At 50.1% G+C, this 142,362-nt stretch overlaps 3 protein-coding genes across 9 annotated transcripts in view; 1 reads left to right on the plus strand and 2 right to left on the minus strand.

Annotated features, from left to right (window-relative positions):
* Positions 1 to 431, minus strand: part of TMC8 (transmembrane channel like 8) — an 8,042-nt gene extending 7,611 nt beyond the window's left edge. The window contains 1 exon segment of the mRNA XM_032870496.1: positions 101 to 431. Coding sequence (XP_032726387.1) covers positions 101 to 261 — 161 coding nt within the window. The 5' untranslated portion in view covers positions 262 to 431.
* A 3,138-nt stretch (positions 432 to 3,569) lies between these two features.
* On the plus strand, positions 3,570 to 16,526 carry TMC6 (transmembrane channel like 6). Its single transcript, XM_032870497.1, has 21 exons — positions 3,570 to 3,668; positions 4,561 to 4,699; positions 4,859 to 4,998; positions 5,155 to 5,250; positions 5,575 to 5,733; positions 6,845 to 6,950; positions 7,079 to 7,175; positions 7,382 to 7,642; positions 7,996 to 8,183; positions 9,022 to 9,166; positions 10,011 to 10,166; positions 10,553 to 10,704; positions 10,804 to 10,885; positions 11,106 to 11,203; positions 11,924 to 12,019; positions 12,287 to 12,362; positions 12,985 to 13,118; positions 13,218 to 13,394; positions 13,505 to 13,583; positions 15,783 to 15,850; positions 16,420 to 16,526. The coding sequence occupies exons 2-21, from the start codon at positions 4,644 to 4,646 to the stop codon at positions 16,472 to 16,474; spliced, it is 2,421 nt and encodes an 806-aa protein (XP_032726388.1). The 5' UTR covers positions 3,570 to 3,668; positions 4,561 to 4,643; the 3' UTR covers positions 16,475 to 16,526.
* A 3,975-nt stretch (positions 16,527 to 20,501) lies between these two features.
* TNRC6C (trinucleotide repeat containing adaptor 6C) lies at positions 20,502 to 116,298 on the minus strand. Of its 7 annotated transcripts, none has more exons than XM_032870498.1 (22): positions 116,244 to 116,298; positions 115,457 to 115,478; positions 94,910 to 95,236; positions 73,390 to 75,990; positions 61,600 to 61,815; positions 59,641 to 59,807; positions 56,225 to 56,305; positions 54,855 to 54,912; positions 47,762 to 47,904; positions 46,090 to 46,263; positions 44,640 to 44,786; positions 42,722 to 42,841; positions 39,686 to 39,769; positions 39,247 to 39,472; positions 35,595 to 35,762; positions 34,242 to 34,433; positions 33,632 to 33,775; positions 30,514 to 30,630; positions 28,505 to 28,699; positions 27,613 to 27,683; positions 26,898 to 27,037; positions 20,502 to 23,543 (listed from the first exon to the last, which is right to left on the minus strand). In XM_032870498.1, exons 4-22 carry the CDS (start codon positions 75,770 to 75,772, stop codon positions 23,183 to 23,185), a joined length of 5,187 nt encoding a protein of 1,728 aa, XP_032726389.1. In that variant the 5' UTR covers positions 75,773 to 75,990; positions 94,910 to 95,236; positions 115,457 to 115,478; positions 116,244 to 116,298; the 3' UTR covers positions 20,502 to 23,182. The 7 variants fall into 7 exon arrangements, with proteins under 7 accessions (XP_032726389.1, XP_032726390.1, XP_032726393.1 ...); XM_032870499.1 differs by having other exon boundaries at positions 23,183 to 23,543; positions 46,090 to 46,239; XM_032870502.1 differs by lacking the exon at positions 46,090 to 46,263 and having other exon boundaries at positions 23,183 to 23,543.
* Between the last annotated feature and the right edge of the window lie 26,064 nt (positions 116,299 to 142,362).

Consider the following 142,362-nt stretch of genomic DNA (forward strand, 5'->3'; position numbering starts at 1 on the left):
ATCCCACCCGTGCGTCCTCTGGGGGGTACCCCACCCACCCGCACCCTCTGGCCTCCAGCGGGTCCTGCCCAAGGCGGGGGGGTGGGGGGGAGGCACCCACCGAATGAAGCGCTTGTCCACCATGGCGTAGGGCAGCTCCCGCACCTGAGCCTGGGAGGACCACAGCCGCTCCATCTCCTGCTCCCACAGCTCCTCGACCCCTGGCTCGGGTTCGGGCTCCACGAGGGCCTGGCCGGACAGCACTGACCACTGCCTCAGCATCTCTGCGTGGGGTTGAGGTTGGAGGCGCCGGGCTGCAATCCCCCCTCTTAGAAGGGACGTGGGCCGCCTGCTGGGTAAGCTTCAAGCTCTTGGCCCTGGCGCAGCCAGAGATGAAGGAAAGAACCCCGTTGGAGCAGCTCTGGGCTGGGTCCCCAGGCACATCTCAAAGCAACCCCTCGCCAGAGGCCTCAGTTTTCCTGTTTGTCGGTGGGCAGAAAGGTCCAAAGGTAACGGGACGGTGGGATTGTCCCAGACAAACACAAAGCCGGGTGTGGCCACAGAGAAATGCCACGGGGTCCGAGGCCTACTGCAGCCAGGTCACACCTGCGGCCTGTGGCCACAGGCCTTTGGGGTCACCCTTTGGCAAGACATCTGGCTTTTCTCCCCATAGTAATTCTCCCAGTGGGAACAGGCCCCTGTCCCACAGTTCCTAGAATCCAGTGTCCTGCGGGGTTCGGATGTACTGGGACCCTCCCCCTTATGTCTGCTACCTGGGGTCCAGCCCCCAGGATTGGGTCTGCCCGCCCCTCAGGGACCCCAGATGAGTTGTGGCTACAGCCCCAGACTCGGGAAGGGGACCCCACCCCTCAGCAGTCCCAGCACCTGATTCTCTCTGGACTTCAGCCCCTCGAGCTGTCTCCTCCCGCCACTCTGTACCAGCTCACCTGGGAACAAGGGACCAAGTCCCCGGAGGAGCCCCCTTGTTGGACTGGCTCCCTCCACGCTAGGCGGGACTGTGAGGGAACCGGGGGAGGGGTCACATGACAGGAACCCCAGCTCTCCCGCCATCTCCTCCCCCCTCCACTTCTCGCACCCCCCCCCCCCCAGTTTCCTTTGCTTTCTCTGGGGCCGACACTTCCTGTGTCATGCGGGGGCAGGCAGGAGGGGTGGGGGGAAGGGCGGGGCATGGAGGGGCAGCCTCCAGGCCTGTGGGGTCAGGGTTGGCAAGGGGGTGGGGTGGTGTCACACTGTCCCTCCCTGCCACTCCAGCGTGCTCCCCCCACCTACCGGTCCCTTTGTGCCTGGGGAGCTGAAGCCAGAGGTGGGGGGAGGGGCACTTATCTACCGGTGGCAGGTTGTCCTCGTGAGAGTGAGCTGATAGTGACAGAATGGGTGGACCCCATCACTTGGGGCTGCTTCAGAAGCCCTTGGCGTTAATCCTCAACATCCCGCCTTGGTCACTGGCACTTATCACTTAGAGCCTGGCCTCTTGTAAGGGCTCAGGAATTGGTGCCACTCGTTCCAGCTAGGCAAGCCATCTTGGCCATTTCTCTCTCCTGGAGGTCCCCTGGGACCCTGCGGTCTTGCCTTTCCTCCTTGCTCCCTCTCCACCTCCTTCAGGGCCCCGTGCATCCAGCTCAGCTCTGATGGCTTCTCTGCATCCCTGCCTGGATCCCCTCGTTTTCCAAGCCCCTCCTCTATGACAGCCTCCAAGCTGGGTGCTGGTGCCCAGTGCACAGTGGGTTCAGAGAGTGGGGGCAGGGTGAACAGACAAGCAAAAAGAACATGTCAACAGGAAATGGCAAGTGCTCCAACAGGGTTCAATCCAGGAAGGCTTCCCCTGGGAGGTGACCTGCAAGTTGGGCCGGGGTCACGCAAGTACCATGTGGCTGGAGCATGGGTGTGCACGGAGAGGGGCAGTGGGAGGAGAGGCAAGGGTTCAGCCCGCCTGGTCTTCATACGGCAGTGCCTTGTGCCAAGATCCAGCCCAAAGTAACCCGTCTGAGCCCCAACTTTGTCCAACTTCAGGTCTGGGGACCCCTTGCATTATATCTTGTCCTTTGGGAATCCTGCTTTGCCCACCTGTTCTCCCCTCCAAGAGGGCCCTCTCCTTCCTTTTACCTTCCACCCTGCCTGCCTCTCAAGGCTTCCCTCCACCCCACCCACTGTCTAAATCCCGTCCATTCTCACTCCAGTCCCTGGGAGCCTCCCCTCTGACCTGCCCGGCTTTCTCAAAGTCAGGGTTCTCAGTGCAGGTGGAGGTGGAGCTCCCTGGCAGAGGACACCCCTGGGGGCTGATGAACGTGGTCGCCGCCTGTTGGCTCATCTGTGAAGCAGGGAGTGGGTATCCAGCCCCCGGCTTATGGGAATCACGAAGAAGACAGCAGAGGGGACAGTCACAGTGTCAGGCTTCCCTGGGGCTTGCCCCCTTCTCCCCACCTAGCACCCAGGAAGTGCGCCCCAACTCTGGTCCCGAGTAGCGGCAGAAACCACGCCCCGACCAGAGAGGGGTGAAAGGCCGGGTGCTGCAGCCGGCTGGGGACAGTCGTTGGTCAGCAGGGGGTGGTGTGGAGGAAGGGGTTACCCAATCCGGTGTCGCAAGGCGCCGATCGCCGGGGCTCCGCAGCCGCGGGCTCCTTTGATCACTGCCCTGGGAAAAGGGCGGCTGGAGAAGTGTTGTCCCCACTTGAAACCTGGGGAAACTGAGTCCCGCTGACACTGTGGACTCAGACCCGGACGCTCGGCCGCCCGCACCCTGCTCAGACCTCGGTGTGAGGCGGAGCCGGGGTCGGCAGTCGGCCGGGAGGGGGCGGGGGGGGAGGGCAAGGTCGCGCGAGGGCGGGGGGGGGGGGGCGCGCCGGGTCACGTGACGCCGAAAGCCAGCCACCACGTGGGCCGGGGCTGGGCGGCGCAGCTCCCTCGGCCCCGCCGGTCCCGCGAGGGTCCCAGGTCGCCCCCGGGACCCCCTTCCCGGTCACTCCCTCCGCCCTGACCCCGCGGCCCCGCCCCCAGGTGGTGCAGCCGGACCTCGGTTCCGGGGACAGGTGAGCGGCTCGCGAGCGCGCAGGGCCCGTCCTCCCCCGCGCCCCCCGGGTGAGCGGCGGGGATCGGGGTGCTGGTCCGGGGGAGGCCGCGGGGCCGCGGGCTTGGGGGCGGCGCCCGGGTCCTCCCGGCCCAGCCACTTCCCCTGCGGCGGCCGCGGCACCCGCTCCCCACTCCTTGGGGCCCCCGGGCGGAGAGTTCCCGCGCGGGTGGCCTGACGCCTCCCGCTCTCGGGACGGGCGCGCCGCCCAGGCAGCCCCCGAGCCCGCCCCAGCCGGCCGCCCCAGCCGGGAGGGCAGCGGCGATGCCCCCGGGCCGGGCCGGGTCGCGCTGCCGAGGGCGGGGGAGCGGGAGGCTGGCGGGGAGAGGGGTCGAGGGGCGCCCGGACTTGGGGCCGCCCCTGCGTCCCGCGGCTGGGCTGCGGCTCTCCCCCGCAGCTGCTGCTCCCTGAGGACCCGCTGCCGGCCGGGTCGGGGTTCCCGGAGACGCGCCCCACCCTGCCCCTCCCCACCTGGCTCAGGGCTCAGGAATGCTGTGCCCCGGAAACGCGGCCCGACCTGCCCTGCCTGGGGGCCTGGGGTACGGTGCCCAGCCGCTGGGTGTCAGCGGGGCAGAAGTCCTAGGCAGTGCCTGGGTGAGCCCAGGTGAGCCCCCTTGAGCCGAGCCCAACTTTTCTGAGAGCTGCGTTTGCGGCGGAGGAAGGGGAGGCGGGGGAGGAGGGCCTAGGGCTGGGCAGACGCAGGGCTGGGCCCCGGGCTGCTTGCTCCCACAGGGTGAAGCGCCCAGACAAGGACACCCTGGTTCCAGTTGTCCCGGGCGATGACAGAGCCCTCTGCCAGGACAAAGGCTGGACAAAGGCGGCCTGTTTAATGCCCGGCCTCCCTTCCCCCGCAGCCAGCTGCCCCGCTGGCCCCAGGGTGATGGAATGTAGGGGAGTTGGTCTCCTGAGAACTGGTGATGTTGCAGTGGCCCGGCCCAGCCCAGTGTGGAGGGCAGTGGTCCCTGTTTTGGGGGGTGAGGGTGGGTAGCGATGGGTGGGAGTCCGGCTGGAGGAGGCCCCTGGAGCTGGTGGGAGGTGGGGAGGGCTGGCCGTGGGAGGGGCTTCCTGTGAGAGGAAGTGCTCTGGGGTTTCAGGGCGGGCCTGGGAAGGCCTGGGAGCTGCCCTGACCTTTTTCCCCAAGAGGGCGGTGGACACCTGGGGCGGAGCCTGAGGAAAGGAGGGCTGTGTCCACAGGCACCCACCCCCTTCCCCCTTCCCAGGGACTGGCGCCATAGAGGAAGCCGATGGGGACTGCTCAGAACCCCCCCTTCCTTCCGCTGTCCCTCAGGCAGTGGAAGGGACTCCCCCTCGGTCCATCTGGCATGTGGTTTATTGGGGGTCACTAACCTGATCACGTGTTTGGCTGTGGGGGGGGGGGGTCAGGCAGCAGCTCCGGAGGCCTAGGCTGTGGGCATCCCCCACGGTCCCCAGGGAGTGGGTGGTTTGGCACCAAGCACTGGAAGCCAACCTCGGTGCACCACTCCCTGTCTCCTCAGATGGGCAGCGGGAGGCCTTGGAGGCTGTGCCCAGGCTCTGAGCTGCCCTAGGGTGGCAGACAGGCTGGCCGTGGGTCCTAGACATGGCCCAGCCACTGAACTTTGTCCTCAGTGTTCCCGAGACCCCAGAGGACCACGGGTAAGTGCGCTGGGGCTGGGGGGTGGCGGGCTGGAGGGCAGAGGTGCCCCCTGCACCCTGGGAGAGGCCACCAGGAGCAGGGCCTGTGGAGGAGGTGGCTGCTGGGGTAGGGCTGGGTCAGCCGAGTCCTGACGCCCGGCCCACCTCCCATCTCGGCAGCCAGGAGCCCAGCCCCTACGATGAGAGCGACGTGCACGACTCCTTCCACCAGCTCATTCAGGAGCAGAGCCGGTGGGTGGCTGAGGAGGGGCTGGAGCTGCAGGAGCGGCAGCTGGGGGCCGGAGCCCCCCAGACCACAGGTGAGCCCACCCCGCCTGGCCGGTGCGCAGGCGCTGCGGGTGGGGCTCTGAGCCTTCCCAGCCTCTCCCAGCTGCGGGCCTGGGCTGGGGATTGGCTGGGGAGACCGCCGGCCGCTGCGTCTCCAGGACCTCCGGATCAGTCTTTGTGGTTTGCAGGCAGTGGCCGCCCTGTCCCACCGGGGCCGGAGGATGCCGGCGCGCACAGCACAGCCACGCTCCGCATCTTGGCCAGCATGCCCAGTCGCACTATTGGTGAGTGGGCCTCTCTCCCCTGGCCCGGGCGGTCGGACTTTCAGCGGGATCTGTGTTTCGTGGAGCTGGGCCCTTCGCCCTGCACCCTGCCGTCCACTGCCCGGAGGCCCAGCGCAGCCCCAGCGCAGCCCCAGCACAGCCCCGTGCGGCCTCGCTGGGTTCCAGAAACGACTCCAGAGTCCCAGGGATAAAAATAGGCTCTTGGGAACACAGTGGTGCCCGAGGTCTCTAGTAAACAGACTTCGTGGGCCCTAGCAGGGGTGGGGGCGGAGGGGCGAGGCCGGGGCTGCCCCTCGCCGACCCCCCCCCCCCACCTGCCCGCAGGCCGCAGCCGCGGTGCTATCATCTCCCAGTACTACAACCGCACGGTCCAGCTTCGACGCCGGGTCAGCCGGCCTGAGCTCAGGGGTGTGGGGCGCTCGGCCCGGCCCAGCCTTCGCCTCTACGACCTGGAGCTCGACCCTGCGGTCCTCGAGGAGGAGGGTGAGAGAGTGGGCCAGGCAGGGGGGTGGAGGGTGGGGGCAATGGGCAGAGAAGCCGAGCAGTGGGGGGGGCCTGGACTGTGAAGGGTTTGACCCATGTCACGCGGCACCCTTAAGTGTCCAGACCCCGCATGCCCATGCTGAGCACTTGTTTGCACACGCTGCTCTCGGCTTCGGGCTGGGATGGTGGTGAGCAGACCAGGTCCCGCTCTCTGGTGCCCTGTTTGTGCCCAGTAGAACAGACGGGAGCCAGTGAAAGGGAAGAGCAGATCCAAGCTCAGATGAGGGGACTGAGGAAAGGCATGTGGCAGGATAGGGATCCAGGGAGGCTTCCTGGAGGAAGTGATGCTAGAGCAGAGGGGCATGTGCAAAGGCCCTGAGGTGGGAGGCGGGTGTGGCGGTGCTAGAGGGCAAGGGACCGTGGTCATAACAGGACCAATGTCACAGGTCAGGCCTCAACCAGGTAGCCTGTGGCGTTCAGGGGCCCGGAGCTCAGGCACTGTGCTGGGGGCCTGTCTGTGTCCTCCCCAGTTTACTCAAGGCCCTATGGCAGGTAATGGACTGGGCGGGGAGGAGCGGGCTCTGGGCAACTTGTGCTTTGCAGTCCTGGCCAGGTGTCCGCTTGTCTGTCACTTTGGGGTGAGGTGGTGTCCCCTCCCAGGGTGGTAGCGAAGGTGGGAGAGAGGGGGGGCGGTGGGTCTACGGACCCCGACCCCCATCACCTCGCAGGAGCTGGTGAGGGGGGAAGTGCTAGGGGATGGGGTTGGGACCTCATCACTGCTGAGCAGGAGGGTGGGGGTGAGGCTCAGGTGGGGGTGGTCAGAGCAGGAGGCTTGTGGGGACCCAGGAGGAGAGTTAGGGTCCAGGAGGAGGGGCACTGGGCTCATAGGCTGGGAGTGGGTAGTGAAGACAGCTAGCGAGGAAGACAGGCAGGCACCGCAGGGTCTGGCTTGAATGGTGCGGGCCTAGAGCAGTTGTCTGGGGCTGGGGGGACAGGCGGAGGTCTGCGTTGGGGCGGGCCGGCAGGGGCAGACAGTCTTATCCAGGGGCACGGGCCCGGGAGGGAGGGAAGGAGGGATGCAGTGGGCCCTGACAGCCCCATCCTCCTGCAGAGAAGCGGCTCCTGCTGGTGAAGGAGCTGCAGGGCCTGACGGTGGCCCAGCGGGACCACATGCTCCGGGCGATGCCCCTGGGCCTGGCTGAGAAACGCTGCCTGCGGTCAGTGCCCGTCGGCCTCGGGCCGTCTCCAGACCCACTGCCATGGTGGGGGGGGCGGGGCGGCGGGTACCCCCTGGGGAGCGTCAGGTCCATCCCTGGCCCCGCCTTGATGCCACCTGTGCCCCCAGAGAGGAGAGCCGGACCCCGAGGGGGAAGCGGAGGGGCCGGCCAGGCCGGCGCGGGCTCCTCCCCTGCTGTGGCCGGCTCCGAGATGCCTGCGTCCTGGTAGGAGTCTGCTGTCCGCCGCGGGCCCTGGGCGGCCGGGCAGGGGTGATGGGGCCCCCATTCTGTGGCCGTCCCGTGTGTGGGGTATCCCAGCCTTCAGACCCGCCCTCCCCTCCACGGCACGGCCCCTGCACCTCTGAGCCTGGCCTCCCCTCGCCCCGGGGCTCAGGGCGGCCCCTCTTCCCTTCCCGCCTCTGTGCCTGCAGGCCCTGCACAGCCTGGGGCTCGGGCTGCTCTCGGGCCTGCTGGCCCTGATGCCCTGGCGCTACGCCCTGAAGCGGATCGGAGGCCGGTTCGGCTCCAGCGTGCTCTCCTACTTCCTCTTCCTCAAGACCCTGCTGGCCTTCAACGCGCTCCTGCTGCTGCCGCTGCTCGCCTTCCTGGTGGGCGTGCAGGCCGCCTTCCCGCCGCCCGCCTCTCCGGGCTCTGCCCCCAGCTTCACGGGCCTGGAGCTGCTCACGGGCGGGGTGAGGGCTCGCTCGGGTGGGGGGCGTCTGGGGCGGGGCCCCCCCTTCGAACCCCTCTTGGCACAGCTTCCTCCGGGGAGCCCCCACCCCTGCCAGTGCCGGGACTCCCGGGCGGGGTGGGGGGTGTGGCCCGCCACTCCTTGACCTCCGTCCTGCCCTGACTTACCCGGGGCCCGGGAGCCCCAGGATGGCTGTGGCCCTTTGTCGACCCCTGTGCTCTCCTCCCTGCCCCTGCCCTGCCCTCTCCTTGCCCTGCCCCTGTGGGCGCCTTTCCTCTGCCTTGTGAAGCCTGAAGCTGGGTCAGGGGTGGGCAGGGGGAGGGTCCGTGACTCCCCGGGGCCTCCTCCCCGCAGGGCAGCTTGAACCACACTGTCCTGTACTACGGCTACTACAGTAACAGCACGCTGAACCGGCCGTGCGCGCTCCCGCCGGAGGGTCAGTGTGGCCGCGAGGCCGACAGCCTGCCCTACAACATGCCCTTGGCCTACCTCTTCACGGTGGGGGTGGCCTTCTTCATCACCTGCATCACGCTGGTGTACAGGTAACAGCTGTCCCCCATGTGACCTGGGCTCTGAGGACGACTGCTCATTCATTCATTATGGATCCCTCCTTCTGCCCACACCCTCTCCCGTCCATCTGTCCGTCTGCCCTTTCATCCCTGTGTCCCTCCATCCATCCATCCATCTGTCCGTCCATCCTGCCTGCCTTCCATCCATCCATCCCTCCTTCATTAATTCTGTCCATCCTTCCGTCTACCCTTCCTTCTTTCTACCCGCTCATCCCCTTCCCATCTCCGGACCTTGGCTGTGCTTAGCTCAGGGCAGGAGGGTGAATGAGTGTGGGGCCCGTCCTCGAGGAACTTGGTGTCTAGGGGAGAAGACAGACCAGTGAGGAGGCTGGGAAGACGCAGTGCCCGAGGGGTGTTTGCGGGGCTGTTCTGGGCCGTCGGGAGGAGGCAGGCTGGCTTGGGAGGAGGTGATCGTGTCAGACAGGGGGGTTGAATACGGTTGGGCGGGGGAGAAGTAAGGAAGGTGTTTTGACTGTTGGGATAGGCCGTGCAAAAGGCCTGGGGTAAGTGGGCATATTCTGCCGCAATGTCTGTGTAGGAGGCGGCCAGCTCCGCCGGCGGGTCCCAGTGCAGCCATGTGTGGCTGGCGAGCAGCGAGTTAGACCGGTTGATGGAGGGTGACCGGCAGCCCGCAGCAGGAGGCCCAGAGCTCAGGGCTGGAGGAGGGGTGGGCGGCCAGCAGAGGGCCCGTCTCGCGCCCGGAGGGCTCCTCAGAGTGCGTGGTGGGTTCTGGCTGCGGGGAGCATCCTGACTGCCCTCTCTGTGGCCTCCGTGCCCCTCGTCACCTCTGTCCTGGCTCTGTCCCTCCCAGCATGTCCCGCTCTTTCGGGGAGAGCTACCGGGTGGGCAGCGCCTCAGGGGTTCATGCTGTCACCGTTTTCTGCTCCTGGGACCACAAGGTGACTCAGAGACGGGCCTCCCGCCTCCAGCGCGACAACATCCGAACCCATCTGAAGGTGAGCCGCTCGGGGGACCTGAGGCTGCTGTCCCCACCTGCTCGGCTCCCGCAGACTTGGCCCACGAGGCCAGAGCTGTGGGCGGGGCATGAGGGTGGGGTCTTGGCCTGTCGCCCCAGTTCCAGGGACACCAGGTAGCCCTGGGAATCGTCCTGGAGTTTTCCCCCGTACGACTGTCTCATCTGGGGCTGCCTCTCGCCCGCTGGCTGGGGTCAGTGTCCAGGGCCCTCGAGCATGCGGGAGGCTGTGAGCAGGACTGTGCTCGCAGCACGGGTCGGTGTACGTGCGGGCCTAGGGTGGGTGTTTGCTGTTGGCCTGTCCTCCATCCTGGGGCCTCAGTCCTCAGGTCGCCCTTAGCCCCAGGTTGGAGAACCTGCGGGGCCGAGGCTCCAGGGCAAGGGGCTTCGGGTGCTCTTGGGGCCCTCAGCCAGGATCCCCGGGGCTCCCACCAGCACGGACCCTGGCTTTGAGCCTTGGGCTCCTGGTCAGCCGGGGGGTGGGGAGGGGGCTGCTGCCTACCTCCAAGGCAGGGAGGGAGGCTGAGGCGGCAGGGCTGGGGGGGAGGGAGGATGGGGGCAGGTGGAGGTTGCGGTGGGGTGCCTCAGGACACAGTGGGAGCCCAGGGTGGGAATAGCTGGGGCCTGGTGGGGCTGGGGGGCAGGGTGTGGCCTCGAGACCCTGCCCTGTGTTCTCTTCACGCCCGGAGATGGGGCCCCGTGCAGCCAGGACGGACAGACGGCAGCACTGGGGGTGGGAGAGGCGGGATTCCCCGGGTGTCTGCTCCGCAGGGGCCCGTGTGCGTCTGCGTGTGCGCGGGGTCCGTGACGGGCTCGGCCGCCCACAGGAGCTGCTGGCGGAGCGGCAGCGGCGGCAGGGCCCCCGGAGCGCGTGCGGGCGGCTGCGGCAGGTGGCCGCGCTGGGGCTGGTGTGGCTCCTCTGCCTGGGGACCGCAGTGGGCTGCGCTGTGGCCGTCTACGCCTTCTCGGAGCTCATGATCAAGGTGCGGGCAGGGAGAGAACGGGCCACCCTGGGGCCCTGACTGCAGGGTCAGACCTCTGCTGAATTCGCCGGGCCCCGTGTCCCCCCCCCCCCCCCCCCGCCCACGCCTGCCACCCCTGGCAGCTTTTCCCCGGGGTGGCTCTCTCTACCTGCGCTCGTCTCTCCCTCCCCCTGCTGTTTCGGGTTCTCTTCTGACACCTGTGTCCCCACCCCCTTCCTGTGTGGTTTGAACCCGAAGCCTGGGGGTGGGGAGTATCTTGCTGGCGGGGGGGGGGTGCTGTGAGGTAGTTTTGCCCCCTCCTTCCACCTCGGTGGAGGGGCCCTCCTGGCCGCGGCACCTGCCAACCGCGGCACCTGCCGTGACCACTGCCGCCCCTCCTGCTGCAGAGCTCGGTGTCCGCTGATCAGGAGGGGGCACTGCTGGCCCTGCCCGTGGTGGTCTGCCTCCTGAACCTGGGGGCCCCCTACCTGTTCCGCTGCCTGGCGGCCCTGGAGCGGCAGGACTCCCCGGTCCTGGAGGTGTACCTGGCCATCTGCAGGTGTGTGGCTGGGTGGGGCGGGGGGAGGTGGCCTGGGGCGGGGCCTCTGTGCCCCGGGTCCCCCTCTCTCAGCGCTCCCCGCCTCCTTGTCCTCTGTAGGAACCTCATCTTTAAGATGGCCATCCTGGGCATTCTTTGCTACCACTGGCTGGGCCGCAGGGTGGGCACTTTGAAGGACCAGGTGAGGGTGGCCCTGGGCAGCCCTGGGGAGGCGGGAGGCCACGGGGGCCCGACGCGGGGGCTCCTCTGCGCCTTGGGGTGGGGGTGGAGGACCCTCCCCGGCTGGCTAGGTGGTGTGTCTGGCCCAGTCTGGGCGCGGGGCAGGGCCCCTGGGTGGGCTGCCGGGGTGGGCGGGGGGCGGGGCTGCGGCGTCCCCAGGGGCTGAGGCCCGTCTGTTCCAGTGCTGGGAGAACTTCGTGGGCCAGGAGCTCTACCGGCTCACGGTGCTGGACTTCATCTTCGTGCTGCTGGACACGCTGTTCGGGGAGCTGGTGTGGAGGTGAGGCCCTGCACGTGCTGCTGGGGCCCCTGGGCTCCCCACGCCCCCGGGAGGGCTGCGAGGCAGGCAGGGAGCACCTGGAGGTCCCCGCTCGGCGCGTCTGTCCGCTCCCGCGAAGCCTGTCCCGTGCGTGGTCGTCAAGCCGAGCAAAGCCTCAGACGGACGGAACGTGTTTTCGGGGGGAGGGAGGAGGGTTTTCAGCGAGGTGTCTGGTCTCCGCCTCACGCACCGAGAAGGGACGGAGGGAGGGACGCGGAGGGCGTTCTCCGAACCCTGCCGGGCGTGGGGCAGCTGCTACTTTTATTTAATTCTGTTTGTGTTTTTTCCCGGGAATATAGGAGTTGGATAATTTTAAAATGGGGTGTTGAACCGTCAGTAAAACTGAGGCCTGTTGTGCGCGTTCATACCCGAGAGTAGAAAAAAGACCAAGACCGGGTGGGGGGGCGCCGGGCTCCGTGGGTGACGCACGCAACTCTGATCTCAGGGTCCTGAGTTCAAGCCCCACGTTGGGTGTAGAGATTGGTTTAAAAAAAAGAAAAAAGACGGAGAGGAAATCAGCCGTAGCCCGGAGCCCCTCAGGTGGAGGCCCTCAGCCGGCTGTGTCCCCTGACATCCGCCAGGCGCCTGAGGGGCGGGTCACCAGCTCCGGGGCCTGCCCGCTGGGGATCGGCCTCTGGGATCGGCCCTCCCACGTGAGCCTCGGGGACTCCTCTGCCCCAGGCTCATCTCTGAGAAGAAGCTGAAGAGGAGGCAGAAGCCGGAGTTCGACATTGCCGGCAACGTCCTGGAGCTGATTTACGGGCAGACCCTGACCTGGTGCGTGTCTCCGGCTTGCGGCATTGCCTGGCCCCCGGGACGGCTGAGCCCCTTCCCTGCTAGGCCTGCAGCAAGCCCCTGGCTTGGGGGTTCTGCGGTGACCTGGGCCCTGACCCCTCACATCTCAGGGTGCAGGGCTGTGCCCAGCCTGGCCTTGGGGCAGTCTCATTGTGACCCTGAGCCCGGCCGTTGTCACTCTGGGGTGCAGCATGGGGGTCCTGACCCCGGCCTCCGGACTGCAGCCCGCACCCCTCCCTGCCTCCCCAGGCTGGGGGTCCTCTTCTGTCCTCTCCTCCCTGCCGTCCAGATCATCAAACTGCTGCTCATCTTCTACGTCAAGAAGGTAAGCGTGTCCCCTGGGACCCGGGAGGCCGGTGGGGCCTCGGGAGACTGTGCAGTCACCAGGCTGGGCCACGGGGCTGGGGGACACGGAGCCCTGGGTCTTTGGACCCCTCCCCTCCTCCCCTGGCCCCAGGAAATGGCTGACTGCCCTCCCCAGCATTGCTGCCTTTCCCGGGCTGGGCAGCATCCTGCTGGGGTCCGTGGTCATTGCCGGGTGCTCGAGGGGGCCAGCCGGGGCAGGGCCGGGCAGCCGGGCCGAGGGGAGGGAGCCCGCTCCTCTGTCCTTGGGCTGGGGTGTCCTCCGTGGAGAACCAACTTCTCCCTCTGGCCCGTCTCCTGGTCCATGCAGCAGGACCGTGTCCACGGGGGAGACCAGCCACCGGACGTGGCCGTCCCTATCAGGTCTTCCGTATATGAGGGACGGTGGACAGACCAGCCCTCGTGTGCCTCAGTCTCCCCTCCGTAAACCAGCCTGGCATCCTGCAGGCCCGCATCCCGGGACTGTCTGCCCCCTGGGGCGGGAGGGCCCCTCCCAGAAGCACCGCCCCCTTCCCCCTCCCCCTGTTGAGGCCCCCCACCCCCACCCCAGGCCCCAGCCGGCAGTGGCGAATCTTTGTCCCCAGACCAGCCTGATGGCCAACTGCCAGGCGCCCCGCAGACCCTGGCTGGCCTCCCACATGAGCACCGTCTTCGTCTCGCTGCTCTGCTTCCCCTCCTTCCTGGGAGCCGCCGTCTTCCTCTGCTACGCTGTGTGGCAGTGAGTGATGCTCGGCCTCGGTCGGGGGGTGGCGTCTCCCCGGGATCTGGGGCTGCGGCCTGGGGTGACGGGGCGGTTGCCTTCGCCCTCTCCCCGCAGGGTGAAACCTTCCAGCACCTGTGGCCCCTTCCGGACCCTGGACACCATGTACGAGGCGGGCAAGGTGTGGGTGCGCCACCTGGAGGCGGCGGGCCCCCGGGTCTCCTGGCTGCCCTGGGTGCACCGGTACCTGGTGGAGAACACCTTCCCCGTCTACCTGGTGTCAGCCTTGCTGCTGTGAGTGCGGGCGGAGACCTGCCGGGTGGGGGCCGCGGCCCGTCCCTCCGCACTCCTGTCCCTCTCCCCCCCACCCCCTCAGCCCGGACCGCTTGGCTCTGATCCCGCAGGGCCGTGATCTACCTCAACATCCAGGTGGTGAAGGGACAGCGGAAGGTCATCTGCCTCCTCAAGGAGCAGATCAGCAACGTGAGTGTCCCCCGCCCCTGCCGCGCTCTGGGGGCTGCCACCCCCACCCGGCCACCCAGAGGCTCTGTGGGCCACGTGACACATTCCCGCGTGTGGCTGGTACTAAGCAGAGATGGGGAGCATGGCAGCGGCCGCCCCGACACCCCCAAGGGGCAGGGCTCCAGCCGGGTGGGATTGCGGCTCAGGTGGGGAAAGACAGCATTTTAGGGCACGTGGCCCCGCGGGGGTCTCTGTGGGGGTCTTTGAGGTATTGGAAATTGCTTTTGGACTTCTTGGGGGACCCACATTTTCCAAACAAGTGGAGTAAGGGTGAAAGTGGGCCCGGATTTAGATCTTTTTAAATTTTTTTAAATTTACTGGAGATGGAGAGTGAGAGTGAGAGCACAAGCCGGGAGGCAGTGGGAGAAGCAGGCTCCCCACTGAGCAGGGACTCGATCCCGGGACCCTGGGATCATGGCCTGAGCTGGAAGCAAATGCTTTACCGGCTGAGCCACCCACGTGCCCCCTAAATCGGTTTTATTAAGCCCGTTGTAGTTTATCACCAAAGTGTGAGAGGCAGGGTGGGGCTCAGAGCCCAGGGTGCTGGGACCCCCACCGCACGGTCGGCCCCTGGGAATCTGCCAGCCCTGAGCTGCTCCAGCCCAGCCCGAGGGGAGCCCTTTCCCGCCTGGGGACTGTGTCCTGCTGGGGTCTGCTCAGCTGGACCTGCCAGTGACCCTGGGTCTCCACGGAGACGTGGGGGGTGTTCTGACCTCACCCCGGGCCTTGCCATCAGTCTACTCACGGCCGTTTCCCTTCGGGAGACTTTTTTTTTTTTTTTTAAGATTTTATTTATTTATTTGACACAGAGAGAGAGATCACAAGTAGGCAGGGAGGCAGGCAGAGAGAGAGGAGGAAGCGGGCTCCCTGCTGAGCAGAGAGCCCGATGCGGGGCTCGATCCCAGGACCCTGAGATTATGACCTGAGCCGAAGGCAGAGGCTTAACCCACTGAGCCACCCAGGCGCCCCTCCTTCAGGAGATTTTCACTGCCTGCTGGATGCTGGGCTACTGTGGGGCCAGCAGTGCCTGTGGCCCGGCGTTCACCTGGGGTCGGGGCTGCACCTCCTCCGGCGCGTGCTGGGGGCTCAGCCAGGGCAGGACAAGGCTTGGGGACAGTAGAAGGGGGCCCTGGCTGTTGGCTCATCAGTGCAGGGCCCGGATCCCAAGCAGGAAGGTCCCTTAAGGACAGCTCCCACTTCTCGGGGGGCTCAGGGAACACACCAGGAGCCCCGTCTGCTTCCCTTTTACCCCCAGGGAGCAAGGCTCGAGGCCAGGCATTCTGGCTGAGGTCTGGGTTTTTGCCACCTGGCTGCTGCCCTACCATGTGGTGCGTCAGGGCGCCTGTGGGGTCTGGGGTGGCAGTGGGGCCGGTGGGTGCACAGCTGCGCCGGGAGGAGGGTCCTAGCTCTACCTGCTAGCAATCTGGGAGCAGGAAGACCATTTTCCCGGCAGGGCCCTGTTGCAGACCAGGGCAGGGTGTGGGAGCTGCAGGTCTGGGCTGAGCTAGGCCCCCAGAGTGGCTCTTCCCGGGCTGGGCAGGGCAGACATGGCCCTCTGTACCCACTGACTCGGATGGAAGGGGCAGAGAGCCAAGGGCTATGGGCAGATTCCAGAACCTGGAAAAGGAAGGAAGGTTGCTTCCCGAGAGTCTCCAGAAGGACCCAGTTTGGTTGACACCTTGATCCTCGGCCTAGTGAGAGCCGTTTTGGACTGCTGACCTCCAGATCTGAAAGACGGATTTGTGTTGTGTTCTAATGACTGGTGTTCTAATGACCACCAGTCTCGTGGTCATTAGAACAGTAGAAGCTCAGACAGCCCCACGCTGCCGTCACCCTTATCTCCTGTTTACAGATGGTGACTCTGAGGTCAGACAGGAGGTAATTTGCCCAACAGAGTCAGTAAGTGGCGATGCCAGTTTTAAATGAAGTCAGGCTGACTCTGTGGCCTTCTTGTGCCCCTTATCACATGTCCTTTTTCGCCTTGGCCACTAGGAAGCTTAGATCCATCTATATGTATGCCCGTTGCCTGGCTCTTGGTTTTTCTGGCGTTTGGTGCCCTTTCCCCCCTTTAAACATTTTGTGCTTGTCATGTGGAATAGTCTGTTCTGGACAAACGGAGGGACGACTGTCCACTCACCCTTTGTGTTCTGGCCTTTCTAGGAGGGGGAAGACAAAGTCTTCTTGATCAACAGGCTTCACTCCGTCTACGAGAGGAAGGAGAGGAGCAGGTGAGGGGCCTTGGAGGGGTCGGGCACTTGGTGCGTGAGTGTTGGGGGGAGGGGGCCAGGGCTGGGCATCGTGCGGAGCTGGGGATGAGGAGGGAAGGGGCACGGGGCTCCCTGGCCGCCCTCCTTCCCGGCTCTCCTGCTCCGGCCTGGTGAAGACTGGCGAGAAAAGGAAACTAGAGAAGAAAGAAGTGTGCGTGGGGCAGGCGGAGCTGGGCGCCGGGGCCCTTTACTTCCTAAGTCGGAGTGCCCAGGAGCTGGCCCTCTCCGTCCCCAGGGGGTGCATGTGCCGGGCCAGGGGGGCCATCTGAGGCGCTGGGGCTCATCCCTGGGCAGCAGGGACCCACAGACTGAGCCGTCTGACCCCCGCTTCCCCGCCTCACCTACAGACACAGGGGAGGTCTGTCCGGCCCTTTGAGGCTGTCCAGACGCATCTTTACGCTCGGGACGCCTGAAGGCAGCTCCCGAGGGGGGCTGCTGGGTGTCTGGCTTCGGCCCGCCCGGAGGGACTCCTCAGCCTCCCACATACCCCCAGGTCCCTGGGGCTCCTCGCTGACTCCCCCTTCTGGCAGGGTTGGAAGAAGCCAGGAGGCCGAGAGGCTGGTGGACGATCCGGACGCCTGGTAGGACGGCGACAGGCCTGGAGGCTCTGCGTCTGCTCACAGGTGCGGCCTGTGCCGCCCTCCGTTCCCCTGGCCCTGTAGGTGCGGACGCCGACCCGGGACTCTGCAGCGCATCGAGGCTGGCACTGGAGGGTGGGCAAGTGGTGGGGGGGCCCCCGTGGATGGTGTCCTGCGGGGACTATTTATTCTGATAAAACGTGTTTTGCAAGATGAGCTGCCCCTGGGATTCTGTGCTCCTAGGAGGGCCTGCTGTGCCTTGTGCCCTCACCCGGTGCACAGCCTTGGGTGGAGGGCGTGGGAACCCCCCCCCCAGTTCCTCTTTCCGACTGAATGCTTCTCGGCACTCTGCCCTCCAGTGCCCTCCGCCGTGTGGGTTGGGGGCCGCCTGGTGCGGAGCGCAGGGTGCCCTCTGCTGGCTAAGCCCCAGATGGCAGGGTGGACCGCGGCATGGCTTGAAGGTTGCCCCTGACTGGCCTGTGCCAGCGAGCCAGGAGGGCGGCATCCAGGGCGATGAAGCCGTCAGTGCTGACACTCGGTGGTCATCAGGCCAAGGCACATGCAGGACACATTTAAGGAGAGGCTGGTGGGGATGAGCTCTCCGGGTCCAATGAGCCATGGGAAGAGGGGCCTGCCAGGCAGAGGGGCGGCCAGCACCCAGGCCTGGGGCAGGAGGGGGTCTGGCTGCCTGTGACTGGTGGTGTGATGACCCCAGATCCTGCCAGGCTGTTTGAGGGTCCTGTGGGATGCCCTGAACCTGAGTACGGGAAGGAGGGCTCAGCCGTCACAGCCCCAGCGTCCCGCATCTGCAGAAGCTGGGGCAGTGGCCTCAGGTAGGGAAGCAGGACGAGAGCACAGTGACTCATCCCATGGTGGGGCGTCCAGAAGAGGAAAGGTCAGGCCTGGGTGAGGCAGTGGGGAGGGCCAAGGTCAAACCCACAGTGGAGATGCCCCCAGCACCGGCAGTGTCCCCAGCTGGGCCCACACTCCCCCAAACCGCCTCTTTCTGAGATGGTTTCATGGGGGTGTTCCTGTTTGGGAGATGGGCGGGGATAGGTGCCATCTGCTGATGTGGCCTAGAGGCTCACTGGGCATCACCTAGACTTCTGTAGGTGGGCGATGGCACCCTTGGTGCCCCTGACAGCTCAGGCTTCCTGGGCTGGTCCTGGCCACGCCGGACCTGGAGCTTTGAGATCTTTGCAAAGAGCTCACGCTAGTCCCGGCAGCCGGTCCTCCCTGTGCCTCGGGCATGAGCACCGCGGGGGTGCAGCTGGGTGGCGGTCTCAGAAGGCGCGGGGCTGGCCGAGGGCTCTCTGGGCGATGCCACCCTTCCTGGTGCCTCCTGGCCACTTCTGGGTTGAGCTGGCCCTGCCATCCGCGTCGCCTGCCTGTGACAGGTGGCAGGCTTGCCCAGGTTCCTACAGGACTAGCGCTCTAAGCATCTGTCCCTCACTCGGGCAGTCGCACGTGCTGCTGTCGAGGGACTCGGGCTGTGTGCTGAACACGGACAACTGTTGACTTGAAGATTATCCCCAGTGACGGGGGGGGCCGCATCCAAGCAGTTGCAAGGCCTTAAGAGCAAAACCTAGGTTTTCCGAAGGAGTTCTGCCTGAGGCTGCCTGGCCCACCCTGCCACCGCGTGAGCCAGCTCTCCTTGTGTCGTCTGTCCCCCCGTCCTGCTGTTCTGATACCCGTGTGGCTGGGGTCCTCTGGTTAGTGCGTCTCGCCGGGTTCCCTCCGCAGTGGAGCCCCTGGGGGAGCGGGCCTGCATCTGACCCGTTAGCCGTGGGTCTTGGGCGTGTTCTGTGACCTTGCCCAGCTGTGACCTTGCCCAGCCCAGCTCGTCAACTCCTGCGGCTACTGGAGCACAAGACACAGGTCCTCTAGAGAGCTTAGTTAGCACCATCCTTGGCCCAGTTTTGCTTTAAAATAAAAAGCGGGCACCTAGATGGCTCAGTCGGTTGAGTGTCCAACTCCGTTTCCGCTCAGGTTACATCTCAGGGTCATGAGATCGAGCCCCTCGTTGGGCTCCACACTTGGCAAGTGCTGCTCCTCTCCCTCCCTCTTCACCTCCACGTTGCACACACTCTGAAATAAATCTGAAAAAAAAAAAAATGAGCTGTAATTGCCAACTGAACTTTTAGGAATTGCTATTCCAGTGGACGCGAGGCCCATAGCTGTTTCGGGCCGATGACGAGATCCGTCCACACCGCTGCTTCTTGGCCTTGGCTGCTCACTGGACCCAGCCAGGGGCGCACCCCCAAGGTTGCAGCTTGCACTGGTTTGGAAGGAGTCCTGGCACTGGGATTTAAAAAAATGTCCAGGGATGCCTGGGTGGCTCAGTCCTTGGGGGGCTGCCTTTGGCTCGGGTCATGGTATCAAGGTCCTGGGATCGAGCCCCGCTTCCTGCTCCCTGCTCAGAGGGAGGCCCGCTTTCCCTTTCCCACTCCCCCGGCTTGTGTTCCTGCTTTCGCTGTCTCTGTCAAATAAGTAAAATCTTAAAAAAGAAAAAGTCAGATCATTCTAACACACAGCTGGGTTGAGGACCACCGCTCCGTGCTATAGGCAGCATCTGATCGGGGTCTACTAAGCCCACTTAGGGGCTTCTGGAAACGTGCTTCTGTCTTTCACAGCCGAGGCACAGTCTCATACTGAGGTGCGGCGCATGGGGCTGGCAGATTAAGGACGACTCCACTGGGACTTGGGTGTAGGTTTTCCCTGGTCCATCCTGGATGTGCTGTCCCTGGGAAGAATCTTCTTGAAATGCCCGTCTCTGTTTTCGTTCCTGTCAGCAAGCAAGTGCTCAGCTCTCGTCTTTGTCACTAGAACCGGTGTTTGGCCTCCTTGCTGTTCAGACCCCGCTCTCTCTGAAGTCTTGCTACGACCCACCGCACCCTTTTGGTGTCTGCCGCTCCCCCACGATGTCATCAGAACAATTTCATAAGAAGTGTGGCTCCGCACCTGTTTTCTTGATTCTAGACACGGAGCCTTCTTTGCTACCAGGGGTACCGGGACCTCTGCTCCCCAGCCCGGTCTCACGAGCAGTCACTCCAGATCTCAGTTTACCTTGTCAGCCACCCATCCCCTGCTTCCCCCAGGCTGACAAAATCCAATCCGGCCTCCTGGGCCCGGGGCCGTGCCTCCTCCTGCAGGAAGCTTGGCGCAGCCGTTGGATGTTCCGAGGCCGTGACCTGGGAGAGCAGGGCCTCTCCCAGTAACTCTGGACGCGCCGGGCCCTGCTCGGCAGAATGCTCGCTGTGCTCTGCCCGCTGACTCCCGTCCCTCCTTTCACTTCTCCCGACCGGCGCCCCTTCAGTGCTGTCCTTCGGGACTTTCCGAAGAGGTCGGGCAGAGCCGAGAGCTCACCCCTCGTCCCAGGCACCCATTCCGCTGGTCTCTGAGCAGGGGTCGGAGGACACGTTGGCTTGCCTCCCAGAGACCGTCTTTACAACCCCGGTGATCAGAAGCACCGATGCTTGCCCAAGTGACTTAAGGTCCTGGTGTCTGGAGTGGGCCGGCTCTCCAGCTGCCCCCGGAGATGCCACAGGGACAGAGCCACGGCCTCCTGCGGCGCCCTGAGGTCCGTCCGCTCTGCCTGTGCAAAATGCTTTGCGAACGTCCCCTTTCACAGGTTGAGGCTACTTTACAAGGATATATGAATAAAATGTCCAGGAAACACAAAAGACCTTCATTACTCTCTTTGGTCCAAATATTTCCGAGACCCAAACCGGGTTGGCCCACGGGCCCCGGCTACATCTCCGATGCGGCGGCAGCGAGCTCAGCCTCTCTGCTGCGGCCTCTGGGTGATCAGCAGTAAGGCTTCAGGGCGAACTGCAAAGCCGCAAAACACACGGTAAAATGACAAGCCAAATAACAGAAATTCAGAGCTCATCTAATTACCTAAGGGAAACTCTCTAAGGATATCATGAACAGAGGCAGGGAATTAGTTACGGACGGCACAACAGCGCTCTCCCCAGCACGTACAAAGCGCAAATCGATGCTGTCTGTCTGTGAAAAACAAAAAAACACATTTATTTGAACAACCAAGAAAAAAATTGCAATTTATTAAGATTCAACAAAGCGTTGTACTTCGGAAAGCAACTTTCGGTGCATGTTCTTCAACGATCACATTCTATGAGGAAAAAACATTAAAAGCCACAAACTTGTTTTTTAATCTCAGAGTTACAGACATCTTTTAATTCAAAAGAAAAAGGTCAAAAAAAAAAAATCAACAAAACCCAAAAACAAACAAACAGAGTCTTTACTTCCATCCCCAATTTAAAATTCTCAGTTTTTCTACAGCTCAATGCGAAGCGGCAGCAGGAGAGCCGTCGGGTGCCCGCACGCACGCACGCACACACGCACGCACATATATTTGATATACACACGTGAGGGTATGTACATCGAATATATAGAACGCATGTAATGGCAATGAGATGCTAGTACTCTGAGGAAGGTTGGTTTCGCTAACACGACTCAGCTTGAGAAAACAAGTCTTGAACCCAGTTTGTGCATAGTTCATGATCCTCTATAAAACCAGCTTTTGTTGATCTGCAATTTTGCAGGACCTTCTTTTTTTGTTTTTTGTGGGTTTTTTGTTTTTTTTTTGTTTTTTGTTCTTTTTTTTGTTTTGTTTTGATAAAACCATTAAAAAGCTAATTAAAAAAAATGTAATGCACAAGTTTCCTGATCAAGCAGGCAGGGAGCACAATGTTCATATATTTTTAAACATACTTGAGGGTATGTTACTCCATTGTCTGTCTTTCTTGCAAAACAATCAAAACATTGATCATTTTTAAAACATAAAGCAATTTTTAATATATAAAGCACTCTTCAAACATCTATTTCTTTTGAGTCCGTTATTTGGTAAATATGTAACTGCTACACATTAGAGATTAGGTATTTTTCTTCTTTGTGTTTTTTTTTTCCTTTTTTCTTTTTTTTTATTTTTTTTTTTTTTTTGTTTGTTTGTTTTTTAATAACATCTTCAGTGCTAGGAGTTGGGTTACAAAATACATGAAATGGTGTGGAGCTGCCCCTCGGGAACCCTGGCTTTCCTGAGAGCGCGTCCGCATGTGCAAGACAGTGACCACAACGTCTCGTCACCTCGACGAAGGGGGACAATCGACAGTCCACAACGATGGCCGGAGGGAAGCGACGACACTGTTCAATCCCAGAGCTCTGAAGTAGCGTATCTGCATTCTGAAAATAGGTTTCTTTACCACGGAAGTCTCTTTTTTTTTCTTTTTTTTTCTTTTTTTTTTTTTTAAATTCCTTTTTAAAATTTTTTTATTTTAAAGTCTGAAGGAGAAAAAAAGGTCTGTAAACAGGTGGGAGCCCTGAGCACGGGCTCCTCCGAAAGCGGTCACCACCCACGTCCAAGTGCTTGTCTCCGTTCCTCCCGCGGAGCCGTCCGGTCTCCACGAGGATCTATGGCCACAGTTCTGCAACAGCTGTCTTCTCTCTCACTTTCTAGTCCACATGGAAACACGGTGCAATACTCTGGTAATTCTCTTGCATTAGTCCACAATAAAAAGCTGCTAAAGGTAGGTATACAGATTATTTCTCCAGAGATATACACTGTAATTTTTAAACGCAATAACAGAGTCCTTGAGTAAACATTTACACGTGAATTGTCACCGGCCCTGTCCTATGAATTCTCTTTCATGTATAGGATTAGCAAAAGGAAGGGCAGGGACACTCAGTGCAAAGTTAGAAGCTAGTAATAGTAACAAACGTTTGACCAATGCGCCAAAAAAAAAAGCATATACTGAATCAAAGGGAAAACCCACAGTTAAATCCCTCACACACAGAACACACAAACACAGAAAGTGCGCCCACACGCGCACACAACACACGCACACACGCTTCTATTTCCACACACACGCACACGCACACGCACATAGGCTGTGAACTCAGAAATGTTTCCTAGAGCCTGTTTCTGCGCACTGACGTCAGCCTGGAAGTGTAGAATTCGACGCGGCAAGTGTTCACATTTCCTTATTGGCCTGCTGGATTCAAGTATTTGCATGTTTGATATGTCTTTTTTTTTTTTTTTTTAACTTTTAAAAAATATTTTTTGGGATAAAAAAAATGGCATGAAAAAGTAATGAAACAAGGGTAATGTGCATAGGCGGACCCGTGGGAGCAGAGAGCAGGCCGCAGGCCGCCGCCTCCGCGCAGCTCGCCGGTCTGGGCCACCAGGCCCGCTGCGTGGAGCCCGTGCTCTGCGCCCAGTGATGGACACCAGCTCCCCCTGATTACGGGGTCCGCCTCTGGTAATGTGCATAATCGTCACAGGCTCGTTTTAAATAGGCTTTCTCGTCTCCCTCCCTCCCGCCCCCCCTTGATAAAATAACCCTTTCCAGCCCACAATCTGAAAAGTGCCCTTCATGATAGAACTATTCTAAGCAGCTTTTATACTTAAAAAATCAAAACGACAACACACCATACAAACGTAAGACAACACAAAATAAAAAGCTATGAGGAACATCCTGTCGTCAGCATGTGACACCGACCGAGCGCAGCCCGCACTGTCTCGTGAACAGTTCGCAAGGACTGCGGCCAGGGCTCGTCTTCAGTACTGGACAGAGGTACTCAAAGGGCTGCCAGGCTGCTCAGGTCACGCGGGGTCCTCAGCGCCGCCCGGACTGGAAAGGGTCAGCTTCTTCTTCCTAGTGCTGATGATTGTGGCGCCCATGGGGTCCTCTTGGTCCTAGATGGACTCCCCACTGAGAAGGTCGCCAGGAAGCAGAGTGTTCAGCGGGGTGGGGCTTCCGATGACCCGGCCGTCGTCACTGCTGGGCGGGCCCCACAGGCTGCTCGAGTACTGGGGGACCCCGCCCCATAGCAGGTCACTGCTTCCTTTGCCGGCCAGACACGGGGCACTCCAGTGGCCAGCGTCACTGCGCACCAGGCCGTGGGAGCTGCCCGAGGCGCCCAGGCGCGTCTGGCCGGTCCCCGTGCTGGACTGCCAGCTGGAGGTGGGTGGCAGCGCTTGGCCTTGGGCCAAGAAACGGTTCACCTCTTCTTCGCCGGCAAACTCGGCCAAGATGGTAGTGTTTCCCAGAACACACCTAAAAGAGCAGGACGGCAACAAAATTAAGAGCCGGTTTTTTGGGAGATAAAAAATTTGACAGGGCTTCGGCTAGACTAAGAAAAAGCCAGAAGACTCCAATAAACACCATCACGACTGGAGGAGGAGACAGGACTGCCTGACACCACAGAAGTACAGAGCGTCCTGAGAACTCTAGGGAGGGTTCTGCGCCGACGCTCTGGACAACCTAGAGGAAATGGACAAGTCCCTAGAAACAGATGACCGTGACCTACCCAGACTGAATCATGGAGACACAGAAAATCTGAACAGACCAGTAACGAGTAAGGAGACTGCATCAGTGACCACAAACCTCCCAGCAAGGAAAAGCCCATGACCACGTGATCTCACTGGTGAATTCTACCAAACATTTACATGAGAATTAACACCAATTCTTCTCAAACTCTTCAAAACGCGGGAGAGGAGGAAACACTCCTGAACTCTTTTATGAGGCCCATGATATCCTGCTACCAAAGCTAGATCAGGACACAAGACAACTACAGCCCGACATCCCTGATGAACACCGTGGAAACATTCTCAACAAAGTATGAAGCAAACCGAATTCAACCACACATAAAAAGGACTACACATCCACAGTTAAGTGGGATTTATTCCTAAAATGCAAGGATGGTTCAACACACACAGATCACAAAGTGTGACACAGCACACGGATGGAGGAAAGATCCAAGTCCTCCTGTCTCAGTAGATGCTGTGACAGTGTTTGACAAAACACTCGACTTTTCATGCTAAAGAGCCTCCACGAATGGGACAGGAGGAGCGCGGCGCCGGGTCAGCGAGGCCGCCCATACGCGATGTGCACACGGCTAACATCACACTCGACGGCGAGAGGTTGAAAGCGTTTTCTCTAAGGTCAGGAACAAGGCAAGCATGCCTGCTCTTGCCATCTCTACTCCACACCCCACCCAGGAGTCCTTAGCCACAGCGATCAGGCAAGACAAAGAAATAAAAGGCATCCAAATCGGAAAGGAAGAACTGAAACGGTCACTATTTGCAGAGGACGTGATCTTCTACAGAGAAAACCCTAAAGACCTAACCAAAAACACAGCCGGAAGTGATCAGTGAGTTCAGTAAAGTTTGCAGGATATGCAACAAACATATGAAAAACAGCTGTATTTCTATGTACTAACAATGAAATATCTGAAGAAAAAAAAACCTCATTCATGACAGCATTAAAAAACAACAAAAAAACCCCCCTTAGGGATAAATTTGACCAGGAAGTGAAAACTTTATACAATGAAAACTAAAAGACAAGGGGCGCCTGGGTGGCTCAGTGGGTTGAGCTTCTGCCTTCGGCTCAGGTCATGATCTCAGGGTCCTGGGATCGAGCCCCGCATCGGGCTCTCTGCTCAGCAGGGAGCCTGCTCCCCGCCCCCGCCCTGCCTGCTGCTCTGCCTACTTGTGATCCCTCTGTCAAATAAATAAAATCTTTAAAAACAAACAAACAAACAAAAAACTAAAAGACCTAATTGAAAGAGACTGAAGAAGATAAAATGAGAGGCCATCCAGGCAACTCAAAGCCATCTCTGGGTTCCATGTAACATCTATAAAAACCCCAGCGGCGTTCTTCACAGACATTCGTAAGGAGCCACAAAAGACTCCAAACAGCCCCAGTGATTCTGAGAAAGAACAAAGCTGGAGGTATCACACTTGCTCATTTCAAACTGTACTCCAGAGCCTTAGGAGTCAAAACAGTACGGTTCTGGCAAAAAACCGCAGGTGCACAGAGCAGTGGAAAAGAACAGAGAGCCCAGAAACAGAGCCCCATGGAGACAACTGATTTGTACTTGACAAGGGCACCAGAGCACTCAATGGGGAAAGGACAGTCTCTCCACAAATTTGCTGGAAAAGCTGGAGAAGCACGTGGGGAATAGTGACCGGTGGACGTCTGTCTCCCATCACCCACAAAAGTCAATGAGAAATGGATTAAAGACGTAAACATAACATCTGGAACCATAAAACTCCTGGAAGAAAACAGGGGAAGAGCTCCTTGACACTGGTCTTGGCAATGGTTTTTTGATAGGACACTGAAAGCACATGGCCGCCTGTCTGGCTCAGTTGGAAGAGCATGTGGCTCTGGATCTCGCGGTTGTGAGCTGGAATCCTGCGTTGTGCACAGAGATTACTTAAGTAAATAAAACTTTAAAAAAAAAAAAGCACAAGCAATAAAAGAAAAAAATAAGTAGATCTACATCAAACTAGAAACCTCCTGCACAGTAAAGGAAACTGTCCATATAATGAAAAGACAACCTATGGAATGGAGAAAAATATTCACAAAGTGTTTACTTGATAAGGGGTTAATTTTCAAAATATATAGACAATCATGTAACTCAGTGACGACAACAACAAAAGCCCCAAAATCTGACTAAAAGATGAGCAGAGGAACTAAACAGACATTTTTCCGAAGAACACATACAGATGGCCAAGAGGTGTGTGAAAAGATGCTCGGTGTCACTGGGCGTCACTGGGTGTCAGGGAAATGCAAATCGAAACCCAATGAGACCTCGCCGCACCCGTTAGAACGGCTCGACTCCCGAAGACAAAACGTAACAAATGTTGGGGAGGGTGTGGAGAAGAGAACCCTTGCTCACGGCTGAGGGGAATGGAAAGTAGTTCAGCCACTCGGGAGGTTCCCCAGAAAATTAAAACAGAACCACCGTGGGACCCAGCTATCCCACGGCTCCAAGGCTGTCACTGAGTCCACCCCCTGACACAGCTTAGCAAGGGCGTCCTGTGAACAGCGCCGGGGTGGGGGGGGGGGACTGGAAGGTGGGTCTCATGCCTGGTGGAGACAGCGGCTTCCTTGTGGCACCGTACTTTATGTACATACTCTTAGGACGCCTGTCCCTACTGGGGCGCAGGGCCACGGCGACTCCACAGCAGAAGAAACACGTTTCACAAGACACCTGCTACGGCTTGAATCCTGGCCCCCCAATTACCCACATGGAAGTTCTAGCCCCTGCCACCTCAGCTGTGCCTGTACTTGGAGATGGGTCTGCAAGAGGTCATGGAAATAAAATGAGACCATCAATGAACACTAATCCACAATGACCTGTGTCCTTCTGAGAAGGGAAGTTGGGACACACGCATCCTCAACTGAGAGGCGACCATGTGAGGACCCAGGGAGAGGGCAGCCTCCTGCAGGCCAAGGACAGGAGCCCTGGAAGGAACCGACCCCACCAACACGTTGGTGCCTCCAGAACTGAGAGGTAATGAGTGTCTGTGCCTGTAGTGCTTTCTCACGGCAGCCCAGGACGCTCCCAGGGAGCCCGAACCCAGCGCCACCGCGGGGACAGCCGACAGCGACCAGGACACGCACATGTGCAGGGACTTCTGGGCCTTGGCGGCTTCGTCCTTGGAGCTGTATCGGACCACGGCGTTGCCTTGAGTCAGGTTCAGGTGGAAGGTGACGAGAGGCCCGTGCTGCAAACACAGCGTCCGCAGGGTGGAGCCGTCGATCTGATTGAGGAAGCAAAGGGGGCGGTAATGAGCTTCCCGAGACTTCTTCCACGACATTCTTCAAAGAAAATGTATATGGCCCGGGAGTACTAACCCCTGGGCAAAGGTCTGTCTCTAAAAGGGCTCAGCATGCATGACTTCATGATTTTAACCTTTTACACCTTGTCATTTACTATGAACTTTTAAATCCTGGGTGTTTCAGTTACATCCCGTGAATTCCGTCAATCAGGAGAAAGAAAAGACCCCATTTTGGTTGTGGCCTCCCACCCACCCAGCCGGGGCCCATCACACAGAGCCCACAGTTCGTGGCAGCCCTGCGGCCCCTGATCCCAGGAAAGGGGAACACAGGACAAATGACTCTTCGGTGGGTAAAATTAAAGGCAAGCGACTCTGTTTAAAAGCCTCAAAAGAGTAAAAAGCAAACAGTTCCCCCAGAACATGGAGGCTGTCTGCCCGCACTGCCCTTGCCGTCTTTGGGCCCGAGTGAGGGTCCCCGGCGCAGAGGCCGGCATGCATCGGGAGTGGCGGGAACACTCTGGGGACCGGGCCGGCTGCTCGGTGACTTGTACCCGTACCTGGGGCGTGAGGTTGCGGAGAACGAGCCAGCTGCTTGTCCGTCCTGAGGTGTCGGTGCTCCAGGCGGAACCTGCACGAGCCAGGGACAGCCCCGTCAGCACGGCCTCGAGGCTTCCTGCCCCACGTGTGGCGGCACACGGCACACGCCACCACTGCGCGCTCTAAGCCTTTCTCAACCTTTGAAAACCCACATTCTCTTTTTGGTCTGATGAACCCAGCTCCGCAACTCCTGCCGGCGCCCTGGGGGCCAGACGACGGGTGGACGATGGCAGAAGCGCCTGTCCGCTCCCGAGGATCCGCCGTCTAAGGCGCTCGGGCTAACACAGCAGAGCCCCGGGGCCGCCAGGACGGGTGCGAAGCAGATCGCGAGCGCGGTGCCGCTGGTTCCATCTCTGCTTTCTGGGCTCCACGGCCGCAGCTCGGCGGAGGGCCCCGGGGGCGGCTGGCAGAACGGCGGAGCCAGGATGCGGGCCCGATTCGTACGAGGGGCTTGGTTTGGGTTCTGGCCTGAAAAGCCCTTTGCTCCAGGGAAATGTTGTGGAGAAGCACGTATCAAAGGCCGAAGCACCTTCTGTAAGGGCCCAGCATGGCCCCTGGAAGGGTGCTGTGGCGGCCGGGCCGGCCTGCCTCTGGGCGGACCTGCCGGACCCTGGGGCCCCGGGCGGAGGCTGGAAACCACAGCGGCCGAGGCACTCTGCCCACACGCTGCCCCGAGAATCTGGGGCCCCTCCTAGGCTCTCCAGGTTCTAGGGGTGGGGAGCAGTCCTTCCCAAGGAGCCAGAGGACAAGATGACGGGCACACTCACGCTCTGAAGGGTCAGCGGAGCAGGCCTGGAGGCCCCGCGCGCCCCCCCCCTGGCCCGCCCGCACACCGAGCGCCCGGACTCGTACCCGAGGAGTAAGAGCTGGTCCAGCCGAGGGGACTGGCTCCCCAGGTGGAGGAAGGCTTGGGATTGGCTAACCCTGGAGGCGGCCTTGTAGGGGCAGCAGTGCTTCTGGGCACCTTCCACAGCTCGTGAGACAGAGAGGCTTGTGTGTGGGAGGCAGGGCCGGAGGACCACGTCGATTTGATGTCTGACAGTTTACCTAGAAAGGCAGGGAGACAGAGCACAGGGGTTCTGGAGATCGGAAGAAGTCACTGCAGTGTGTGGAGAAGCGTGCAAGGCGCTCTCCGGCACCAGCAAACCATGGGGATGGACAGGAAACGCCGAGGAAAGCGCCCCCATGCGAGAACACGGGGGTGTGTGCGCTCTTGAATTCCTGCCTAAAGACTGACCACCGGCCTGTGCCCAGTGCCCCGGGGAGGCCTCGCCAGGAGGCTGATGCTGAATTTGCTGACTGTGCCAGAACTAAGTTTGCCGCTGAGGAAACAGCATTTTTGCAGTTCGAGGTTAAAATGAACCACTGACCTCTTCTATTGGGATAAGCTTATACTGGAACACGTTAATCGAGGACAAAAGCCTAATGTGTAGATCCTTTACACCATTCCATTCCGTTAGCGACCAGTCCCTTTTCAAGGCAATGCCCCCTGACACCCCACAGCTTTGAGATGAGCCTGCCGGGCCGCACGGTGGAAACAAACGGGTGCGGCCCAGCAGCTGGGGGCTGAGTGTTTGGCATCTTAGTACCTCCACGGGGCGCAGAGTGTCTGAAGGCTCTTTGGGAGGAAAAATCCCAACTGATAATGACTCCGAACGCCAGCTTCTCTTGACGCAGGCCTCAGCTGGGAGGTGCGCACACCTGGACGTCTGCCAGGCCCGCCTCCCCTGCCCAGCATGACCGGACAGGAAGTGCTGGCGACAGAGTGGCCACTGACACGGTGGTCCTAGCGTAGCACTGCAGCGACCAGGCCAACACACAGACCCTGGTGGAGCTCCCCTCCACCCCTAGCCACCAGGGCTTCACACAAACGCACGCTAATCTTAGCGAAGGTGTCAGTGGTCGGAAAAGCAAAAATGCTACAAAAACGGCTGGAGATGCAGGGAAATGATTAGGCTCTGCCCCTTCTCTTCAGCTACATGATCACAGAAGTATTAAAGGTCTACATACGTCTCCTCTGTAAACATCAGGAAGAATAAACAGAAGGAAGGACACAGTCCAGAAACTGTTTTCAGTAAGATGCTAAACTGCATGTTGAGCCGCTACATTCGCACCTGAGACCGCGTGTTAACACACTGGGGTCAAAATAAAATGATAAACTGACTGCGGAGAGGGAAGGAAAAGGGTGCTGTACCGTATCAGAACGGCTTTCTTCCCTAGGTACTGGCGTTAGAGGGATTCCTACGGCATCCTCACACTGATTCAAAAAGGTCTGAATGACAAGATCTGAAGGAATACAGAAATATATTTGAAGAAGTCTGTAAACAACATTCCTTCTTTAAGACTTCGGTCTACTTACACACCTGACACACATCTTGTTAGCGTCTGGGCCTGCATCTCTTTATATCCTTGTCTTAAAATTTTTTGGTTCAGATTCCCCTGAAGTTTTTATGACAAACACTTCTCAATTCTCCTCTAAGCCTAAACAAAATGTCTTACTTCAAAAACTTCTAAAAGCCTAGGGTAACAGAGAAGGTAACAGGCAGGAAGCGGCCACACTTTCTGGGACCTACTCATCTTCCTCATCGACTTCCCAGTGGGGGCCGCCTGCACGCGCTGCACCCTTGTGCCCCCCTCATGCTGCAGCCACGGGGGAGGGGACGAGAGGGGAGCAGGTCCGTGGAAGCAGATGTGCCCTGGCCTATAGCCACGTGCCCTTCACGACCACCCCGCAGAGGCAATGTCCCCATTCCTGCTGTACACGGCAGGGGGCAGGGGTGCCCAGGCCCACTCTCCATCACACCGCACGGCCCCCCAGCTCCGGGGCGAGTGGGCAGGCGTCAGGAGAAGCCAGTGCGTACCTGCAATGCTGGGCGCGGGCGCGATGCTGCTGAAAGAGCGACCGTAGCCGGAGGCACTGAGCGGCCAGGCACTCGAGGAAGGCAGCGCGGCACTCTGAGATGATGGTGGGGAGGACCCTGCGGAAGCACACACAGCGCTGAGAGAGGCGGGTGGCGGCCGCTGGGGCAGCCCTGAGCCCGGCAGTGTGACCGTGCCACCCACCGAGAGGGAGGCTGCTCCAAAGGGGCTGGTTGTGGCCAGGGAGTTGACCATATAGGTGTGACATGGTCAGGGCCATGGCCAGGGCAGACAGACCCTTGGATCCCAGGGCCCAGGAGGCAGTGGCAGCCTCTCAGGGGCTGGGTCTCCAGACACGGGAGAAGAGGGTTGGTGGCAGAATGCCAAGAATGCCGCCCAGAACGTGAACTTATTGCGCTGACTCCCTCCCACGTAGGCGAAAACTCACAGTACAGGGCACTCCCCATCTTTTCACACCTCAAACAACATCCACAGAATCACAAAACCAAGAAACTCTAAGCTTTTGTTATATATTTTACCATAGAAAGACCAGCACTTCATTCTGACTCAGAATGTCTCAGGTGTCCACTAGGTCCTGTCTGAGCCTCTCCCTGGCGACACAGGCATGAGGCAGAGCCTCATGTGGGGAACTGGAGGACTGTTCCCCCAACCACAGTCCCCTCCTGTGAGAACACTTCCTAGTGCCCCGGGAGGGAGGCTGTTGGGGGGGGTGGCCGCCCCTGTGCAGCTCCCTGCTGTCCGGCGGCTCCATGCCACCCTCCCCCAGGCTTCTCCGACAGCAGGAAGGTGCAGAACAAGAAGGCTGAAGCAGTGCTGACGGTCTGGGTCAGAGCAGAACAGAAGCTGAGCTCCTCTGATTCAGAAAGTTACTCCACCAGTGTGTGGAAGCTGGTGGGGTGGGGACATGAGCATGTGACAGTCTGCTTGTCACATTTACTTCCACAAACAGAATCTCACAAGACATGGAAGCCAGATGCAGGGGCCCACCTGGGCTGGTGCGCTGACCAACGCCAGGGGTATATGCTTCACAGAGATGACCAGGCACGGGGCACCTCGCAGACTTGTGCAGTGTGCAACCTGCACAGCTGTCTACAGCTGCCCTACTGTGATTAACCTCTTTAGAATGAGGGCACGAAAACTCACGAACATTAAAACTGACTTGTAATCTGCAGGTTATTATCAAATAAGAACTTAATGTCAATGGCAGTAAATGAAAAACAAAGATGCAAATTAGAAAGCAACACCTAGTATAGTTGATACTCAACAGAAGAAAATAGAGAATTACATATGAAAACATGTAAAATAAGTCAGTATCAAGAGGTTAATAGCTATTCTCCCTGTTTTCCGTCTAGGGCATGTTTTTTCAATTTTCATTCTCTCTGGACTTTAGGTCAAGCTGTTTAGTCAAAACTACAATAGCTGGGAGGGGAGGTGCCCAGTGGGTTCAGTCGGTGAAACATGAGACTCTTGATCTTGGGGTTGTGGGTTCAAGCCCCATGCTGGCTGCAGAGAGGACTCAAAAATTAAAAAAACAAACAAACCAACAAAAAAACTGGGGCGCTTGGCTGGCTCAGTCCAGGGAGCACGTGACTCTTGATCTCCGGGTCATGAGCTCAAGCCCCACGTTGGGTGTGGGGCCTACTTCAAAAAACAAAAACAAAAAACAACCAAAAACAAACTATAAAAAAGTATGATGGCATTTGTGGCTCGGTCCCTGAGCAAGGCCAGCCACAGGGGCTGCCTGGAAGCCGATGGTGTGTGGGGAGCAGCACACAGCTCTCTGGAGAAAGGTGGGGGCGAGGTCCGGCCTCTGCAGCTTGGCTGTGCTGGTCCTGGGGCAGTGGCATGATCACGTGCCCAGGGCTACATAAAGAGAAGCTCTGTATGTTCTCCTTCTCCCAAACACAAGCCACGAGGGCACAGGAGCAGAGGAGCAAGGGCTCCCCAGGGCTTGCAGGAGGGGCCTGGCAGGAGCTGTCCAAGACCGGCCCGACAGCCCCCCAGTCACACGACATCACATGAAGCTTCGAGGCGCCCAGGTTGGATGGATGCCGGCCTCTTTGCCCTGGCGCCGGAGAGCCCGCTTGCTCATCTGATCCCGACGCAGGGCCGCTGTCACTTCTAGATGGCCTTCCGCCTGTTCTGCCTCAGCCGCCCCGCATGGGAGGACGGCCGCTAGGTCCCGCCCACAGAATTCACCTCCTTCTCCACGCCACCTCCGTCCCGTCACAGCACACTTGTGCAAACATGGAGGTCACTGCAATGCTCCAGAGGCCACTCGGGGGCCAAGGGACCACTGGAGGACCCACGGGGCACTGGCACGAAGCTCTGTGCGGCGCCGAGCAACCTGACACTTTCCGAGGTCTCTCAGTACCCAGGTCAGGGCTGCCCCTTCACACCTGCCCACAGTCCTCAAAATCCACTGACGGAGAGTCGTCCCAGGACACAACCCTCCTGCCACACTCAGGGCGACACGCACTGAGGGCCGAGTTGGACTTCTGGCTGGTGCCAGTCCAAATACCCAAGTGGCTTTACTGGGGACGAGCATCCACGGCTGCCCTGCTATTCCCTCCCACTCTCCGGACGCCAGTGCTGCCACCGTATCAGCGGCGCCCTCTTGGCATCGCGCCTGAGAGCTGCACAGACGCTTCCAAGGGCCCAGCCAGCTGCTCCCTGCCACCCCCTGGAAGCTTGAGTCTGACACAGAGAGCACCCAGAACTAGCACCCCGAGCTGCGCCCGGAACACAGCGCTGGGGGCGGATTTCAGTCTTTCTATCAGACTTTGTGGAAGGAAACAGACTGAGGTGGAAAAGGAAGGGGTCGATTCGCCTGTAGTGTAAACAGATTTCAGGTGGGAGCTTTTTCTGAGCAGCTGCATGGGCAGTCTCGGGATCTTACAGCACAGCGGTCAGAAACGATGTGGTACTAAGCCAGGAAATCAATCTCCATTTCACCATCAGCACTACCCCCATATGGTGAGAAGCGCCTACAGGTGTGTGTCACAGCGTCCCTGCCCCACAGCCTGCACGCCACCCCGGTGCCCCCAGATGTGCATGGGAGGCCCTCTGTGCCGGGCTGCCGGTGGCCGCTCTCCTCACCTCCACTCTTGAGGAGGTAGCGGTTGACATCCTGGATGGTGGTATTGATAGTGGGCCCGGTGGGGACACTTCCAGGAGTGACATCGGGGTCGTTCTCGGGGTCTATATTCTGAAGTCCTTTCCATGGAACTCCAGGATGGAATTCTAGAAAATGCCGAACAAAATGGAAATCAGAACACGAGTACTATAATATCTTCACATTCCTTCATGGTAATTTATGAAAATTCTTATGATCTGCTAGTTACAATGGGAGACCCATCCTACACTTTCAGGAAATCATCAATCCTCTGGCACGAGAAGCAGGGATCACAGCTGCCACATCGACAGTGTTCAGACAGTGTGGAGTCTAGAACAGTCTGGCCAGATGCAACATAGCATCCATGCTCCTTCCACTCCTCTCACTGAACCAAGGGACTACAGGAAGGTGCCGGGAGCTAACCACTTCCCAAATCTGCGTGACAAAAGGATTTCCAGTGGAAAAGCCATAGCTGTGGGGTTCCTGTTTCCAGGACTCCTAGCTCAGGTCCCGGCTTCTCCCGAGCCGAAGCGCTCTCCTCGGGCTTGGGGCAGTTCTGACCTGCGGCTGGGCAGACGTGTTGCACGCTCTCACCTGGGGGCCAGTTGATGCTGGAGCCGTTGGAGATTTTATCACTGTCAGATTTGGCACGTGACCAGCTATGGGGAACAGCTACAGGAGGACTGGCTGGTGACTCACTGTTCGGGATTAAGTCATACCGGCCATAGGAGTCGTCAATGGAGGACTTCGCTGGAGGCCCGATGCTTAGACCTCCAGGGATAGCACCTATGGGGACAGCGGGAGACAAAGAGCTGAGTGAACAGGGGAGCCCCTGAGCCCTCACTTCTAAGCACCAGGCCCTGCCCCTTCCAGACATACACGAACTATCACACTTAGTTTGTCCTGTACTCGCTAAGGATAAGTGACTACTTTGGTGAGTCCCAACTTTGTCTGTAAAGACTGAAATTTTTTATTCTTTAAAGATTTTATTTTATTTATTTTTTTTTTTTTAAAGATTTTATTTTTAAGTGCTCTCTACCCCAACGTGGGGCTCAAACTCACAACTCTGAGACCCCGAGTCACACGCTCCAGCGACGGAGCCAGCCAGGCACCCTAAGACCAAAACTCCTTCAGAACCATTTTAGTTTGTCAAGTGGGAAATCGTGGCAAAACACAAACCCATACCATTGAAAGCGGGCTTGCGCCTTTCTGGGGCCCAGCTTCTGAGTCTCTGCTTAGCGACGGACTCTGTGGTTGTGTGCGTCCTGCTCTCCCTCCCTCTGGAAGGACCTCTGGGCATGTGACCGCTGGGCCCTTATCATCTTCTGGAGTGGACCGGCCCACCACGGGCGACCACGCTCTCCTGCCACGGAAAGTGCCCAGGTAGCCCGTGATGATTCTCTTGTAGAATTAACAGTTAGGAAAAATTTTATTTTTCCTTTTAGAATCAAGAGAGAATCATAAAGCTATGATATTTCCTCTGCTATTCGTGCTGTGAGGAAACAGGGAGCTAGTCAAGCTTGCTAGCGGGGTTGCTGCCTTCAGGTATCAGCACTTCTGCTTCTTCCTTTTTTCTACGCATTTGCTTTTCTATTGTGTTTTATCATTTTATTGAAAAAAATTTCCTCTCAGTAGACCAATTTTTTGTGGAAGAATACACATAGAAACTAAAAAATCTGCAGGCCACGACCAACATTCTTTGCTGCTCTGGGGCACGTTCAACTCCTTCCGGGTTTGTAGCAAAGATCCGGAGGCTGCGGTTTTGGGGGCTTTAACTGTGGACTAGCTGGGATCTCACACGCTCTGGGGTAGAATGGAAGGGTCCATTCTACCGGAATTCTTAGACAAGAGCTGCAGTGTGTGTAGTAACACGAGCATGTCTACAACCGGACCGTCGGCCCGCGCGGCAGGAGCGACCGGACCCCAGGCACCCCGGCTCAGACATACCATGCTTGCTGGGGTTCTGATCGAGGGGAGAAGCAGCACCGGGTAAGTTGTCCATCGGGTTGGGGTGTGTCCACTGAGGGAGGCGTGACTGGGACTGAGACGGGTCCTTTACCGACAAACCACCAGTCATGTCCATGCTGTTGACATTCATGTTTGGGTTCAGTCCAGCTAAAGATAAAAATGCTATTAGGATATGCCTGCTCTTCCTCAAAATTTTATTACATTCCAAAGCTCTCCTGGAGAATCAATCCAAGTCTTAACTCACGGCCACATACTGAACTCTAACTTTTAATGCTCATAGAAAGAAAAGCTTTTTGTTTTTTTAACAACACATATTTCCAGGGTATTATTCCCGAATTAAGGTGAAATGGCAACAAATATTCTCTGGTTAAGACCAACGACGCTCTTCATTTCGGTTGTCTCAGAGCAAAACACGGTCCTGCTGCTCCTCAGCACGCACAGGAAGACAGGGCAAGTCCAGACAATTAGGAAAATCTTTTCTGATCTTAGGACACCTTAGGGAAACTCAGCAGATGAACACAACTCCTTCGGAGTTCTGGACAGTGTTCTGAGGCACCAGTACAGGCTGGTGGGGGATCATTCACTTCCACCTCTAGTGATCTTACTTTACAAAAGTCTTCCGGAGTTTATAAATCAAATAACAAACTCCTTTTAAGGACAAGACCCATTGGAGGGCGTGGCAGGGTTGCCGTCTGCCCCTCGCTGGAACGACAGCCAATCCTGGCTTTTCCTTCTTACAGCTAAAACCACATGCGGCTGCATCTGGCCACACCGTGCCAGCTTACTCAAGGGCGAGAAGGACGAGAAAGACTGCCCAGTGGGGACACCAGTTATGAGAGGGACTGAACGCTCGGCTGGCAGAGAATAACGGGCAGGCGTGCACCCCAGGATTCACAGACCATCATCTTGGTACGTTGGTCAAAGTGCATCTCTATTCCTAAGCAGGGTACTGAACAGGTTTGTTCTTGACTTTAAATCTGCGTCTGCAAACTCCAATGCCTACATGGGCCAAGTGGCTGAGAAGTGGGCCCAGTGGGGATGTTGCTTGTCCCGCCTGAAGTGCCAGCGGCTGGTGTCAGCGTGTGACAGCCACATGGAAGGCAAACCCCACGAGCCATTTTATTTTATTTATTTATTAAATATATTTTTTTAAGATTTTATTTATTTGCTTGACAGAGATCACATGTAGGCAGAGAGGCAGGCACAGAGAGAGGAGGGAAGCAGGCCTTCCACTGAGCAGGGAGCCCAACCCGGGGCTCGATCCCAGGACCCCGAGATCATGACCCGAGCCACCCAGGTGCCCCACGGAGCCATTTTAAAAGAAGCCAGAAGTTACTGTCATTTGAAGATTTTTAAATGTTGGCAACACACACACACACACACACACACACACACACAACTTTGCAGACAAAACACAACACCTGTGCAGGTGAGGCGGCCAGCGGCTGCCTGTGTGAGGCTGGCACGGACAGCAATCTTCGCTTCCATTTTGCACTGACCTAGCTGGGTGAGGGGAACACAAGGCCGGGTTCCAGCCTGGCCTTCAAAGTTTTGGGCCTGCACCCAGCTTCCCCAGCATGCCCGCTCACCTGTGGACCCCCGCCATGAGTCGGCACGACCACCCAGGGCACACCCTGTCCAGCCAGGCTCTGGTCACCGAGGCCCTGCTCATCTGAGATCCGAGTTCAGCCCCTAGTGCGGGTCTTTCCTTCTCCACTCAAGGTGAGCACGAGCTCTCCCCTCCCTGTAGCACTACCTGCGGAGGCTATTTTTCATTATTCTACACCTGGTCTTCCCATGTGGATGACCGTTCCAGCAGTCAAGAGACAGCAACGCAAGGAGACACTGCGTGGGAAGGAAGGTGGGCGGGGCTACAACCACTGACGAAAAATGCCAAGAACCAAGCAGAGAGGCCATCTTACAGGCTACGTTTCTTATACTGGATTAGATACTTCTTTTTCTCCTACAATTTTTATTTGTCAGAGAGAAAGAGAGAGAGAGAAAGAGCACACAAGCAGGGGGCGCAGCAGAGGCGGAGGGAGACGCGGACCCCCGCTGAGTAGGGAGCCCGACGTGAGGCTTGATCCTAGGATGCTGGGATCAGGACCAGAGCTGAAGGCAGACACTTAACTGACTGAGCCACCAGGTGTGCCTGATTAGCTATTTCTTTTCTTTTTTTTTCTCTTGTATTTTATTTTTAGTAATCTCTACAGTCAGTGTGGGGCTTAAACTCACAACCCCGAGATCAGGAGTCATATGCTCTACCGACTGAGCCAGCCAGGCGTCCTACTATTTATTTTCAGTTAAGTTTGTAAGTTTAATGTGAGTATCATAAAATAGTATCAAAATTATTTTTCATCTAATTTTGAAGAGCCACTGTACTAATTCTTTCATTTGTGCTAAGGAAAAACCTTTAAGAATACAGATGATTGTACTCTACTCTCCAAAAACAGGGTGAGAGGCCAGATGCCTCTAGGAAGCTGCAGCGGAAGCACTGAGGGCACCAGATAATGGAATCTGTTTCTGAAAGGGCCTGAAACAAGACGTGCTCCGGTCTGGGTCATGTCTCACAGAGGGCCGGCGACACGCGGCACTGTCCTGCGAACTTCCTGTGTTATCTTACTTAATCTTTAAAGGACCCCAGGAGGTAAATATCCCCAGTTTAAATGGGGGAATTGAGACAGAGTCAGTCGGGCAAGTCATGCAAGGAAGTGCTGAGCCGGCCCGGGTAGAGCTGGGACTCGGCGTGGCGGGCCACCTCCCCAGCCAGGCCTCGGCCACCAGACTGTCCTCCCATGCGCACGTAAGGGCTGGGAGCATGGGGCCATGAGAAGGGGAGGGATGAGCACAGTTAGCACCCACCAGGTTCATATTAAGGACATACCACAGTGACCCCACGTCAAGGAGAACATGCTCATACGATGAGGATTTATGGCTCTTTTAGGGCAGCAACAAGGAGAGGGACCCCATCAGCCAGTAGCACACGCACTGTCATGCATCTGACCTTTGTTCTCTGGCTATGTCCTTCCTGGGTTACTAACTCCCTTTGTCCTGCAGCTTCACACGAACAGTCAGCTGGCAAAGAAGCTTGAGAGCTGCCGCCAGGCTCTGGACCCTACATCAAACTGTTTATAACCCGTTTACTGACATGTCCCTCCCTGGGACGCTTCCTTGATCCCGCCTGTGGTTACGGAACCTGTGCCCCTCCTGGCCGGTTTGCAGGACCTGGAGGGAAGCCCCGTGCCTTCTGCAGACCTGCGGGTTTCGTGGGCTGAGCATGCGTCCCACGGGTCAGGGGTCAACGCATACGTGCTGATTTGGCGGATCACACAAGCACCTTCTACACTGCAGGGCTTGGATGGGCCACCAGTGGTTTCCGAGAAGTACCTGGTTCGTAAAAATCTAAACACCTTTACCAGTAAAACCATCACAAGCTCGACCCTGCAGTTAGGCTGGGGGATGGCGGCCACTGAAGAGGAGGAAACCGGGAGCCGTACAAACGGAGGGAATTCCAGGCTTTCGCTGGCGCTACTTTAAAAGACTTGAGACCAGAGGTACGTATGGCCGAAGCGAGCTTCGCTCTGCGGAACGTGGCCGGTGCCGCTCCCTCAGCAGGAAGCCGGGGACTCACCGAGAGGGTAAGGAGCGAAGGTGCTGGGTGAAGCCTGCGGCTCTTTGGTCTGCAGGTCGGGCAGGCCGGGGGCCTGGGAGTGCGGGGGGAAGCTGTCCACGGCCGATTTGCCTGCAGAGGGGTGCAGGGGCAGGTGCGGCGGCGGCGGCTTCACGAGCAGGGCCTGGGCCAGCTGGCGCTGGTGCTGCTGGATCTGCTGCTGCAGGTTCGTGATTGTGCGCGCGACCTGGCGGCAGACGCGCAAGTCGGAAAAGGCACGAAAGCGGCCCCCGGTCTCTGCCGGCTGGACCCGCCTGCTCCCAGACTAAGATGCCCCCGAGATGGCTAAAAGGGAGGCTCAGCGAGAGGAAAGTCAACAGTGAACAGGCTGCCATTTAGCATCACGAGCTCAGGGACGGTGGGCGCTGGGGAGGGAAGCCACACGCCCCGCGATACCTACTTGCTGCTCCTGTTGTCTCATGGGTCCGGAAACATTACGCTGAGCCTGTAGCATCTGCTGCTGGATTTGTAAACGTTGGTACGCCTGTTGACAGAAAACAGTTCAAATACTGTAGGAGGCCATCAACAGACGGTTCAACTTTTGTGTATTAAAAAGAGAGAAAGAGAGAAAACAGCCATGATTCTTGGTCCCCTTACTATACTGTGGTTTAAGTATTCCATGAGGGAGAAGCCTTTTTAAAAGGAGAAATGTCTTTCCCAAAGCCTTCTAGATTTTCAAAAAGTAGTTCAGTCAGTACTCCCGCTTAGTGTAGGTAATGAAATTTCTTAGCAAATATTTTTCTTTCTTTTTTTTTAAAAAAGTGATTTATTTTGAGAGACACAGCAAGAGAGGGAGCACAAGCAGGGGGAGTGGCAGAGGGAGAAGCAGGCTTCCCGCCAAGCAGGGAGCCCGATGTCTGCTTGATCCCAGGACGCTGGGATCATGACGTAAGCTGAAGGCAGGCACTTAATGACTGAGCCACCCAGGCGCCCCAGCGAATATTTTTCAGTTAATGAAGAGATCAAAATTCTCCTGCTCAAACCTTGTAAGCTAAAAGTAAAAAGAAATGATGGGACAATGAAAAACTATTGATTCTTGCAGTGACCTGGATGAAAGTTGTCCAGAATAGCTCAGAGGCTGTTAGAAAGAGCAGTGACTCGCCACCCCAGACAATCAGAACAACATGCTCGCGGCTCAAGTGCTGGGGGCCACGTGATGCTCCCCCACAGGCGGCCTGAAACCTGGCCTGCGCACCCCCATCACAGGCCCCGGCTCCGCCTGCCAAACGGGTTCAAGGGGGCATGAGCACCTCCCACACAGCCATGCATAAGTTCCATCATCTGATCGCTTCGAAATGCTGGCTGCCTATCATACCCTGTTTTCTCAGGACATGGATTTTTTTTTTTTTTTTTAAAGATTTATTTATTTGACAGACAGAGATCACAAGCACACAGAAAGACAGGGAGAGCAGAGAACCTGATGTGGGGCTCGATCCCAGGACCCTGAGACCATGACCTGAGCTGAAGGCAGCTTAAACCACTGAGCCACCCAGGCGCCCCGTGACATGGATTTTTTAGGACATGTTTAGCAAGCGGATTTATTAAAACAGGATCCACATAAAGGTAGAGACTGTACTATTAGAAATGCCTCGTTAATCTGTAAGTTATAGAGGAATAAAATACTCTACTTAAGTGAATCCTTAAAGGCCCTAAAACTCAACCTCACTATGCACCACAATTTCATTTTACCAATTATTTTGAAAATAAAATTAAAAACAGTAAGCCCTGTTTGTAAAACAGAACATATTTAACATAATTCAAGATTTCCTTGCCTTTTCTGCTGTCTTTCCACGCCGCCAACGTGGCGCACATGAATGTCCCGGCTGCTGCTGTCAAGAGCACCAACAAGGCCGAAACGAGAGGCACAGGCCGGGCTCCAATGTCACTGTCAGGTTTCTAGTAGTGAGCAGGGCTTGGGGCTCTACTTACTGGAAAACCAGCCCTTCGGACTGGTTAGACAGAGCCTAACAGCCAGTGCGGTTATAGGGCTGACAGGGTCTGGGGCTCTCCTGTAAGGAAAGCTTTCGCATCAATGTTTTAGTCTATCAGAGGCCTTTTTTCCTTCCTTAATGATTCCTGGTCCTTTTCTTTTTTCTTTTTTTTCCTTATTTTTAAAAGATTTTTATTTATTTATTTGAGAGAGAGAGAGCGAGAGAGAGCCTGAGAGGGGAGAAGGTCAGAGGGAGAAGCAGACTCCCCGTGGAGCTGGGAGCCCGATGCGGGACTCGATCCCAGGAGTCTGGGATCATGACCCGGGCCAAAGGGAGATGCTTAACCCACTGAGCCACTCAGGTGCCCCAATTCCTAGTCCTTTTCAAGGAAATGAAGCTGTTGAACCAGACTTTGAAAGCAAGCAGGTGTCAGCATATTACAGAAAGGTCCTTCAGTGTATATGAATCCAGGACGCATCTAGAGATGGTACAGTGATATGGCATTTTATGTTAAGAGCAGTAAGATTCTTGGGGCGCCTGGGTGGCTCCGTGGGTTAAGCCTCTGCCTTCGGCTCGGGTCATGGTCCCAGGGTCCTGGGATCGACCCCACATCGGGCTCTCTGCTCAGCGGGGAGCCTGCTTCCTCCTCTCTCTCTGCCTGCCTCGCTGCCTACTTGTGATCTCTCTCTCTCTGTCAAATAAAATCTTAAAAAAAAAAAAAGCAGTAAGATTCTTGAAAATTAAAAATTTAAGTTAAATTGTAAAACTTTCAAAAAATTGTAAAACTTTCAAGAACTATTAGGCTACATCAGCCTTCCCCACAGGGACTGTGAGAATCAAGCCCTAACCTCTAAGGCATCTACTGTATGTAATGAAGTAATTTCTCTTTCATGATTCCAGAACAGTCTCTGTGTGTCCCCTACCTTAAAGAATTTAGAAAACTGTCCCTCAAATGAGTTTCTGTGTTCTGGGGTCCTGATGGGAAGCTGTGGATCGGAAAGGCTAGCCGAGACCCTGAGTGAAGGACACGCCTCCTGGTGAGGTCTGGGACACTCTGTGAAGGGGCCAGAGAATTCACAAAGCTGAGGGAAAACACCCTTGAGTACAAAACTGCCTAATTTTTTTATTTTTATTTATTTATTTTTTTAAAGGTTTTATTTATTTATTTGACAGACAGAGATCACAAGTAGGCAGAGAGGCAGGCAGAGAAAGAGGAGGAAGCAGGCTCCCTGCTGAGCAGAGAGCCCGATGTGGGGCTCGATCCCAGGACCCTGGGATCATGACGTGAGCTAAAGGCAGAGGCTTCAACCCACTGAGCCACCCAGGCGCCCCTGCCTAATTTTTTTAAAAGCCTAAAAAAATTTATGAAAGTCTCAGTGACATTGCCCGCCAGGAAGAGCGCAAGGCGTGAAGTACTTTCCTCAGTCGGCAGCTAGGCCGCTGCCAGCCACATGAATGGCAGCGCGCACTCCTTCGAGGTTCCACAAGCTAAAGCGTCCACTTACCAGCTGCAGCTGATAGAGCTGGTTCAACATCGTCATATGCTGAGGATTGATTGGCGAGGTCAATAGTGCAGGGTTGAGACCAATGTTTTTTGCTGCAAACTGCAAAAGCTGTGCTTGAACCTGTCGGACACAACAAAAAGCATCAGCCACCGCGTCCCTGTCGAAACAGCCACCCGTCCAGGCCGTTTTCAAGATGCGGAACTGAGGAATTACCGACAGTTAAGCTTGTCTTCAGAATGAACTTCGAAACCCATTAAAATACTCACGGGCTTTTTACCACTAGTAGTTAATGTGCTTCTGTGGAAAATAAGGACGGATGGAGAGAAAGAGCTTCCCCACTCCAAATATTTCGGTCATGACGTAAGGTACTAGGGCTCTGGGTGACTCCTATCGAAAACTGAGCTCACATTCTGTCACCATGAAATAACTGGCCTAATTTCAGGAAAGAGTGAATGTGGGGCCTCGGGGAAGGGGTCTAGGCCCCTCTGCCAGCCCTGCCCTGGCCCATCAAGCCGCGTGCGCATTCAGGGGGGCCCCTTCAACTGGCAGTCACTGCACTGGAACAGTCTGGGCACGGTTCGGAGACTCCAGTGCTTTCCACCACATGCCATGTGTGTTTATCACAACTGGATGCAAGATGATTTTAGGTAGAACGTGGATGGGCATCTTTTACTTTAATAGTTGTCTAATATGTTACCACAAAAATGTGACTTTTCTACTTCTGAGAGATATGTAAAGTTTGAAGAATAGATTTATTTAAGCAGACAAGTCATTTAAAGAAAGCACGCTGTGTCATAGCACAGGTAACATGGGGGGCACGAGGGTGACACGTGCTCTGTGAGTGTGGGAAGCCCGCTGCCCATCACCCAGGCCCAGCTCTCCTTCTGCCCCTCGGGCTGGGCTGGCTGTGTTCCCAGGCTTGGGCAGTGGGACACAAGTGGAAGTGTTCTGTGCAGTGCCCAGCGATCGGGGAGGGCTGAGGTAGGGGTGCCCCACAGCCCTGGATGGCTGCCCCCTGCACGGCCACCCAGGGAAGCAAACCCTATCTTGTGGAAGCCTCTGTACTCTGGGGCCTGTGGTACGGCAGCTCACCCTTCATCCTGACGAATGAACTGGACAATTACTTCACCTACATCTCAGCTGCCTCAGCTCAGCGCACAAATCTGGGGTCAACCAGCTGTGGAGGGTTAACTACTTCCAGCTAATTCTATAACTTACCATTAGTCTCTATTACTGAGTTTTTATAAGGGGTGAGGACTGAAACACTATAAGGAAAAACTCAGTCCAAAGTGTAAAATTAGGGAATGTTCTAAAAGTAAACAATATTAACATGAAAAAAATCCATATGCTTTAAGAGCTATGCCAAACAAGATATCCTTCTCCTTTTCTGTTTGACTTTTTTTTTTTTTTTTTTTTTTAAAGAACCTCTATGGGCAAAAATAGTCTAATACTAAGTAACGAACTTAACTAAGCAGCCAAATTAATATAATAAGTTTATTAATTTATAATATGACCTATGATCACATGCAGGTGGTCCCTGAAGCATTCTTCAGGCCCCGAGGGCTCCTACGTGCTCCTACCCGCTCCCTTCTGGGCTAAGCAATACTTCGGCGTGTCACGTTCCTCTCCCAGCTAGGACAATTCATCGGGTTCACCTGAATAATTCTAAGACCTGGACAAAAACTGCACCACGGCAGCGTGGGAGGCGTATCCTTTCCCCCAGGGACCCTGCTCGCTATGGGCGGTGGACACTGAGCCGCTCCAAGGGGCCGTCCTGCAGATGCCCCCTGCGGCCGGGCTGAGATGACCGTGCTTGGGGTGGGTGAGCTCGCCCTCGAGTTACGAGTGATGTGGCCACGGCACCGACGCCACCCGCCATCGGGGCACCTGCATCGGCACGTGCGGCTACGGGGCCCACCTGAGGGGATAGAAACGGAGGCACTTGAGCACGGAGGCTGGGCTGGGAGGAGCTCAGAGGCTGCACGGGGGGCTGCGGCGGCTGTTGCATGGTCCTGGCTTGTGCTGCTCCACTACTGCCGAACATGCCCAGATTGCCACTCGGGATCTGCGGGGACATGGGAGGGGCCGGGTCGGTCGGGGGCGGGTGCGACGGGACCCCCGCAGGGGGCTTTGCTGGCCTGCACGGGACAGCAAGACCGTCCCTACTTCCTTCCACTGTCGACTCGCACCGAAGCGCACTCACGGTGCCCGCTGCCACGCAGAGCGGCTGCGCACGAAGGCGGACTGCGTGGGTCAATCACAGAAGCCACGCAACGGAGTCAGTCCAAGGGGGGCCCCGGACAAGGCCATCACATCCAAAGAAAGCATCACCCCAAGGCGCGCCAAACAAGAGCAACGTGTCGCTACTGGCTTCACAGCTCTTGCCGCAGGACACCGTGGTGGGGTGCCGAGCGGTAAGGGGTGGGGACTACTAACCTGGAGACAGCAACATTTGAACAGGAAAGAGCAATACAACTTCCACCGAAGCAGAAGCTGAACAAATAGGTAGATCCAGGTCGCTACCTTCGTGTTAAATGTAACCAATCCGTTTTCGGGGCCCGTTGTGCTCTGCGGGCTAAGAGCCCTGCGGGACGCTGAGTAGAAAAGCCTCCAGGTGGGCTCGCTCCCCGCACCCCGCTGGCCTGCTCGCCGTCCGATGGCAGGAGCCCCGTTAAGCAGGCGCGGCACTGAACTACCACTGGCACTAGCACCGGGAGGCCGCCGGCTGGGGCGCAGCTGCTACCCTGGGACGACAGGCGCACACGCATACTGTCGGGCCAACCCGATCATCACAGTGGCGCCTTGGAGAGATGTTTCAGAGATGGGTGCGTGCCAGCCTCACGTGCAAGGAAATCCACGGAAAGGACGTCCCCCAGACGGGAAAGGCACCATCGGCCTGCAGGTCCCGTCCTCTGGGGGACTGGGAGACACAAGGGCCACGGAGCAGCAGCCAATACGCACTTACAGTCCTCCCTTCTGTGATGCCTGACAGGGACTCTCACCTCCCCTGAGTGTCAGGGAAGGGAAAATGTCAGTGTGGCTCTCTGGAAACCACTGAGATGTCACCTTTATTTCAGGGAGCAGGGCGAGCATTTGCTGTTTTCTCAAAGACCAGTGTATGCAAGGTTTGGACGGCCAGGAGAAGGATGGCATCACCCGGACCCACTTCCTCTAACACGGTTCAATTTCAAGAACCGGATTCAACTCTCAGTACCTGGACAGCACACTTCTAGTATTTCAGCTACCTTGACATATTCGACTGTATTTTAAAGTACAGGCATTAGTTAAAAATCAAAGTGCACGTCCCAAACACATCTGTTAGAGGCAGGTGAAACTGAGATCGCGCCAGCTCTCTGCCCAAGCCTTACCTGTCTAGAAGAATTCAAGTTTTGCATGCCCAGCCCTGAGGCAATCCCACCCAGGGCCTGATTAGGGAGTGCACTGTTTGAAAGGGGGAGCTTCAGGCTTGGTGAAGGCAAAAACGGTGAAGTCGTGGGCTCTTCCACTAGGCCGCCGTCCTGATTGGAGAAAGAAAGGGTGAGCTGTGTGTGGCGTCCATCCGCAGACAGAGCACAAAGCAGTTTCCCAAGAACATATAAAGGGGTATGGATGGAAGAAGAATTAAAAGATCAAAAAAGAGTGGATAACAAGAGAATGGAGAACATGGGCCAAAGGAAGAGGGGAAAAGAAAAAGAGAAACAGGATTAAGATGCTGCTCTCGTTCTAACAATCACTTCATAAACACATACATTAACTTACAACGTGCTCTGACCCCGCCAACGCTGCCCAGGGACAGGGCTCAGGAGAAGCCCGGAAACATTAGCGAAAGTCTTATTTGGGCAACACTTCACAACCATTTTCAAATAAACAGGCTCCTTCCTTTCAGTACCAAGACTCTAAGGGTGCACTGGGTTACATTCTGCTGACGTCCAGCTGTTTTTGACTTACCAACAGCAATTTCACATGGTTTAATCCAGTAATAGGGTAAGTCATAGAGCAGACGGATCTTACTAACTCTCCTGTACATTATTAAGGTCACATTATATGTCAGGCCCTTTGCAAATTTATCTTCTCTGACTTCACAACCAGTGTGCAGTCGTCTACATTTTTCTTCTTTTTCTTTTTGGTATTATTCTACATTTTAAAAATAAGTAAGTAAGTCAGGGTCCTGTACTTCCCAAGTAAAAATACAGGATACCAAATTAAACTGGAATTTCACTAAGCATCTTGGACATGAATGGACCCACAGCAGGGGGGCAGGGTATGACCTGACCTTCCCTCCAGGCCTTCCCTAGCCACAGCTTTCTGCTGCGAAGTGTAGCAAGGGACCCCGTTTCTCTGTGAGCAGAGACGAAGGGCTAGAGCTCTCTCCTGTGAGCTTTTCTTTTTTGTTGTGAGCCTTTCTTCCAACTTTGTTGCTAAACCTGCCGTTTCTTGCTTCAGTTTTATTTTCAAGGTTCAACATTTTGACTGAATTTCACGGGATCCTATTCTCACCTTCCTTTTGAAGGCACACCCATCTGGAGCAGGGACATCACTACATTGTGACAATCCTGAAAGGACCAAACTGGTGTTCAGACATGTGAGCCCCCCCAGTGGCTTCAAACAGACATCTGCACGCGCTCTGCAGCAGCCGAGCTGGGCGGGCCAGACAAAGATGCCTGCGCCCAACCACCTCCAGTTTCTTTTCCTCAGATTAAACATGTCACACATTATTTCCAATGTCTTATAAAATAAGACAGTAAAATAGAAATTTGATGACCCTTGTTATTGGACAAATGGAAGCAGATAACCTAGCCAAGTTCACTCACTAAAATGAAAATGTTTTCAGTTTCTGTATTTTTTACCCCTAGTCACATTGTGTGAAGTACGACACTATTTCTTCTGAGCTAAACATTCATACACATTTTTAAAAAGCGAGCGGCCACTTAAATATTATAGTCAGCCAAATACCCAATCCAGCTTGCATTAAGGACACAGTTAAAATGAAAAATACCTCTTGTTAAAAACGAACAAACAAAGCACCCCCTAAATCCATACCTTGTCGAGAAAGGTGGGGCGGTCCCCAGAAGAGTCTTTGGAGACTGGTGGGCGGCAGCCAAGGGCTTTGGTGACCACTCCATTGTAGTCGGTCACTCCCAGTCCACGCTTGTCCACGTCCACCTTCTTTTCCAGCAGGGCGCCTGGAGCAAACAGAAGCAACACTTACACCTAAATGCCCCAGGAGTGTCAGTCAGGAGTGCCGAGCACAAGATGGGCACCAGTTTGAGTCTCTCAACCCCATGGAAAACAGGGAGGCTATGGTTTTGCTCCTGTGACCCCCACGGTCTATGACGGGGCCCGGCTCTTGCCCCTGCTCCTGCCCTGCCCACTCCAATCACACCTGCCACTCCGCCCCACAGGCGCCTGACCTCCCTCCCCACAGGGATGTACCCCCTTCTTCACACAGCCTTCCCCGTTGTGTTCCTGCCCTGATCTTCCTGTTTAAAATAGTGCTGCTGCCCTCACGGCCTGTGGTTTCCATTTCCTGCACCCCCATGGGCTGCAAGGGCTCTTCCAGATACTGGGGACACGATACCATGCAAACAGGCAAGGTTTTTGTCCTCAGGGGCTCTCAGGCTAGTGACTGGTTTGGCATGGCTATCTTTGACTTTGTGCTATTTTAAACTTCTAACAAGTTACAATAATTTCTTCCAGCTCACACGGATTGTCATTTCTGTCCTAGCAGCTTGTACCACACATTTCCGCACCCGCACGCTGATTACAAAGTTGGTTCTCATCATTCATGGATTCTGTGCTCATAAATGCACAGGCTGGCCAAATTTATCTGTAGCCCCCAGAACAGTAATCGTGTACTTTTGTGGACACGCGCAGGGTGGTGAATTATGTTGGTTGCCCGATGTACACATTCCTAACTCAGGCCAAACGAGATGCTGGCTTCTTACTGAGCTCTCCTACAGCGACAAGCATCCTTCTGTGGTCTATTCAGTGCCACGTTTCTGTGCTTCTTGTTGGTGACTTCCATGTTTAAAATGGACCCCAAGTGTAGTGCTAATGTGCTCTCTTGTGTTCCTGAGTGCAGGAAGGCAGTGTTGTGCCTGACGGAGAAAACATAGGTTAGGTACGTGTTGTTCAGGCATGAGTGGCATGCTGCTGTTCAAGTACGGTGGGAGCAAGTCCACGATACGGTGCCTCTGGCTAAAGGAAGAGAAGAGTCACCCATCTGTACGTGAGGGTGCTCAGTAGTATCTAAGTGTGTAATGAAGCTATGGAAAGGATGGGAAGAGTGCCTAACTTTTTGGATGACAAGATGCTGATTTTTTAGGTTGGCTCCACACCCAGCATGGAGGCCAGCATGGGGCTTGACTCATGACTCTGAGATCAAGACCTGAGCTGAGATGAAGAATTAGATGCTTAACAGACTGAGCCACCCACGTGCCCCAAGATAGTGTAATTTTAAGAAAGTGTGGCAGATGGCGTTAGCTTGAGAGTAGATGGCCACAGATTCACAGTCACATGACCCAGGGTCAGGAAAATGCTAAATCTTTCTTAGCTAGTGTTTTACTGTAAAGAAAGAAATATGGCATACTGTTACCTGTGAGAAACTTATATTAAGTAAAGCGTCTTTAGATGGAAACACACATAAAGCGAGGTTAGGTACTGATCGGTCAACAAAAATGCTGTGGCCAGAGGCTTGCAGGAACCCGACCCTGTATTTCCTGGGGAACCAGCCGCATTTTACATGTGACTATTTAACATCATTATTATTTTATTTACTTTTAACTGAATAAATCTGATACACACCACTGTGGAAATTTCAGGTATATATGTAACTTTGATACATTGATATATCGTAATCTGATGGCCGTGGAGCCGTATTTAGCAGGTTATGTAATTACACGACAACATGACTACATTCTGCCCACTGTGCGCGGGATCTCCGCGGCCTACCTCCGCTTGTTACACGGCTCATCCCCCCAGCCCCACTACCCGGTAACCACCATTCGCTGTCTGTGCTCTACAGGTTGAACTTGGAAAGACGCCACGTGTTAAGTGAGATCATGAAATATTTTTGTCTGACTTTGCTCACTCAGCATCAAGTGCTTAAGGTCTGCCCTTGTTGGTGCAGATGGCAGGAAACCCTCTTTTCTCACAGCTGAATATATTCCACCATGTCCATGAACCATATTTTTTTCGCCCATTCATCTGCTGATGGGCATTTGGGCTGTTTCCACACCTTGGCTATTGTGAGTAATGCTGCAACGAACACGGAAGTATAGATATCCTGTCCAGATCCTGTTTTCAGGGGCGCCTGGGTGGCTCATTCGTTAAGCATCTTGCCTTTGGCTCAGGTCATGATCCGAGGATCCTGGGGTTGAGCCCCCAGGCTCCCTGCTTAGTGGGAAGCCTGCTCCTTCCTCTCCCACCGCCCACTCCTGCCTGTGTTCCCTAAGTCTCTGTGGAAAAAAAAAAAAAAAATCTTAAAAAAAAAAAGATACTGGGGTGCCTGGGTGGCTCAGTAGGTTAAGCCTCCGCCTTCGACTCAGGTCATGATCACAGGGTCCTGGGATGGAGCCCTGCATCGGGCTCTCTGCTCAGCAGGGAGCCTGCTCCCCACTTCTCTCTGCCTACCTGTGATCTCTGTCAAATAAATAAATAAAATCTTAAAAAATAAATAAATAAATAAGATCCCGTTTTCACCCTTCGCATATATACCCAGAACTGGAATTGCTGGGTTGTACGGTGAGTCTACTTTTCATCTTTTGAGGAACCTCTATATGGTTTTCCATACCAGTCGGACAAATCTACAGTCCTGACAGTACACAGGGTTCCCTTTACACCACATCCTCACCAGCATCCGTCCTTGTCGTCCTGATGAAAGCCATTCCGACAGGGGTGAGGTGAGATCTTACTGTGGTTCTGATCTGCACTGACCCGATGTGAGGGATGCTTAGCACCTCTTCCTGTCAGTTGGCCATTTGATCTCCTCTTTGCAGAAATGTCTGTTTAGTTATTCTACCCATTTTGAAAACCATACGTTTTTGGTTTCAGTTGACTGAGTTCTTTATATATTTTGGATATTAACTCCTTATCCAATATATGGCTTGAAAATTTTTCTCCCATTCTTTAGGCTTGTTTCTTTTGCTGTGCGGGAACTTTTGAGTCTGATGTAGCCACAGTTGTTTGTGCTTTTGATGTCATGCCCCCCCCTCCCAAATCATTGTTAAGACCAATATTGACAGGGCTCTTCTTTAAGTTCTTTTTCTAGGAGTTTTATGGTATCAGATCTTCTGTTTAAACCTCTGATCCATTACGAGCTAATTTTTGTGCTGTGAAACAGGGGTCCAGTTTCATTGTTCTGCACGTTTCTCCATTGTTCCCAGAACCGTGTGTCAGATACACCATCCTTTCCCCACTGAGTATTCTTGGCTCCTTTGCCGAGTGTTCTGTTGACTGTAGCTGCTGGGGTTCAAATCTGGGCTCTGTTCTGACCCACTGGTTGACGAGTCTAATTATTATTATTATTATTATTTTTTTAAGGTATGCTCTAGGCCCAACATGGGCCTCGAACTCATGACCCTGAGATCAAGTCACATACTCAACTGACTGAGCCAGCTGGGGGCCCAGATGTGTCTATTTTTGTTCTAGTAGCACACTGTTTCGATTATTATGGCTCTGTAGTACAGCCTGAAATCCAGAAGTGTGACACTGCCAACTGTTCTTTCACAGGATTATTTTGTGATTCCACACACATTTTAGGAATTGTTTCTTCTACTTCTGTGAATTGCTTTGGTTTTTTGATGGGGATTGCAATTAACCTACAGATGGCCTTGGGTAACATAACCATCTTTACACTATTAGTTTTTTGATCCACGAACATGAGATGCCCTTCCACTTGCTTGTGTCTTCTCCAATTTCTTTCAGCAAAGTCCTACTGTGTTCACTGTGCAGATCTCTTACTTCCTTGGTTAAATTTATTTCTAAGTATTTTATTGTTTTTAATGCTATTATGAATGCTATTATGAATTGGTTTTATTTCTTTTCCAATGCTTCATCATTACTGTAAAGGAATGCAACTGATTTCTGGATGCTGATTTTTGTATCCTGCCAGTTTACTAAAATTGTTAACTCTACGTTTTTTGACTGATTTTTTGGAATTTTCTATATATAGGATCATATCATCAGCAAATAATGAGAACTTGACTTTCCTTTCCAACACGGATGCCTTTTTTCTTTTTCTTTGTCCTGCCTGATTGCCCTGGCTAGGACTTCTGGTACTATACTGAATAGGAGTGGAGAGAATGGGCATCCTTGCCTTGCTCCTGATCTTAGGGGAAACGCTTTCAATTCCTCTAATGTTAGCTGTGGGTTTCTTGTGTATGACCTTTATTATGTTGAGATACGTACCTTCTATACCCAGTCTGCTAAGGGTTTTTTTTTTTAAATCATGAAAGGATGCTGTTATTTTGTCAAAGATTTCTTCTCTATTGAGATGATCACGGTATTTTTCTTTCATCTTATTGACAAGATGTGTTACACTTATTGATTTGTGTATGTTGAAGTCACCTTGCACCCCTGGTAGAAATCCCACTTGGTCATGGAATATAATCCTACTCACGTGTCGTTGAATTTAGTTTGCGAATACTTTGCGGAAAGTTTCTGCATCTACTGATCAGGTCAGTAGTTTTCCCGTGGTATCCTCAGCTGGTTTTGGCATCAGCTGGTTTTGGCATTTTGCTGGCCTTGTAGAATGAGTCTGGAAGTGTCCCCTTCTTAGTATTTTGGAAGAGTCTGAGAAGGACTAGTGTTAATTCTTCTTTAGTATTTGGTAGAATTTCTGCCAGTGAGTCTTCAGGTCCTGGAGTTCTCTGTGTTTTGATTTATTGACTCAATCTCACTCTCTTTTTTAAAAGACTTTATTTGGGGCGCCTGGGTGGCTCAGTGGGTTAAAGCCTCTGCCTTCGGCTCAGGTCATGATCCCAGGGTCCTGGGATCGAGCCCTGCATCAGGCTCTCTGCTCAGCAGGGAGCCTGCTTCCCCTTCTCTCTCTACCTTCCTCTCTGCCTACTTGTGATCTTTCTCTCTGTCAAATAAATAAAATCTTAAAAAAAAAATAAAAAAATAAAAGACTTTATTTACTTATTTAAGAGAGACAGCGCAGAAGCAGGGGGGCGGCAGAGGGAGAAGCAGACTCCACGCTGAGCAGGGAGCCCAACGCAGGGCTTAATCCCAGGACCCTGGGCTCACAGCCTAACTGACAGCCACTCAGGCCCCGCAAAACTAGGTTGGTTTTATGGTCTATTAGGATCTCTCCTGGAAGGACACTGAGTTCGAGTCCCACCTTTGGTGTAGAGATTACTTGAAAATAAAACCTTAGAAAAAGGGGGGTATCTATCCTGAAGGGAGTTCCACGTATGCTTAGAAAATGTGTGTGTTCTGCTGGGGTTGGATGGGATGATCTGTGTGTGGCTTTTAAGTCCATCTGCTTTAAAGTGTGGTTCATTTCAATTTTTCCTTGTTGATTTTCAGTCTGATGGTCTTGTGACCGTTGACAGCTGACAGCAGGCAGCTGGCATCCCTCCAGTACTGTACTGGCTACTTCTTCCTTAAGATCGGTTCTTCATTACTCACTGCACTTCGGCGGTCAGCTGCGGAGAATGGATGTATTTTTACAACCATTACATCGTCTTGATGTATTGACCCCTTTTGTCATATAATCACCTTCTCTGACTCTGACCCATTTTGGCTTTAAGTCTATTTTGTCTGGTATCAAGTCCAGCTGTGCTTGCCTTCTTTTTGTTTGTTTGCCTGGAATATCATTTCCCTTTCCACGTGAGCCTGTGTGTGTCTCAGAGCTACAGGAGTCGGACAGGCAGCACAGAGTCAGGACTTGTGGCTTTACTCCACCCCATTGCCCATCGCTCTGTGCCTTCTGACTGGTGAGTTAGCGCACCGCCATTAAGAGAGATCACCGCCAGGGCGCCTGGGTGGTGGGGCCGGGGATGCGGACGACTCTTGCTTTTGCTCAGGTTGTCGTCTCAGGGTCGGGGACCGAGGCCCACGTCGGGCTCCGTGCTCAGTGTGGAGTCTGCTTGAGATTCCCTCTCTCCAACTCTCTCTGCCCCTCCCGCTCATGCTCGTTCTCTCTCTGAATAAACAAGTAAGTCTTAAGAAAAAGAGAGAGACTTCAGACATACGAGGACTTACTGCTGTCCTTCTATCCTTTCTTTGCCTTCCTGTTATTCTTTTTCACTGTTTTTCCTTCCGTTCCTGTCCTCCTTTGTGTACTGGCGGTTTTCCACTCTCTGCCTCCCCGTTTTGTGTGTCTGTCCTGGGGATTTGCTTCGTGGTCACCACGAGGTCTACCGTAACCGGCTCACAGAGAGAACAGTCCTTTTCCTGTTGACAGCAATTTCTCCTCCTTGGCTTTGCTCTTCCCGTTACATTTTTGACGTCACAAATGATCTCTTTCTATGCTGAGATTTTGTTCCCAAGTTGTAGCAGCCACAGTTAAGTTTAATCCTCTTTTCCTGTAACCTTTATGCTGCATTTAAGAGTTTATTATACCATTCTAAAACACAGTGATAGTTTTCCAACCCTGACTTTTACCGCCTTCAGTTATTATTACTATTAAAGCGGCTCCAGAACGAGGGCTGCTTGTCTTGAGGTCAATCTCATCTCGTGCGCAGAGGCTGCGCTCCGCAGGCGCTGGCGTCTCTCTCCTGGTCCCCGAGCAGGCCTGTTCTGGGGCCGGGCGTGAAGAACAGGCTCAGTCATTGTCAGATGAAGTCTGGCCTGTGGTCCTAGAGCTTTTCTCTAAGAACGCCACTAGGACCTCCCCTCGGTACGGAGGGAAAAAACTCTTGTGTTTGCTGAAGTACTAGAGAAAAATGAAAGCAGCAAACACGCCTCCACGTGGGGTCCGGCCATCCGTTCCGAGGCCGCCCGCCTGCAGAGGCTGCTGCCCGGCCAGTGCACGGCGCGTGGTTGCTCCTTTGTTGAAACCTGGTCCTGTCTACCCAGCGCGGTTTTCCCCGTTAACCCAAGACTACAATGAAATGCTTCTGGAAATCCAAACTCCACACAGCGGCACCTTCACAAGTGCGCCCTAAGCGTGTGTCGCACTACTTACTCATGGCCTGGTCGAGATTCATGTTGTTGCTCTTCAAGGCCTCTTCAGCCGGCTCTCTCTGTGCAGGCAAAGAAGGTTTTAGTTAGGACAATGCTTTTATGATAACAAAAGAGCTAGCGAAGAGTTCTATCCCTACTAACTTAGAGAAATGATTATGGTTGACCTAATATTAACCTATCTTACTAGGTTTCAGAACTGGAAATAATTCTCTTATTGTTGAGGCTAGAGACAGAAGTCTTTGAAGTAAAAGGCACTTAGAAGATGACTAGGTACTGAACTGACTTTTAAAGAATTTGTATTTAACACCTTAAATACAGTGCCCGTGGAATCTTATCATTGACTCTATGTAAGCAGCAACCATTCAGCAAAGGTGACATCTCCACCAGGACAGTTTCGGAAAAACTGCTGTGGGAGCTAGAGCACAGAGCTCCATTCTCTCCTTCACGGACTCTGGGCTTGGCCGTCAACTACTCTTCACCAAGAAATGTAAAGACAGATCAAAACAAAACGAGTTGATTCATTTGGATAAACCCCCCTACGATGGGACAGATGCCTGTGCAGGCAAAGAGGGTTTTAGTGTGTGCAAGCACCACGGTGGAAATGGGGACTCCTGGGCAGGCCTCCAGTGTCTCACATAGGAAGAGGCTGGGCCACTCCTGGGCCTGTGCCCTGCCCCATGTCAGAGGACCTGGGCCTGCTATGAAGTGTGTGGTTTCTAGACCGGGCCATTCTGGACTCCTTCTTTAGGGACATCCACAGTAATCAAAAGATAAATATTCGTTTGAGCAGTGATCTGGAGAGAAGACTTCCGAAGACAAGACATAACAAACGCAGGTGACATCCACACTATCTGACCCCCGGTATTTGATCTCAAGAACTGAACACATCACGACACATTTTCAGAGGGCCATCCTGTGATGTGAACTCTCCCGACCCGGGCCCTGAGACTCAGGAACTCAACAGGCTGGGTGAGGAGTCTTTTTCTGGACACAGAGCTTTATACCAAGTGTTCTCTCATCATTTGTCAAGCTGCTGGATAAACTAATGAAAATTCACTTTTAGTTATAAATTAAAAGAAAGAATGTCACTGGCTAAGCCAACGAACAGAGCCATGACCCAGCACGTTTTCTTCCAGAAGAGGCTCTCACACCTTACTTGGCAGAAACGGTGTGGATCCTTGCTGTGGCTAAAAGCAATGATCCCTAACCAGAAGGGCTCGTGTGAAAGAGGAATTTACGAGTTAAGTTGTATGAACATTCTCCTCCCTAAAAAATCTTCCTTGTTACGCACGACAAACGTGGGCAGGACACAATCAGGGTTACGCATGGCAGCACACATGGAGGGGAGCGGTAAAATAAGACACCAGTCACCGGGAAGCCCATGTCTGTGAGTTGTTTCATCAGCCGGCTCATGATCCAGGCCTCGTCCTGCTTGCCAGACGTTTTCATGCCCTAGAAAGAAGCATGGATCACATTTTAATGCATATCTTCTAGAAATGGGAGATGCCTAAAATTCCCAGTGATTTAAAAGTTAGAAAATCTTCACGTTGACTAATGCTGTGCACCAGAAAGTCCCTGACTCTGTTTCATGGCTAGTACTATGGGATGCTTCAGGTGCATTTGCAAGTTGGCATATGTGTGTAATTTATGGACTTTATTTTTTAAAGATCTTATTTATTTGTCGGAGATAAGAGTGTGTGCACACATAAGCAGGGGGACTGGAAGGCTGAAGGAGAAACAGGCTTCCCACTGAGCAGGGAGCCCGATGTGGGACTCAGTCTCAGGACCCTGAGATCGTGACCCACGCTGAAGGCAGACGCTAACGGACTGAGCCACCCAGGCATCCCTCATTTATAGACCTTAAAAAACCAAGAGAATTGGCATGCCTGGATGGCTCAGTTGGTTAAGCATCCGCCTTCAGCTCAGGTTATGATCCCAGGGTCCTGGGATCAAGTCCCACACAGGCTCCCTGCTCTGTGAGACTGCTTCTCCCTCTGTCCCTCCCCTACTCATGCCTGCACATTCTCTTGCTCTCTCTGAAATATAATCTTGGAAAAAAAAAAGAAAACCAAGAAAATTATTTTTCTTCCCCCGAGAATTTAGTTTATCACAAATAAGTGCCACTTTCATTATCAAATAATCGTAAGGGCTCCTCTGAACACGGCCCTATGCTAATACTATGTGAAGTTAATGAAAAATTTTACGTCTTCTGCCCTTCTATTAGCTTTACTGTGAGAGATGACAAAATGCAGGGCATTTGTTCCAACAGAATGAAAAGGCAACAAGATGAAAGGCACAACAAGCCTGTTAATTCTACTGATTTCTCACTGCCTGCAGCCTGTAGGGTACGGAAGAAAGTAAATGGGCAAACGTTGGTGAGGGGCAAGATGGAGAGAAAAGGAGAGAGCAAGCGCAGGGCAGAGGAGGGGAGAGCAGGGCAGCGCAGGAGGCCCGAGTGTGGATGTGAACCATTTTCCAGCAATTTCCCTCCCAGTCTGACAACCACAGAGATTCCAACCATGTGTTAATATAGTAGGAAAAACATCCTCCTCTAAAACCATCCTTCACAGAGCTGGGCCTGCCATTAACCAGAGGAGGGAGGGTATGGGGTGACATGAAGCGAGCGGGCACACTTTCCTGGAGGAAGCCGCTTACCCGAAGGCTATGGGAGGCACGGCTGCACTGCCAGGGCCAGAGCTGCCAAGATTACACAATATTTTAATTTACCAATTTGGTATTTCTGGTCCCATCATTAATTCGATTATTTGCCAGTCCGATTGTTAAAGACTCCTTTTTGATGTCTGTAATCATTTCCACTCCTAATGAAGAGAGCTCCGATTTTAGTTTCTGGGTTCTGCTTACTGCTAATTGAACACTTTGTTAAATTAGTTTTTCTGAACAGACAATACCTTCACAGGATCTGGAAGTAGAAAAAGGGCACACACCAAAGCATCTTCTTCCTACCCCCGCCTCCATCCGGTTAGTTCCTGCTCTCCCCAAGAGGAAATCCCCCTTCGCACATGGGCACACACGCACACTCCTCTTCCCTACCACCAAAGGAGGTGTGTACTGCACGCATTTTTCTGGACCTTGCCTTTTCATTTAATGATATACTTTGGGGGATCTTTCTGTAAGAATATATACAGAATTTCTGTTCAAAAATCTGTTTGGCTCTCCCCGGCGTGGACGTGCTGTCATCTAACTAGTCACCCCACTGATGCACACTTCGATCATTTTATTTGACTGCAAACACGCTGCAACAGAGAGTTGTGTACAAATGCCATCTGCTGCACCAGAGACCAGTGGAAGCGCCACACCCACGCGCCGACAGATCTGCAAACAGAGGGCGCCAAGCTGCCCGCCGTGCGGCTTACACTGGTTCACATTCTGACCAGCAGCGGACGGTGGTGCTGGTTTTCTAACAGCTTTGTCAGCGCAGCCTGTGTATGAGACGTGCGGATTTCCGCTGGTCTGAGAGACGAAAGCTGGCGTCTTCAGTGTTGCTTTATTTTTTAAAAAGATCTCATTTATTTCTTTGAGAGATGGTGTGGGGGGAGGGGAGAAGAGCAGAGGGAGAGGGACAAGCGGATTCCGCACCGAGCGCAGAGCCTGGCATGGGGCTGGATCCCAGGACCCTGGGATTGGGACCCGAACTGCAATCAAGAGTCGGACACTGAACCGACTGAGCCCCCCAGGCGCCCCTCGCACTGTTGTTTTAAACTGAACTCTCTTCCCGGAAGTCAGGCTGAACACCCTTCGTCTGTGTACGAGCTGGCTGCATTCCTTCTCCAGGGACCCTCTGTTTATATTCTTTGCACTTTTTCTAGTGGGTTACTAATTGATTTTTAAAAAAAATCAGTTTCTAGGACCTTTCTTTATATATTCAGGAGATCTGCCCTCTCCATATTAGGATACTAATATTTTTTTCCAGCTTATTTGTCTTTTGACTTCTTGGTATTTTCTGTCGTGCACAGTTTTCATGTATATCTACTGAAGTTTGTAAGTCTTCCATCTGATGGCTTTTAGATTTTAGTCCTAGCTAGAAAGGTCATTCCCACTCCCAAGACTGTCTTTAAAATCCTTCCCCATTTTTATATTTTTTATTTATCATACTTAAATTTGTGATCTACTTGGATTTTATCTTGGTGCATATATAAGTTGTGGATCTCACTTAATTTTTTCCAGGCGGCCGCCCATTTGCTACAAGACAACTTACTGGTCTACCTCAGGAGTTTCAGACTTAATGGTCTGAGGACCAACTTCATTACCCTCTCTTAAAGATTTGAGGATTCTAAAGAAATTCTGGTTTTATGGGTTTTTTTTTTATCAATATTTACGGTTATTAGAAATTAAAACTGAGAAATTTAAAAATAGTTATTAATTTGTTTAAAAATTACAATAACAAACCCATTCTATGTTAACACCAATAACATACTTTTTTAAATGGAAAACTGTTTTCTAAAAGAAGAACCTTCTGTGAGAAGAGTGACACTGTTGTACATGCTTGCAAATCTCTTTACTGTCTGGCTTCTTAGAAGCAGCTGGATTCTCACATCTGTCTCTGACTTTGGTATGCTACGACGGCAATGCCAGGTAGTCTCTGGAAAATGCCAGCCTTCGCTCAGGCGAGACCCCTGACAAAATCTCGGGCTCTTCCAGAAGTACCCAGAGCACTTCAAGAACTCCTGGTCTACCCGTCGCTGTTAACTAGAACAGCACCGCTGCCCCGAACGTGTCTTTAAGCACCACTGATTTTTAGAGTTTCTTTTCTTTAGTGTTGCACACACCTTTGGGAGTCCTTTTTTGGGGGCGCTCCCCCAGGAACTGCAGGAGGAGGCGCTTTCTTGGGAAGCAGCATTATTCCACACGCCCCCTTCTTCGTCTTCCCACTGACTGGTGCCAAGGTTCATGTCGTCCCCACCACTGCCCCAGCCTTCTTGCATAGATTTTGAAGCTAGAAAGAGAGCAAACATGAACTCACCAAACTCACCTTTCCTAAAGTAAATGCTGTAAGATAACATTTAGGGGGAGGTGGGGCAAAAGTGGTGTAATGTAATCTACCTTTTTACTACTTCGTTTCCCCAGGACCTAAGAACTGAATTTCTCGAATGACTTATAGAGTAGATATGCAAACACGTGTATATTTTTTTCTTCAAACTCCAACTGTTTGTCATCTGGGTTGTTACAAAATCCCTTAACCGGCTGGAGGTGATTTGGAAGCATGGACTTTTTAACAATAAATCCTGGGGGCCACAGGAGGAGGCTACAATGTCTGCATGGTATGAAATGGCCAGCAAAATGCCGAGTCCTGAAAAATATCACCGTCCCCCATGTGGTTTTTGATTACCACGTGGCCCAAACCTGCAGCAGTATGAGGACTCGTGCTCCTTCGACGCGACCAGCCTCGAGTGACCTGGGGATCACGAGAAATGCACAGATCTGCGGTTGGGCCCGACAGTCTGTTTCTATCAAGCTCCCAGGAGATACTCTGAGAACAGTAGGATGGAGACAGCTGAGGCCACGGGCAGATGGAGCCACAACCTGACTACTGAGTTTTGATTTCAGGATATTGTTTTTTCTACTTTTTGAAGATACAAAGTGATTTTGGGTACGAAAGTTATCCCAGATTTTCACTTCCTGGGAGAAGGTGAAGAAGGCCAAGATTAAGTGATAATACAGTCAGCTGGACTTTGTAAGACTATGAGGATATGATGCTTTTTCAAGGCAGACAAGCCTAGTGCCTCCAAGTTCAAATTATAAAAACAAATATACCCCCCTCCAGATGGCAAGTCAGCCTGAGCAGCTCCTTATCCTTTAGATTTGCAACAACAAATGGTAAGTACCTCCTTATCATTTAGATTTGTATGGATGGAATAAACCATCCGGCAGAATGGTAGATATACAGAGCACACAATCCAGTGTTAGCAAAGTAACAGACACAAACCTAATGCAAAATGCAACAGCAAAAATATAAAACAAACAGTTGCATTTTAAGATCTAAGCCATTTAAGGCTGTCCAAAGAGAATATGAAGCTTTTATAGCCACGTTAACAACCGATCTTATTATTAAATCGCAATAGTAGGTTCACACTAACGTCCTACGCATCGCACTGTCAAATTCACGTGTCACAGAGTTCCACTCGGTGAACGCGATGCGGATGTCTGTGAGAAAGGACGTTTCGCAGGTGTACTTCTTAAGTTTCCAGAGAATGGGAGGACAATGCAATCTGTTTGCTTCCTCTTCTTCTTCGAGAGAGAAAGAGAGAGAAGAGGCGAGAGGAGACGAGACGAGAGGAGACAGGAAGAGGAGAAAACGTGTCAGCCTGGAGCACCAAGAGCAGAGCTGTGCTCACGAGACACAAGCGAGGCAGCAAGGGCCAACCGCTGGGAAGGACCGGAGGTCTCAGGAAGGGACACTGGCGTGCCTTCCTTCATCCCGCCGCTCAGGGAAGCAGCGAGCGGGGGGCAGGTGTGAGGACGTCGTTGTGGCGTAGCCACTACTCTGGGTAGCCGGCACACACGTGGTGTGGTCTGGATTCTGGTAACCAATTTTTTTTTAAAGGAGAGCATGGGCTTCTGTTAGGAGCTCCTCTGTGTCCATATACCAGACACAGCAAATATGTTAGTGTTAAAGTACAAATAAAATGAGGAAATTGTCCTAGACTTTGAATTCTTAAAATTCGACAGGAAGTATACCTCTCAAGAAAATACCCTGACCCACTTGTCAAGCCCCGAGTCGGACTTACCTGGTTTGCACAGGGCTGGGGCGGCGGCGGGGGCACTGGCTCTCCCGAACGTCACTGGCGGCTCCGCGGGCGGGTCCCCCCATCCGCTGCCGCTGCTGGGTGGCTTGCCCCACGCTGCAGTGCCGTTGTCAACCAGGGCGGAGGGGGAGGACGGCTCTCCCCAGGAGCTCTCAGCCTTTGAGTGGACGTTAGGCATCTCTCCCCAGCCTGCTGAGACTGAAATGGACACCGACCGAGAGAACACAGTAGGAGTGAAACAGACGAGAAATGGAAATGGTCGTTTCAAGTTCAAGATAATTCTGAGATGATCTGTCTTAGGATGGCTTTGGGGGAAAGCAGAAAGGAGGCAGTATCATATCTGATTAAATTTGTTTAGCTTATAAATTCCCAGTGTTTTCACTCCTGACCGCTACCCACTTAAAATCAAGAGCCCCTTAAACATTGAAGACAACTGAATTCACAGTATCTGCAACGTAACAGGGTTTAAGAGTTTAAAACTCGTATTTAAGAAGTAGCTTTTACACGTCTAGTATTACATGTAATCTAGAAGAAATTTTATGTTACATTATTCTCCTATAAGAAAAACTTACAAGTTGCAAATATATACTGAAAATCATTCTAGCTTATCTTTGATTGACCATCAAAGACACATATCTGGGCAAAGACATGAGAAGACAGCAGATGAAACATGTACAGAAAAGCAGTGACAGGAAATCCAGAGGGTTCTCACGCAGCACCTGGTGAGCTGAGAAGGAGCAGAGGGAGGCATATCTTAAAGGACAGGGAGAGCCTAGAGGATTGGGCAGGCGGACTGCAAGGGTCCTGGGAACACTTCCTTCCCTCATCTGGCCAGTGCTGTGGCCAGAGCATCCTGACCCCAAGGCTGGCACCTGACGAGGGTATGCAGTGGAGTCTGGAAGGTCATGGCATTGCTCTCGACATGCACGGGGGAGGTCAGGGGGCCAGGCTACGAGAAGCATCTGGCCAGTATCTTTACACTTTAGCAAGAGAAATATTTTACGTTACATACATAAACTTCATTTTCCCAAATCAATCCATACTTCACTTTGCTTCTGCCTGTAAGCTTGCTTGAACCTACTGTTAACTATACTGACAGCTCACATCAGTTGTAATTTTCATACCAATACAGTTTCTCAGAGATGGAAATGCAAACATTTTAAATACTAACTAAAGAATAGAGAGCATACAATATCAACAGGTAACCGTAAATTTTAAATAATTTGGTTGCAATGTGTACTACCATCAGTTATGAAATTTATTACTTTTCTGACTAAAAATAGTATGGAATCAACTCCCCTGATGCTCTTTATTCTAACAAAATGCAGTAATATTGATTAATGGCAAAAGACCGTGCCAATCTATGAGTCATTTTAAATTACAAGCTCCATGCTGAGCAACATATGATGTAAATTATTGCCAATAACAGGAAAGTTAGCCCTAATCAGTTATTGTCAGCAACTGCTAACTATAATATTCCCTATAATGACACAGAAAACAATAATGCATATCGGGAAAAATCATTTTATAAATTTAAGGGACAAAATTAAATCAGGGAAATTAACAGAGCTGACAAAAATTATGGATGTTTTAGGAAGATCAAATAATTTAGGTGTTGCTAAAGATCAATCAGCTGTAAAAATACTGATTTATTGTGGGTAATTAAATAACACACTCATTTAAAATTTGTCAGCCTTATTTTCCCATCTTTCTGAAAGGCAATATGACAAATGATTTAAGTAAGTCAAAACTAAGAATATATATTAAGACCATGGTCATTATAGTTAATCAACTTTTGTAATTAATATATATTTATAATTTTATAACATCTAAATGTCATTTATAATGTAAGAGTTTTCAATTCCTATTAAAGCAACGCAAATGTCTACAGTATGTCTATACACGAGGCAGATGACCCGCAAGCTGCATGTTTCAATCTCTTACAGACGGAAGAGTAACTGCTCACCCCCAAAGGAAGAGAACGTTATTTCCTTGGTTGTTTGTTTTGTTATTTGGTGGTCAAACAAGAAAGGAGTTTCAGTGATGCCAACACCAGGAAGACAGTGGACTAGTCTCAAAGACTATCTCCCCGACAACACTTCCATTTTAAGTGGATCTCTGGCAAGAATATAATTTACCGATAACGCCAAACATACACACACATCAGAATGAGCAACCGCAGGATCCTCGAAAGGCCCTAGAAGAGATGCTACAACCTTGAGGCATAACAGCTAATTTTGATTCAAAGCGAATACTTCCAGTAGATAGAAAATAATTGTAAGTACATACGATCAAAATAATCACCATCATTTAATGTTTATTGCTGGTATGAATTTTCGTAAGCGTTTTGTTAATTTCAAAGAGGTTCTTTTGAAGATAGGCTTCACAGGGCAGAAAAAAATTCTATCTTGCATTTAAAACAGCGATATTAACATTTTTTAAATGGCCCTTCCAATGCTATTGCTTTTGACAACATGTTTCTGTGGCCCGGGTTCCAGGAATTCTTGCCTCCCTTCTCCAACCAAACAAACATAGTGTTAGGACTAAAATAACAGTAACAATGAAATGTCACTAGAATGTGTACCTTTCGTTCAATTTTAAACACACTTTATCCATCAGAATGGAGAACACAAAGTACCTATGCCGTGGGCACCCCGAAGATCAGCGCAAAAACGGACACAAAGCGGTTCTAGCGCCGGGAAACACACCTGACGGCAAGAGGTTCCACCTGACCAACGATCCCCAGCCTAGACACTCCAGACGGCCAAGTCAGCGGATGGAGTTCCTTCTTTTGCGAAGTAGACGTCAGCTCTAGTTTGTCCCATGGATGCTACCTGCACCGTATCCAGCCAGCGTGTCAGCCGAAGTGGGACAGGCAGTCCTCGCTGGGAAGGGAGGTGTGGTCAGACAGCGGCCAACTGTAACTGGGTGTGCAAAGAGAAAAGCCCGACACGGCACTGACAAGGTCTGAGTGCCTGCTGTGTGCCTGGCACTTTACACAGACTTAACTAGTAATGGGATGGGATTCTGTCCACACCAGGGGCCTTTACGCCTAAGGCGCACCTATTACCATGCTGGGCTGGGACCGGCTTCCAGGAGAACAGAGCAGAACCGGAGCTGCAGCAGTAATTACCTTTTCATATTTGAAACCAAGAGGCATTATCTGGTGACGCTTCCTTCTTCTCAGACGGCCAAGCATCCTACTTCTCAGAATGCCTCATTTCATGAGCACTGATTAGAAGCTTCTCTCCCAAACTCCGGGGATGCTACAAGAGGGTCAAAGACGAGGTCCTTTTTCAAAAGCGGGCCCTGTGGCCTCGAGCCACATGGCGACTGCTCAGAAGAGGTGCTTCTGCCTGTCTTACGGGCTCATCAGAGGGTCTGTATTAGAATGTTTTTTTAGTTTTTGTTTGAGTGCACTAATACAGATTTTAAATGTACTCTTTTTTACTGATAAATGGGGGAGCCAAACTGTATTTTTAATGGTCTTATTTATTTTTAACTGAAGGTTTTGCCTATAGCAAAATCCTCCGTGTGTATCCGCAGGACATGCGCAGACAACCGTCTCCTCCCAGCTCTCCAGCAGGACACGGACGGCGCCCTGTTTCTCTTTCCACTCCTGCTCCAGCTACCAAGTCCCCCAACACACAGGAAAGTAAAAACACTCTAGCCAAACCCCGCCCTCCTGCCCCAAATCCCGTATCCACAAAGAGCAGGCTGCTCAGAGGACCCCTCTGGGGCACTGTGCTGCTCTGGCTGGGAGGCCTGGGAGATATGTTTCCGACGTCGTGGTGTGAGAAGAGCTGGGCTCCTGGCATCGTGCAGGTTCACTGTGTGCAGGGGGCTCCATTTTCTCGTATCGCTTGGTACCAAAGAATGATGCGGGAGCGGGAGGCTGCTGGGACACCACGTCTTGCAGGAAGGACAGTTTCTTGATCTGCTCTTAAGGAGACTTGGAGAAACAACAGACGTGTTTTATCCCTACGTAGAGGGTTCCTAAACCCAACTTCTTAGTTATCAGATGAGTGATACGCCTCTTCCGTCATTAACTCACACAATCTCTGCCTCTGGTTGTAACACCTGTGCCAGAAAACTAAGTGATGAAGCAAACACAGCATCCGTGGACTCAGTACCCAAAAGCAGAGTGAGTCTGCCTCCGGCTGTCCTCTCTGCTAACCTGCACGGGGCAACCACGGTGAGCAGCTCTGCCCCACTGCCATGCCCAGTGGAGGTGGGACCTGCTTGAGAAGCTGGGGAGAAGATGTAGTAAAATGGGTGAGACAATAGTCCAGAGTAAGGTCGATGTCCGCAGTGCAGTCCCAGCTATACCTGACCGGCCTACTGCAGGGACGCTCTCCCTCTTGGTCACTGCTGGAAGACGGGACCCCAGGCAGGATTTTATTTTTATGACCGCACCACGCTGCTGGTCGAGCTCAGATCTCGTCTATAATGGGCTCCTACATGACTCCGAACTAACCGTACGGGTACTGATCTCCACTCTCTGACCCCTCGGCTGCATTCCAAGTATCTATCTCACAGTCCCAGAGGAGCCCGACAGAGGTCACCGTGTGCTTCTCTCTCAATCTCACTGTTAGGTTCAGAGCCTACAGGGAGGATCTGTTTCTCATCAGAAGTTGTATTATTTCGGGGCACCTGGGTGGCTCCGTGGGTTAAAGCCTCTGCCTTCGGCTCAGATCATGATCCCAGGGTCCTGGATCGAGCCCTGCATCAGGCTCTCTGCTCAGCGAGGAGCCTGCTTCCTTCTCTCTCTCTGCCTGCCTCTCTGCCTGCTTGTGATCTCTGTCTGTCAAATAAATAAATAAAATCTTAGGGAAAAAAAAAAAAAGAAGTTGTATTATTTCATGTTTAGTGTTCTCCTGTGTCTGCAAACTGATTTTTAAATGTCAGGATATTTATTTCTAAGTGTGCTCAGCAGGCTGGTTAGTATTTTTAGGATCCACGTTTATCCCCTTAGAAACAGAAGTAAATGCGACGCTCACTTCATGCCACACCTCCAGTATCCATCAGAGTCACACACTGGTTCTCCAAGGCTTGCCGGCTCCTTGCACATCAGGGCACAAGTCAGCGGGTCCTGTGCGTCCAGCCCACATTCCCACGGTCCCCGGGGCAACGTCAAGGAGCAGGTACTGTGTGGTCCCGTCATACCCAACCCGACACGCCATGTTAATAACAGCCTCACGAGTCCCTCTCAGGCAGCTCACCATCTCGGACCGAAAGCCAGGCACGGGAACATTTCTCCAGATTACTGCGTTCTATCTGCTTCTCCTGGTCTGAGGAAGATCCAAATACTCCAGCTTATGAAACTACACTGTATTTCCTAAATTACTACCAGTTTTCCTCAGGCTTATCAGAAAATGAACCGATACCAACGTAACAAGAATGGGACAAAATGACTGTCCTGTTGCATTCACATCTCTAAAACCAGACACACACACGCAAACGTTAAGTGAGGAAACATTTTGTAAGACAGAGATCAATACTGAGTTCTGTTTTTCGTCTGTTTGAAGTAGGTTCCACGCCCAGCATGGAGCCCAAAGCGGGGCCTGAACTCACGACCCTGAGATCAAGACCCTTGCCGCGAACAAGAGTTGGACGCTTCGCCAGCTGAACCCCCCGGGTGCCCCGCAGACCAGTGGTGATGAGCGACAACTGAACGCCTGAACTCTGACGAAGGTGCAAATTTGGGTGATGCCAGCCAGGCCAACAGCACGGTCGCAGAATTCCTGGGATGGAACAACTCCATGAAGAACAGGAACGTCATCAACGAGTTGGGTGCGTGGCTCTGCGGGGGGTGCAGAAACCCAGCAGACTGATGGAAACCAGTCAGCGCGTCTTCAAGCCACAATGAGCTAACACACGGCCTGGCGGGTGCTGTGACTGCTGCTGCCATCAGTGATCCCGGCTGCCCAGATGTCCCCACGCCCACAAGGAGGACCACGAGCTGACGTTTTCACTGCTGATGGAGGGGACCAAAAGGAACAAGCGCGCCACCATTGCTAAGAGGGAGCTGGTGTGATGGCGTAACCGCTTCTTCTATCAGCTCAAAGAACGGCTCGGTCTGCCGGGCTGCAAAGTGCCAGGCTTCTATCACCCGTGACCCCCGAGGGCGAGGAGCTCTGTTCTCACTGCACATGGTGCCGGCCCCATACCTGGGACGTGAACACTGCAGGGGATGTGGGGCAGGAAGCACACTTCAGCATGGCTGCTTGGGGCCCCGGTGAAGCCAAGGGGTGGCGACCCCATCGTCACGGCGCCATACACTCAGCTCAGCAGACTGCACGCGGGCCAGCTCCATGGAAAACATCTGTCTCACTTTTTGTCTGTTAGGTAGTAAAACCGAGGTCCCAGCAGCTTACACACTACTGCATGCATAAGGCCCCAGGGCTGGTGCGGCGGCAAAGAAGACAAACAGACACCATGGTTCGATGGACCACGTTTCCCTTCTTTCCCACTCAGTGATAAGATGTGCAGTTTGTTATTAAAAAAAATCATCTATAAATTTTTTCACATAAAAGGGAATGACTTGGGCCCATCCAACTGAACAAGAACGCCTTTATCCAGGGTAAAGCTCACATTCTTTGTCCACTAAAAGCCAGGAAGAGTGGATTCTAAGAGGAGCATATCAGAGAGGGGAAAAAATCACTACGGCGACGTGGCTCCCGTCTCTGCGGGGTGTTACAGCTGCACGATGGCAGGATGGTAGCAGGCAAGGTGTGTGTCACACATCTGGGACCTCACCACGTGTACACCCTCCGTGAGCCACTCAAGCTCTGCAGGCGGAGGCCGAGGGGCGTAAGGATGACACGAGAGGACGTGTGAAGATACAGGCGTGTGGTCACCAAGCACTGCCAGGCCACATTCGTCACTGGGCCCACAGTGAACAAGGGCATGTTTCGGCTGGAACTTTTCCAGAAGACTGTGCGCAGCACCACGGGCTCAAACTGTGACCTGGGACGAACTGCCCTGGGCATGAGGATTTCCGGAAGACGGTCTTGGGGAGGAGGGACATGAAGGCTACTGGTAACCATCGATTCTCCTCAGTGCTGTGTGTATACCTTTACCGCAATGCTAATCAAACCACTGAGTTCTACGTTACCACGTCTCAGTGTCCATATCCCTTCGTTTATGGCATGAATTACCTTTTTTTCCTTCTCGCTTCCCCCCATTCCCTCAAGCACGCTATAAAACGTTCAAGTGCTTAGAAGTGTTAGTCATGTCTTAGTAAGAAAAACAGGAGTTGCAAATTCCAGTCCCTGGGGAGCCAGCCACGTAGCGCACCCAGGCCCACTCGAAAAGAACAGGAACCCAAGCCCGATGACCCGTGGCTCTGCTCAAGCCTCGGGGTGGGCTGCCCCGGGCGGCGGTGGGCAGTGTGGCAAACTAGAAAGCACAGGCCTTGTTTAAAGTCAGCCACTCGGCTGACCGCGGCCGTCCGAATCCAATGAGTCAGGCCTTCCTGGTTTCCAAAAGAAGCCAGGAATCTGAAATTTTTAGAAAACATTTTCATTAAAAATGCTGATTCACATGAACAAAATGGGCCAATAAGGCCCATTTGTGGGATGTGGTGCAGTCCACGGACTGCACCTGACCTTTGGTTTAGGGACAGAGAAGCGTACGGACAGCTACAATAGTCTTGCGCTCCAGAAAGGATTCCCAACATGGTGGCTCGGAGAGGTAAAAGTGAACCAACTGCAGGCATCTAAGGAGGCTGGAGCGGTCACGTCCAGCGGGCAGACCAGGGGAGGCTCCGGAGAGCCGTGGTGTTTGAACCGAACTCAAGAGTGGGGACAGCCCTCCTTTTGCTCTGGCTGCTCAGGGTGCGCAGGGAAGACGGAACAGGAGCACCTCTGCGCTGGAGGACCCTGCCCGGCTCCCCTCCCTGCAGCACCCTCACCGCCACACCGCTACGTGCCTCATAACCCACGAAGCCCAGGCCCCCCTTGCTGGATCGCACCCCCCACCAGAACAGGGGTTCTGCCTCCTCTGTCCCCTGCTGTCCTCCAAACCAGAGAGCTGCCTGGCATATAGTGGGTCCTACTGACCACATGCTGGATAAATGAATGTTCATCTCCTGCGCAACTGGGACGTCTGGATCCTGGACAGTCTCCAGCAGCCCTTCCGGGGAGCCGTGGTAAGCCCTCTGCTCCCTTTCGTACGTGGCTAATGCAAACTTCACCTCTGCTCGCACCACTGCTCCTGCCCGCCCCTTCTGTACTCAAGACTGGTATCCCTGACACTCGGAGAAAAAGAAGCCCAGCACCCTGGGCTACAGATACCCTGTCACCCTCTGGCCACAGACACCCCGGCCTCCTGTACAAATTAGGGGAAGCACTCCTCTCGGCTAGAAGTAGGGATCCCCTCCCTCTGCATAATTCTCCCTCTCTACTGGCTCCTTTCTAGCATTAAAAAAAAAAAAGATTTTATTTGAGAGAGAGAGAGAGAGAGAGAGAGAGAGAGAGAAGCAGCACCCACGGATGGAAGTGGGGGGAGGGCAGAAAGAATCCCAAGGAGACCTCACACTAAGCAGGGAGCCCAATGTGGGGCTCGATCTCGTGACCCTGAGATCATGGCCTGAGCTGAAACCAAGTGTCAGATTCTCAACTGACTGAGCCCCCCAGGTGCCCCTCCAGCAGTCTTTAAACAGGCTCTGAACTCGACTGTCTTAAATGAAGTCTCTACTCCTGATCTTGCCTCTACTCCCCGCTGCTCTCCCACAGCTGCACCTCCAGCCCAAGCTCTGGCTGGGGCTGGCCTCTATCGCCACCTCTGTTTCACCACCAAGGGACAGGTGCCCCGTGCTGCGCTCCTGCAGGAGTGAGTGACATGTTCAAGGGACCACTCTCCCCAGCTCTGAACCCTCTCTGCTCACTCTCCTTCTTTGCTTCCACACCCTTTCCAAGCCTTTCTGCTCCATCTGTAGCAGCTCTGTCTCCTCTGTCTGTCTACCTCTGTCTCCAGGGCCTGCCACTGTCCCAATCCAGGGCCACCATCACCATCAAGCCACTGGCTGAGCATGGCTGAGCAAAGCCTCCCAGCTTTGCTTCCCACTGACCCATTCTTAATTTTACGGTTGGAATGATTCTACAAGTCAGTCTGAGCAACAGATTTGTTGAAACCCCTCACTGGGGGCGCCTGGGTGGCTCAGGCGGTAAGGTGTCCGACTCTTGGTTTCAGCTCAGGTCGTGATCTCAGGGTCATGGGATCAAGCCCTGTGTCAGGCTCCATGCAGAGTCTGCTTAGACAGTCTTTCCCTCCCCTCTTGCCTCTCTCCCCACTGCTCGTGCATGCTCTCTCTCTCTCTCTCTCAAAGAAATCAATCTTAAAAAACAAATTTTGTGAACCAAATCACGGAAACTCACCGGCCTCTCTCCTCTGAATACAATCCAGCTCTTTCAAAGGCCTAAAAGGCCTTGCCCAATTTCCAGCTTCTCTCTGCAAGGCCTTCCTGTCACCCTAACACTTACCCCAACCACTTTTCCCTCTGGACTTTTTGTCCAGGTACTTGCCTTTCTGTCCACATGGAGGTTTAAAGAGGGCAGAGCTCCTGTCCTCTACATTATTCTATCCTGAGCCTCTGTGTCCTATTCCTGGCACACAGTAGCGTTCAATGACTTATTTCAAATGAGTGTATGCCTAATAAAAGGATGAAGGTACCAGTTCTAGAAGCATTAATACAGATGGGTACAAGAGCCCTGTAGCTCCTTACTAAACCTTACTGACTACGGGGCTCTGCTGGGTGATCAGAAATCCTGGGACTGAGGAGGCTGGGAGGTAGGAGCCAGGAGAATGGAAGTAACCAGCCTCAACTGGGCTTCCGACTGAGCTCTGGCGGTGGGGGTGCACCAATCGTTCTTTATTCATACCTGTACGAATGATGTTCAATGGTCAGAATAATGATTTTAACCCACATCTCAGCCCATGACAGAGGCAACGAGCACTCAGCATCTGTTCTACGGCCTTCTAAGAGCCTTCCCATATTACCGAGGCCCATAGCTAAAACACATCGCTTGCCAGACTCCCTTGTAGGTCGGATTTTGGATGCAAATTCCGTTCCATACATGAGGTGACTGAGTGACCTTGCAGAAAGGACTCTATCCTTAGTCCTGTCTTTACGGCATGTTTATAATAATTTAGGGATGGTAGGAAAACCGAAGGAATAGCTTATATGCCGATTACAGATCAGGGTACAGACAGATTTCAACAGGCTGGGGGACTGGAATGCAAAACTTTGCCAGGGTCCAAGTTCTACACTTGGGACACCAAGTGACCAAGTGCACACAAATAGTCCTGAGCGAGGAAGGGCTTCAGAGTTGTCTTAACGAAAAGAAAAACTTCAGATTCTAGACTGAGTTTAGGACAAATAGTGAGATGTGGCTCAGAAGGGCTAAGGGAAACTCAGAATTCATTGCCACGAGTAGGAGTTTAGGAGAGAAGGAACTTACAGCCTCGACTACTTCTGCACTTCTTAAAACCATACTCGTAAACCAGTGATGTCAGTTCTGGGCACAAAGACCCTCACAAGCCACGGCTCTTCCAGAGGACAACAAGAAGGACTTAAAACCGGGACAATGAGGAACAGCGGCAAGGAGCCAGGAGTATTTTCTGGAGAGTGGGACATGACGACTACGTGCCACTGTCCGAAATTCTGCAATATGGGACAAGCAGCTTAGCCTTGCTTCATAGGGTCCCAGAGGACAACACTACACAAGCAACTACAGACACCGGAAGGAGGCTGATGGTCAGTCTAAAAAGACACGACAGCCGGAGTGCCCGGGAAAGAAGGGCGCTGGGCAGGAGGCGGCCTCCCTGGCACTGGGCTGGGCCTTGACGCAGCAGCCTCTAGCTGTGTGGGGAAAGGGAGACGGGGGAGAAAGGCCTAAGTGTGAGGCCCTCACTTGGACTGGATTCTCCTTCTGGTCCTTCTGCACCCGGTGCCCCGTGGTTCAGTGAGCCCACTTCTCGCCGAGAGCACAGCGAGACCGCCGTGTCAGGAGCCGATTCCCAGGCAGAAAGTGGGGCTGCTGTCAGCTCCTGCGGCACAGCCCAGCTGGGGAGCGCTGCCCATGTATTTTGTCACCACTCATGAGCCCCGCGGGAAGATTCTGGTCTGGCCTGGGAAGACTCTTTTCCGCCACAGCGTCCAGCAGAGGGCCTTGCACGAAGCGGGAACTCAAGACCCAAGTTTTAGTCTAATTTTAGGATCTTTCTTCCAGCTGGACTCACAGCACGACTCATATTGTGTAATGCCACTCTCACTACACGAACGGTTCCGTTTCAGCACCAGCCACACGTCAGGAAGGCCCAGGGAGCTCTGAAGCCACCCGCACACGGGCCGCCCCGCAGGCCAGTGACACCACAAGTCCTGGCAATCGGCTCCCCAGCCCCTAAGCTCCCTAGCACTTCTCACCGACCCAGGCGTGAGGACCACCGGCTCAGCCCAGAAGGAAACAAAGACTTTTGTTAAGGAAACACCGGCTAACCCAATGGTCGCCAATCTTTCCTGAAGAGGATCCGTCCTTCTCTACCCTCCCTCAACACTGAAAGTACCGAAAATCCTCCCCTTCTGGGTAGAAAGCTATCAGAGAATCCTCCTGTCTTTACTCTCTTGGGGTAACATTTGAACACAGCACAAGGTGAAGGCACGGAAATTAGTGTCTTTCGCTGTGCGAAAACCCCACTGAAGCGTGTGTATGCGTGTAATGAGAGCCAATGATCTTTTTAACCCCGGAAGTTCCCTAAGTGTCCCCGTACCTGGGCCGAGCAGCGGAGACCGGCTGAGCTGGGCGCCGGCCGGGTGTGGCGGTGGCGTCTCGGCCGCGTCCGCGCTGCTGCTCGCGGTGGCGGTGGCTGCGGCGGCGGCCGTGGCACTGCTCTGCAGGCCTGGGTTGTTTCTATCCCACATGTTTACAGTTTTGTTGTTGTAGTTGCTCGGGTCACCCCAAGCTGAGGTACCGTCATCAATTTCCATCTTGCGCCGAATGGATGGCGGAGAAGGTTCCTCCCAGCCTGTGGCCTCACTGCCGTCCTTCTGTGTGACAGGGACCGGCCCCCCGATCCACCCGGTTCCAGTCTGTTTCACGGAAGCGGCTCCTCCCCAGTTACTCACATTGTTGTCTTGGGGTTTGCCCGCCCAGTTCTGCTGCGGGCCAGGTTTTAAAGACTCCCCCCAGTTTGTCCCTGGGTTCCCCTTTGTGTTTGTGCCATTACCCCAGCCACTGGGCCCAGACCTGGGAGCATCGTTCCAGCCAGACCCTGACCGGTTACTGTCAGCATCCCAGCTAGAGCCATTTTTCTTCCCGTCCCCCAAGTGTCCGAGGACAGAAGACGAATCGGCCCAGTCTCCCCCGCCCGCACTCCAGGCCGGATTAGATTTTTGTCCGTCTCCCCAGTTCTGAGATTTGGGTTTCTGAGGCTCCCCCCAGGTGGGCGCCTTGTCCTCCGGATTTGCGGTCCCGCTCCAAGCATGGCCACCCTTGGCGGCGGCAGCAGCATTACTGACGGCAGCAGAGCTTATCGAGTCCCCCCAAACCCCCGGGCCACTTGGCGCTCTGCTGCTGCCGTCTCCCCAGCCTGTGCTTGCCGGCCCAGCAGCCGGCGGCGCGCCGGCCCACCCGGACACTGAAGAGGTATTTGTACTGCTCACCACGGACCCGTCACTCTTCCCCCCTGAGTTTGAAGGCTGAGTAGCGGCACAGCCCCAGGCCTCTGTCCCGTTGTCATTTTTTCTCTCAGACCTAGGGGACTCTTCAAATTCCCAGGCAGTGTTTTGCTTTACTGGAGTCTGTCCCCAACCAGTATTAGACAGAACTCTTGGGTCAAGATCGTTCCTTGGCAATTGGATGTGCCCTTGGTCTATCATCCCTTTATCTCGCCTTCGGCCTTCCGCTCCTTCCCTCCCAGAGCTTCCTTCATTGTGACTGCCAGAGCCGTCGCTACTTCCTTCACTGGCTGTCGTTCCAGAAGACGCAGCTTTGGCCCAAGAGTTCATGTGCTCACCGCCAGGCTGCATGGCAGGATTCTGGCTGCTAACGCTCGGACTGTCCCACCCTGCTGACCCTTTCCCGTTGACGTCGCTGTTGGAATGCTGGTTTGGGGGCTTGCCCCATTCCCCATTCACACCGTTAGAGGTGCTCCGGCTGGGGTGGCCCCAAGCCCCCGGATGGATATGACTAACGCCGCTGTTGTTGCCACTGCCCCGTCCCCAGGCGAGGAGCCCAGGACCGGCCGGAGGGCCGGAGTCCCAGGCGCTTCCTCCGCTTCCTTCCTTCTGCACAGCACTGCTGGATCCATTTTGTTTAGCACTCAATGCTGAGTTCACAGTGTCTCCATTCCCCTGACCGAACCCAGAATTGCTACTTCCTGGGGCAGGGTTACCTGGGGACAGTCCCCACACCGAACTGCTGATTCCTTCACCACCGCTCCCGCTGCCTTGAGAAACTGATGGTCCGTTAGCACCCGGAAGGCCGTGCAGGTGGGGCGGGACGATGGCCCCCACACCAACAGCCATGCCCCAGTTTGGCAGTCCGTTTGTCTGCATTGCATTGACAGGGTTTGGTGAAGAGTTCATGGGGTTAGTGTTATTTGGTCCATCAGGGTTAAGGTTCTGAGGTTGTACGCTGAAAGACACATTCTGAGAAGTGGACGTTTGTGGTTCTGTGCTCTCTGGCGGCAGCAAGTTTCCCCAAGCACCTAAAGTGCCTGTTGGGTTCCCGTTCTGGTTGCCCGTATTTTGACCTATGGCACTGACCGGACTGCAAATACTGGAAGGGTTGCCTGTTGCCACAGTTCCTTCATGTCCAAGTACAGGCCAGGCAGCTGGGTTGGCATTAGGGTTAAGGTTAAGATTAATGCCTGCGTTGGAGTTGGAAGCACCCCAGCAATTCTGACTTCTCCCATCTCCGATCATGTTGTCCATTTTTCCATCCCCACCGCTGAGAGAGCAGTGAGCTGGGCCGGAGCTGGAGCCTGTGGCTACGCCCCACACTCTGGCTCCATTTCCATTACCGTTGGCGCCCCCTGCTCCAAGGGCACTCTGATTAGAAGGGCTTTGGACGAGTGCACCGTTGGTGCCATTATTGCCATTTGTCTTCTTGGTATGTCCAGTGAAGGTGCCCTGGGCACTCCCCGTAGCCATGCTACTGTTCTCTGAGCCACAGTTGGAGGCAGAGTCAGTGTCTGTAGTACATTCTGAGGCAGATTCAGTCTCTGCTCCTGTGATGGAAGGCCACGCCTCCTTGTCAGTCCTGTCTATTATCACTTTATCCCAGCTGCTGCTGGCTTCACCTCTGTACGTGGGCTGCTGTCCCCAGTGGGAACTTTCATAGTGATCTGCCAATCCGCCGTGACTGAGATCTGAAAAACACGAAACACATTCAGAATTAGATCTTTCTCCCACTTGTCAATGAATCCACTGTGAATTAGTCTTTGGGGGAAGCTCCTTATTTCCAGGTTCAACGCTGAATGACAAATGTGAAAAAATGACTCAGGAAAAAAGTTACCTGCCCTCATAGTAAGTTCCGTTTAAAAAAGAGATTGTGTTTCTAAAACGGTATTCATCCTTACCACTACCCCATACCATTATCCCTCCTGAGGAGACTCATGGTGCACGTGAGCACATGAGCGTCCCTGAAAGCCATCTGCAGGAGAGGAAGGCGTGTGGCAAGATGGCCAGGTAGGACACTGATGTGGCCGAGCCGCACCTGAACAGACCCGGACTGCGGGGACACCACGTGCACCGGGCTTCTTAAATACAGTCCGTAGTTCTCTTCCAGAACTCCAACTGGAGCTACGGCACAGTACAGAGGCTACACAGCTCACTCAGTAGAAAACAACGGTAAACACAGTGCAGAACCATGTAACAGAAGCAGTATTTTGGGGATGAGGGCCAGAGGGAGAGAAGAGGCATTAGAAAATGCTATCTTACGTTATTGAGAGTACGGAGGGTTCAAATAGTTCATTACATTTCTATTACTTCTCTGTCATCACCAGCAATCACGGTTTGCCATTATTAAACACAAATAAGAACTTTCTGAGGACCTTCTCCCCTTGCTCTCCATCTCCTCGATCCACAGTCTTTGCACTGGAGACCCCAGAATGATGTGATGCGCTATCTTTCGTTCTAGCATTCATTTCATTTCACCCTTATGATCCTTTTAAAGAATCCAGTATTTGCCATCTGCATTTTATTTCCTAGGATTTCTAGTTATTTGACTATTTCTAACAAGCAATCCAACTTATGGTCCAATGAGTTTCCAGCAGACTCTATCTAAAGTATGGATCCAAACTAAATAAAACATTAAAAAATTGATTTAACCTACGCATACAACAAATTCACACAGCTTAGAAATCCTTGATGGTTCCTTCAAACAGTACGATGTACAGATAACTGTAATAAAATATTTCTTCTCTTTTAGAACCTTTTCTTCATTATGTTTTCCTCACATTTTTAATAAGAAAAATTTTACTCCTGGGAAGTAAAACTGGGTTTCCAACAGAAAACCTCTTTTAAAGTTTACTGGAGCTAAAAAAGAAACAGCAGAAGTGTGTAAAGAATGATCACTATTGCTACAAAGAACATCCTAGCGACAACTTCAACCTTAAAAAAAAAAAAATGGTTTTGTTGTTTGATTTAAAAGGGATGTAATGAATTCAGAATTTTGCTCTAGGTGTGCAGCAAAGGAAACCATCAATAAGACAAAAAGGCAAGCTACCAAATGAGAGAAAGTATTTGCAAATGACATAGCTGACAAGGGGTTAATATTCAAAATATATGCAGAACCAGTACAACTCAACACCAAGAAACCCAAATAATCTGATTAAAAATGTGCAGAGGAGGGGTGCCTGGGTGGCTCAGCCAGGTCATGATCTCACTAGTTTTGCATGTGCTACTAAAACTAGCTTTTGTAATAATAAATTCAAAGAGGTAAATGTGCCACTCACCATTTAAGGCAGAAAATAATACCAAGTTAAAAAACCAGAGATTATGGATTATTACCAGCAAATCTCCCAGAGTTCACTCTCCCAACAGTCTTACTTCCCTTGGGGACTGGACACACTGGACAGGCCTAGGACAGTACTCACTGCAACCCACACTGAGACAGCAGGAGGTCACTAACCTGGCTTACCAATGCATTCCTGGTGTACCTTCCGAATACGTATTATTATTTTTTCTATTCCACAATAGGTCACAATACAAAAGAATCAGCTCTCTTAATGGTCTAGAGGGTTTGTGTGGAATGCCTTTTGTCTGCTGCTCAGCCCGCAATCTGCTGGACTCATACTCAGTTATGCACCAGGTTTGAAATATATATTTGCGTGCTTGGATATGAAGGACAGCATCACAAGCCAGTGGAGAAAGGACCGACCAGCTAATAAATGCTGTTGGGACATGTGGCTAGCCATATGGAAAAAATAAGATCCCTGCCTCCAATCATATAGAAAAATCAGCTCTAGATGGATTAAAGACCTAGTTACAAAAGCAAGACTTCCTAAAGCTCAATAAGGAAATACAGGAGGCCATCTCTATGACGTGGGACACTTATCTTCCTAAGGAGTTGATAAATTTGACCCTGTTCATCTAAAAACAACCATATGACAGCAGATATCATATAAAGGAAGCTTAAACAAACAAACAAACAAAAAAACCCGAAAACAAGCCACAGACAGGAAGAAGAGAGAACAGAATAAAGAATGAAGAATCCCTACAATTCAGGGCACCCGGGTGGCTCAGTGGGTTAAAGCCTCCGCCTTCGGCTCAGGTCATGATCCCAGGGTCCTGGGATCGAGCCCCACATCAGGCTCTCTGCTTCTTGGAGCGCCTGCTTCCTTCTCTCTCTCCCTGCCTGCCTCTCTGCCTACTTGTGATCTCTGTGTGTCAAATAAATAAATAAAATCTTAAAAAAAAAAAAAAAAGAATCCCTACAATTCAATAAGAACAAGACCAAAACCCAACAAAGGCAGGAAAACAACAGAAAGAGGCAATCCAGAGAAGAGGCCCTTGACGGCCGCTAACACACGAAATAATAACCGATCTCATCAGTAATTGGGAAACGCACTTGAACACCGCGAGACGTCACTCACACTGAAACATGAGGCCTGGGATTCCTTTCAGGGGAGACGAAAATGTGAGTGAGGAACATCTGTATCATTTCTAAGAGAGCTGAAGCAAACTCGACAAAAGACTATTACACGTGTACCGTGGATTCAGTTACATTAGTTTTTGCATACTTTCTTCTATTTTAAAAATGTATCCAAAAATTGAAAAAAGTTAAATGCTTCATTGTGGTATCAAAGGAAGTGACATAAATGGAATCCCAAAAGGGACCCAAGCAAAGCACCAGTGCTCCTCGCCACAGGGATGTATCGAAGAGAAGCGGTCAAACCTGCACGGTCAGAAATGCGTGCAAACTTCACGCGTGCAAGGAGACGCGGTGGGATGAAAGCCCAGTCTGGCCACCGGGTGCAGTGGGATTCTGAAGGGAGCCCTGGAGCACAGCTCTGCGGCCATCGTGTCCGCTGCACGGCAGCCAGCCAGCATGGGCTTCCTGGACCAACCAAAGAATATACGCATATGGAACCCAAGCTGAGTGCCAGCTAAAGGCGCTCGCTATCCGAACAAGGCCTCGTCCCTTCTCCGCTCCACAGAGATGGGGACGGACTACATAAGCCCTAAGGTTTCAGCTGCAGACCAGGTGATGTCTAGAGCGGCCGTACCCTCCATGGTGACAGGAGACTCACACACGAAAGTACTGAGCCACAAAGCTGGCACGTTCAGTCTCAACCTCAGTATCAGAGCAAAGATTTATTTTTATTTTGGTAAAATACACATTTCCCATCTTAGCCCTTTGTGACACACGATTCAGTGGGTTTAAGTACATTCACGCTGTACAAGCATCAGCGCTATATCCATCACCCCAACCTGAAGGCGTAACCTATCACACAAGATGTCCTCTCGCCTCCCGCCCCTCCCCCAGGCTCTGGTGACCCTGTGACCCTGACTATTCCACGTACTCTTCTTATAAACAGAAACGTCCATTATTTGTCCTTTTCCGTCTGGCTTACTTCTCTCAGCATCATGTTCTCAAGGTCCATCCACATTGCAGCAGGTGTCAGAACCCCCTTCCTCCTTTTTCAGGCTGAGCAACATTCTACTGCATGAATACACCGCGCCGTGTTCACCCGCCCCTCCTCCATGGACACCGCGGGCTGCTTCCATCTTTCGGCTGTTGTGAATGGCGCTGCCATAGACAGCCGTATGCAAGTATCCGTTCCAGTCTCTGCTTGCAGTTCTTCTGGGTGCATCCCCAGGAGTGGCACGGCCGGATCATACGGTAAATCTAGGTTTAATCTTTTGAGCAACTGCCATACTGTTTCCCACCATAGCTGCGGCTCAGTAAGGATTCCTACCAGCAGGACACAAGGGCTCCATTTGCTCCACAACCCCTTTTTGATCTTTTTAAAGATTTTATTTATTTATTTGACAGAGAGCGAGATCACAGGTAGGCAAAGCAGCAGGCAGAGGGAGGGGGGAAGCAGGCTCCCCGCCACCGTTGCTCCACACCCTCGACCAGACCTGTTACCTTCTGTGGGAACAGCAGCCGCCTGAACGGCTGGGAAGCGGCACCGCGCTGAGACTTGGATTTGCATCTGCTTAATAATTAGTAATGTTGAGCTTCTTTTCACATGTAAAGCAAAGATACTTTAATAATCAAACTGTTAAATTTATACTGTTGAAATGAACAGAGTCAAAGACAAAGAACTACACTGTCTGGAAATAACCAAAAAACGCAGTGAGTTTTCAATAAATATTGTAGAACATTTCTAACATATGCCATCCTGCTACTCAGATGATTTTGTTTTGGACTTTTCTATAAATATTTATAATCAAAATCTGAAACTGTAAATAAGAAATAGGAATACAAATGGCCAAAACATTTAATTTTTTTCAAAACTTAAAAAAAAAAAAAAAGATTTATTTATTTATTTATTGGGAGGGAGGGGCAGATGGAGAGAAAGAAAATCTCAACCAGATTCCCCATGGAGCACAAAGCCTGATGCTTAGGGCTCAGTCCCAGGACCCTGAGATCATAACCTGAGCCCAAACCAAGAGTTGGACACTTAGCTTACTGAGCCACTTAGGTGCTCCCCCAAAACACTTAATTTTAGACACTGCAAGATGATAAATTATAGGGTAATGTTGCTGCTTCTGAGAAAAATAAATAACTCTAGATCTTTACATTCAGAACTATATAACAATCTGTAAGAAAAAGCGATTTATGAACTTCTCTACAGGATAGGAAGAAGCTAGTGCCGATCAAACCAGAATTCTGCACTTTCACAGACCGTTCTTTCCCTTGAGATCTTTGTAAGAGCAGTGAAGGGCCAAGGACCAAAGGCTAACACTGGAATTAAGGAAGTAATCACGTGATATAGATAACGTTTTCATTTACATAAACTAAAAAATCTCAAATTTCCCAAAAAACCCAATCATTAGGATAAAAACCAGTAACAATGCCAAGTTGTAGCCAGGACACAAGAGGGGCCAGTGCAGCATGGACCGTCTCTAACAAACACGTCTGTCCTCTCAAGAAGCGATCACCGCGGTGAGAAGGCTCCCGCTGGCACCCACTCCTCCCAGGGTTTGAAGAACTCCAAAGAGCGGGGCAGGACTAGCACCAACGCGGCAGTATGGGCACGAAGGACAGTCACTTCTACAGACGTGCTCACTATCTGAAACAACACAAGGGCAAGATCGAGTCATGCCTGTGAGTTTAATACTGAATGGCTCCAGAATCTTCCATTTAAAAATGAGAAACAGAGGGGCACCTGGCTGGCTCGGTCGGAAGAATACGTGACTCTTGATCTCAGGGTTGGGAGTCTAAGCCCCATGGTGGGTGCAGAAATTACTTGCAATGAATAAATCTTAAAGAGAGGGAGAGAGAAACAAAAGCTCCCCGCACTGGAGCTCCCCCCACTGCAGCTCCCCCATATCCTGACTGGACTGTTAAGAGCAGCTCCCAGCATCATCCTCATCCCCGCCCCTGCTCCCCTCCAGGGCACGCTGCAGGTGCGCCTTCTGAGCGCACAGCCGGACACGGCAGATCACGGTGCCTGAACACCTCTTGGGTTTCTTGGCTCCTATAAGCAGCCCCTAGGCTTGATTCTCTCTGGGGACCTCACTTCCCATCATTCTTCCCCTCTCTCGGCACTCAGGCCAGCTCCTCAAGGCGCCGTCTGCGCGGGGCTCCCCCGGCCACAGGGCTCGGCAGCGGCGTCCCGGACCTGGACGAGACGGCTACTCTGTTGTCGCAATGTGGCGGACACTTCATCTGAGCAGCTACCTCCCCCCGCCGCCCCGTGCTGGGAACCCCGCACACGTTCATCCTAACAGTCTGTCTCTCCTTTTATTTCATTTAGACCAGGGGTTGGCAGACACTTTTTGTAAAGGGCCAGATAGTAAATATTTTAGGCTCTGCGGGCCAGATGGTCTCAGAAACTACTAGTCAATCCCATCACTGCGGGGCAAGCGCCACCACAGAGAATACGTTGTCAATGAACGAGTACGGCTGTGTCCCAGCCCGACTTTATTCACAAAAGCAGGCGGCAGGCTGGATCCGGCTTGTGGGCCACGGCTTGCCAAGCCCGGATTTAGATGGCAGCTATCACGGGGTGCCTCCTGCCTGCGGGCTCCGTGCTGGGGACACGGTGTCGAACAGGACAGACAAGCTCCTTCTTCCCCCAGGACACACATCCTGGTGTGCGCTCTCCATCCGTGTGACAGTCCGCCTCTCCCTCCTGGCTATAAACTAGGACAAGGTAAGGGATGACCGTTTTTTCCCTCCAGTTTTTAGCGGAGCAACTGACGTACCATCGCCGGTGAAATCAAGTTTAGATACAGTCTACATTCGGTCGAAGTGGTAAATGACACTACAAATCTACAGTTTCCTTCGAAGGTAAGTTCTAGAACCAGAGGGGTCGATCCAGAGCAATGACATTTTACTTAAAACAAAGCTAACCGCTGTGCAGTCAGTCGTGTGCTCGCCTGCTCCACCTGCGTGGTCTCTCCCGGGGTCCTGGAGAAGCTGCGGGCTCCTGGCGACCTCCTGTCCACACGACAGTGTCATCTGCTGCTGACATTTAACGTCTGTCCTGCCATCACTGGGCACCGCTACGCCTTCCTCCTCCTTTCCCTAGGTCAGTTGTTCTTCTGTTTCTTACTTCTGTGGTTCTTTAACATCAAAATAAAATAGGTCCCCAAATATTAATTCAGGGGCAATGTGCGGAAACAGGAAGTGCTTAAAACGTAAAAAAAAGCAAACAGAAGGTATTCTTGTGTTTATTCTACCATTTAAAAGCCCTCTTTCCCCGGGCATGTTTCAGTTATTTCTCTGAAAATTAAGAATGAAAAAAAAATGACAAAGCCAGGGACTATACAGCACATTGAGCTACTGGTCACTGCCAGAAACAATTCCAAGGTAGTGCACCCTATCATTTTCCTTTCCGAGTGTGGAGGTGGGGTCAGCAGGCACAGACGGGGGCGCCTGGCCGGCTTGGCTGGAAGAGCCTGCGACTCCTCATCTTGGGGGTGTGACCCTGAGCCCCATGCTGGGCGCAGCGATTACTAAACAAATAAAACTTTAAATATAGAGGGCGCCTGGGTGGCTCAGTTGGTTAAGCGACTGCCTTCAGCTTGGGTCATGACCCTGGAGTCCCGGAATCGAGTCCCGCATCGGGCTCCCTGCTTGGCAGGGAGTCTGCTTCTCTCTCTGACCCTCCCCCTAATCATACTCTCTCTCTCTCTCTCAAATAAATAAATAAAATCTTAAAAAAAAAAAAATAGAGAGAGAGGGGCACCTGGGTGGCTCAGTGGGTTAAGCCTCTGCCTTTGGCTCAGGTCATGGTCTCAGGGTCCTGGGATCAAGCCCCGCATTGGGCTCCGCTCAGCAGGGAGCCTGCTTCCTCCTCTCTCTCTGCCTGCCTCTCTGCCTACTTGTGATCTCTGCCTGTCAAATAAGTAAATAAAAAAATCTTTAAAAAAAAAATAAAATAAATATAGAGACAATTCAACTGCTATCAAGTGCATTATTTGGGTCAACTGGTGAAATTTAAATGTATTACATTTAATATTAGATAATAGGATTATACCAAAGTTAAATTTCCTAATTTGTCTCTTATATAACCATACTACAACTGTACATCTTTGTATACAGGTGTATATTAAGGGTTATGGTATCTGCAATTTACTTTCAAATGCCGCCCCAACAAAACAAACAAGCAAACGAGCACACTTGTGGGACGAGACCCATGCAGGATGAGCAACAGGAAGCCCAGATCACATACGGCAAAGATTAGTAAAGCATCCCTCCTGTATTTTTTGTTAAAAATAAAAGTTCTCATTTTCTATACATTAGCAAGTTTGGAACACCCAGCCAGAGATACCGGAGTTATCTTTTTTTTTTTTTTTTTTTTTAAAGATTTTATTTATTTGTTTGTCAGAGAGAGCGAGCGCAGGAGCTCAAGGAGAGCAGAGCAGGAGAAGCGGGAGGCAGAGGGAGAAGCAGGCTCTCGGGGAGCCTGATGTGGGACTCGATCCAGCATCCTGGGATCATGACTGAGCAGAAGGCAGAGGCTTCACTGATGGAGCCGCCAGGCGTCCTGATAACAGAGTTACCTCTGACAGAAAGCCAATTACTTTGCCAGGAGACAGCCCATTTAGTCCCTACTGCCCAGACACCAGCACTGCTAAGGCCAACAGGCCTTTGAAAACACAACTGAGCCCACACGAGCGGTCCCTGGCACGGAACACACATGGAAGAAGGAATGAGCGCATCCCTCAGACAGTCCTTCCTGCCATGAGACCACCCCCCTACACACCGCAGGAGACCACAGCACGCCTGTGTATGACACCTGGGACCCAGAACTGGGGGACCAGCAGAAGATACACACATCAGGCTGCAGAATATTAGAATGTCAGAATTCCTTCCTTACTTTTTATATTGAAAAATAAATATAAATGCTAATTTTTCTCTAGTCCCCACTTTGGTGGCCATAGTTGAGGCTAAGATGGCAAAGATAATGTAATCCGAAGGCCCTGCTGTGGGAGATGGGGAGATGGCGTGATATTCATGTGGCAGAATTCACAGGACCTGGTGAAAGATGGGACATGTGCGGAGCAGGTGGGGAGGATTCAAGAGTGATGCCCAGATCTGGGGTTTGGGCCCTGAGTGGATGGTCGTTCCAACCACTGAGCTCGGGAGTACTGGAGTAACAGTAGTTCTGGAAGGGAGGGCTGGGGAGAGGAGATGATGGGTGCACACACAGGGCCATGTGAGTCTGGGTGGTTGTATGACACCCAAGCAGATCTGCTCCAAGGTCCTGGGAGAAATGAGCCAGACGCTCAGATGTGAGGGTTTCAGCTCATGAGCACAGGGTGTGCCCGTCCCCTCCGATCTCTGTGTGGACTAGCCCAGCACTGCAGGTGCTTTATCTAGATCCTTAAAAGGCCCTTAATGCCACTCCGGTCTCCTCTCGAGGCCTGTCACCCTCCGCGACACCCCAGTCAAGTGGGAGAGGTATCTAACAGGCGCTGAGAAATCTGGACACCGTCACTGAGCAGTACCCTTTTCCTCAAAATCAAGAACATGTCTGCAAGTGGTGAGGGCCAGGAGACAAGTGCTCAGAACTCAGAGGTGAGGTGAATGTTCTAGAACGAGGGATGAACAGTAGGGAGGGGCAAAAGGGAGCAAGAAAACTAGGGGAGAAGAGCAAAAGGACGGGAGAGATGAAAACAGATGAAGAAATGTCTCAGTAAAGGTGTTCTGCTGAACGGCACGCGGCCCTGTGCCCTGGCAAGGCAGCGACAAAGGGGAGGTGACGCCGCTACCGGGGGCTCCCAAGAAGCTTGGTACTCACCGCTGCATGGAAATGCCTGTGTCCACTTTGAAACAAGGGCTTTTGTCCTCCAGACCACAAAGACTGGAGATCCTCAGACATGGAACTCTTCAGAAGGGCTGAAAATGACTAACCGGGTAATTTGCTGCTCTTTTATCAATGGTTTATTACTTATCTGGAAGCTACTAAAACTAGTTTTCTATTTAAATGTTTTCAGTTATAATGAAACAGTAGGTAAGGAAAAAAGTGAGAGAGACAGTTACTATGATGGTTTTCACATGATTAAACTCTGGGACCTCCAGTACTCAAAGTACTCCTGTGGGCTCCGCTCAGATACATAGAAACCAAAAAGCTATGGATGAACAGTAAAGCTTCTTCAGCGCGTGGTGCTGTACTTCTGATTTGGGGCCCTCCCAGTAAGTTCTCAGTGCCCCAGGCACGCTCTTTGCAAAGAGAACCCCAGGCCACGGTCGAGACAGGCGTGACCCAGGCAGGCTCCGCTCCATGCCTCAGTTTTTCCTTAGTCCCCTTCTTTCACTTGTATCTTGTTTTGTCGTTTGTTTTTCCTGCTCAAGAAGTTTAACAGTGAGAAACAGTCGTGTCCTATCACTCTAACATTTAAAAATGTTAATAGTCTGAGGGGCACCTGGGGGCCTCAGTCGGTTAAGCGTCTGCCTTTGGCTCAGGTCCTGATCAGGGTCCTAGGACTGAGCCTGTGTCCTCTGGCTCCCTGCTCAGCAGGAAGCCTGCCTCTCCCTCCCTATCCGCCTGCCCCTGCTTGTGTCCTCTCTCTCTCTCTCTTAAATACATACATCAGTAAAATCTTTAAAAAATAATAGTTTGAACATAAAAATGTATTTGAAACCTCGAAAGCTCTCAAAAGCTAAAGCAGAAAGTTAGGATTTTAATGCAATGGCTATGGCTTTCAAAATCGAGCTCCAGTGGGTTTGGAAGTGCCGCTCAGCACAGTCGTCTTAGCGCCATGGCAGACACCGTACAAGCAAGGAAACTCGGACAGCAGAGCTGATGCCGCCAACACACAGGGGTGTTAACCCCAGAGCCGCTGTGGAAAATCGGGGCTGCATCCGCTCCCCACTGTCTCCTCCCCACTCAGACTCCTTTCAAGTCTTCTGTGGGTCTCTGAGGGGCACGGTTTGAGCAGCTCTGTTCCAGGGAACCCTAAATGTCTCTCTCCACCTCCCCCTCCTCACCACCGTCACCACCACCCTCATCACCAGCACCACCACCTCCAGCACCAGCGCACCGTCACCACCGCCACCTTCATCACTGCACCATCTATCACCATCACAACATATTCTGATAGGAGAATTTATTCCAAAAATGACAATTTAAAAGATCATTATTGTTTTTATGTTTAAGGCACTGCATTCTTCCTAAGAGAACGTTATGACTTTGACACTATTTGAAGAACACACTTCGCATTGACCAAAGTGTCTTGATTGTGTTATCATTTCACCAGTCCCTGTGTTAGTCCTAGTCTAAAAGAGAACCATGGGGGAAAATTTTTGTGAAATGACTTATTTGCAGGAGCAAGCACTCCGAAATGAATGAAAACTCTGAAATAAACCAAGACTGGATTCTCATACAACTGCTCTAGATTCTCCTGCACAACCCAGGAGCTCTGAAAGGCTAAAATCCATACCCGTAATACGCGACAAGTCCGGGAGAGTTTACAAAAAGGGGCTGTCCTATCTATCAGGCGTGACACAACACTTTGAAATCCTGAAGTATCTCCACCACAATGCATCAACTGAACCCTAACAAAATTATGTCCATTTTACAGATGGGGAAACAGAGGCTCAGAGACGTCAAACTCAGAAAAGGTGTTAATAACTAATAAGCAGTAAGGACCGGACTGAAAGCTGTGTCTAGTGTTCTTTCCGCTCCGCCATTCTACTACCAAAATAATTCCCCCCCCAAAAAAAGCCTTAAAAAGAAAAAAGTAATGAGGTTTGTGTATTATGTTAAATTCTCTTTTCTTCTGCTACTTAAATGGCTACACATTCTAAAAACAGGTATCTCTATAAAAATCTAAGTAACATAACTGTCTTAAGTGATTAATTTAAAAAAAATTACACAATAGCATGATTTAAAGAGAAAAGCTTTTTTTTTTTAAGTTCCAAAATGTTACCATATAAAGATAAAATTTTCAAGGAAAAGTATTTAACAAAGAGCTCCCAGAAGCTGGAGTAGGCAAAATTTTAACGAGGTATCAAATTCGTCGGACAGGGACGTGTGGACAGGGCTTACTCGGAACTGTGCAGGATGCTGAATTAGCACCCACCGCAACCGGAGCACAGAGCGCATTCTTTGCACCCACCGGCCCTGGGCTGAAATGACCAAACAGCAAAGCATACATTATACAAAGTGGTTCCAAGTGCTTTCCCCTAGTTGAGATGCGTCTCCTAACGTTAGCCGATAACACAAGTTCCCTGCCACTTCTTTCAAGAAGCAGGATAAATGTTAACAACTGTTTTCAGCCTCTGAGAAGCAAGATGCCTCCCCTTCCACTGCATCCCGCGTGCGCGAGAACCTCCCGGAGAAAGCGCTTTGAATTCAGAACTGCAAGGCGGGGCCGACTAAACATTTCATCTGTCAACCTCCACAAACCCAAGGAACTATGAAACACAGGCCGGAGTAAAGGTTTGCTGGAAAAGTACTCAGAGCGTGCGCACAACTCCGAATTCGGGCCTGTGCTCTCTGCCAAGCAGCAGGGGACGAGCTTGCTTCCTCCAGGTTGCGAGCCCATCAGCACTGCCCCAGAACCGAGGGGCAGAAGGCGCTGCCTGGCGCTTGGGGAGGGCGCGCCGGGAGCTCGCGAAGCGAGGGGGAGCGGCGGTCACCATCCCGGTCGCGGTCATGGTCGCCGCAGCGGCGACGGAGGGGCCCACCGCGCCGGCCGGCCGCTCCTTTCCAAGACGCCATTTTATCCAGGCGGAGCCACGGCCAGGGGCCCGGGGGCGCAGAGCCCCAGTCCCCGCCTCCGCCGCGGCCGCCGCGCTCCCTCTCCTGCTCTAGCCGCCGGGGGTGGGGTACCTGCGGGCAGGGGCCGCCCGAGGCCCCGGAAGACGCTACCTGGCGAGCCGGCCGGGACGCGCAGCTCCACCATGTCGGCCGCGCGCCGCAGGAGCCTCCCGCTGGGGCGCCGCCAGCTGACTCCCGCGCCGCCCGGGGGCCCGGCAACCTGCGGGCGCCCGCGGGGCAGGGGCCAGCCGTGCCCTTTCCGCTCCGGGACGTATCCGATTCATCCCCTTCAGCGAGGGGGAGGCGTCCACAGAGGGGATCTGGAAGCTCTGATTATCTAATTGCAGCTGACACTAAACCGATCTTCCTTCCTCTTTAAATTCTTTCGACTGTCACCAACGTTCGTGCACAGGACCAGCTACAGGGAGCGCCAGGGCCCCTCTTCTGCTGTCCTGAAAGTCAGCCGGAAGAATAACGCAGTGCCCGGGCCGCAGGCAGAGAGTGGCTGCTCTTCCACACTCCGCCTTTGTTGCGCGTTCCTCCTTCCTTCTCGCTTTTCCTAAACAGCCCTGCAACATTTGGCATACCAACACTGGCTAAACGAGCCCCATATGTAAACTGGCAAGTGTCCAACTTCTTAATTACTTTCCTGCCTCTATCTAAAAAAGATCTAAGCAGCAAACACCACGCTACTGCATGTGCATCAAAGCCTCTGTTTATAAATGTTCGAAGCCGCCACCAAAACAATACATTGTTCTGCCTTCAGCACAAGGAAAAAGAGGTTTGGTCTGGTTTTTTTTTTTTTTTTTTGAAGATAAAAGCTCTCAAGTGTTTGGAGCTAGAGCTAAGCAGCAGACTTGCAAGAACATAGTCTGCCTAGAAAACCACAGAACAAAATGACATTTTTCTGGAACCTGAGTTGTGTGACACTGCATCGATACACCACCACTTATCTTACCAGCTCTAAGTGTCTGCCAGTTGGCTAAATGAGCTCCCTTCCAAATTCATACATGAATTAAAAAATCCATTTTCCCCTGCATTTTTTTTTTTTTTTAGAAGGCCAGGGTTTTACTTCAGGACAAATAAATAGGGAATCTGGACTGGGACTGGGCGGAACCCTATCCTCTCCGCCTCATTCTGCAGGAGCACCCCCCACCCCCGACAACTCGTGAGAATGTCATCACTGCCGGTGATGGAAGACCTGAGACCCAGCACGAGTTCCACCGGTTCCCGACCACAGATCCTGCTCCAGCTCCGTACGGCAAAGCACGATGTCAGTCACTGCGAGGTTAGTAACGTTCCTACGTTTGTAACTGTTCCAGAGAGACAACAGCAGACACTTGACATTCTCAACTCACCCACCGCCAGTTCATGCCACGAGCAGGCGATACGCTGAGCAACGGGTGTGGGTGGGGAAAGAGAAGTATTCCCAGCTAGAACAGCTGGGTCAGGAGGGGCGCCGGGTGACTCAGCCGGTCAACCCCCTGACTCTTGATCTCAGCTCAGGTTTTGATCTTAGGGTTGTGAGTTCAAGCCCTGCGTGGGGCTCCATACCAGGTATGGAGCCTACTTCAAAATAAATAAACAAAATAAAAAGAATAGCTGGGCCAGGAGATAGGACCACCTAAAATTTTTTATAAATCCTACCCACTGCCCTCCCCAGCGGCCGCACTGGTTACCTCCCCACCTGCAACAAATCGGAGCTGCCCCTTCCCAGGCCCTCAGCAGTCTGGCGGAGTGTTCGTTCTGGGGTCTTGCTGTGAAGCACCTGGACCCCGCACCCGGAAAGCACGCAGTCCAAGGTCCCGCTGCTATTTCAACAGACTGTCAAGCAGGGCCGTCTGGTAAGTGAAAACCGGTGCATCACTGTTGTTTTCATTTTAGTTTTCCCCGGTCACAAATAATACTAGCTCTCAACCACTTTAGTAGCTTTAGGATCTGGAGATGGTCTCCGTCACCTCCAACAGTTCCCGTTTGTCTCCTAGATGGTCTTCTAGCACTGTGTTGACAGGAGCCACCGCATGCCCAGCAGTTTGGGAGGCCGGGCCATGCTAACCTAAGCCTGTGTGGGCACACGCACGTGTGTGTGCGTGTTTTCCCAGGTCCCTCCAGGGCATCCCATCTCATCAATTTATCGGTTTACTCTCGCTCCAGTAAGTTTTGTGCTACTTTATTGCTTCACTGAGTCATACAAACATCTACCCTCCCAGCCTGCCACCTCCTCCTGTGCCCCCGGCCACACCGAAGCCCCTTCATCACCCTCGCAGGCTCCTCCATCACCTGCCTCTCACAGCTAATCCAAAACTCAGCTCAGGTCGCCTCCACGGGAAAGCCTTCCTGGACCATCCCCTGTCCTCGGTCTGGGTTAATGGGCATGTGGCCCCCCACAGTTATCTTTTAGTGGCACCCCAACACACTTGGGCATGACTATTATCCTATTATCCCTATACTTGGTAGGCGTTCAATAAACATTTTGCCCGGTGACTTAATGTACACATGCTTGAAGAGACAACACGGGGGTGCCTGGGAGGCTCGAATGGCTGGGTGACTGCCTTCAGCTCAGGTCATGATCCTGGAGGCCCGGGATCGAGTCCTGCATCGGGCTTCCTGCTCAGTGGGGGGCTGCTTCTCCCTCTGACCCTCCCCACTCTCATGCTCTCAAATAAATAAGATCTTTGGGGCGCCTGGGTGGCTCAGTGGGTTAAAGCCTCTGCCTTCGGCTCAGGTCATGATCCCAGGGTCCTGGCATCGAGCTCCGCATCGGGCTCTCTGCTCAGTGGGGAGCCTGCTTCCCTTCCTCTCTGTCTGCCTCTCTGCCTGCCTGTGATGTCTGTCAAATAAATTAAAAAAAAAAAAAAAAAAAGATCTTTAAAAAAAATAAAAGAGACAACACGGTTCTGGCAGGTTAGCCTCTCCTCCAGCAGAGGTGTGCGGCGGCCGCCTAGGCGTTCTGATGGAGTCACCAGAGCAAAGAGAGTGCGAAAGTATCAAGCTCGTGTATCGGCTTGTCAAAAACTGGCACTTCGATGTTTCCATATGAACAAGTTTGACAGATTACTGTAAATTACAAGGTGAATCATAACAAAACTTAACGAGAGCCAGACTGATCTACTGACTTAACACCCTTTTCCAAAGCATGTGGGACATAAAGGAAAGATGGAATACAGAAGTGACAGGCTTGGTCTCTCTCCGTACGCTACCACTACCTTATGTGACAGTAGAGAAAACGGATCTACGCTCGCTGGGCTAAAACGAGTATGACTTCAGTTTTCAATTATTTTACACACATTCCTGTTTCTACACCTCCACTGTTCCCTGGTGAGTGCTTTCCGTATACTGGGGTGGACAAGATTGCTTTCCCTTACTAAGGCAAACCCTGTGACAGTCCCCTTCAGAGGGAGGAGGCAGTAAGGCGGCCCAGCCCTCAAATGAGGGGGAACTAGGATGCTCATTAGTTTTAGCAGGTTTGTACTACATAACTTCTCAAAGCTATGACAAAGGTGATTCAAAGTCCACTGATTCCTTCCAGGCATATTTAACCTTCTTTACTCTTTGCCAATCACACTAAACCTTTGCGCGGGGGGCGGGGGGGGGCGCATACTGAAAAACGAAGAGCTGTAACAACCCTGCTTTTTTCAGGACTTATCCCATTGCTACATGATGAGTTGGCAGGACCACATCAGGGTTCCCATCAAATGCTGTTGATCAAATGCTGTTGGTGGGGGACGTTCAGGTTCTCTTGAAATCTGTCTTGCCTTCCTAGTTCCTCCGGCACAAAGTCTCGCTTTCTCTGCCTGGCCGTCAGAACAGCCTTGCCTAGTCAACATTTTCCCTTCTATTCCACTTGGGCTACTTTCCATTCTACCAGCACTGTTTCCTTGCCGTGTCACAAATACGCTAGGCTCAGTGTCATCTGTCCCAGTACATGCACGCCCCTGATGGGCTCCCCCTTCCGTTCTGTCCCAGTCACTGGGCCCCACCCCACGAAGCCCCTTCCGCACTTCCACTCTCTGCTCCTCCTGCAGGAAGGTGCTCGGGCTGCAGACCCATCGTCCCCTTCAGTGCGCACCATGCCGCCTACGTTGTTCGCTGATCAAATGTAAGCGTCTCAGCTCTTAGTTACGTTGAAAGTACCCTATAAAGTGTCGCACTTTCCTAGGGTATGACCAGACCAGTGGGCTGGAAGGAGCTCTGCACTGGGGGTGGGGGTGGGGGCAGTCCTGGTAGCTATAGCACTGGTCAAACCCCCAGCTAGGACTTCACTGTTATCCCAAATCAGAGGTCTGAACCTCTCAGGACCTCTAATCGCTAAGGTCTCTGCCCTTTAATTTCTGAGTCAATCACTGAAAATGAGACTCTGTGAAGCAGGAACAAAGGAGGCAGGACAGGTTTCAAGAGGACCTGAATCGGTTAGAAAGGCTCGTCTGGCCATGATACCAGCAACTGCTGGGAAAGAGATGAACCTGGTATAAAATGAAGACTTTTGTTTGGGAACCAAAAATCAATCATTTATTTTATTAAGATAATGTAGATTCATTCCATTTTCTGAGATGTTTATACAGAAAATGCTGATTTAGTCTTCTCTCTCTCTCTCTCTATATATATATATATACATATATATGTATTTTAAACTATGATAAACTAGAAATAGCTTTCCAGAGGATATTTACAGAGGCAAATATTATAATAAAGAATATTATTTTCAATCCCCAAATTTGAAGCAATTCCTTATTTTCTACTTCTCTAAGAAGGTCCTGATAATGTCTTGCACCAACAGCATTTGATGGGAACCCTGATGTGGTCCTGCCAACTCATGATGTAACAATGGGATAAGGCCTGAAAAAAGCAGGGTTGTTACAGCTCTTTTCCAGTTTTTCAAAATAAGCATCTGAAGTTAAAACACCACGCTATTTAGGGATGACTACATACTGTTGTCTGTGTTAAGATTTTCCTGAGGACCATGTTTCAGTGTAGAAAGTAACTGTGTTTGATACGGTGAAGCAGACAAGACCATATTCTTGGTCAATGATTATAACTGATAATTTCTTTTTCTTCCTTTTTGCTGACAACCAATGACCTACAACCCCTGTACCAGGAATTTAGCAGATCAGAGTCGAGACTATTTGAAGACACATGGCCAAGGTGTCTAAAAATATTTGTTTCAAATATATAACAAAGTCAGAGTTTTGAGAAATGCTGCTTGCTGTTATACTCTGAAGCCAAGTGGCATTATTCTCCATGTTAGAAAGCAGCACATGAAAGAAAACATCAATATAACTTGTAGCAGGTTTTAGATCCTAATCTAACGTAAGAAGCCTCCTTGCTTCCCTAGTTCCAGGCCCAAGTCTCACTACCATCAGCAAATACGGTGTCCAAGCTAGCCACCAGTGCTGATCGTGAAATCATTCAAACTGGAACGATTTAAGAAAATAACAGAGAAACACAGCTGTTGAATACATGTATTTTGCTCTCTACCAAAACTTTCTCTAACACTTCGGTAAAGAAGTTCTTTCAAGTATGAGTCCATCAGTAAGGTCAAGAAGATGCGAAGAGGGGAGGGAGGAGAGGACAGCTGTCAGCAGCCTAGGAGCTGGAAAGTAAATGCAGAAGTGGTAATTTCTCTCAGGAGACAAGAGAAAGCCAGAGTCCAACTGCAGGCCAGGAGGCCAGCAAAAAGCAGGCAGATCAGAAGCCCAGCCACGCAGGGGCTGAGCATGAGATCCAGCAGGCTTGGTTCCGCGTGTCTGAACAAGTCACAGTGACCCAGCACCCACTCCCGCTCAAACGCTGTGACCTCCCCGAGAGAGCACAGGCCCAGTCACGGGCCGACCTCGGAAACGGGCAGGAAGGTGAAGGGCTCCAGCTGCAGGGCTCTACGGCAACTGCCCTGACAGATGCACATGTGCTCTTGTGCAGACCTCTAGTTTCGGGGAAGAAACAGACTTCGCTGAAGGAGCTCATGCCAGCGGAGAACAGATGAGAAACAATATACACAAGGAGGAGGAAACAGAACTGAACTTTACAATTCAACTGGGGGCACCTGGGTGGCTCAGTCAGTTAAGCATCTGCCTTTGTCTCAGGTCATGATCTTGGAGTCCTGGGATCGAGTCCCCGACATCGGGCTCCCTGCTCAGTGGGGAGCCTGCTTTTCCCTCTCCCTCCGCCCCTCCCCCTGCTTATGCTCGCGCTCTCTCTCTCTCTCTCTCTCAAATAAATAAAATCTTAAAAAAATTTCAACTGAAATGAATCTATCCACCGTCTAGCTAGCTAGTTCACTCCATTAGATGCATATAATGAATATGGACCACAATATGTCTGTATCACTGGAGAGCAAAGTCGAAAACAGCACGCCACCTGTCAGATAAAAGGAACCAATCCCTCATCTATGTGTTTTTACCTGGTTGGAGCTTACTGGGGTGCTGCTGTGCTCCGGCTCTGGGGACGGGAGGAGGGCTTACCCCTGTGGGCCCAGCCCCCTGGGTCGGGCTCACACCGGTCAGAGCCCCCGTGGGTAGCGGCTGCCCTCTCTTTAACAGCTGCTTCTGTTCTTGCTGGCGGAAGCGTGGAGGCACCTCGCGAGGCAGGTAACGGGAGGCAGCCGGCTGCTGGCTGCTGGCAGGCGCACGTTTGCCATTGCTGCTGCTGGACAGAGTGCTGGTGCAAGTGCTGGTACTGGTACCGGCAGGTTGGGGCTGGCTTGAACAGGTCTTAGTAGGTTCTGGCACTATAAGGAATGAAACAACAAGAACCCAAAACTTTAGGAACACTCCTTAAAACCCAAACCAAACCAAAGAAAACAAAACAAAACAAAACAAAACAAAAACAAAAAACCGAGAAAGAAATGACAACGCAGTGCTCTGAAAATAGAAACGGACTAAAGTCCAGAGGTTCAGGTTTGAGACCCAGTTTTCTTAGAAACTGAGTGCAATTCTGAGCAGCGGGTTTTGGGCCGCAGTCCCCTGCTCTGTAGAATGGGTGACTCAGCGAGTCTAGAGCAGTTCGCAGTGGTTTACGCTTCGGCTTGCATCAGACTTGACCCAACAAGTTCCCAAGGTGCCTGATCTGATGCCAGCAGTCCCTGGAGCACACTTTGAGAACCACTGCTCTTGGCCGGTGTTTTCTCAAATTACAGGATCTTAGATGCTCATCCATCTATATATGTATTTTGTTCTGTTTTAATTCTGAGGACAACACACACACGCGCACACACACGTGCTCCCCGAGCAAAGCACTGGTGCTGCTGCTATCATCACGTCCAGCACACGCCAGCACACTCTCGCTGGCAAAGAATACAGATGGGCTAACTTGTGTATGATGCTCACAAATTAGAGAGCCAAACTGCCATCTGAGTGTTGCATAAACAAGAGTTCCACAGTAATTCAACAGGAAGAGGGAGCAGCAGAGCTGAGGGGCAGGCCTGAGAGTGCTGTGTTACTACTAATAATAAGCACGCCAAATGCAAAGGTGAGTGACCCTGCATTCATAAGGGAGCCCAGACACATGAAATGCAAAGAATTTGAGCCTCAAAAGCCGTTTCTCATCTTGAATTTGAAACATGAATATCCAGGACATTACATTTACCTTTTTTTTTTTTTTTTAAGGAATTTATTTGAGAGAAAGAGAGAGGGCACATGAGGGGGGGGGGGGGGGTTGTCAGAGGGAGAGAAAGCAGCAGACTCTGTTGAGCAGGGAGCCCGATGCAGGGCTCAGTCCCAGGACCCCAGGATAATAACTGAGCCAAAGGCAGATGCTTAACCAATTGAACCACTCAGGTGCCCCCCAAAGAATGATTTCTTTATTTGAGGTGGCAGGGGGTGGGAGAGAGAATCTCAGACTCCACACTGAGTGTGGAGCTCAACGTGGGGCCTGATCTCACAACCCTGAGATCACGACCTGAGCCAAAACCAAGAGTTGAATGCTCAATCAACTGTGCCACCCAAGTGCCCCTGCCTTGTTGTCTGGGGAAAAAAATTTTTTTCTACTTAATTTGTAAATGTCTTTACACAGAATGAGTTTATACCTAGTTCAGTATCTATCTTAAAAGTGTTAAGTAACATTGGAGCGCCTGGGTGGCTCAGTGATTTCTGATCTCAGGCTCCTGGGATAGAGCCCCACATCAGATTCTCTGCTCATCAGGGAGCCTGCTTCCTCCTCTCTCTCTGCCTGCCTCTCTGCCTACTTGTGATTAATAAATAAATAAAATCTGTGTCAAATAAATAATATAAAATAAATACCAAATAAATAAATAAATAAACAAATAAGTAAAATAAATAAGTAAAATCTTTATTAAAAAAAAAAGTGTAAGTAACATTATAAAAGTATTTCCAGTCCCTCTTGGGGGAACACAAAATGTTACTGCTGGCCTTGACATTACCCGTTTCACATGGCCTGAGTTTCTCGTCTGCCAGCATGGGCTCTGCCATGCCCCTGTGGCCCTGTACTGTCTCACAGACCACGTCTGCAAGGCCTCAGCCCACCGTTGTTCTGTCGCCCTGCCCAGCAAACCCTTAACCCTAGATGAGGCCACTGTGTACTCTCTGCTCCTGACTCAGATCACAGACTTGCAGTCCGCCGTCACTGTGAGTTTGTGTCCCTAACCCAGGGCGTGCTCAGTGCCTCCTGGCCATTCTACCATTTCCTGGGCCTGCTGGGTTCCACTGCTGTCAACAAGTCACTCAAAGACTTCCACTCCGGAGCCGCTAATGCCTTTATTTCCTCCTCCTCAGAAGAGGAACTGTGACTTTACTTTCCAGAAGGAATAAAAGCCATTAGGGAAAACCTTCAAGTTTCTGCCACTCCAAATACATGAGCATCAAACCGTTCTCTGAACCATGCCTGTTAACTCCGATCTGTGGTGAACACTGTATTTTACCAGTTCTAAGACTTCCATTTCTTCATAAGTTAAACGCATTTACATCAGGACGTGTCCTACCGTCGATGACACGCCGGTCAGTCGGCCTTGTTTTCTCTTGGCGTATGAATACGGTACAGCTCACAGTCAAGGGCTTCAGGGAGGAAACGCAAGGTGGTGTCCTCCGGGGGACTCCGTCTCAGGGACTTTGCGTGCCCTGGGTCTTCAGCCCATGACACTCTCCAGAGCCGACACAAAGGCCCAAAGCTTGAGAATGAGTCTTCGATTATTTCTTTGTTTTATAAACACAAGCATGCAAGACAATCTAGCCACTTGGGCTTCTGTGGAGAGCGGAGGTAAGCACATTCGCAACTTCTAACTTGCCCAGGGGTTGTGTGGCTGCTCTCCGCGAGCCCCTCCTTGTCAGGATTCGGACACGCACAATCTCCACTTCCTTCAAAGACAGCAACAACTACTGCCCTCCGTGACCCGGAATCCCCCCGCAGCTACCTCCTGATTTGCTGCCTCTCCTCCTGTCGAACTTCTTAAAGGGTCTGTTGTAACTGCCTCTTGCAGAGTCCTCACCATCCCTTTGCCTTTCTCCAGCCCTTCTTTTCTAGACCCACCTGCTGACTCCACCATGCCCACCCTCTCTCTTCAGACTGCTGTTCTCCCCTCGTCTATCCAACTGCCGTGTCTCATCACTTCTCATGCACAGCTCTGCACATGTTAATACTCCTGAAACTGAGATGCATCTTATAATTAACGACGTATGTATCAGGTTAACTGGCAGTATTTGTTCTAAGTGGTACATGAAATACTGCATAATTGATAATCTATCAGATTCAGTAAAACATGGTGATTCCTAGCCATTCTTTAAATTATCAGATTAAATGTCACTTCCCCTCAGTCCCCCCTGCCGGCTCCCCCACCTTCCCACCGCCCTGTACGCGCACCGGCACTCAGCACTGCACAACGCTTTCTAGGCAGCCGTCTCCCCACGAGGCCGCGGTGGACATCACCGTGGTGCCTGGCCCACAGTAAGCGCTCAACAAACGTCCAAGGGCTTGACTTTTTCTCAAACACACATTCTGAAGTTAAAGTGAAATGGAGAGATAGCAGAATATAAAGAAAGTAACTGGAAAAGCAGAAAAAATACTAGACTGGGAAACTGAGGGCCTGGATTCCAGGCCAGCGCCCACGATCACGTGCACGGTGCCAGTCCAGAGGTTTTCCTGCTGCTCAGTCTCCTCATCGGGAAACGAAAGGCTGAGACCGCTGACTCCCTCAGGTTCCTTCCAACTCCGAATACCTAGGATTTTCGAAGGGAAGAATAAAGGATGTGGCCCCGCGGTTTTAGCTCTGTGATGGCTGGCCCTTCCCAGCACACCGAGTGCCTCCTACATGTTCTGCCTCTCTCTGCTCCTGTTTCCCTGGCCTGGCTACAGACGTGGCACATTTTTTATGATTTACTTAGATTGGATGGTTATTCACCTTTAACTCAAAGGCACAGGAAATGAGCATCCATTCTAGCTTTCCTTTAAAAAAAAAAAAAAGCTATAAAACCTACTATAGGTTGATTTTTTTTTAATTAAAAATTTTTTTAAAAAGATTTTATTTATTTGACAGAGAGAGAGAGAAGTCACAAGCAGGCAGCGAGGCAGGCAGAGAGAGAGGGGGAAGCAGGCTCCCTGCCGAGCAAGGAGCCTGAAGCGGGGCTCGATGCCAGGACCCTGAGATCATGACCTGAGCCGAAGGCAGAGGCTTAACCCACTGAGCCACCCCGGCGCCCCTACAGGTTGATTTTTAAACATAGGGGTTTTCAAATATATATTTTTTTCTGATATTGGCCTACAGCTAATTAAAACAGCAGAAATTCCCAAGTATTTACCCCAAGGAGTTGAAGATTTCTATCTACACAAACCTTCACGGGAATGTTTAGAGCAGTTTTATTTCTAGTTGTCCAAAATGGGAAGCCACCGAGATGTCGTTCTCTAGGTGACGGGTGAAGGAACTGGTACATCCGTACGATGGAGAATTACGTTTAAAAGAAATGCGCTATCAAGTCTTAACCAGAAATGAAGGAATCTCATGCAGACTGCTAAGTCAAAGAAGCCAATATGGAAAGGCTTCACAGTCTATGATTCCTACTACAGAACACTGTGGAAAGGGCAGAACGACGGAGACAGTAAAACTCTCAGCAGCTGACGAGGGCTGGGGAGGGAGGGAGGCAGAGGCAGAGCACAGGGGTGTGCAGGGCAGTAAACCAGTATGATACTTTAATTGCGGATATAGGATACCAGCACTTGTCAAACTCCTTAGAACTGTGTAACACAAAGTTAACTCGAATGTAAACGGTGGACTTCGGTTAATAATAATATACCAATACTGGTTCATTGATTCAACAAAAGCCCCACGCCAAGGCCAAGGTTGGTAAGAGGAGAAACTGAGGATGTGTCGGGGTGGGGAGAGGAAGCACTGTGGGAACTCTATACTTTCTGCTCATTCTTTCTGCTCTAAAAATAACGGCTATGAAGTTGGTGGGAAGGCAAACTGGTGCAGCCGCTGTGGAAGAGTACGGATGTCCCTAAAAAAATTAAAACTAGGGGCACTTAGGTAGTTCAGCCAGTTTGGCGCCGGACTCGGATTTCAGGTCATGATCGTGAGGTGGTGAGATCGAGCGCCGCATCGGATTCTGCACTGGGCACAGAGTCGGCTTAAGATTCTCTCTCCCCGCCCCTTCTCCCTCTCTCTAAAATAATAAATAAATAAAGTAAAAATAGAATGACCACACGATCCAGTAATTCCATTACTGGGATTTACCCAAAGAAAATGAAAACACTGCCTTGAAAAGATAATATGAGCGCTTACGTTTACTGCAGCATGATTTACAACAGCCGAGATAAGGAAGCACCCCAAGTGTTCACTGATAAATGAACAGACAAAGAAGATGTGGCACACACACACCCACGCACCCCCCCACCCCACTAGAACATCACTCAGTGGAAGAGTCAGAAAAAAACAAATACCACATGATTTCACTGTCATATGGAATTAAAGAAACAAAATAAGTGAGCAAAGAAAAAAAAGAGATAAATAAAAAATCAGACTCTTAAATACAGAACACAAGCTGGAGGTTCCCAGAGGGGCGAGGGGTGGGAGATGGGTGAGACAGGTAAAAGGGATTAAGAGTACACTTGGCATGATGAGCACTGAGTAAGGTATGGAATTGCTGAATCAGATACTGTACACCTGAAACTAACAGAACACTAATTATACTTTGATTAAAAAAAAACTCCAAATCTATTAATTAAAGCAAACTTGCTGTCTCTTTCACAATAGCAACTTTCCATTACAACTTTGCAAATGGAATTGAGAGCAGGGCAGTACACCTGTCTGGGAAACACCACCACTGAATTTATTTAAAAATGTGATTAAAAAAATACAAAAATTAAAAAATTGTGATTAGCATGGGGCACCAGGGTGGCTCAGTCAGCTACGTTCCGACTCTTGATTTTGGCTTGGGTCATGATCTTGGGACCATGGGGTTGAACCTCAAGTTGGTCTCTGCGCTCAGTGTGGAGTCTGCTTGTGATTCTCTCTCTTCCCTGCCCCTCCCCCAGCTCACACTCTCTCTAAATAATCTTTTCTTGAAAAATAAAAATAGGTTATCAGCATGATATCATTTCACTTTATTACACATTTAAAAAAAATTTTTTTTATTTATTCATTTGACAGAGAGACACAGTGAGAGGGAACACAAGCAGGGGGAGTGGGAGAGGGAGAAGCAGGCTTCCCACCGAGCAGGGAGCCCGACGTGGGGCTCGATCCCAGGATCCCGGGATCATGACCCGAGCCAAAGGCAGATGCCCAACAACTGAGCCATCCAGGTGCCCCTTTTATTACACATTTTAACTTATCTGGCCCAAAGATCTTACTCGAGACCTAGCCATTGCTTCTTAAAAGCCCAGAATATGAACGCAACTGGTTCTTGTACTATAAAATTCAAAAGCAGCAGCTGAAAAAAAAAAAGGAGGAAGAGGAGGAGAAGGAGAACCAGGGAGGACAGAACAAGGAAAGAGAACTATTAGTAAGCTATAGAGTTCTACCTACCCTTGCGATGAAAGGCCAACTACCATCAGAGTCAAGTACTTCCATCTGTCGCCCAGCCTTCTCAAAGAACGGAAATGCAGAAAACCTGAACTCAAAACCTGATGGAAACGACCAGCAAGGGAATCACCCTGTGCCGCCCTGCTCTGCACAGACCCCTGGGGGCCCAGGTGAGCTGACCAAGACGCACCGGCAGCCTCGTCTCCGAGAGCCAGCCCGCTGCCACTACACCGCTGTCATCCTTTCAGAAAGAAGGGAGGACAAACACAGGGCTGTTTTTCTTAAAAATATTCAGAGAAAAAGGAATTCGTGCTCCAGAAATGAAGAAGTCTCCTATAGTAAATGAATACTATCAGTCACTGTTCTGTAGAAGTGTAATAAAGGAGTGTTATCAACAGGTAACTAGCTTTGAACATAAAGCACCAATCCTAAGAAATCTGAATATGGAATATTCCATTTTCCTAGTGTTGTCTGCACTACACGATGTGTGGTCACTTTTAGAGCCTCATTTTAAGAGTCAAAGAATCCCAAACCAGTCTCCCCTCTGAAGGGGGAGAGCTGTGTAGGGCAGGAGTCAGAACAGGTGAACTAATGGTTTCCCACATTTCTGAAAGGTCGGGGAGGAACAATGAGGAATATATGGCAGAGACCAAACAAGGCCAGCAAAGTCTAAAACAGGTGCTATCTGGGCCTCTGTAGGAAGTTTGAAGGAAAGGGAAGAGAAACCTCACTCATCAGAGCGATCTGGCCCTACCGAACTGCACGTGCCTCTGGCCTCTTTTATGAGACAGCGGTAAAGCTGCTGCGGTGTCAACAAGTGTTCTTCAGATCTGTGAAAAGTAGCAGCTAACTCACATAATCTCCACTGATAAGTGGAGTATCTCAAAATTTGATCTGCTCATATAATACAGATAAACCAAATAGGCAGTTTCTGACCAGCCATCCACTTTCTTCAGACACAAATTTCTTGATCTCTCGCCGCCCAAAGAAAGAGTGGGATATCCAAGTCATCGTGACAGGGCTCTTCTCAAACTCACCTGCGTCTGAGGCTATCCCTGTTAAGTGAACAGAGGCTCACAGACGAGTCTATCCTACACATCACTGTTTTAACAGAGCAGAACTCAGCCAGGCTGTGGGAATTTCAGCTTGATTTTATTTAGGGACCGTCAACGAGTCACTGCCTTAGAGAACATGGAGACAGCAGCTACGTAATAACTTCGGTGTGTGGGCACTCTCCGGGACCTCTCCTCTCCCCAGGAAACGCTCCCCTCTCCTTTCAAATAACCGTGACACCTGCTGGGGAAAAGGCAGATACGAAACCACCCTCTGAGAAACCAAGGCTTCTTCAAAACAATTTTCTGCTTTCAGTTACAATTTTCACAGGGCATGGTCACAATAGGGCCCACACAGCTTCTAAATTTCTACTACTGGGGCGCCTGGGTGGCTCAGCGGATTAAGCCTCTAACTTCGGCTCAGGTCCTGATCTCAGGGTCCTGGAATTGAGCCCTGCATTGGGCTCCCTGCTCAGCAGGAAGCCTGCTTCTCCCTCTCCAGCTCCCCTGTGCTTGTGTTCCCGCTCTGTCTCTGTCATAAATAAATAAATTCTTAAAAAAGAAAGAAAGAAAGAAACCCTGAATCCAGCTAGCTCCCTCCACGTATGACGTGGACATTCCTAGAGCCAGCCACTGTTCTGGGCAGCGGGCAATGCCGGCGAACAGAAAAGGCAGACTCCCGCCACGGAGCCCACGTCTCAGAAGGGCAAGAAGGAAAGAAAAGGCCGCCCAGTGAGACACGCAGCTGCAGCGGTTTAGGTGCTCTGGGAAACCGGGAAAGCAGGGCACGGTGAGCCAGGGGTCAAATCCCTGTCTGCTGGCTTTCTTGGCCTCGCATGCCCAGCCCCTCCCCGGTGTGTCTGTACCCTCACGTCCCCTCTCCATATTTATTCAGGTCATATTTGAGGGATGCCAATTTTGTGCCAGACACTGGGTATATACTGTGGAAGACATACAGTTCCTGTCCTTGTAGTTTATAATCCAGTAAGAGATTATGATTTCAGAAATACACAAGTACTCGTCGTGGTAAGCATGACAGGCGGCTAGTTCCGGTGAGGAAGTGACAACGAGGCTGGAGAAGCACCAGCCAGGTGAGGTGTGTGGCGCGCGGGCTCGTGCACAGGCTCGTGAGCTCACACCCACCAAGCGGCGCATCGTGGGGACGGTCCTGACCTGAGAAGGAGCTTTTGTGCTGGCAAGGGCTGAAACAACACGAGTGTGGCTGGAGCCTGGGGCCTCAAGGGAGAGCAGCTAGGCCTGAGGCGGGAGAGGCAGGCACAGGCTTTGTTAAGGGTTTCGGAATCCACCTGGTGGCCAATAGCTGGGAGAGCCCCGGCCCGCCGTGGGGGGTCCTGTTCGGCTGCAGCACACAGGGGAGTCTGAAGCCTCCGGTTTCAGGGAGAAGTTCTCCAGGAAAGGCTCCTCTGATTACAAGTTCATGGAGAGTTGACATACTCTTTCACTGCTATTTAAACTCAACAAGCAGGTGACCTTGACCAAGAACCTGTCTGTGCAAGCTCTAGAGACAGGGGTCCTGTGTGCTTGCCCCTTGTCACCTTCACAGGTAAGGGAAACCACTTGTAGCCCGGCCCACAGCACCAGCCCCCCTCCTTGCTCCACTCCACAAATCCCCAGGGGGCAACCCTTGGGATGTTAGGTTCCCATCAGGGTCCACCTTCCCTTCCTCACCAGGGACTTAACAGAGCAGGGAGCACAGGTGCCCAGTGCACCAAGACATTTCCGTCTTATTACCCAAGCCATACTACCAAGACACTCTTTCCTTTAAAAATTTACTTGGAAGGGCGCCTGGGTGGCTCAGTCGGTTAAGTGTCTGCCTTTGGCTCAGGTCATGATCCCGGGGTTCTGGGATCCAGCCCTGTGTTGGGCTCCCTGATCCTCCCTCTCCCTCTGCCTGGCACTCCTCCTGTTTGTGCATGTGTGCTCTCTGTCGAATAAACAAAATCTTGAAAAAAAAATTATTTGGAAATATTTAAGATGTACAAAAAGGCATAAAGTTCAAATAATCAACAAACCTTCATGTACCCAACCTCCAGCTTAAGAAGAATAATTTCACCGATGCCACCAGAGCCCCATCTTCCCCTCTGCCTGACTGTACGCTGCTCTGAAGAGCCTCCCCAGGAGCAACGCGAGCTTTATCATTCCCGTGCGCCTCTCCAGAGATGCAGTGCAGTGGCGATGGGTACGGATTTGGGGTTTAAATTTCAGCTCTGCCCCTTCCTGGCTGGTGGACGCTGGGTAAGTTGCTAACCTCTCGGTCACTAAGTTGTGCCATCTGTAAAATATGGGTAAGTGGGGGGTAAAACGGGGGTAAGGGTACCTTACTGAGAAGGTTCGTTGAGGAGAGAATGTTCAATACGTAAAGACCTGTTCAGAACAATGTCTAGCACGCACTAAGTGCACTGTGTTTATTATGGTAAAGAAAAACCGTGCAAAGACACTTGTTAAGGATGGTGAGGCAGCTCCATCCGGGACCCTCACTGGGCTGATGGGAGTAGGGACCAGGCGCTAGGATTTACAGCGGGGGAGAGAGAGTGGGCTCATCTCCCAAGTAGAGCAGGGACAGGCAGGAATTTAAAACCAGGGAGCACAGGAGCGGAGAAGCAAGTAGAAAACCACTACGAGTCAACGTCATGGGTGAGGCGGCTTCTGGCTAAACCGACCCAGCAGGATTCTGGCTGAAGGCAGGCCAGGGCGTCAGGCATCACCCGGGCCGGTGACGGATGCGGAACCGGGTCAGACATCCAAGAAGGGCAGGGGGGTGGGTCTGGTGAAACTGATTTAGCACGGTTCTTGCTAAAACCAGATCTTACAAAGAAGTGCAGGAACAAGCCTAGGAGATGGTCTAGGAGTCTGACTGAAGTTAGGTCAATAGTCCTGGCCAGTCTTAATAATCCACCTCACTCCTCTTCCCCTCTGGGAAACAATGGGAAGGACTGTAGACTAAGGAACAAAACTCGAAGTCATGTGACATGAACTGCAATTTGCGACCTAACCGAAGAAGGGGGGCGGGTCGGCAAAGGCTGCCAGAAGCGACAGTGGCAACTTAGCACAGATGTTGACAGCGGTACTTAGGACTGGAGGATTACATCTCTAGTCTGGCCCTCAACCTCCCCACTTAATTTGGGTCTCACATTCCCACCATCTGCAAAGTGTCAAACACTATATACAAAAGTTAATGAGCAGTCATCAATCCCATCGTTCTAAAAAATATTCCAGAGCAGCAGTCAGAGTTATCTCTCCCAGCCCCCCACCCCCCAACATGCACACCAGGGGCATGATTAACAGGGGTCTGGTTCCCAGCTGCAAGGGGGCCCCTGTTGTGGAGCAGACCCCAAGCAGACGTGTGTAGCCATGTGATCTAGCAGGCAGTGACCTGGCTGCTCTCGGCTACCCTGGCGCCGACTGTAAGCACAGTCCTGGAAACGGTGGGCATTTCTGTGCAGGGTCCTTCCAAGTTCCCAATCACGGCCTTAGTGGCGGTGAGGGACAGTGCTGATGGCAGCTTCCTGATCACTGGGATGCAGTGGTGACACTGTGCCCTTGAAGTCAACAGTGCCAGTGAGGCCTCCTGATTCTTTCCCAAGGAGCAGCTCTTCGGGATGACTCTGTGAGGAATCATTTCTCGAGGCCCAGCCTAGGGTGTGCCCCCTCCCTCTGGCCTTGCAGTGGTTTTATAAGCACTCAATTCCCTGTACTTAAAAAAAGCTAGAGTGGCTTCTAGACACTTCAACTGAACTCTGATTAAGAGCACAGATCCTTTTTTAGCAAGTAGTATACTCAGCTCTTTCACTCACCTAGACAACATCCCGGTGTGTGGTCATGACCCAGATATTCAGCAACGGTTTCCTCGTAATGACATTTACCGTAATGGGGCTACCTTACATACGCCCTCCACCAGCATCTCACGGGCTGCCATAACAAGCCCAAAGCACGCTGACAACTGTAGGCATGCAACGGGGTATTTTAAAAGTAACTATAGATAAATGCCAACCTAGAGGGACACTTTAACATGTCTTGTTTCTGAAATTTGCATGCATCTTACAATTAGTGTAAGAATTTAATACAGTTTCCTCATGAGCCCAAAGACACAGAAGTATGATAAAACACAGAATTTCTCTTTTGTACAGATACGACACAATGACAGAAGAAAAATACTCAAAAATCATTAAACCTAGCTATTTCAGAATATATACTCCAAGATTCAGAGTTTCTTAAAATTTAAAATTTACTGAAACATATATAAAAGAGAACTGTTTTCCAGGGCTAAAATGATCTGTGAGTCCAAGAAGATTTTCATTATTACAATCTCTTCTGCCACCTACGCAGCAGGCAAGGCTGCGGCAAGAAGCTCCTTAGAGCAGCAAGAGGCGAGGGGAAGACAGCCGCGTGCAGGAGGGGCCATCTGCCGGGCTTACTGGTACTCCCGGTGGGGTACCAAGCGGTGGCCTTCTGTGTGTTCTGTTGACGGCTTCTGGCCGATCTGTCACCATGGCAACTTCAGAAGCTCAACTCAAAATGAGCACAAACTCATTAACTGCTGACTACATCATCTTACTGCCTGTTGCTAATGAGAGAATGCTGTTCAGAGGTATTTTCTATTCTAGTGTACTACAGTTACCTCTCTAAAAAGCATGAAATTAAATTAAGTGCTACTCTTAGTACATCAGACTGGATAATATGAATGTTAAAATAAATTTACTTTAATAATGACTACTAACAGTAAGAACCATTTTATTAGAAAATTACATTGTTTTGGTCCTTGGATTCTTCTACTCTAAAAACATGTACTATTTATCACACAGGCAAATGTTTCTAAGTTCTTTTAAGCAAGAGCTGGCAGATTCAGAATATCAAAATAGAAACTTCTGATAACAGCGTATGTTAAAGGCAAGTAACAAACACAGCACGGATACATATTGGTTTTTCTATCATCTTCTCCATTCGGAACGTTAACCAGAAATACTTCCTGAATGAGGCAACACACTGGACAGACACGGAGGGTGAACAGAGCCCCCAGCGCACAGCTTCTCACCCTGCTCACCTCCAGGCTGACCTCGTCTCTTTCCACGCTCGACCATCCGTACTCGAACAAGCTCTTGAAAACCAGCAAATTCTAAATCTCATGAAACACAGGAGTTTTAAGTGGAATCACATCTGAAATGTGTTCTCTCAGAGCATGCGTACTGCCCCGTGTGGTAGGACTGTGTGTTTTCTTCAATAAATGTACAAATCATGGACCAGCAATAATCCTGGGATGTTTGTCCTCCAAAGCGCGGGATCCTAGAGCTGCCACAAGAGGGAGCCCGAGTCAGACTATGCCAACATCCAGTCAAAGAGGAATGGGGAGGGGAAGGGAAATCAGCCATGTTGCCATCTGATTTTTAAAAGGAATATTCCAGGCGTGCCTGGATGGCTCAGATGGTTAAGCATCTGCCTTCGGCTCGGTCATGATCCCAGGATCCTGGGATCAAGCCCTACGTCGGGCTCCCTGCTCAGCGGGCATCTGCTTCTCCTTCTCCCTCCGCTGCTTCCCTGCTTGTGCTCTCTTGCTCTGTCAAATAAATAAAATCTTTAAAAAAGGGGGAAAAAAAGAGGAATATTCCAACTCTACATGCCCGGCGCACACTGGGTCCCCATCTACCTTAGCCTCAGCGACACCACTCTCCCCCTTGCTGACAACTCGCCTTCTGTGTCAGCTTTTTTTTGCTTAGTTCCTGGAGAATGCCACATGGGCCAGTCAGCCCTTGCGAGTGCTGTCCCCTCTGAATGCGGAAGCCCGCAAGTCCTCTACTCTGCCCGGCCTAGCTGCCTTCTCTCCATCCGTCAGACCGCGCGCGATTCAGCATCACTGGGGATGCCTTTGCTCACTGCAGCCTGGTTCCAGGTCTTTTGTTCTATGCTGTCATTAGACCATGTTCTTCTTCCTTCACAGTGGCCATCCCAGCCAGTGACGACACACGCGGCATCCTGAGTGAGGTTTCTGCCCATTCCCTCTAAGACTCGAAGCTGCAAGAGGGTGCGAGAGGGTGTGGAGTGCATCTGTTGTTGTTGTTGTTGTTGTTGTTGTTGTTTTTTAAGATTTTGTTTTTAATTTATTTGACAGACAGAGATCACAAGTAGGCAGAGAGACAGGCAGAGAGAGAGGAGGAAGCAGGCTCCCCGCAGAGCAGAGTGCCCGACGCGGGGCTTGATCTCAGGCCCATGGGATCATGATGACCTGAGGCAAAGGCAGAGGCTTTAACCCACTGAGCCACCCAGGCGCCCCTGTTGTTGTTGTTTAATCTTTTTCTCCCCACAGGGACCAGTGCCAGGCAAACAGGTGCTCGGCAAGCGTCTGCTGGATCAAATGTGTAACCCGGTTGGTCTCCAAGTTCTGGCGGCTCTACCACACAGCCCTTCCTGTCCGCCTTCACCACGGAGCCGTCATCTAGAACGTGAGGTGTGCAGCGGTCTAACTGCACCGGCTGCATCAGTTCCCTCTCCGATTGTCTGATTCGTCTTCAGTCTGCCATGTTCCATGATCTTTCTAAAATATATCTCATGATGATCTCATTAAGTCACTCTTTCACTTAAAATCTCCTGTGGCTCCCTCTGGTCTGAAAGGTCAAATCTAAAGTCCTAAGACGGACTGTATGAGCTGGTCTCCCTGCCCTCCACACCTCCAGCTTCAACTCCCTTTTTTTGCTAGGATAGACTGTTAAAGAGTGCTCCATTCTACTGGCCTCATGGGTGGGTTCAGAACGGCTGGGATGAGGCACTCCCCCTTGTCTCATTTTCATGGCTAACTTGGGGACAACTGGGAAAATGGCCAACCCTAGCGTGCATTCATTTCATTCTAAAGCAGTTTTTGCCTTTCCCCCAGCTTTCTCACTTATTTTTAAAAACAGGTCATTTTTTCTTACAGGGACATAAACAGTGGATAGAAACATGACCAAGTGAATGGAGTTAAGTCTTTTCAGGTAGAAGATGTGGGATAAACAGATCACCACCCTCAGGACACTTTAGTGCACCATTTGCTTATATAACCAACCCTCCCTACTAGTGCGTCTCTCTTTGAGAACAGGGAACTTACTTATCTCTGCCATCTGATAGATATTTGTTAACTGTTGATTTAATGAACTAATGTGACAACTCTAGATAGCAAAATGTGACTAACAGCTCATTTACTAATGCAATCTTTAGTAGGTATGTTGAAAGTGAGACAAAATGTGATTGCCGCTAAAAGTGCGTATTTTCTGAAAGGACGGTCTTACAAACAGCTGCGTGCACGGCGAGGACGGGAACTGACGGGATACGAAGGAAGCTACGGGCAGGGACGCTTCTTTCTGCCTGACTCTAGAGTCAATGTGTATTAGAAGCCAATCTGGAAAAAGCAAGCAAGTAACTCAACTTTTATAAAGTAGCAAAATATTTGAATATTCGACAAAGATACACAGCAGAAAAGCACATGCCAGTAGCATTCCACACCACCACATTACAGAAACGCAAATCAAAAGCACAGCGAGAGATGGCCACACACCCATCAGAATGGCTACAATGATCGAGACTGATTTTCCAAGTACTGGTAAGGATGTAGCACTGGGGAACCACTTTGAAAATGTTCTGCAGCTTCCTGAAGGTCAAACATCTACCCTCGGATGCAGCCATTCCACCCCACACGTCTACCACAGAGAAGGCAAAGCGCACATCCGTACGGAGACTCGGATTCCAGAGCTCACGTAAGCTTTATTCACGAAAGCTAAACACTAGAAACAACTCCGACGTCCAGGGTCAGGTGAAAGGACAGACTGCGATGCCCAAACAGCGGAAGCCCCGCTAGGCAGTGAGGAGTGAGCTGCGGACACACGTCACTCCGAGCGAGAGAGCCCCGCGTGGTTCCGCTGGTCTAACCGGAATCTAGAAAAGAAAACCTCATGCAGGGGCGGGAAGCTGGCCAGTGTTCGCCTTCGGACCGATGAAGCTGGGGGGCTGAGGGTTGGGTTGGCGGGGGCGCAGGGAAACTTCCAGGCGTGATCGCTGACCTGCCAGGCCGTGAGCACCGTCTCGCAGGAGCGTACATACGGAGCCTTCCTCAACCGCTCTTCAAATACACGTAGTTTACCGTGTGCCAGTTTAACTCAATAAAGCGGTTTAAAAGGCAAAGCAAAGGGGCACCTGGGTGGCTCAGTGGGTTAAAGCCTCTGCCCTCAGCTCAGGTCACGATCCCAGGGTCCTGGGATCGAGCCCCGCGTCGGGCTCTCTGCTCGGCAGGGAGCCTGCTTCCTCCTCTCTCTCTGCCTGCCTCTCTGCCTACTTGTGATCTTTGTCTGTCAAATAAATAAATAAAACCTTTAAAAAAAAAAAAAAGGCAAAGCAAAGAAAGTTAGCCTGTTAAGTGATTTCTCAGAGAGCACACTGCCGGCTTCCTTCAGAGCTGTAACTTTCTCTAAACTTGGGACTGCTTCTACGTTTAACGTCAGAGTTTAGTTAAGCTAAACAGAGTCGTGGATTTTCACTTTATCTGAGATTTAGTAAAGGGCCATCAAGAAGATGCTGTTAAAGGGCTTGTAGCAGAAGCACCGAGCAGAAGCACCACAGCACCCTGCCCCTGTGGATTTATACTTCCTTCCTTCTAAAATTCAATAAAGAATTTATATGTATATACCTGCTGAGTTGTTGGGTTTTTTCCCAAAAATGTTGTCCTTATAAGTTGCCTATATGTTAGGGGAAAAATACCACCTCTTAATATACTTTCTTTTGTTCCCATGGAAAAAATATTAATGCATGTATTATATCTTCTTTCTGTCAGGGGTTTAACAGTAAAATTAAGTAGTTGCTTTAAACACAGAATAACATGGCTAAAGAAAGCCACCTAATATTTAAAATCCTCTAAGATCCCATATCCCATAAAGATCCGTCACATAACGAATCTCTTAGGAATTTCTTTCAGCCTTATTTGAAAAGAACTTAAGTTACTTCCTAAGATGAATGACTATAGTGATAACGGATCAACAATACTGATGTCTCCTTCATATGACAGCAGGACGAAGCTGTAACTGACAGCAAGAGGAAGAGGGTTCTAGTTCTGCCACGAAGTACAGCTGTCAAAATCTGTGCAAATTGTTTAACCTTTCTGAACCTCATTTCCAAACCAGTGAAGGAACTGGAGAATCTCTAAGGACCCTTCAAACTTCAAGATTTTATTAATTTTGCAGACAGGCCAACAAAATGCCATATTTCATAAAATACACTGTGCAAAGCACACTAACGAGACTTTTAGCTACTGCTTCTAAGGGTAACTCATACACTCAAAATCCTATTTGTTTTGGTTATGTGGATGAGAATATGAACACACGTAAACTCAAGGAATCTGCTGATTCTATGACACAGTGTAATTCAGGAAAACACAGATGTGATGCCTTACAGCCCGGACCGCTGAGTATCGCGTCGAGCAAACGGAGCGGGCTCTCCTCCGCAGCGCAGCCCGACCGGCCAAGTGCAGAGATGAGGGCTCTCACTTGTATTTGTTCGTATCTAGATCTGACTGTGGAACGAGGAAAGCACCCTTTAAACTTCAGTGCTTACCTTCATTCATACTGAGAAAACCATGTTTAGAATGAGCCTTAACAGGAACATGGAGCAGAGCAAACAATCTCCAACCCCAGAACCTTTATCGCTCAACCCAAGGCCTGAAAGAACTGATTTACATTAATAAAAGCACATAAAGATTTTCTTAAAATTAGCATTACAAATTGAATGCATGGCAAAGTTAATACCCAACTGCAAAACTTAAATTATAGTCCTTTCAAGCAAGATTAGGAGACTAATCATAATGTATAAATTTATAAAAGTATATGACTCAAAATCATAAAGCATTAATCATATGGAGTTCGAGATATGTTGGGTCATAAAGATACTCGCTTTCATACATGATATAATTAACTTTGTGCTTTTTGTATGAAAACTTATCTTTCTATTTTATGAACTTTAGAAAATCTGGCCAAAACCAATGAATTAAAATTACTTCTCATTTATGGGTATTATAATTAATCCTTAGAAAAAATCAAATCCATAAAAAACCCAGAACACAATATGGAAAATTTAGGCTCACAAAGTCATCACATCACATATAAAGCTACTATTTTTTTTTAAAAGATTTTATTTATTTATTTGTCAGAGAGAGAGCGAGAGCGAGCACATGCAGAGTGGCAGGCAGAGACAGAGAGAGAAGCAGGCTCCCTGCCGAGCAAGGAGCCCGATGTGGGACTCGATCCCAGGACGCTGGGATCATGACCTGAGCCGAAGGCAGCCTCTTAACCAACAAAGCCACCCAGGCGTCCCTAAAGCTACTATTATCTGTGCCCAAATTAAGGGCAGTGCCCAAAACAAAGGAGAGATTACTGATTACCTAAGCAAAACCCATTATACAGTGCCCAACACTCAGATACCGGTCCTCCACAGCAGAAATTCAATATATAGGTAAGATTACATCTGACTGCCTTCCCCCAACTGTGAGGGCATCTGGAATATCACTAAAGGCATAAGAGGTAATTGTGCTCAGCTACCTCCTTCTTGAGTCACTGATAAAACAAAGACAACGTTTAGCAGAAATTGTAAGAAACTATTTTGTTTGTGGAAAGGCTCATACAAGGCTTTCAAATTGCTCAGTGCAGCTCTGTGAGGGGCAGGGCATGGGGAAGTGTTAATGAGGGGAGCAGCAGGCCCAGCCTGTGCTGTCCAACGCACATCTCCGGTCAGAAATTCAGAACCAGGTCCCTGCAGGGAATTAATTTTGATTCAAACGAGTAATAACGGAGCATCTGAGAAAAATTTAAACCTTGATACTGCTAATATTCATTAATGAATTACCAAGCAGCACTGTTAGACTATCTATAATTTAAAAATATTTTTTTCTGTTTGGGACACATTAATAATCATTATTATTATGTGCACTAAGGCTAGCTACAGTTAGTACAGTTGATGACAAATTAGACCCAAAGGAGCAGTAATTTAGAGACGATAAAAGGAGAAGAGGAAACACCGGCAGACTTTGGAGTAAGCAAGGAAATGCTCATCAGAACTCTAACGTGAAACAATAATTCCATGTAGTGTGGCAGGATCATTATACGACCATAAGCAATTTGTTACTCCATGAAGAGAAAATACTGAAAATGACAACAGAATATGGCTGGTATTGAATCAGGTTATAAAAACTTCTCAGAATGTTTGAAAAGAAAAACCAAAAAACAAAAAAAGAAAAGAGATGACTCAGAACAACAATCCTGTAGTTTTAAACGACAAGTGGAAGAAACCATTCTTTCTTTTTTTTCTTTTTACACCTCAGAGTTATTCTGAGATTTATTTTTTTTAAGATTTTTATTTATTTATTTGACAGACAGAGATCATAAGTAGGCAGAGAGGCAGGCAGAGAGAGAGGAGGAAGCAGGCTCCCTGCTGAGCAGAGAGCCCGATGTGGGGCTCCATCCCAGGATCCTGGGATCATGACCTGAGCCGAAGGCAGAGGCTTTAACCCTCTGAGCCACCCAGGTGCCCCGAAACCATTCTTTCTTATTCAAGATCATACCTGCTAATACAACTATGTACCACAACCCTCCAGGTCTTCTGGAAAAGTGTGCTATACATTCATACTGCTTCTGAGAGTGAGAGACAAATTCCTTTCTGGGAACTGGGCTGCGTTATAATATTTACTTTACACGGAATCCCATCTTACCGTGACCCTGGTGCCGGTGCCCGGAGGCCCACTGCACGGAGGTCAGAGGCCCGGCTCAAGCCCCTTAACTCGCGTGTCAGCCTCGATTTCTCCACAGTCACCTACCACCTGCCCTGCTTAGTTATGAAGTCTGAATGAAGTCATGTAAATAAACTTCACTTTGGAAACTCTAAGATGCCAAACAAAAGTAGAGTATAAGTAGTGGTACACTACTAATGATAGTGGTACCACCATTACTACCAATTACTACCAATACCAGTGGCACCGCCTGAGACAGCAAGCTGATAAGTCTTTGTAGCACTCTTGCCTGCGCGTACAATTGTGTACATGCGTTCAACAGAATCTTTACCATCCTAACAATTAGTTCTAGCTCACTCTTCCTGAGCGCCAACTACGTGCTGGGCACTGAGCCCTTTTCATACATGATCTCATTTAATCTTCACAGGAGCTTTATGAGGTCGGAGCCACTCACTCACCAGCTTTCTCACTTTCAGTAGAAGATCCTTGAGGCTTGGACAAATGAAGTAACTGGCCCCAAATTCAACAGAGCGGGCAGAAGCGGCTCGTACGCACACGCCCCTCTTTCACTGCACAGCCCAGGACCAGGGCGAGCACAGGGTGAAGAGGCTCCCAGAGCAGCCTCCGCTGTGCCCCTTCTCCAGCAAACCCCAGGGACGCCTCTGTTACTGGGGAACTACGTGTGTTTCTAATACCCGCTAAGACACTAACAAGTAAAGTTTTAACTTAGAAAATAAAAAAGAAGAAAAGAAAAAAACCTACATATCAATTAGCAAAGAGGGCATACAGAAAGAATATATACCTCTTTTTGTTATACAGTCGGGCAAAGAGAAATTGGAAGTTTCAAAAAAATGCAGTATCTTTGGGCTGTTCTTATTCAAATCGGATCACCTTTATCAGTTTCGTCCTTGTTTGGTGGAAAGCAAACCAAAGGAAAAGTAAAAAGCATTGTTCAGAAAGTGAACACAACATGCTTTAGGCATTTTAGATGAAATGCCAATGAAATACGGAGGTGAAACCAGTAATAAATGCAGAAATACACAGGGATAAAAAGAAGATTCAAAAGATTCAAAGCCAGAGTTAGATTCTTTGTTTTTAACTATCAATTAAAAGTCATCTTCATCATAAAGACTGTGGTGCTGCCATAAAATGTACCACCACCCCCAAATAAAATAAACTTACCTTTGGTTTTTTGATCAGCAGCCTGAAAAAAAAAATCAGAAACTCTTTAGGAATAATAATGTGTAGAATGTGCACATCTATGAAATTTTATAAGCAGAATTTAATACTGGAAATTTTCAAAACAAGTTTTTGCCCAATTTATTAAAATTTATTACTGGGAAAACACATAGTCCACATGCTATTACCTGCAAATACTGACCTAAAGGCAAAAAAACCCCTATCTGGTAGCTCATCAGAACTCTGTATTTTAACACAGGCCAAAAGGTACAGTTTAAATTAAAAGGTGCATCTAAACTAGGCAAGACCAACAACAAACAGCCTAACTCGGAATAGTAAATGTAGTAAGAGTCAAATGAGATGATAAGATTTACAGAAAGCCTTTTAATTTTTAATATTTACTGATAGGATTTGTAAGAGAACATTTGCCAAACCTGCAAAAATTATTTCTAGCTTTCCTAATACAATCAGCTACACGGCCCTTTTCATTTCGTTTCTCAAGACATGGCTGTTCTGGATAGTAAGGGGAATCGTATGAACATTCTTCATCACCAATAACGAAAATCAGACCTCCTTAAAACTCAGCTCTACTATTTCTAGGATCCTTAAGAAAGACATTCTGTGGCTGTCACTCTGTATTTGTTTCACTAGGACATCTACGTTTTGCTAATTATGGATTTAACATACTGATTTTCTGAGGTCGTAAAATGGAACTCTACCATAATGCCCGTGACAATGCGGATGACACACACAGCGATCACAGACAGTGAAGGAGGAATGCCAGCCAAACCTTTTTCTGAGCACCTTCCTTCTTTTTCTTTTCTTCCTGCTTTTTCTTTTTCTTTTCTTCCATCAAACGTTCCTCTTTTCGTGTTTCTTGTTCTTTCTCCCTATGAAACAAAGAAAGGTGGCATTGGTAGAATGTCCATTTTAGATCAAACAACAACAAAACATTAGCTGCAGGGAGTTTTAGGTCAGGCTGAGCTTCGTAGACAGAAGGTGGAAAGGCACTCTGAGAAGGAGCGGGAAACAGGAGGCCCCTCTCTGGGCCACCCACTTCTCAGGGGCTCCCGACCGCGTTCGTGCTCCCAGAGTCGATCATTCTGCCCAGGTGCCAAACACCATGCTTCTAGCCAGGAGCGCATCGGGCAGTAAGGGTACAAAACAGAGTAAGACACTGTTCCTACAGTCCAGCCCCAGACCCACAGCTCTCACTGTCCTCTCAGAAGCCACATCCTCAGCATCCTCCAGACTACCTATCAAAAATGCAGATTACTGGGTTCCATCCTAGCCCAACCACATCAGAATTTTTGGAAGTGATTCTCAAGCATACTGTAATGTATACATTTGCTTGGAAAAACAAAATTTTTTCTTAGATTTTCCCCCAAGTTTTAATCTAAATTCCAGTTAGTTAACACACAGTATAATATTAATTTTAGGTGTAGGATTTAGTGGTTCAGCACTTACATACAAAACCTGGTGCTCATCATAGCCAGTGCCCTCTTTTAATCCCCAACACACATTTAACCGACCACCTGCCCACCTCCCCTCCAGCAACCCTCAGTTTGTTCTCTATAGTCTAGAGTCTGTTTCTTGGTTTGTCTCTCTTCCTCCCCACCCATGTTCATCTGTTTCTTAAATTCCACATGAATGAAATCATAAGGGATTTTTCTTTCTCTGACTTATTTCGCTCAGCATAATACTCTCTAGCTCCATCCACGTCGTTGCAAATGGCAAGATTTCATCCTTTTTTGATGGGTAATATTCCATTGTGTGTTTCGTGTCTGTGCGTGCGTGCGCGCACGCATGCATGCATATCACAACTTCTTTATTCATTCATCAATCGATGGGCATTTGGGCTCTTCCCATAGTTCGGCGACGGCTAATAATGCTGCTGTGAACATCAGGGTTCATGTAACCCTGCAAATTGGTATTTGAGTCATTACCTAGTAGTGCAATTGCTGGATGGCAGTTCCTTTGAGGGGAACCCCCACACTGTCTTCCAGAGTGGACGCACCAGTTTGCATTCCCACCAACAGTGGGAACGGGCATCCTTGCCAAGAGAAAGCAATTATTTTTTAAATAAGATTCCTACATGGCATTTTTTGAAAGAGCAATTTTTCTTCAAGTAGGATTCATGGCCAGTGTGGAGTCCAACACAGGGCTCGAACTCATGCCCGAGATCAAGAATTGAGCTCAGATCAAGAGTGCGACACTTAAAGGACTGAGCCACCCAGGTGTCCCAAAGAGCAATTAATTTTATTTATTTTTTTTTTAGAGAAAGAGAGAGCTTTGGGGTGGGGGGAGAGGGAAAGAGAGAATCTTAAGCAGAATTCACACTCAGGGTGTAGCCTAACGTGGGGCTAGATCTCATGACCCTCAGATCATGACCTGGGCTGAAATCAAGAGTCTGACGCTTAACCAACTGACCCATTCAGGCACCCCAAGAGCAATTAGTTTTTAAACAAAGATTCCTACACAGCATGGTGAGCTACTATAAGGATACATGGGAGCACAGCACAGGGTAACCCCACTTGGAAGGGTCAGGCAGCCTGTAAGCTGGGCCTTAAACACTGCAAAAACATTTGGCTGGCACAGGGCGGCGGGTCAGATACCAATTTACTGTTGGGCAACTCCAAATTCAACCTTCAACACGCACTCTGCAGTAAACGGGAGGTTCGTTTAGGTAGTTCTTCCTTTCCAGGGAGCACGACTGAGCATGTAGCTGTGAGGACACCGGTGATGACCCCAGCCATGGGCCAGAAAGGGTGGTCCCTCAGCAACCTTGCGGCTCACGGACTAGAACCAACTGCCCGAGACCCTTTCAACAGACACTGTGCGCCCCAGGCCTCCGGCTGCTTGCCCCGCCCCTACACTCCTCTCCTGTGGTCCTGCTGAGGACAGGGCCCTCCCATCTGGGACCTGGTGGGCTCCATGTCTCCTGCTGCACTGATGACACTCCTACCTGCTCAGCACATGGGCGGCCATCAGCTGCAGTTTGCCCCCGGGAAGGCTGCCCCCCAGACCCCTGCTGCCTGTGCGGCCAGCCCTGTGACCCGCTAATGGCTGTGGCTTTCCGGAGCCAGTCCCGTCGCTGCCCGGCAACTGCAGACTCGCCAACTTGGGCAAATCACGGAGCTGCTCTGCCACTTGGTGGGCTGCAAATCCCCCTTCTTCAGCGAGTCTGAACCCCAGCCTTCCTTGGGGACTCTCCCTCAGCCCTAGGGTCCCATATGGTTTCTGCAGTGACTTTGTTATCACAGCTTAACTCTTCTTTGTAAGAAACTTTCCCTGTTTACATTACTGTGTGCTTTTATCTCCTGCCTGGGCCCAGACTGATCCAGGTGGCAAAGAGAACTTACCAGACTAGACAGAAAGAAAAGCATGCACAAAAACCTCAGGAAAATTACATCCATATATACATGAATGTTGTTTTGAATTTACTGATTTTGAGGTTTTTTCATTCATTAATGGGTTTTATATATAACTATATACATAAGGGAGCGCCTGGGTGGCTCAGTGAGTTAAGTCTCTCCCTTCGGCTCAGGTCATGATCTCAGGGTCCTGGGATCGAGCTCTGCATCGGGCTCTCTGCTCAGCGGGGAGCCTGCTTCCCCCTCTCTGTCTGCCTACTTGTGATCTCTATCTGTCAAATAAATAAATAAAATCTTTAAAAAAAAAACACACCAAACAACTACATACATAAGGAATTTCAACCTGCTGTCAGTTTGTACATATTTAAACACTACCATAATAAACATAATTTAAAGCAACATGGTGTGGGGGAGGGGGCTACTTAGAGAATATTATTCCTTTAAAACAGTGGTTCTCAGTCTTGGCTGTTCATCAGAAATACCCACGAAGTTTTAAAACCTCCCGAAGCCAGGGCGCCACTCCACTCCGTGCGATCTCTGGGAGTGGAAGCAGAGGCAGTTTTTAAAGCTTCTGGATGGCTCTGCTGTTTGGCCAAGGCTGAGAACACTGCTTTTAAAGAAGCTCATTCAGTACGTTTATCAAGTTTGGAAAATGGTGATCATTTGTTATTTCAGAGGACACTTTCCAGGAATATTCTCATGTTCAACAGTGCAGGGACACCAGGAAATCTGCATTTTAACAGGGTCTGAAGGCACAGGCGAGCCTGTGGGTGCCGGGCCGTGTACATGCTGTGGGCCTAAAACCATCGCGCTGCCGCCACACATTTTGGGAGAAAGCACATAAATAAAAACCAAGCAGTGACTGCCCTCCTCTACTGTTACACTTTCTTAATCTATGGTACAATAAAAGCCTTAAATTATCCTCAAGAGAGTAAACTTAACAAAATAGAAAAGTACAGGTGCATCTTTGAAAGCTGCAAAAACTAACTGCAAAAACTAATGATGGGTGTACTATGCATTGGCTAATTGAATTTAAATTAAAAAAAAAAAAGAAAAAATTATCCCCCCAAATTAAACAAAAGGTATTCAACTGAAGATGAAATAAAACTGACTACTTAATTCTATTGCTCTGACAATTAGAGCTGCTACTCCCCCAGCAGTACAGTCAAGAGTTTACTATACAGTAAAATAAAATGCCATAAATAGAGAGACCATATGGCCCTTAGCTCTCCTAAGCCTTGCCTGCCTGAGCTCATGTTTACTGGACAAAGCACAATTCAGATGTATACTCTTTAATACAATTTTATCTACTTTCCCCCAATTGACATAACTCCTTCTACCTCCAGTACAGTTTCTGCCATTTCTCACCAATAGTTTCTTAAAAATTAACATCAAATCACATTTCTACTTTAAAAAGAAAGTATCCTTTCTTTCCAAGGGACACCTTATTCATTGAAATGATCTAGTAATACTTAATAAGATTCTGTCTATCTTGCAGGGCCAGTGAGAAGATTAGAAACAGATTTGGAGGGACACCTGGCTGGCTCAGCTGGAAGAGCATGTAACTCTTGATCTTGGGGCGGTGGCTTTGAGCCCCACACCAGAAATGATTACTAACACACACACACACACACACACACACACACACACCCCAACCACTTAGATTTGGGAAGCTTCTTAACCCATTGGAGGAGAAAAAAAACTAGTATGTATCAACCCAACAGCTGACACTTGAACATGCAGGAGGTTAGGGATACTGACTCCCCAAGCTGTCAGAAATCTACCTACAACTTTTAACTCCCCCCAAACTGACTATTAACAGTCTGCTTTACTGATCACGTCAAGAGACAACACATTTGTATGTTATATATATTACATACTGTATTACTGTAGTAAAGTAAGCTAGAGAAAACAAAATGTTAAGAAAATCATAAGGAAGACGAAGATCTATTTATGGCACTGTCTTGTGTTTATGGACAAGAGCCCATGTGTAAGTGGGGCCCTAAAGTTGAGACGCCTGTTTTTTCAAGGGCCAACTGTAGAGGGGTTGGTCGGTACTTTTTTTCCGTGGAGTCTCTATGAAGCAGACTCACAAGGAGAATAAAGAAAAGGGAGGGCCAGGTTGGGGGAATTTTATTTTTAAACTTTTTCTTTTTAAAACTACATTTTTAAAAAAGATTTTATTTATTCACTTGACAGTGAATAAAGAGAATAAAGAAAATAAAGGAGAATAAAGAAAATAAAGAGAGTAAAGAAAAGGGAGGGCCAGGTTGGGGGAATTTTATTTTTAAACTTTTTCTTTTTAAAACTACATTTTTTTTTTTTTAAGATTTTATTTATTCACTTGACAGAAAGATCACAAGCAGGCAGAGAGGCAGGCAGAGAGAGAGGAGGAAGCAGGCTCCCCGCGGAGCAGAGAGCCTGATGAGGGGCTGGATCCCAGGACCCTGAGATCATGACCTGAGCTGAAGGCAGAGGCTTTAACCCACTGAGCCACCCAGGCACCCCCTTGAAACTACATTTAAATACACGATTGCATATACATGTGTAAAGGTAGCCCTGTATTTTTTTCCAGTATACTCTGCATTTTTGTTTCTCATTTCCTTGGAGTCCCCTCACGGGTTCCTCCTCCCTCCACACCTACCGCAAAGCCCCTGCTCCCTCACCACCGTTCCAGATAACGGCCCTTCCAGATAACCCATGTTAACCACCCTGTTCACACACTTCCAGGTCTTTCTTTGTGCTCAGGTCTGTATGGAAACATAGAGACCTATACATTTTTACAAAGCATTTTACTTGGTCTGTTTTGTAAAAGTGAGATCGTGTTATAGAAATTTTTTCCATCTTGCTTTTCTCCTTCAATACATGCGTGTGACTCTCTCCTCTGCCCCGCCCCCAACTGATCGCTCCAGTCTCTTATTTCTAAAGGCTACAGAAGATACCGTGGTGTGACTGTTATCCTATCCCATTCATCACTCCTCCGTTGCACACATGCACCTCCTCCCCAGTTTATTACCACTACAAATAACTCAAGCTTTCCTGTCGAGCTTCCGCTAAAGATAAGAACACCACTTTGACTGGTGGTGTAGCTTCCGTTTCAGTAGTTGTGAAAACTAGGGAAGGAGAAAATCTGATAATGGGGCTCAACTTCTGGACCCCACACTGGACAAGGGCCAGACTGGACATAAATTCCCTACAGTATAATGGGTTCTCACTATACTGAGTTTTATCAGAAAGAAAATATTTTTAATAATCTGGGTTTTAATAATTTAATGTTTCTTTTGTTCTCAAATAGTTCGGCATCCCCGGCTTAGGAGATTCCAAGTGGAGGAAGAAGCAACTCTTATTCTGGAAGCAGCCAGAAGAGGAATGAGTCGGGAAGTAGGGGAGTCGCCATAACTGAAGCCTCGATGCGTGTCAATCACTACAGGATTCCTGGTGAAACCCACACTGTCAATCAGAAGACACACTTGTGTAGGCGGACTGGGAATGCCGCTACACCACGCAAAACTATTCTGGTTGGAAAATCTTCCAAATTTTCAGTCTGGTTCGTTGATTACTCCCTTTTTGCAAAAAAGCAGGATTCGTTAAAAGAGGGTGGGCCTGTTTCTACCTTGGAGGTTTAGTTACCAGAAATTGTAATTGGTTTTCATCCTAACCTAGTTTTCACCCATAGGATAAAACCACAGCCTATACTCGGAAGTTATCCCAGTCAGACTCCAACGCCATGTCATTAAAATAGTCACTAATGCACTGGGTGTCTGTGTTATGTGTATTATTTAGAAAGTCTGGCCAATTTGACTAGAATTTCCTGACAGTGTTTAAGTTAGGAAGGGCTGGTAAAATGTTAACAGACAAAATTTGAAAAGGAGAAGAAAGTAGTATCCTGTTCAGCTGTCACTGAAAAACTTAAGGTTCTTAATTTTTCACCATGCGTTTGAATCCCTGCTCTGTGCAGGAAGTACTCAGGAGGCCCTGTGGGCATTCCAAGAGGGCAGAGACATAAAAAGAGTCTTGGACCTCAAGGGACAGAGAGTCTAATAGGAAAGTGAAGGTAAGACTTGAGTTACCTTCAATACTTGATACACTCCGGAAATAGACAGAAGTGCGTGGCAAAGAGCATAGGCTTGGAATTTAGAATCACAGGACAGAGTTCTAAAGTAAAGGTCACTAACATACAGGAGGTCAAGAACCCATAGGTCCGAGTACCGGACGGACTGTCTGTAGGAACCACAAAGTCGTTCAGTGTTTCACCGGGACTGGGGTGGAAAAGAGAACCAGGCTCTGATGACTAAGAGCAGAGGGTAGCAGGAAGTTTTTATTTGAGGATCAAGGGATAATATAGTTGATAGAGACTCGCAGGTCTCCTGATGTTCACAGGTTTGTAAAATGCCCTCCCGGGAGTGTGGGAGGGACCTGCGACTTGCTTCTCACCATTAGAATATGGCGAAGGTGAAGGAACGCCGCTCCCCTGACTACGTTATGTGAGACTCCATCTTCTCAGCACACTGACTTTGGTCTCCCTCTTGGGTGCTGGCTTTGAAGAAACAGCTGCCATGAATCCTACCGCTGCAAGGAAATGAATTCTGTCAACAGCCTGAGTGAGCTTGGAAGCCCACCCTTCCCCAGTCAAGCCCCCCAGTGGAGACCCAGCCCCGGCCTGGACCGCAGCCTGCAGCAGGCCCAGCTAAGCCATGCCCAGCTTCTTGACCTACAGAAATTGTGAAATAATGAATGTATATTGCATTAAGCCACTAAGCTTGTGGTAATCTGTAATGCAGCGTACAAAAATAACGCAGGTAGCAATTTAAGACTCCTGGGGCTGACCAAGACAGAGGAAGACCATGATAGTCTCTGTCAGCCGCTGAATACAACAAAAAACTAGATGAAGTACAGTGTAATACAAAACTACAATAATGCAAAGCAAACAAAAGCTGGTAGAGTAGGGAGCAAACTCAAAACTTGGGGAGGTAACCTGCATGGGGGTGAGCGTCTCATACCCTTTTCTCTTGCAGTCACCGAGCTGTGCTGCGGCAGTGGTGGCACAGACAGCCCGAACTGCAAGGACCCCATCTTCCTGAACATGGGATTTGGAAAAGAAGCTCTTGTGAGCTAGACAGTGTGGGGGGCATCCCAGACCTCTGAATGCTATGTATAAATGTTCCCATATCTGGGTTCACCCTCATTCAGGTCAGCGCTCTGGGACAGACCCTGAACAGCAGAGCACAGGCTTTGAGATACTAGAGAAATAAAAATCACCAGGCTCCAGAGGAGTTTAACCGGACTCGGAATCTGTACAACACATTCCAACTGCCCAGAATAAAATCCAAAATTACTCCTTATACGAAGAACCGGGAAAACGTACCAGCCGCCAAGACAAAAGATAAGGATGCTACTACCTCTCAGACCACCCGGGTATGGGAATTACCACAGCTCTTCAAAGCAGCTATTACAACTTTGCTCCAGGAGACAATAAAGGTAAATACACCTGAAACAAATGTCAATTTAGGAGTTCACAGCAGATAAATAGAAACTATAAAAATAGAACCACCTGGAAATTTTAGAGCTGACAAATAAAAACCTGAATGAAGCACTTTACTGGACGGGCCATGGAAGGATGGACACGACAGAGGCAGAGTCTGTCAACTTAATAGAGCGACCGAAATGGTCCAATCTGAAGAACAGAGAGGACAAAAGACTGGAAAGAGAAATAATGAAGAGCCTCATGGACCCTAAGGATAATATCAAAAGGTCCAACATCCATGTTACAGGACTTTCAGAAGCAGAAGAGGAGGAGATGTTGTGGAGAAAATGACGGTGGAAACCTCCCTAACGTGCTGATACATGTAAATTCACAGACTGGAAAAGCTCTGCGGACGCCAACTGGGATAAGCTAAAGGAAAGCACACTCGGACACACACGGCACGCACCAGGTCCAAGCAGCCGGCTCCGAAAGGATGCGTGTGCCCTACGGCTCCAGCCCCAGGGCGCGCCGGAGGAAGAAAAATCACAGGAGCAGAAGATGGCCCAGCGACTTCGTGGGGCCAGGGCTGGAGTAAGAGACTGACCACAAAGGGGCAGAGCAAGGGAATGTTTCTGGAGGGCGACGGAAGTCTCGACCGCGATGGTGGTCGCGTGCGCGCAGACTGTGCGAGCGCGCCGCACGCATTCGCTGAAACTCACACGGCTGTACGGCGCGGGGAGCGGTACTGTATGCAGACTTCCAAAACGTGAATAAAAAGAACAAAACCAAAAGTGAAAAAAATCATGATTTATAAATGGTCATGGGGGGTGGTTCTGGAGAATGCTGAATCCTCCCCCTCATGTCCCCGCCCCCTCCATTCCTGGTCTGATTAAATGGATGGGGTGGGGGTACTTGAGGGGCGGGATACAGGGCTAAAGGTAAAGGTCTTCACTCCCCACAGGACCCGTATACCATAAGGCATGGGGGAAGATTTGGAGAAGACGACCAAGAAACTTAGGAACAGATGACCACAGGGACCTTTACTTTGGAAGGATGGAGGAGAACCATGGAAAAATCAGTTGGCCTAAAGGTATTTTAAAGGACTCAGACAGGACTTTCATTTTAGAATGAATACATACTTCAGCCCCACGGTTTAGCTCTAGAGAGTCACTGTCGCGTCTGCACCACCAAACCCAACCTGAACAAAACCCAGACTCCTTAAGAAATAGTACCTCTTCGGGCGTCTGTGGGGCTCAGTCAGCTAAGAGTCTGTCTTCAGCTCAGGTTATGAGCCCAGGGTCCTGGGATCGCGTCCCGCATTGGGTTCCCCGCTCAGCAGGGAGTCTGCTTCTCTGTTTCTTCTTCCATTGGCTTTTCATCACCGAACAAATGATGTTCCTCTTGGGAGCTGGCTTTTCTCCGAACAATCAAGGTGATTACTCCATCTGCCGTTTCTGCCTGACAGCTCCCTCCACTCCACTGGTAACTGTACCCCAATTTCCCTCACTTGAACTCCATGGACTTTTGGGGCAGTGACTCCATCAAAGGGTACTGCATTCCTGGGCCGTCCACTAGATTCAGAGATGACTCTAGTGGTCAGGGATGAACCGAATTGTATCAGAGGAATGGAAGCCGCAGGAGCAATCTCAGCCGCGGTAGGCCTGAAAATGAAGCCAACGCCACGGAAGAGAAGCTAAGAAAGAGAGTGAGAACGGAGTCTGTGGAACAGGGACCTATGTCCCTTGAGCCCAGAAACACGTGGTTTCTGCAGCCTGGCACCTCAGCGCCTTGCCCTTGCCTGGCCCTCCTAGACACTCCTCGGAATTCGAATCCTGAACCACGTGGGAGACAGCTGGAGCAGATGCCTGTCCCCGCCCGCTCCCTCCAAGGCCTGTCCGTGGGTGCCGGCTACCCACACCCCGCAGGCCGCGGAGCCTGGCTTTTCAGTGTTTCCTTCAAGGTCGTCAGCTGCCTCCTAGCATCCCCAAAGTCCCTCTTTCCCTCCCCCTTTAAACTGTACAGAGTCACTTTTTGTTGCTTGTAACCAAAGAACACTAACAAACGTTTCTCAATCATCTGTTTAATTTAACTTAGGCTTATTCAGGAAGAGGAAGTGCTGACTGGATTCAGCACTATTTAATTAATTATGCTTTGTCTCAAAACTAATCAGGTTCAGTAAACATTTTAACCACTATAAAAACTGCTTTAGCATTACTATATTAACTTGTCAATTACAGATACAGGAGTCCTAAGTCTCATTTTGTAAAAACCTTTTTATTTCCTTTCTGAGTTTAAAGCAGCCTCCAATCGAAAATGACACAATAATTTTTAATGTTGCTCCACTTTCACAGTCAATTTATATAATGACACTTGAATATGTGTACTTTAAATATGCTTAAAATAATAGAAGCAAATCTCCAACCAGTCTCTCAGACACAGCAGTCTTGCTGCCGTGTGCTGGTGTGTAAGCCACAGAGCGGTTATTAATAATGACCAGGATTTCATTGTTTGCTAAAAAATTTAAAAGTATGTACTGTATAACCAGTGCTAAGCATCCTTTCCCCAAGTGTCTACTTGCAACTACTAAGGAATCTGAAGGTGGCAAACTACGCTGGCTATGGATTTCCTGCCTCGGAGCTCCACACTTAGCTTTTTGGCAGCTGTGAAAACCAATGTGGACCTTTGAACGTTTTTCCTCCGCCAGCTGGCACGATGCTAAGCTTGTTCAGTAGAGGGCGCTGGAGAGATACGGCAGAAGAATATTTTCTCCCAGCAGGCTCCTTGCAATGCCCTCAGCCCCCCAGCAACGTTCCAGTCGCTTCCACTGTCACCCCCCTCCCCGGCTGAGTTCTCCACCATCCCACAAGCCATGGGTGTGCCCTCTTCAATGAGGTGTGGGCCTCAGCCTGGAGGTTCTCACAGGGTGCCCCATCTCAGCCCCGGGGACAGTGGCTCCTCCTTGTATCTGCTAGTCCCACATTCTTTTTTTTTTTTTTTAAGGTTTATTTATTTATTTGACAGATAGAGATGACAAGTAGGCAGAGAGGCAGGCAGAGAGAGAGGAGGAAGCAGACTCCCTGCTGAGCAGAGAGCCTGATGTGGGGCTCGATCCCAGAACCCTGAGATCATGACCTGAGCTGAAGGCCGAGGCTTTAACCCACTGAGCCACCCAGGCTCGGTTTCTCTCTCCTGACTGATGAAAGAATCCTTAAATTAGAGCCTATTTCAATTCGGTCAATAAACTGGAGACTTTAATACTGTCACACCAACAAGTAAATACAATTCCCACATGTATCTCAATGACGAACAGATGACATCGCAGCATAAAATTGTAAGTTAAACTTAACACACAGACCTCAAATATGAAACCTGATAGTGGGGCGGGGGGGTTCTATATGCCTGAATTTGGCTAATACGACTTGCCCGTTTTTTTTTGTTTTTTTTTTAACTCCATTATACTTCTACGCTCTAAAACTTGTGGTACATCTGGACAAATTTCGAAAAGGCTCTCCTTCATGATTATGAAAAGGAAAGGACAAAGTCCCAGCCACAGGAGCGCAGGGCAGCCACTGAAGCAAGGAAGCCGGCGCCTGGGGCACTTATCAATGAGAGCTCTGGGCTGCACATGATCTCCAGGGTAGCTTTCTATTAGGAAATTCTGCAATTCTGTGAACTAAAAAGACTGTTAACTGTAGATTCAGTTTCGGGAGCCATTAAACTAACTTGTGCTCAACGTTGGATTCTAATTTGGGAGAGCAGGCAAGTGCGCAGGACCTGAGCAGAAATAGCTTCATGACAATCTGCACAAGGGGAAAGTCAAATATAAAAAGAGATGATAGCACCATCCACCCAGTGCTCTGATCTGGGAACGTCTGTGGAGTTCAGGGTTTGTATGTGAGGACAGTAGGAAGGAAGATTTCGGGGGTTTGTACAGGAGTCATAAGCTGATAAAGGAGTCAAATGCCTGCCGCAACAGTTTCTATAATGAAATGTAAGGTAGAAAAAATGATTGACCAATTATATTTCCGCAAAAAAACCCCACAGGTATTAAAAAGACTGTTAATATTTCACATTAAAAATGTGAAATGTAAAAACTTGTATTTCAGAAATGATGAGCAAGAAAACCTACCTGAGAAATATCAGTTATAGAAAAAAATTTTTAATTTTCTGTATTACTTTTAAACACATGCCAAGTCCAGAGAGATGCTAGGGGAAGCACCTGGGTAAGAAAAGAAGTGCTCTATAATTTGCTGTACCATTCTTATATATATATTCAGTTTAGTCTTTAGCCATTCAGCAAAAGAGGGCAGTGAACTGCTTCCTGAGCCAGGCTGAGGCCCTGACCTGCTCAGTCCCATGCACATTAACAAGTATTTACCGGTCACAGACTGTTGTCCCTGCACTTTACACCACTGCTTTGGAATTACTGCCTTAAACCCACAATTCTAATATTCAAAGTCTGGAATCTGGTAGGAACTGTGTACCCAATGTTATGTTCACACACCAATTTCTGAAAGCGAGTGTTTCCGAGATGCCTGGCTGGCTCAATTTGCAGAGCATGCAGTCTTGGGTTGTAAGTTCGAGCCCCACGCTGCATGTAGAGATTACTCAAAAATTTTTTTTAAATTCTGAAAAGCGGGGCACCTGGGTGGCTCAGTGGGTTAAGCCTCTGCCTTCAGCTCAGGTCATGATCCCAGGGTCTTGGGATTGAGCCCCGCATTTCATTGGGCTCTCTGCTCAGCGGGGAGCCTGCTTCCCCCTCTCTCTCTGCCTGCCTCGCTGTGTACTTGTGATCTCTGTCAAATAAATAAATAAAATCTTAAAAAAAAATTCTGAAAAGCAAATGTTTCCATTCTCATAAAGTCACCTTACTGCTAGTTGCAAACATTCTGGGTTTCTTTAAAAAGAAAAAGGAAAAAAAAAAGTCTAGAACTGGCCTCCTTAAAGGATTTTAATGGAAACACATCTAGTAAGGATTAATGTAAGTACTCAAAGCTAACTTACAATTTGCCCTATAGTGAAAGCAATTACCAATTTACCAAATTATGTTACTATTCATCATTCAACTCCTCTCTCTGTCCTCTATGGCTTCTCATTAACCATGAGAACACACATCAGTTCTATAAGGAATGAGAAAGTTTCCCTAGCACTCAGATCTAAAAATAAGGTTTTCAGGGTATACCTCACATAGGTGACAGAGTCAGGCAGTGGACAGCCTCTTTCATGCCCTGGACCATGCACTGGGGAGGTTTTATTAAACCATCTCTTGCAACCTCTCATAGCCAAAAGCATGATGGGAAAACTCAGGAAACTCTCAAAAACCCAGCAGTTCTCTGGGGAACCAAGGCAACATGTACAAATATATGAAGGTTTCTGATGGTTTTGCTTATTAATCCAAACAAATAACCTAGAAAATCAAGCAATCCTCCATAAATATCAAGTCCATCTGAAAAAATACTAGGGCGGCAAATAGTTTGAGGTTCTAGTCTTTAGAAAAACTAATGATGACAATACCTGTCATTTACTAAATACTGGGCTAGGACTAGGGCTTTTGAATAGACAATCTCATTCATTCCTCAAAAGTACCTTGTTGAGGGGTGCCTCAATGAAACTGGGTGCCTAGATGAAAATGGATTTAAGAGACTTGGTAGAGCATGAGACTCTGGATCTTGGGGTCATGAGTTTGAGCCCCATGTTAAGCATAGAGCGGACTTAAAAAAAAACACCTTGTTGAGATGGATTATCACCTGCATCTTAACGGAGAAGAATTGAAAGCTCAGGGGGTCTCAGTGAGTGGCCCAAAGTAACACAGACAGTAAGCAACAGAGCTGTCACCCAAGCGGAGGTCTGATGGAATTTCAAGCATGTGCTGCACCCATCACACCACACTGCACCCCCAGAGAGCAAGTATTTGTTACTGTAGCCCAAGAGTGAGAGCCATCTGCTTCAGACTTAAGATAAACTGATGATAAGGCTGACCTCATTTCTTCAAAATAGAAGAGCCCACCCAAACAGTCTCTCAGATGCTCATTACTTACTGTACAGGCAAAACTACTATAAAAGACCCAAAATACAACATCCGCAAGATGTTTCTCCCACCCCCCCCAACCCCAGTCCAGAGGCTGGCCAGGCATCACTGTTGCATGAGGTCATCTAGGGACCCAAAGTTCTTCTCACTCACTAGAAGAGGGAAAGAGGAACTGGAGAGCAACCATTCCATTGGGTTTGTGACCTAGAAGTTCACATTTCTGCTCACATCCAATTAATCAGAACTTATTCAAATGCCCTTATCTATATCCAAAGAAGGCTGGGGAAAATGTCTCTATGTGCTCATCTAAAACTTCTTCCAAAAGGAGGAAGGAGAGAAAACATTCCAGGAGGCTAATCCTAGCCTTTGGAATGACGGATGGCCTGCCCACCTCCACATGGAGATAAAAAACTTTTTCCAAAACAAAACAGGTACACATACACATACATAAATTTGAGCTTGTGTGTTACTTGGACAAATGATACATAAATCAAGCCCCCAACATTCAACTCATACAGAATATGACCAAAATGACTTTAGGCAGAAACTTCTTCAAAGGATCAAGATGTGACCAGTTAGTTACCAGCTAATGGCTATAGAAAAATCTTAGCAACTCTTCTATGGAATGACAGGACATCCCAAGGTTCTCAATAAATTTTCCACAATGAATCTGTTATAAAATACCAAATATTATCTAATCTAAGATGCCTTCAAATATAAGAAGCACCATTAACTTATGCGCCACTAAGAAAAATGATGGCAATTACACCATGAGACGCCATTATCTGAAAGACGCATATGCCAACCTCAGAGGTGCTGAAGGTGAGGAAAGTATGTTTCTTAGAACAAACAAAATATCGTACGTTATCAAATTGATCTACCCTATGAGATTACTGGCTAAAAACCAATTAAATTTTAGAAGATAAATTATTATAGTTGCTATCAGGCCATTCTTTATGATGAGAATATAAATAGATATATTGAGGCCATACCTATAGATCATGAATTAAATAAAAAAAAAACACAATTCTATGGGAAAGACAGACAGCTACCTTATAACACATTCATTACAATTTGCTAAGTAAGGGGTGCTGTGATACCACATGATGGGGGAGTGTCCTGGCCAAGTCAGGAGAGCATGGAAGGTCTCCAGTGGAAGTGAGCTAAGTTCTGAAGGATAAGGGAGCTGGAGGAAGCTCTGCAGTGGGAAGGAACATGGCACAGTTGAGAAACAGCAAGATGATTATGGGCTTAAAGTATGGGAGCAATGAAGAAATGGCTAGCTACAACTCTGGCTACTATGGAGAATGGATTTTAAAAGACTAAGAGTAGACAAGTGGAAACCAACAAGTAGGCTCCTGCTGCCAGTCTAAGAGAGTTTAGACCTGGTACCTCAGATCTGAGGAGCAACAGAGGATTGGGGGTAGAAAGCAGGGTCTGAAAAGTATTCAGGAGACAGAATGAACAGGACTTGATTAAGTGCAAATGGGCATTAGGGAGAGGGAGGCATCAAGAGCAACCCTTAGGTTTCCCACCAGTGTGACTAAGTAGTTGATGGTGTCATTTACCGAGATAAACACTGGAGAAGGGCATGTTGACTTTGAGATGCTTGAGCATTAAATTGGGAAGGAAGCTGGCAGCTAGATTTGTAATTCTGGATTCAGAGGAAAGATTCAGCAGATGAAAAATCTAGAGAGATGTCAATGTAGAGTTATAAATCAAAGCCATGCCCATAGCTGAGGTCAATAGGGAAGGGGTTAGAATAAACAGAAAAGAAGGCCTGCGACAGAGGCTTAAGGAACACCAGTGTTTAAAGGTCAGGCTCAGATGGATGAGCCAGTCATTCAAACATCCGCTCATTATGTATGCATCAATTACTAATTAATAACTGGCCACAGTGTGCCACTCTGTTTTATGTATAAGGATATCCAGAGAACAAAATATGTAAGACCCCTATTTATTAGGGAGCTTACAGTTTAGCAGGTAAACAAATAAAAATCACAAGTAAATAAAAAAGGTAATTTCAGTTTGTGTTAAGTGTCAGGAAGAAAAGAAAACCGGCACTGCGACTCAAATACCATGAGCAGCCCTAACATCGGTGATGAAATTTCCAAAATGACGAGTAACTACTGAGAAAATTCCAGACATAGTATAGTCTTTCCTCAACTTAAATGGGAGTTACTTTCCTGGAAAATTCAATGCATATTATTACAACAGCACAAAAAACTATATATACCTGTAAAATAGGTTCTGCACTAAGAGAAGCTGGTTTTTCTGGCCCAGGCACTACAGAACAGCCAGCATCTGGCTCTCGCCCACTACGCACCACTGTGGCTGACCCCAATCACATGATGCCCTAACATTATCTCCATACTTCCAAATGCCCCTCAAAAGGGTTAGTACAACCCCTGCTGAGAACAACTGCTTTAAGGCAACAAAGTATACACTGTGCTAAATGACACAGTCTAAGAAGGTCTCTATACTTAGACTTTACAGCTGGAGACATTTCCACCACGTGGCAGTTTCTTTCATTCGGAATCTGCTAATGGGAGTGTACTATGTGCCAGCCAACGTTGTGTGTCCTGCCTTCACAGAGCTTACACTGTAGAAAACTGTAGTAAATACATAGTAACTTGAAATGAAGATGATCCAGAATGTGGCTCTTACGTTTTAAATCTATATACCTTGTGTCTCTCAGGTAAGAATATAAAAAGTTTCCCCGAAAATTAATGTTATCTTCCCCATTAACTGTTACTTATTTATGGGCACATGTACCACAAAATAGATTTAAACATTCAGCTCCCAACAGGTGGCACCCAACACTGGAAAAGCAACTGCAGAGTTTCATATCCTACTGAAGAAGTTTCTACAGCCTAAGAATACAGACAGTAGAGTAGCACCTATTGGTGGAAAAGATGCTTATAATGACCCTTTGGACTCTAAATAAATATGCTCAAGAGAAAAGCAAAGGGAGCGAACTGCGAGTTTTTAACCAAGGAACCATTAACACTCAGAAGCAATCTGTGAGAATAAATTCACAGATGGGCAAGTGCATAGAAGAAATTCTGATGTTGCAAAGATGTGATGAGGAGGACACAGGTGGTAATACTGCTAATTAGTATAGTGCCTCGGTATACAGCTGACCACTGTCTTAATTTACACTGTCCATGATCCTGAGTTCACTTTAGGGAATTTTCCAAACTTAAAAGAAAGGTACGGTTGAAATGATCCTTTATATAAAATTTTGCATTCAGCTATTTTCATTTCTAACAAGGTATTCTCACACTAAACAAACTTCACAAGTATTAATTTTTAATTACAACATAATACCTTCACTGTGTCAGCAGACTATAGTCTTCTTAACAATTCCCCCATTGTTTTCTTAGGAGTTCCCGTTTTATACTATTTTCATCACTAATCCCCTTTTGTGTAGTTAGTTCAGTATTTGTGATTATTGTCTTAGATTTCCAGAAACAGACTCACTAAAACAAAAGGGTATAATTAAGAGTTTCAGTACTTATAAGCAAACTGTTATCTAAAGTATTTTAATAACGTATACTTTTATTAGCTCGATCTTATAAGAGTGTTTCTTTCAAAACATTCTCATAAGCACAGAGTATTATAATTTTTAATCTTTGCTAATCAAACAGAAAAAGTATCTCATTGGCCTAAATTTATATTTCAATTATTACTGAATATTTCCCCCTATATTTGTTAATCTGCTTAAACTTTATTTTCTGTGAATTGACTTTTGTGGGGGGGTGTTTTATTAAGTAGGCTCCACACCCAGAGTGGAGCTCCATCTGGGGCTTCAATTCACGACCCTGAGATCAAGATCTGAGCTGAGATCAAGAGTCAGATGCTTAGGGGCACCTGGGTGGCTCAGTGGTAAAGCATCTGCCTTCAGCTTAGGTCATGATCCCAGGGTCCTAGGATTGAGTCCCATAGGCTCTGGCTCCCTGCTCAGCAGGCAGCCTGCTTCTCCCTTTCCCACTGCCCCCTGCTTGTATTCCCTCTCTCACTGCCTGTCAAATAAATAAAATCTTTAAAAAATAATAATAAGGGGTGCCTGGGTGGCTCAGTGGTTTAAACCTCTGCCTTCGGCTCAGGTCATGATCTCAGGGTCCTGGGATCGAGCCCCGCATCAGGCTCTCTGCTCAGCAGGGAGCCTGCTCCCCCCCCCACCGCCACCCTTGCCTGCTCTCTATGCGAGCTTGTGATCTCTGTCTGTCAAATAAATAAATAAAATAAAAAAGAATTGAAAAAAAATAGTAATAAATAAAAAGAAGTAAACTTACTAAAAAAAAAAAAAAGAGATGCTAACCAACTGAGCCACCTAGATGCTCTGTGCATTGACTGTTTATATCTTCTGGTATATTCCTCAGGTTCTTAGTAGGCTTTTTCCTTATCAATTTATAAGAGTTTCTATATGCTAAGTGATTAACCATTTATCATGTTGCTATAAATATTTCTACCAGTTTTTTGTTTGCCTTTTAATTATTTTTGACATTCAGAAGTTTCAAATTTCCATAAAATCCCACAAAAAGCTGTCATGAGATTTTACTTTTAATCCAGAAACATTCCCTAAATTTGCTATTTTCTTTTCTAGATTTCTCATTTTTTTTTAATACAGATGATGCTTTATTTAAATTTTATTTAGGTAGAAAAAATAAATTATATTTAGGTGTATGGTAGACATTAGGATTTACCTTGCTTTCTTTCTGAATCAAGTAGCTACCAGAATGCCTGGGCATCATTTACTGTCCCAGGACTAAATGACCCCTCCTTACTCATCCGTAATACTGGCTCTTCATATATCAAAGTCACATATAACAGATGGGCCTGAAGACCATTTTGCTCCATTCATAATTGGGTGTTTCTGCCAGGACCACACTATTTTAGTTATTCCAGTTTCATAAAATTTTGCTTATCTGCTACCACTAGTTTCCCTCATTACTCCTTTTTTTTTTTTTTTTTTTGACAGAAAAGAGAAAGAGATCACAAGTAGGCATAGTGGCAGGTAGAAGGAGAGGGAGAAGCAGGCTCCCTGCCAAGCAGAGAGCCCGACTCGAGGCTCAATGCTAGGACTCTGGGATCATGACCCAAGCTGAAGGCAGATGCCTAATCAACTGAGCCACCCAAGTGCCCCCTCTCCTCATTACTCTTCTAAAAAAAAAAAAATTACTCAGGGCACCTGGCTGGCTTAGTCAGTGGAGCACGTGCCTCTTGATCTTTGGGTTGTGAGTTTGAGCCCCATGTTGGGTGCAGAGATCACTTAAAAAATATTAAGATGGGCGCCTGGGTGGCTCAGTGTTAGCCTCTGCCTTCGGCTCAGGTCATGGTCCCATGGTCCCAGGGTCCTGGGATCGAGCCCCGCATCGGGCTCTCTGCTCAGCGGGGAGCCTGCTTCCCCCACCCCACCCCCGCCCGCCCCTATGCCTACTTGCGATCTCTCTCTGTCAAATAAATAAATAAAATCTTTTTTAAAAAAATATTAAAAGAAACTAGTCAACTATGCTTTTGTCCTTCCAGATGAAATTCACCATCATTGTCATGTTCCAAAGGGAAAATATGTAATTTTTTAAAAGTCAGAATTTCTTTATGGGTGCGTGGCTCACTCCGCTGGTGAGGTGTGTGACTCTTGATCTCAGGGTTGTTAAGTCCAGGCCCCACATTAGGCGTAGAGACTACTTAAAAATAAAATCTTAAAAAAATTGTTTTAAACCTACAAATTAATTGAACTGAAACCTCTGTAGGATTTAATTTTCCTATTTGAAAAGATGTTTCCTCTTTCAGTGAGATTATTACTTTCTTCTTATAGATGTTAAGATCACTTCTAGGTGTTTTATGATCGCTTATTACTGTTGTACAGGACGTGCAGGCTCAAGCTCCGTATGGCCGGCCCGCGCAGCTACTGGCCGTAGGTGTCCAGTTTACGATCTATCTCCTTTGCATCAGGTAACTTTTCGGCTGATCATTTTGGGCTTCCTGGGTATACAATCTGTAAACAACCAACTTTCCACCTTTTTATTTCTTATCTCTATTCCATATTGCGCTTGGCAGAATTCTAAGACCCACCTACCCCTGCTAAGATTTTGCCTCCTGCTGCACATATACATTCTCCTAGTTACTCGATCAAGCACGAGTGTAAGCACTGTTGTGAAGGGGGTTTGCAGGCGGAATTAAAGTCCCAAATCAGCTGACCTTAACATCCAGGTGAGCCTGAGCTAATCATAGGAGCCCTTTAGGCTTAGAGGTCAGGGACAGAGGAAGTCAGAAGTTCAGAGTAAGAGAAGGGCTGAACACACAGTTGCTGAAGTGCCGGGCACATGGCTAGGAGTACAGCAGCCTCTGAGAGTGGAGACCCAGCTCCCCTGCCAGCCAGCAAGGAGGCACGGACCTCAGTCCTACAGCCAGAAGGGACTGAATTCTGCCACAAGAATGAGCCCGGGAGCAGTATTTTTTCCCCAGAGCCTCCACAGGAGGACTTGCCTTGGCTGACACCTTGAGTTTAGCCTGTGAGACGCTGAGTAGAGACCCCATCCGTGTCATGCCAGAACTTCTGGCCGACAGACCCATAACACTGGTGGTTCTTTGAAGCCACTGGTCTTGTGGTAATTTGTTATGGAGCAAAAGGAAAGTGACACGCCTGTCTTATTTAGCCAGCAGGAACTTAGATGGCGATGTTAGGTCAGACTAGATAATAATGTTGGTGAGTCTGAGCAGTCAGGGATAGTTGGAGTCAGAACCACACCAGTACTGTGGACAGGGTGGGCCTAAAGGAAAGAGCTCTTAACTAGTACAAGTTGGCTAACTTTATGGGATCCAGAAAAAACAAATGCAGAAATCTACTATCTCAGTCTGAGAGCGTACAAATAATGCGCTAAGAATTTAGAAGTGGAGCTCTCTCCACATGGATGAGAAAGAGTGTGGCCACCAGAGGACACCCATGTGATCAGGAGCAAACCTGACAGAGGGCTCAGGACAGAGATGGTGCACAGGAGGGCCCTGCCGAGTGGCGGAGAATCTTCCCAAAGGAGGCAACCAAAACTGCTCTGGAAGCGCCACTGAGGTAAGAACTCCCAGCACGCCCAGATGCTAGCCCGCTGACTGCTGCACCGGCCCCAGAAAGCAAGCAAGCAAGCACGCATGCACACCTGGACTCCTCATCTCTTTTGCACCAGAGTCTCTTCCTCCTCACACTTCCTCCTCCTCACATTCCCTCTCCAGTGCCCTCTGTGGACAGAGAAGAACATGAAGCCAACTGGCCAAATGGAAGTGTTTGCAAGTGGCCAGCTCCACCAGCACAGGGCCGGGCAAAGATGGATTTGGATTTACACAGACTGCAAGATGAGGGGCAAATGAATAACCGGCACAGTCTATCTTTCTGTCCTCTACACACATCTCAACTCATGTATAAAGCACCACAGAACTCGGTCTCCACCTAACAGCACGCAGCTGCCTTCTTATAAATGACGATGCTCTCGCCTTCTCCCCAAAATAAGGAGCCACGGTCCTAACAGCCATTGGAGCCATCACCGCCTATATTAATTACAATTTTAAAAAATATTTTATTTATTTATTTGAGAGAGAGAGAGCATGAGCGAGGAGAAGGTCAGGGGGAGAAGCAGACTCCCTGTGGAGCTGAGAGCCCGATGTGGGACTTGATCCTGGGACTCTAGGATCATGACCTGAGCTGAAGGCAGTCGCCCAACCAACTGAGCCACCCAGGCACCCTCCTTTTTTTTTTTAAAGTAGTCTCCATGCAGGGCTTGAACTCACAACTCTGAGATCAAGACCAGAGCTGAGATCAAGAGTCAGAAGCTTAACTGACTGAGCCATCCTGGTGCCCCTATATTAACGAATTCTTTTTTTTAATGCATTTTTAAAAAGATTTCATTTATTTGACAGAGAGAGAGAGATCACAAGTAGGTAGAGAGGCAGGCAGAAAGAGGGGGGGAAGCAGGCTTCCTGCTGAGCAGAGAGCCCCATGTGGGGCTCGATCCCAGGAACCTGAGATCATGACCTGAGAGCCAAAGGCAAAGGCTTAACCCACTGAGCCACCCAGGCACCCCTAATTCTTAAATTCTGTATAGCTACACTAAATATTCTTCTCTCTAAAGACTAAACTGTCAAATTAACTCACAACAATTTCTATACAAAGTGGAAGAAGAAAAATAAAAGTTAAACATACAGACGTAACAAAGAAAAACTATGCTAAATCACTACAATTCTCATTTCTGTACCTGGTCACGAGGGCATAGATGGTATCCAAAACTTTCTTTCTCCATTTCCCATCCCATATCTCCTTTGCCTTCAATCAGAACCTCAGGTCATCAGGGTTCTCAAGATGACAGGATAACCGTAACCCTCATTCTTGAAGGATCTGACTCATCGGACCTGCCTTTTGGGGGTGCAGTTTTTCATTATTCCTTAAAACAGTGCATGCTTACTAGAAGACACTCCAGAGAATCCCAAATTAACAGTCTTCCTTGCCCCCACTGTGTAGCATGACCCCTTCTACCCCTTAGTCATCAGGATCAAGCACTCCAGGCAGTAAAGTGAGTCCTCCCGTTCAATGGCAGAGTCCCTAGTGGGTGGCAGCCTCATACACGATTTGATGGAACCACCCTCTAGCCTCTGGTGGAAGCATTCCCCACTTGGAAAATAAAAACTCCAAACCCCAGCAGGCTCCAGGTTTCTAGGATGGAAAACAGAAATTCTGAAAGTGAGTTATTAGGTACAACAATAGTGACAGACTGCTTTTAGGGTTTTACCATTAAGTTGATATGGAAAGTTGGTCTGAGAACTTACACCATGTTAAACAAATATTCTACTCTTCCTGATTTGTGTCAAATGGAAAAAATAGCAATAACAAACTTATCTTTTCTCCTTTTGATTCTGCTGATTTTTGCTTTTTGCACTGTGAAGCTACGTTATTATATGCATACAAATTTCCTTATGGATTGACTTATTTTTCCTTACTAAATTTCTCTCACTAAACATGTAGAGAAGGGCTGCCTTAGGCATTATATCCTTATATCCTGGATTCACTAGTCTTTTTTTTTTTTTTTTTGAAGATTTATTTATTTGAGAGAGGGAAAGAGCATGCCTGAGCAGGAGGGAGAGCGGGAGAGAGAATCTCAAGCAGACTCTGTGCTGAGCACAGAGCCCAACGTGGGGCTCGATCTCATAACCCTGAGATCACGACCTGAGCCAGAACCACGAATCAGATGCTTAATCAACTCTGCCACCCAGATGCCCCTCATAATCTTTTCTTAATATAAATTTACAAGGACCTCAGGATATTTAAACTATAATTAGCCTCTTCCTGCTTTTTGTGCTAATGTCAGTTATTATTTTTACTGTTTTATACAGTTAACATAACTTCAGATTTATTACCATTTTCTCTTTCCACTGCTCTTCATTCTTTCCTGCATGTACATACTTCCATCTGGGATAATTTTCCAACTACCTTGAGAACCCTCTTTATAGTTTCTTTAGTGTGAATCTGTTGGTGATGAATTCTCACAAGTTTCTGCCTGTCTGAAAATGTCTATATTCTACCTTCATTTTTGCTAGATATAAATTACTAGGTTGGCAGTTATTTTCTCGCAACACTTTGAAGATTTGGTTCCACGGTCTTCAGACGTCTATTTCCTCAGCAAAGTCAAGTTGCTCCTTTGAAGGTAATGTGTGTTTCTTCCTTTGGTTAATTCAAGACTTTCCTTGGGTTTAGCAATTTTCCCATTTTCTTTCCTTTTTTCTTTCTTTCCTCTCTCTCTCCCCCTTCTTTTGTTTTGTTTTGTTTTTAAGATTTTATTTATTTGTGTGTGTGGGAGAGAGTTAGTTAGTTAGTTGGGGGAGGGGCAGAGTGAGAGGGACAAGCAGACTCAACACTGAATGCAGAGCCCCAATGTGGGGTTCAATCCCATGATCCTGAGATCATGACCTGAGTCGAAATCAAGAGTCAAATGCTTAAAAAAGACTGAGCCACCCAGGCATCCTTTTTATTTTTATTCTGCTTAGGTCCACAGTGATTCTTCTTTTTTTCTTAAAGACTTTTTTAAATAAAGATTTTATTTATTTATTTGTCAGAGAGAGAGAGCACAAGCAGGGGGGAGTGGCAGGCAGACGGAGGGGAGAAGCAGGCTCTCTGATGAACAAGGAGTCTGATGTGGGGGCTTGATCCCAGGACTTTGGGATCATGACCTGGGCTGAAGGAAGACGCTTAACAGACTGAGCCATCCAGGCATCCCAAAGATTTTACTAAGTTGAGAGAGAGAGAGCACGAGCATGAGCACAAGCAGGTAGAGGGGCAGAGGGAGAAGCAGACTCCCCAGGGAACGGAGATCATGACCTGAGCCAAAGGCAGATGCTTAACACACTGAGCCACCCAGGTGGCCAGGTACACAGTGACTCTTAAATGTGTAGCTTGACAGCTTTCATCAGTTTTGGAAGATTCCCAGCCATTACCTTTATTTATTTATTTTTTAAAGATTTTATTTATTTATTTGATAGAGATCACAAGTAGGCAGAGAGGCAGGCAGAGGTGGGGGGGGGGAAGCAGGCTCCCTGCTTGAGCAGAAGGCCTGATGCGGGGCTCGATCCCAGGACCCTGAGATCATGACCTGAGCTGAAAGCAGAGGCTTAACCCACTGAGCCACCCAGGCATCCGCCATTACCTCTTTAAATATTACCTCCAATCTTTGTCCTCTCCTTCTGACACTCCAATTATAAGTATTTTTAGACTTTTAATAGTGTCCGATTGGTCTGTAATGCATTTTTCTTTTTCATTTCCTTTTTCAGCCATTTTGTCTCTGAGCTCCAGCAAGGATATTTTCTTCTGATGTCTTCCAGTTTACTAATGCTCTTTTCAACTGTGATTAATCTGCTATGAAACCCTTCTGTTACTGTATTTTGTCATTTAATTTTTTGAGAATACTGATCAACGTTATTTTAAAGTCCAAGGCTGAGAACCCTAAAATCTGGATCTTTTGTAGGTGTCCTTGTTGTCTTTCTTTCCCCTTGATTTTCAGTCTTTTTATATGCCTGGTTTTTGACTGGAAACTTACTGTGAAAATCTGTAGCGATAACCTAAGGTTCTGGACAGTGTTACCCTGCTTCAGAGAGGACTTACGTTTGCTTTTACAGGCAATTAAAAGTTGAGGGGAATCATTTTAATCTATTTCAGGCAATTAAAAACTAAGTTTTAGTTTTTGTGAGAGCTGGGTTTCAGGATTTTTAGGTTCATCCTCCCTCCCAGGGTAAAACTTTTGGGGGAGAGGGTCCCAACCAAAAGCCGGGGATGTTCACCAGGGATCTTCCTCCTCTGTCATTCCTGAATCCAATTTTTATGCTTCCTAATCTCCTAAGTCAGCTGAACACTCTATCAGCTTCTCAACCTGTTTTCTGTTCGGCTTTGCAGTCATAGCTTTTGAGCTGGCCAATGCCTCTGAGGAGACATGTGGCACCAAACAGTTATCCTGCTGCTTCGACTGCCCTTCTTTGGGGGATCTTGGCCCCTCCAAGTCCTCAATGCCCTGGTAACGTCTAATGCCATCAAAGAGTTGCTTTTTATGGTCTACCTAGTGTTTTTAGTTGTTGGCAGCAGTTGACGGTCTGACACAACTGGTCTCCCTTAGCCGGAAGCAGAAGTCTCAAAAGATACTGCATTTTACTCAGTAACTTTCTAGGTAGCAATTAGGATTATCTTATAATTGATCTACCAATGCAGTGGAATGTTCGATTTCTCGCATCCCCAAGGTAACCCTTACTTGGTCTTACTTGATCTACTGCTAGAGGGATTTTAAGAGTTCTTGTATTGCCAAGGTAACCCTTACTTGGTCTTACCACTCTGCTGATATAATAGGCAGCTCCATTTGTCTCAAATTTTCTTTAGAAAGAGATTTTAAGGAAATAATACTAATACTGGTAAATTATACTTGCTGGTAAATTATTTAAAATTCTCAGATTTAGGGGGACCTGGGTGCTTAAGCATCTGCCTTCAGCTCAGTGGGTCATGAAATCTGACTTCATGCTC

This window comes from Lontra canadensis, unplaced genomic scaffold (genome assembly GCF_010015895.1).
Source record: "Lontra canadensis isolate GAN:19392208 unplaced genomic scaffold, GSC_riverotter_1.0 scaffold41, whole genome shotgun sequence".
NCBI classification, from domain to species: domain Eukaryota; kingdom Metazoa; phylum Chordata; class Mammalia; order Carnivora; family Mustelidae; genus Lontra; species Lontra canadensis.

Bases quoted from the DNA above. Each gene is read 5' to 3' on its own strand.
- TMC6 (XM_032870497.1), top strand. From the start codon at position 4,644: ATGGCCCAGCCACTGAACTTTGTCCTCAGTGTTCCCGAGACCCCAGAG. The intron at 6,951-7,078 runs GTCAGTGCCCGT...CTGTGCCCCCAG, and splicing joins GCTGAGAAACGCTGCCTGCG to AGAGGAGAGCCGGACCCCGA. The intron at 7,643-7,995 runs GTGAGGGCTCGC...TCCTCCCCGCAG, and splicing joins TGGAGCTGCTCACGGGCGGG to GGCAGCTTGAACCACACTGT.
- TNRC6C (XM_032870504.1), bottom strand. From the start codon at position 88,657: ATGGTGGAGCTGCGCGTCCCGGCCGGCTCGCCAG. The intron at 39,473-39,685 runs GTAGGTATCGCG...GTCTGCCGCCAG, and splicing joins TGAGACAACAGGAGCAGCAA to GTCGCGCGCACAATCACGAA. The intron at 35,763-39,246 runs GTGAGTCCCCGG...TTTTATCTTTAG, and splicing joins CTTCGCTCCTTACCCTCTCG to CTGGACTGAACCCAAACATG.